General features: G+C 38.3%; 1 protein-coding gene across 1 annotated transcript; it reads right to left on the bottom strand.

Moving 5' to 3' along the window:
* Positions 1-3,693: 3,693 nt before the first annotated feature.
* Positions 3,694-84,486, bottom strand: SV2C (synaptic vesicle glycoprotein 2C; the record flags this gene model as incomplete). Its single annotated transcript, XM_082336064.1, has 12 exons — positions 3,694-3,877; positions 13,774-13,933; positions 14,847-15,050; positions 16,317-16,450; positions 19,283-19,447; positions 19,816-19,904; positions 22,154-22,264; positions 26,633-26,722; positions 26,878-27,011; positions 51,451-51,602; positions 62,449-62,625; positions 83,903-84,486. 12 exons carry the CDS (start codon positions 84,484-84,486, stop codon positions 3,694-3,696), a joined length of 2,184 nt encoding a protein of 727 aa, XP_082192190.1.
* Positions 84,487-144,179: the final 59,693 nt, after the last annotated feature.

Raw genomic sequence — 144,179 nt, forward strand, 5'->3', positions numbered from 1 at the left:
TAAGTCAAGCTCTACTGTAAGACAACCTGTAAGGAGTAAAACTAATTAAAACAAAATTTCTTTGACAAAAGTGAAAACATGTGGTCTCTTAGGTGGACAATTTTCAAATTTTAAAGTAGTTGACCATAATGGTTAATACTGTTTTAAATGCTGTCAGTCTTCTCTGTCTTCAGGGGCCATTGTACTTTTTGGCATTGATGTCATTGGGATGAGCCTTTCAGCTTTACAGGAGAAGAGCACTAGATCTTATATCCCACTTAAATTTATACTGAAAGGAGTTTATTAAAAATAAATTAGTAGTCAGTCAGTTCAGTGACCAAAACAGACAAATAAGTAGTTCTGATTACATGTATTTGATAGCTCTCATATACAAATGTTATGAAGTTCGATTTTCTGTGGTGTAGCAGGGTTCTAAATAGGCTACTAAGTGATTCTTTGTGTGAGATATAAGTGAATAGACACAGAAAGGAAGTGTAATTCCTACTGTCCAATATTTATTATCTGAGATTGCTTTGGAAGCTGCAGAAAAAGACAGATTCACTAAAGACCAGCCAAATCACTTTTGCTTATAACTCAAGTAACATTTGTGTTCAGATCTCCATAGATTAAGTATTTCTGTTCCAGCCTGTGGATTGTACCTATCTAACCAAGTATTTATAGCTTGAAATTGCATTCACTTCTTTTGTCTTTATGAGATAAATCTTTACTGCACTCAAGCTCAAACAACTGATTGTTCAAACAGCTTTGATGCTGGCTTGTGCACTAGTCCAAATCTGTTGAGCGAACTGGCTCACCAGTTAGGAAGATTCTAGCTTTAGGTTTTGGTTAATATGTTGGAAATGCTTGTAGGTTTTTCTTTCTTCATCTCTTCTATTTACTTTTTCTCCCCTTTCCTACCCAATATTCTTCTTTTTTCCTTTTCCTACCTTAGAACTTTGACTCTAACCCCAGACCATGCAAGGTCCATGTAGTGGGGAATTTTGTTCATCTTTACTCATTCCTGTTGTTGCTATATTCCACTTCATCCAGAGTTAATCACATACTTATGATATAGTCAGGATTCAGGATAAGAATGAACATTAAAATCAGCATAATTTTACATGTAATGAGATTTTAGTGTATTAGCTTTGAACTGTAGCCCTCAAAAGTTGAACCTTATTTTACTGTGGCCCATTTCCTCCACACTGGTCAGGTGGCATGAAGTGTTGGATCTAGATGTTCTTTGGAATTACATACAGAGATGGTCAGAATACAATACTCTTAAGTGGACAGTGCACAGCAAGACAATGTAATATTTTACCATTGCTGTTGATATTTACTTCAAACGTACAGAGGCTTCAGATTTCAAAATAAGTTGTGCAGTAAGTACAAGGAGGTGGACACATGTGAATGAATGGCACAGAGAAACAGGGCTCAAATATAATTCTCATTGGAGAAAACAGCCTTGAAAAAATATTAAGACTATGACTAGTGGACAAATCTACAGATGCAAAACTAAGGCAAAACTTTCTTTTGACATAGTTTAGAAATTTAAAGACCTGTTTAAGTCAGATTTAAATATAAAGTATTTAATCTGAAATATCTGGACTCTTTATATTGCAAAATAAACACGCTTCCTAAACTTTGTTTCTTACTATATCATATTTAATTTATCAACATAAAAAAACATATTTAATTTATCAACATAAAAAAAATGCTCACTAGTTTTCCATACTTATGCGTTTTGTTAATTCAGCCACTTTTGTTATTTGTTAGTAGCAGAAAACCACATCTTAGGCTAACATTTTGCTGCCACCATGTGTAGCACAGGCATTTGTTAATAACCAAAAATATGTAACTTCTAGAATCAGTAAATTAAACAGTGAACTTTAAATGTAGTGAATGATCTTCTTATGTGGACTTTTACTGACTCTTTCAATACAGCTAAGACAATGACTGACACAGAATGCAGTGACAGATATTACTATCCAAGCTAAGTTCACATACATGAGCAAGAAAAAAATTAACGAAAAAAAAAATCTACCCTGCTACACGATGACCTTATCTGAAAGCCTAATTTCTTTGGCAATGATTCAACCACCTAATAAATGTTTTCAGACATGATTAGAAATAACACTGATAAATTTTCCCTTGTGTTTTATACTAAATTTGTTCTTTGAAACTTGAAACTGCAGATAGTTCATCAGCTGATACAAGTTGTCTTAGCTCCACTGAAAGCAATGCCAGTTTCTGTCATCAAAGGATTTGCCCCTTCTGTCTGCTAACTTTACAGATGTATTTCTACTTAGCTTTTAATGCTAACATTTTAAAGAGATCCCATAGCCTTTTGCAGAGCAATAGGACTGGTGAGGAACTCTTTACTGTAATCCAGAACAGTCCACAGGATATGGCTTAGAAGGAATATATTTACTACCATTTACTCTCTATCCCTGCACTTGGTCTAATGAAGACATTACCACTCCCTGCAGCCTTGCCATGGTTTCTTTCTTAATGGCCTTTCACAGAGATATTTGAAAGTGTTAAATGGTGAGATATCTCTAGAACTATTAAAAATCAGCTGAGAAAATGATTATGTAAAGAAGTGTATAAACTGTGAAAATAATGAAGGTGTTTTTTATTATTGCTTTTCTTTGTTTTGATATTATTTTAAAAAAAATCTTTTGAGATGTTTTAATTACATTATACTCTATATTAAAGTTATGACCAGACTAAATTTGCTAGGTAGCACTCTATAGCCACATATTTTTATAACCATTCTGTGACAAAGAAAAACATATTAGAAATGTAAATATCAAACAAACTTTTCTGAAAGCATTTTACTTTTCATATAGTTCACTGGCCTGATTCTTCCTTTATTCATACTTACAACAACATAAATACTTGCATTGATTTACTCCTGGATTAAGACAAATTCACTGTTTTAAAACAGCAAAAATACTCCAGATGCCACAAGTGAGAAGAAAACAATTTTTTTCTGGAAGATCAGCAGCAAAGCATGAAAGTGCTTATTTTGTTATTCTCTTTGCTGCTGACCCATATGGGCTTTTCATCTCCCTGCAGTAGCTGGCGCCTTCTCCTCAGCAAATATGGGGTGTAGTTGCTGATCTTTACTTTAGATTGAATCTACCTAAAAAGGTTTCTCAAGAAAGAGGCATTGCCACAAGCATTTACCATCTAAACATAGCCGCAGAAGGTCAGTATTCTCAGTACTGATGTGGTCTGTAGAGTTTCCTGATTAATGCTGCATGCATTGATACATGTGCTATTAACATTCTCTGCACCAATACTGCTAAGTAATTGACTTGCATGACTGTACTGTTACAAAAGCTCACAATGCCATGGCCAAATTTAGCATGTATTTTTAAATAATATGACTTCTTGCATTTTAAATATCTAATTATCAGTACGGTTTTTTACCTTCCTGGACATGTCACTGAAAGTGCTTTAAGAGGTAGCTTTGCAGTTTGAAGTTAAGTGGTTTTGAATAGCAATGTATGCAAGCAAAGAAAAGCGAAATTTAGAACTTTCATAGCGAGGGTTCTAAATCTCTGCCACTCCAAAGTATCTTTTGAGTTTGATTTCTGATGTCTGAGCACTCTACTAAGTGTTGAGAATCTGAAGCCTTTGCACCATCAATCAGGAGACTTGACATTTGTACGAAGAAGGAAACAAATAGTGAATGGCTTTTTCCAGTTACATCAACACCTGGGTTCTTGTGTCAGGAAGCCGAAGTCCTACAAGACCTCCACATACTAGAACAGTAGAAGCAAGGAGAATAGGGATTGCTTTGGTGATACCAACAAGGGAACCAAATATTAAGTTTCCAAGTACAGCTGCTGCTTTACATAGTGCATTCAAAAAGCCAAAGCCTGTTGCCCTAGAAGAGAAAACAGAAGAAAGTTAAAAAAATGGGTACAAGAGTAAAGCCTTTGAGACAAATCCTTAGTGGGAATAAATCAGTATAGCCCCGATATCTTAAACAGAATTTATGCCAACAAGATTCTGTGCCTGTCTTTATAATACTAAATCAAAGCTCAGCTGCTACAGCCTTTTATTGAGGCAAATACATTCTGCTGCCTCAGGGACCAAAATGTGAAATGAATGACTGAATAGGTAACTTTACACCTCTACAGTAGAACAAAAGACTTGCAAATGGTATTCAGTAACACTTAAAATGCTGGATTGTGAGACAGGAGGTGGGATTCTTTTGAGAGCAACTTGGTGATTTGGGAAAGAAGTCACCAGAATAAAAGGATGATCATCTTGGGGTACGAAATAGAAATGGATTTCTTGCAGGTTGTATACATATTCAACCAGTGCTTTTTCAAAAGGCTAATGAGACCTCCAATAATAATGAATGTTTGACTCTTAGAGCTAAAGAGAACAGGGCATAAAAAAGCCCTGCTTGGTGCAGAAGAGATATCTCAGAAACTTTGGAAAAAAGGGAAAGGAAATAAATAGATTGCCAACAGAAAGTATGACCGAGCAGCTCAGAGGGGCTTTTGCATTGTGGTGGTGTGATTTTAGTAGTCTGGATTAAGTATTTTAGATGTTTGGTAACCGATGCATAGATGTATTACTCAAACTGACATCATTTTAATAAATTGTGTTTTGACATGACTGTATGATTCATGGTTGCAGGAATAACCTTGTCCTAAGCCTCCTAAAAAAATATCTGTACAATAGTAGAATCTCTAACATTTCTCAGATCTCTTAGAAGTGAAAGAGAGGACTATGCAGAGCTCACACTGTGCTCACTGGGGTAAAATAATAAGAATCAGAAGGATTTTCAGAACAAAGTGTTTCTTTTTTGTTACTATGAAATACTGCCATTAGAAGGAAAAAGCCCCCAGTCCAAACAGCAGGGATTAACAGAAATGCTAATGGTCTGAGTGACTAAAAAGAGCCCTAGTTATTGTACTGAGGTCACATGTCAAGGAAAGGAAAAAGTCCTGTGCCCAGCTGTAGCCTGAATTCCTAGGAAGTAAGTTTGAGAAACTTCTACTGGAGATCCTAAAGAGCAGCCCAGAGAATCAGCTTGAAGTAAGCAGACTTGATCCCAGCTGAAAGCAAGGGTGTAAACTCTCAATGTTCTTCACAGAACTATTTTTTGATTTTGATAACAGCAGACCATGGTATCAAGGGAGAAGAGATCCTCTCCCTCAAGCAACCAATGGATATGGGCACAGCCCAGAGTGTCACTAGTTCATCTCTTCTGCTCTTCTGGAAATCTGGCCGCTGGATCTCAATAGTGTTGATCAGTCAGGCCCTTTGTTGTCCTACACCCAATTCTTATACTGGGCGAGATACAAAAACTTCTGTCTAGTGTATAGGATATAGTGAGTTTCATCACTGTCCATGCCCTGACTATCTGACATGCTGTGCTTCAGAATTATACCAGTCCTGGTATATTTGAGGACCTGAATGAAAAGAATGGTGAAGGTAGGTCTAAATCCTTCTGGTATATTTCTAAATCACTGTAGTTTGCTCAAAGAAGCTGAACTCTAGTTAACACACAAAGTCAACTCCAGAATCTGAACAAGATTCAGAAATGTGTTAATTTGAAGTAATAGTACTTTGACTGTCAAATTCTTAAATCACTTAAAAGGATGTTCGCAGAACAGAATTAAGACATGGAACAGACTAGTTGTTAATATACCCTCAAAAAAGTCTTTTTCAATTAATGTTAAATATTCATTTGCCCATGGCTGCAGACCAAAGTCAAACCTCTTTTCCTAAAACATCATGGACATAAAATCAGAAGAGCTGATACTTACTATTCCAGTGTCAGCTCTGGTTATTATGTGCCTTTTCTGACCCCAGGACAAAACACAAATTAGTCTCTTCTGCTGGGTGATTATAACCATAATAAATTTATTATTAGTTTGGCTATACGGCTCTTGCAATTGACAGCAGTGTTTCAATCTCTTCAGAATACCTGGGATTTAGCAAAGTAATTTTGCCTGAAGTAATCATAATTCCTCTTTGTGCAAAACCTGGCACCCATCCAGATATTGCGTGACAATAAGTATCAGCAATATCTAAGGAAGAAGAGACAGGTCATTCTGATGGCAGAGCAGAAACTACCCAGAAACACTGTGAAAAAGCAAGCAGAAGAGACTCAGATATGCCTCCTGAATGTTCAAAGCCCTTATGTGTTTGGTTTTTTTTTTCTAAATTTGATTAAACCTGCAGTACTTCTACATACTACTTATTGCCAAGAAAAGCCAAACATGCAGATCCTGGAGATAACCATCTCCAAAGTGACATGCTCTGCTGTCTAACAGTGCAGAGCAGTGAGGGCTTCCTGAGAGCACAACGCTGAGAGCTGATAAGGAAACTTCGAAAGTGTTGCTTGTGAAGCTTTCTGAAAAAGAAAAATCTACAGCAGCTCCTTGAAAATGCCTTCCTCAGAAGAGAAATGATAAAGTTAAAACTTCCCCATTTTAAGGAAGACTTTTGGAGGAATCAGCCCAAAGGAGAAGTGGGAGATGCACTGAAGGAAGCAGGAAAGAGCCACCCTACTGGAGTAATCTTTCAAAGCCTCTGAGAAGAAGATCAAATCTATGCCACAGAAACATCTGTACTACAAGGGCAGATAAAGCAGAGCATCAGAAGAATATCTGGAGGAAGCTGACCAGAACAGGGAGAAGCTCCTGAGAGGGAAGGAGCTCCAGACTGATGCATCTTCTAGGGTGAACGAGAGTGCAGATAGGAAGGACAAGCACAAAGAGGAAAGACTGTGGTAAAATAGACTTTAGTGCAAACAGGTAGGAAGAGGTTAAAGACAACACAGCCAGCCTGGAAAACAGAGTTTATGTGATAGGATAATAACAGGCTGCATCTATTTTGAACAAGTTAGGGAAGAAGGAGAGGAAAAGAGTCAGAACTGTTCTAATTTCAGCCTCATTTTTGCACAGAAAGTATTTCTAAAGTTATGGTGGTGACTGGTTGTGATCAGTGTCTGCGCATGTAAATACAATTTCTTCAGCTGCCAGTACTGATGTAAAACCAAACTTGTCCCCAAATAACAGTAACAGGAAAAACACAGTGTTCACATAGAGAAAACAGACACTTAGTCATGAACCGTCTCAGTATATTCAGAGAGATACCAGAACTCCCCAAAGAATACATAGATCTAGCTAAAGCAAATTTGGATAGATAGAGGCAGGAAATCTTTGGAAAGACAATAGCACAAAACATATGGGGATGCTTTACTTATATTCAGTGTTGTTTTATACTGCTTTATAAAGGTAAGCTGTTTCACAGATGCTATTTGCTTATACCTAGTTGTAACAGAAATCTGAACATAATTTTCTGAGCAATTTGGTCCATTTCTTTTCATGTGCTGGGCTCTACAGATAGCACCTTAAGGGCTGCCACTGTGATCTAGATCTATTATAGATTATATAGCCAACATTGCCTTATTAAGGTTTAAAGTAATTTTGTAAAATAGTATCTCTCATATCTGAGCAAAATTAAGGTAATTTGTTGGCACTGAAAACCAGTTCTGCTTTGTAAAACGGACTTACTCAATTTTTCCAGTTGTAAGGGGTCATTATTAGACTAATCCCATTAATGTTATCAAATTATAAACAAAGAAGAGAAAGACAAAGTAAGCCCATTTTTATATCCTTTGGCTGTCCTGATGACAGAAAATAAACAACTCAGCAGAAGTGCAATCTTTTGCTCTTTAAGCAGTTTTCAGGCATGTCCTTTTGCCTAAAATATGCACATCATTGGCAGGAACAGTAAGATTTTTACAGGCTTAAGTAAAATGTTGTTGCGACCTGTACCTCAAGGTTGTTACTCTTCAACCTTCTGCCTTCGTATCCCTCAATTTTAATACTGTGTTTGAATGTGAATTTGTTGTGTACGAATAGTCAGAACAAAGTCATTGAGCAAACTGTTGAGCTCTAGGGATAGCAAATTCAGACTTGTTGGTGTTTAAACATCTTTCTCAGAACAGTGTTTGTGATTCAAATCAGCTAAAATCTGTATTAATTCATGCCTTTATAATTAATTGTACTGAATCCAGGGAAGTAAAAATAGCAGGCAATAAATATGCTGCAATTCACATATACATAAACGAGCATAGTCTTCTCTTGCAGCACTAGTAGGGTTTTTGCTACAGTGTTTCAGGAAAGTGCTAGAGTGTATGGAAAGTCTGCAAATGATCAAAGATATGTGATGTGTCATCTCAGCATCATGAATGAATTAAGTGAAAAATTCCAAAGCTATAAGGCCATCACTATATACACCAATTTCCGTTCTGTTGATCAGTTACGGGGCAAAGCACTGGCACAAAAATGTCTTTTTGACTCCATGAGCAATCCTTATTACTGGCCAAGGGAGTCTGGCAGCAAGAATCTTTTGTCCAGCTAGAGAATGCCAATAAATCTTTCAGACACATCAGTAAGATAATGCTGTTGAATCAATTTGGGATCGCCTTAAAAAAAAAAAGTTACAGATTTTAGTACTGGTAGGAGAAAAATGTGAAAGTCCTATAAAAGTGTCAGGTCTGAGAGAAAGCTGGATGTTAGAAAAAAGGAATTTTCCCCAATGTATTTTACTTCCCTTGCTGAGAAAGCTGCGACAATGAAAACCACTTAGCTTCTTTTTACCCAAGCCCCACATAAAAATGGCAAGAGTCCAAACAGTTAAAAATAGAGGTATTATCCAAGCCTTTAGATTAAAAGAGCTTGTTTCCTGGTTGCCACATATGCTGCTTCTTAGACCAGGTGCTTATATTCCTACATAAAATACTTCAGGCCCACTTCTCCATTGCTGATAGTCAGAGCACTACAGGACTTCATTGTCCTGTAATGGAGTGCTACTAAATGTGTAGCACAGATTTTTGATAACCTTCTTGCCAGAGCTAATACTGAGCCTGTCCAACACTTTACAAAAAACTCTGAATATCGCATTTGTGGGTGCTGTTAATATGCAAAGGCTATGAAAAGAGAGTTTCTGAGTGTACTATGGACAATTTTCTAATGTCCAGACCTTTTAAGATCTTTTGAAAAATGAGTACAAAGATGCATATCATAGCCTGGCCAATTACAGCACTCAGTATGCAAGTAAAACTGTGGAATTTGCCTTCCTGCCTGGGACTACTGCCTAAGGCATTGCATAGGTTCTGCATGTCATGCCTTAAAAACATTAACATGAAATTTCAGCAAAATGTTGAATGACATCCACAGGATGGCAGTAGAAAATAGCTGTTAGGAAGTCTACTGTAAGTCAATGACTGCTGTTATGACTCAAAAGAATAGAAAACTTCTCTTCTGATAGCCACAACAACAAAAAGTTGGACTTAAGATACCCTGTGAATGTTTATTACTCTGGGGATAGATTCTCAGGGCTCAAGAAGACGAGAAAAAGATAAATATAATGAACTGAAGATAGGTAACTTACTTCTTAATTATGACCAATCCCTTGTGAACTTATTTCTGAGGTATTAAAAAAAGGCAAACCAGGATGACTTCATTTTATAGCACACCTTGAATTCTAAATATTCCTGGCCAAGATTCAAACCCAGATGTCTGGCAGCTGTAGTAAAACTGATGAATTGTTGGTTATCTGATGCAATCTGACCTTGATTTACTCTGCAGGAGATGACCTATTTCTATTCCTATTTCTGTTTAGGTTTGGCTTGTTTGTTGTGTCCACTCCTTGACAAGAGTCTTGGCTTATAAAGTTGGTGTTTCCCAAGTTAGTTCACAAGAAGATATTTATCATTTGTGTGAAAGTAATGATTGCATTTTAAAGTCATAAAAATCTCCTAAATGTTACTTCTTCAGAGAATTTTAACTCTCTTCCATTCATATTTATATTACAGGCAGAGCTAGGAAACTGTGCAATGTTATTGCAAGCCCCTTGGGCACACACATTACAACACAAGCCATAATTACCTCATCGCACAGTATTTTTTTTCCGCATCACTCTGCCAATGCACAGAACAAAGAGAGCTTGAGGGGTAAAACATATATGTAGTGAAGAACACTTGGTTTTCCTCATCCACTGCAGAAGCTGGAAGGTGCACTGTGAATAAGGCTGGGGACTGCAAGATGAGAAAGCAGTCTCGTGGTTAAGGTAGTTGAGTGCTGTCAGGAGAAAGGATAGAATCCATGTTCCTGCCGCTGATTTTGTATATGATGCAAGCAAGTCACTTAAAGCTAACTAAATGCTCATTAAGTATGCATTTCATGTTTTCTTAGTGTTCAGCTTAGCACCTTCAGGTTTGTGTTGCTGAAATGCTGAGCACTTACAGCTGCAGTGGAAGTTATACTTTCAGCCCATTCCCTCTTCTAAAATGCTCAGTGACTGGGATTGCCAAATTGAGCACCTAAAGTCTGTTTTAACAATGTCTTTTTCCTACGTGCCTCAATTTCTACATCATCTCCTTTCAAAGCAGTGTTTGGAAAATATGGAAAGTTTACGAAAGAGTAAGAAAGCACTCTAGGACCACCCAAAAATGTTCGCAAGACGTTTAAGATCTCTCCTTCAGAGCAGAGCTTCCATGGCTATGGAATAGCCTGGTTTGGCCCTCAAGAGGGTCATGACCAACCAAAGACTTTTCAGAACCTGCTGACTGCTGAGCAGTCCAGAATAGCACAGGCCATTAAGAAGATAAGGCAAAAGACAAGAGAAAAGGTGAGACAAAAGATGAGTTCATACAAGTTCTTTACACTGTGGAGCTGGATTAATTAACTTGCTTATTGGAAATCAGCTAGTTTATAGCTAGTCATCATGAGTGTCCTTTAAAATCTGTGTCTTGAAAAGTAAAAAAAAAAAAATTATCAAATGATTATTTGTTACCACCACGTGTGTCATATGGAAGACAGAATCCTACCTATGGCTAACAGTAGTAACATATCTTCACCTTTTAACACAACGTTGTCAGCTACCTGAGAACCATTTGAAACCTATACACTTTCTAACAGCTCTTATTTTACCAGTTGTGCAAATTGACTGAGATTTTATAAAGAATATGCAGGCAAAAGATATGCTACAATGGCATAAAATTTGAAAGTAGTCATCAAGAATTTAGGACAAACCACATAACTACCTCAAATCCAGGCATTAGTAAATTAAAATGTAAATAGGTAGATGAGTGTGAATGCATATGGAATCCAAATCTGTTAAGATTTTGAAGCAACCTTAACTTTGCCCTGCGGGCAGCTGATGAAGAAGAAACTGAAATGTGTGCCGTGTACCATATACACTGCACATTTCCAAATTGCTCGCCACACCCCTACCTGGCAAAAAGCCAGTATGATCCCTAAATAACCTGGAGTACAATTTATGAAACACCTTTTGTACTACCCTGCATGATACTGGCAAAGCCCTGGTGGTTTGGCAGCTGGCCGGTCTCCAACAGGAGTTGTGCAGGAGGAAAAGGAGCGCCTGCCCAGCCTGGTCTCTTGTGCACGGCAGCATGAACTGGCCTCCTTCCACACACTGTTATTCCAGCCCAACCTACAATTGCACTTTACTGCCAGTTTGTGGTCTTTTCACTGGTTGAGAGTAGGAAAAAAGTACATATTGGAATAGTAAAAGAGTGACAGAGTGAGAAAAGTTGTTGCACCTAGATTGCCTTTTGAGGGGAAACTGGAAGGCAGTTTCAGGACCAGATTCACTCTGGATGCAGCTTTAAAGTACAAGAGGACATCAGCTTAAGCATGAAGGGCCTCATATGCAAAAACAGCTCAGGCAACTTCATGTGCCATATATGCCTGGAAAGGCTGTTCAGCCCTACAGCTACTTGCAAAACCTGGATATTCAAGTCGTGCCAGGCTATGGTGATCAGAGGAGCCTTAGAAGGAAAGACAGGACTGTCAGAGGTGGGCAATGGTGGCTGTTAAACTGTAGCTGGTCTGGATAAAAAAACATCAGGGAAAAAAGTGTGGGAAATGATTTTCAAATAGTTCTATAAAACATGAAGAAGCTTTGCCCTAGTCTAAAAAAAAACATGTCTAGGAAGTGACTTCTAGAATTGCTCATGTCCTTACAACCCATCTGGCAATAACTGGCAGTGATGGTTCCATCGCTTTTGGAACTTTGAAGAAAAAATCTCATCTACAGTATATATCAGCAACGTCTTTCCTGGCACAGGTAGACTCAGCCTATCAGCCTTTTTATATCAATAATATAAAGTGATAAGTTTCCTATCTGAATTGTTGCAAAAAACCCCAACAACCCAGTTGCAAGTAAATTTCTGAGGTGGAATTCAGACAGCTATTATTGCACACATAAGCTTTTTAATAAAGAAAAATGGGGAAGAATTTGCTACAATCCCAAAGCTAGCAGAAACTATTAAAAACAACTATTAGCTACAAATACAGAGCTCTAGAATAGATATCAGCTACATTCCTTCTGTCATTCCTAGTAGTGATGATTAGTTTTCCTTCCATTAACATCAATGACTTTTGCAATTATTTCTCTTTAGTTCATTTTAAGACAATATTTGTGGCTGCTACATTCAGGAATACCAAAAAGATAGCTATTTCTACAGGATATTTATTAGAATTATATCACAGAGTTTGGATGATGGAATAATACTTCCCAGAAGAACAGTTTACTGAGGTGTAATAAAAACAGTAGTGCTTAATATTAAAGCTTAGTGCTTTGGATTCATAAGTAGCCTAGTGTGGTTATTCGATACAACCACAACAATGGACATCAATTTCTTGTGTGAAGAAGCATATATTTTAAAAATACCAATGAAAAGAAAACAGAGAAGCCAATCTACAGTCTTCCTTTCCTGATGGACAATACTAAAGCCAGTTGCACCTCTGTCCAGAAATTTAGACTTGCCTGCAAGGCATCACACATTTATAAACTGGAAATATTTTTCGCTGTATTGGAAACTTCTAGTGAATGACATAGTGAATAGCACTGTGACAGGAGAAAGGACACACTGTCCTTTGGCAGGAATCCGGGCAATTCTATATAAAATTTGTTTAAGGAGGGGAGGGAGGAGAAATATCCCAGTCTATTCAAGAAAATCCTGCTTCTACATTTTTACACTTGACATACAACAGCATATGACTTGACTGTTTTTCCTTCAGTCCATTAAGTGACATAAGATCAGCACTAAAAAATACCCTGTATCTGAAAAAACCCACCATGTCGTCTAGTAGCAATGCTTGCAGGACATGAAAATTGTCCTGAGCTTTCCTGCAAGAGCCATGAAAAGTCAGCTGCAGTGCCCAAGACATTTTTATATCTGCTTAATGCTGAGTATGTACACTCCTAGCAACCCTGCATACAAATTTGTAGCAGACTGATTTACAGCTCAGCATGGTTCAAGCCCACAACCTCTTCCAGAAGATGCTGTTCAGCTCCAGACAGCGATTTTTATTATCATCCCCACCATTTCACAGCCAACAGACAAATGCAGCTATATTGCTATTTTGGACCAACTACTGCCTTCATAGCCAGTGGCACTAGGGGAAACCCAGAAATATTCCATTGCTGTTTTCAGAAATACTACTCGTTAGCTGTGTTTTAAATGAGAGTAGCAGCTAGGCCTTCTTTTTTCATATGAAACTACATTTGTGGTATTTTCCTGATTAGGTGATATGTGATGCAAAATACATACGAAATTGCTCAAAAAACCCCCTTTTTTCCCCTTGCTATTCATGACAAGCTTCAGCACAGTAAAAACGTTATCACCGTAAAGCTCATACGTAACTGTGTCTATTTACCATTTCTGCTGCTACATAGAGATAGTGTCAGTGAGGTTAGAGGAGGTGTATCTGCACATACCTTCTGTCTGTGGGATATAGCTCCACAGTAATGACATCTAGAGAGTTCCACGCTGAGATGGTGAGGCCGTTGTAGAGGCACAGCATACCTATCATCATGGATTCACTGGTCCCAAACCACAGGAAAAAACAGCTGATGCCAGAGAGAACCATGGAACCACCTAGGTACAAGACAGGTGAAACAAACACAAAGTGGAGCTGTATTTAAAGAATGATCTTTGTTTGCTTTTTCTAATGTTTCTATTCACACAGTGTAGCTAAATAGCTGACCAATATATTTGAGTTAAAAGCTACAGAGACCTCCTCTGCTGGTAAGACCAGTCAGGCAGGCAAATGTTGTAAGGGGCTCAAAGAAAAAAATCATAACTCCTCAAATATTAGGATATATCATATAGTATTAAGCTGGAACCCTCTCTGAAGTCCCAAAGCAAGCTTCTTGGGGAAAATGACTCCCATTCTTCCTTGTTCCTCATCTTCTGCAATTACACAAAACTTGTTCATATATTGTAGCAATAAAAACACTGAATGGGAATTGCATTTATATACAGATATTCTCCTAGAAAATTAACACAATGAACTACCACATTGTTATTTAAGTAAATTGAAAACAGATTTGTCATTGCAGGTAGTCCACAGGAGATATCTTTCAACTGTGTTACTTTGCAAAATGGATAACAGGTAAAGGACTGCTGACTCTTTCGAGTAGCTGCTCCACTAGCTGAGGGTCACCTGTGCACATCTTGCTTTCCTTTCAGCTGGAGCAAAGACAAGCCAATGGTCAGCACTCTCCAAAATCTCATCCCAAATGCCTAAATAACAGTCTTGTAATATCAGCGTGGAAGAGCAATGACTGATAATGTGGCCTAGCAGAAGTGGCTGCAGAACCTTTTGTTCCTAGAGTTTCTAAACTGTGGGCTTTTTAGAATGGCCCTTATGACACCACATAAACAAAGTATCTGCAGAAGGAATGTTTTGCATCTCTCTGAACCAAATCCTTTAAGAAGAGAACATGTTACTTTATTGGGAGAGCTTTAGGTTTTGGTGGTGTTCCCCATTTTAAAGTGAAGTCCCTACCCAGCATCGTTAACCGTCCAATTCTATCCATCAGGAGAGCGGACACAATATTCCCCGGTAACACTGCCAAAGTTCCCAGGAAATTAACAAAGTAAATCCAGTAGGCACTGTAGTCATCATCGAAAGAAATCTGGCATCCTGTCTTGATGTGGAAAAATGTGCAATTTATCAATTCGCTGTCAACAAATTTATATTGCTCAAGATCTGTGGAAAGAAGAAAATGAAACATTTCAGCTAACAGCTGACTCCATGTGCAGCTTTTGATTAAAAACATTTCAAGTTTAGGCAACTTTAATGACAACTTGGAGATTTCACTCTTCATATAATGGGACCAGTTATTGCTGTTAATTTTGATACCTTTTTATCTTAATAGAAAAATAAGCAAAGCTCATGAAAAAGAGCAACTAAGGCCTGGAATTAGGCAAATTATATTACTGTATTTCAGCTCTGCTTGGATTGTATTTGGTTAAGGCCTTTCAGTACCAGCTGATCTTACATAAAAAACACTGAGTATCTGCAAACTTCTATCACTCGGTCTTGCTCGGTATCAGACCTATTTCCACACCAGATAGCCTTTCAGATGAGACTGCCAATTGTGCTCAATTTGGTTTGGCTTCCTTTAAAGCAAAACGTTCCTACAGAATTCAGATTAAACTAATTTTCATTTCTGAGACAGCCTTGTGGTCTTCAGTTTGACCATGGATGAGTTACTATATAAACCATTCAGGCCATTCTTCTTCCAATACCATTTTGGAGATCTCTCCCTATACTTCCACTTTCTTTCTGTTGCTCCTGTCAGCCTTATAACCTGAATCAAGAATACCTTCCTTCCATGCAAAGAAAGCTGGGCGTTGCTTGCTCTGAAACCTAACTCTATTACTATTATGATTGCTGGTGTTACAGGAAAGCAGTAAGAAGTGCCCTGACTTTCCAACAAGCTTAGTTGGCCATGTTCTACTTTCAGTTATGTTGTTTTTTAAACTGAAAAATAAAAGACTCCTCTGTTTAAATATATGAAAATACACATTCCTATTTTGTTAGAATACTTAGGAGAGTGGAAATGATTATAGATTAGGTAGTTTGAATCCTGAACTGAGATTCCCATGTCACAGCAAGCACAATGAACAAAGTATTTCACCAGTCTCATTTAGACTAAATAAAAATACACTAGTTAAAGCTACCAGTGAAGCAGTAAATATATTTTGTCCTGTCCAGACTGAATCTCTTTAGAGATGATTAAAATCAAAGAGTTGTTTATTATCTGAGTCAATATTAGGCCTGTGGTATCTCTAGTGCGGGTGTGATCCTTTCACTTTTCTGTTATTACATTACGGAGGCCTGTTGCTTCTCATAGCTTTTTATTCCCTACAGCAGGGCTTCTTGTATGCCTTATGAGAAATCCAGAAATTATAAACATAAGATGAGAACACTTAGCTGAACAATGGATGTTCAGGGCTTTTCTCGTAATACCTGTGTTGTAGAAGGTGGTATTCACGAAAGTACAGTTCCTGAAGTATGTGTTCAGTGAAGTAATGTCTTCAAATACACAGTTCTTAAAAAGTGAATCTTCAAAGGTTACTGATTTAAACTTCATCATAATAAACCTGCCCAATACAAATAATTTCTATCAGTCTACCTTCATAGGTTAGAAAGAGCAACAGGTCAAGCTGATGTACCTGTACAGGTGCAAAAAATCTCAACCCCAGAAACGGAGATTACAGGCATTCTGGAGACATAATTAATGATTAGCTGCTTCTATATACTATTGTTCAGAAAAGGCATTAATAAGACAAATAGGTCCACATAGCTACTGGCCACAACCAGTAATACCAATTCTTTGATAATATTTCTGTTATTACTTGTCCTTAACCACCAATCAAAACCAATATGTCATGACATTCATAGAATAGCCTTGTAAAATCACTATTACTTGTAATTTGACATTACAGTTGGAAATTGGGAGATCATGCTCCAGAAACTTAGTCTCCTGGAACAAACAAGCACCTGCTAGTAGCAACAAGCTGTAAAGAAAGAATTTTTTAAAGAACCTCTATTTCTTCAGATGACCACACTGGGCACCATGTCAGGCTCAAATGCAAGACGTACTGGTCCAAGTGTTAAAAAATGGTTTTGCAAAATCTTTTAACATGAACACAACAATCACATTGCCAGTTATACAGCTAGATATCTAACTGGGAGTATGTGTTTGTTACTCCTGTGTCTGTGGATGCAATCGCAATTAACTGTGTATATAAAACAGGCATAAACAAATTGTCAATAGCTTTTCTTCTTTCTGAACATCTGCCTACTGACTCTCATTTAACTCCCAGGTCTTTGGTCATGACTGTCAATCAAGTCGTTCATAGAAAAAGCCAATGACGAAGTGTATTACTCGCAGTAATTTTCTACCTCGATGTTACTAGATTAAAACAATGCTGTAATCCTTTTTTAATACAATTCTACCAAATAGCATCATCATGCTAACAAAAAAAAGACAGATGTAGCAATTATTATTTTTGTGATGTCTTTTATCTCATATGAAGGTGTGGAAAAAAACTACAACTAAAAAAGGGCAGTTTTGCTGGCAGACTTCACCCAAAGTGGCAACAGTTTGAAAAGCAGTGCTTTAATTGTTATATGGCAGTAAGAACTGTTAAAATGGCAAAGTCTTCTGAACACAGGCCTGACTCTGCTCTAATTAAACCCAGTGTGACTAGCTAAGTATTTTTCTTCTTACAAGACTAACAGTAGAAATAGTAACACACAAAATATACTACCTATGAAATAGTAGGAATTAAACTCTCTCACCAATAAAGTTGTTGGAATCACATATTTTTGAGAAAGGAGAGCAAAAGCTAATTGTGTTTATCACAGGAAAAGACTTACTAGCTCATGAATTCTAGTTGTGTATTGGTCAGAAGAATGGTGTTTTCAGCCCATTAGTTTTAGTTACTATATCATTTATCATTTGTGACAGACTGATTAAAATCAGGCTGGTGTTCAGTGTCAACTCATTATAATTTTTCATATAGCACTTTCCATTTTAAAATGTAGCCTAATTCCAGAGGAGAACAAAGAAAGTTTAGTAATTAGATTAGTCAGTTGGAACAGAAACAACAGACTACGTGTCCTACATTCTTCTGATGGACTTTTTACCTTTGGACAGGAAACATGTTGTGACTATATCAAAATCGGTGTTGCGATGATTTGAATTAAAACCCAACAGAAATGTAACAAAATAAAAAGCCAAGTACTGATGGATCTTCTAGTTAAGAAAGAACATGAAGGAAACATTGAGATTAGGGTGAGTGGACTACTGAAACGTTTGTGGAGGAAGAATATCAGAGTTCATACTTCTGTGGAAAATGTTTTGTGAATCTCAAATAACTGTCAGAGACCTATTAAAGTTCTGCATTTGAAAGAGTAAATTAGAGTAGACTAACGTTAGATTTAGTGTTTTACAAGAATTTTCAGCTCAAATTGATAAGACTTTGGTTGACAGAGTGCTGTCAGTTACTGACAGTAGATGGTTCTTTGCTTTTAGGAGAACATGTACCTCCTGGAAAGGAGTGGAACGGGGAAGCTATGGCTAATTTAAAAATGAGATAATTGCTATTTTTTGTCTGCAATCCATACACCTTTAACTGTGTCAAAATGCCAGTTCTTATAAAAATAATTTTAAAAGCCCCATATTACCAAAATCATTAATTTTATTCACTCAGATATAGATTTTCCTATGGAAATAATAATTACTTAGCACCATGACATTCAGGAGACCATTCACATGGTTGTTCTGTATATTTCTTAAGAGAAACCAGATACCTAAAATAGCTGTGCTTAATTTTGCCTTAAGTTATCTAGTTATCTATCTGTAAAGTCCAGATAGAGCCTTAATATGTTTGGATTCAGTTAAAAAACACAAAAGGCATTGCCAATGTATTGTTTCCCATTTCAGAGCAGTTCATACTTTTTATTGATTTACAGTAACATTTAGCTTTTATTTTTCTGTGATAAGATCCCAGCCTCTCAATGTTCAGCATTTTCACAGAAGCTTCTTTCATCAGTATAAGAAAAGAACCGGCAACAGAGATGAAAGTACGTCCTTCCCCAGCCCCCTGCAATATGTGTTGGGTCTGAAAACCTTTGAATCCTACTGTGAAAGGAAGTATCATTAACTTAGTCTTTTCAGTCTGTTTTTCAGGATGACAAGGAAGCCGGGTTTGCATGGGGGATCGCAACACAGGAACCACCAGGGAATGTACAGATCCACTTCTCCCCATGCTCCACGAGTCATAAGAAATCAAGAGCAGAAATAAATTCCCATTAAAAAGTAACAAACCCACCTATCATTAGCTAATGGAGAAAAATACTAGATTATTAGGGCATACTTTAAAACATGCTTTAAAACAAGTCAGGGTATTAGGAAATCTCTAAACCTGTCGTTGATGTATTGTCCATTGCTGTGAATCTGATTTTCCAGTGTGAAGTTGAAGACGAAATGTGAAACCTCTTCATTGTGGAAATGTTTCACTCGGGATGCATACTCGTCTGACTGCAGATGTTTAATGACATCGGGAAACCAGACAGATAAGCCGTAGTAGCTGTGAAAAACAGAAAAATCTCAGTCGTCAATGTCACTTGTTTGGAAATCTGTGTGAGGTGAGGACAAGCAGCTCCCTCGGCCACTTACGTGATGGAGCAGTTGCTCCATCATAATAAAATCCTCCATAAAATAAAAATCTTGAAAGATGTTGGCCCCAGAAGATGCCAGTTTTCTGAAGCAGATATTTTTGATGAGTTGGGCTTGCAACCAAGAACAGACTAACTAATAAATGTAACGTTTTGTGGAAAGATACTGAATAAAACCTTTCCAAATAAAAAGGATCATCATAGTGACAGATTTGCATGCAGATGATTCTTCTGTGTGTCAAGTCTATCAGAAATGGTTTAAGATCTCAACCGCTCTTACCCAAAAGACAAGGTGAACCATACAGCTGTAAGTTTGATTGTATTATCCTTCACTGGGTAGTTGAAGCATCTCATAAACGTCAACCAAATCTGTAAATCATTAGGAAATACATTTATTTTAAATCGTATTTTGAACAATTTTGTTAAATGATAGAAGCTTTTTGATTCTGATATGCTTGCTTCTTCAGGGCATCAAAGAGAGCAGATCAGCTCTTTGATACTGGTCATAGCTGTACTTCTCATACAGGTATGTTAATCTCCAGCTATAGCCAGGTTGTGTGCATTTGGTGACTTTCCAGCTTCTTTTCAATAGAATCATCGAATGGTTTGGGTTGGAAGGGACAATTAAAGATCATCTAGTCCAACCTCCCTGTGATGGGCAGGGTCATCTTCAACTAGATCAGGTTGCTCAAAGCCCCATCCAATCTGACCTTGAACACTTCCAGGGACAGGGCATCCACAACTTCTCTGGGCAACCTGTTCGAGTGTCTCACCACCCTCATCATAAAAAATTTCTTCCTAATGTCCAATCTAAATCCATCGTCTTTCAGCTTAAAACTGTTATACGTTCCTCTGCCATTACAGGCCTTGCTGAAAAGTCTCTCTCTGTCTTTCTTATAAGCCCCTTTTAAGTATTGAAAGGCTGCAATAAGGTCTCCCCGGAGCCTTCTCTTCTCCAGGCTGAACAACACCAGCTCCCTCAGCCTGTCCTCATAGGAGAGGTGTTCCAGCCCTCTGATCATTTTTGTGGCCCTCCTCTGGACCTGCTCCAACAGTTCCATGTCTTTCTTGTACTAGGGACTCCAGAGCTGGATGCAGTGCTCCAGGTGGGGTCTCACCAGAGCAGAGGGGCAGAATCACCTCCCTTGACCTGCTGGCCACACTTCTTTTGATGCAGCCCAGGATATAGTTGGTTTTCTGTGCTGCAAGCACATGTTGCTGGCTCATATCAAATTTTTTATCCACCAGTGTGGACTGTGTCTGTTAATTTCCCCCTGCTCTGATCAGTTCAAACTTTCCTCACCTCTAGGCAGCTTCATTTCGCTACCTCAAATAAACCAGAGATCTTGTCAGAAATGTTTTCTTCTTGCTTCCCAGTATTACACTGCTTTAAGTTTAGACAAACTATATTCCATAATTCAACAGGGACACACTCAGAGTCTGATCTGTCATAACCTATCACAGATAGAAATTGGTACTTTAACTATATGATTAAAAGCTGGGACTACCCCCAGGTCAGAGATGCTACAACACAGCTGACTGAAAGTGGTGTTTTCCTCTCTCTCTCTCTCATCTCAAGATGACCTCCTCCTTTTGAAAAGAAGAGGTAGTCTGTCCTAGGAGGTTTCAGCACACGTCATGCAATGAGGAAGGTGCTCTGACCCAGGGGCTAGTCCCGTGAGATAACAAGGATGTGAGACAACTAAGCTGCAACTCCTTTAAAGCTGGTTTAGTAACAAGGCCAAATCATAACATTTCAATACTCAAATATTCCATTTTTGGACAAATAACTGTAAAAGTAGACACTACCTGGATTATTTTTTTTCTTACAGGGAAAATGCCATTGTTCCAAGCAAAGCAATTCTGTGACAAAGCTTTGTTTACAACACTTCTTCATCATGGCTCTGGAGAGCTTTAAGATGCCAGATTTTTAAGAGCTGTGAAAAGCTATTTGTGACTTTTTTTTTTTTTTTTAAAATTAATGAGACTTTTCTCATTCTCAATTTTCATTACAAGATTCAAAGATACTGGATAATTTTGGTTTTGCAAAAAAGTAAAAAAGGACATGGAGCACAGTCCCAGTGAGCTTGTATTAAACTCTCTGAAATAGCTCTAACATAGTTTTCTGGTAAAATATTTAACATGCCTAAAAATACATGCAGATACAATGCCTTATAAAGGTTTTATTGACACTAATTTACACAATTTATTCACAGCTTTACCATTTGTAAGTAATGAGGCTGCCTCATGTTCCTGCTGATAATTTTTCATCTCATCATGTGACACCTCTTTCCATAGCTATATATTGATATGCATTGCCAGTACATATTATATTGTGGTGCTTGGGAATATGGCTATGTAACTATTAGCTATCACTTGTGTGAAGACCAATGCAGCATTTTCCTCCTCAGAAGTTGGGTCCAACCTCTGTGAATCACCTGCACCTCTTCTGGGTCAGGAAGCCAGAACCTTATACTGGTTCCTGAATCTCCCAGTTGCATGGAAAATGTAGCATTGCAGCTACCACCAGCATGAGCTCAATCAATCCACCCCATTTCTGAAGGCTAATTAAAAAGAAGAAAGGTAATGACAGAACAAACAGAGATGTTGTTACTTACACCATATAGCTCTGTGCGAATTCTAACAAAACACCTCCTATACCAAGTTCCTGTATCACTCTCTATTTCTATGAGTTCGTCTATCTGCTTTGGAGTTTTGATTCTGTTAACCTAGAAATAAAAACAGAACAGCAAATATTTGCATTTTCTTGAATCATTAACTGCCTGTCGAGGAGTATTGGAAGGTTTTAATAAATCCCGTAAACTAAAAATGAGCAGATATTAAACCTGTGTCTACACTAGAAATGTTTTAGAAACATAAAGGAATAGTAGCACACTATAACATAAAGTTCATTATGGATGTAACTGTATTAGAAAAGCTCTACTTTCAAAGCATTCAGGAAATCCATTTCCTCTGACTGAAACAAGCTGTTACTGCCAGGTTCTGCTGCAGTGTTGCTGTACATACCCTTAATGCCACAAAGGATAAAACATGATTTAAACCCTCCATTAACCATGTCCAGAGTTTGCTTTCAAGTTGTTTCCGACTTGCTATCACAACATTGTTGAAAGTCTATTGATTAAAGATACAGCAATAAAAGTTCGAAATGTTAAGAATCAATAGTTGAATAACATTTTTCTTTTGTTCTTATTTCCTGTAGTGTTACATAGGGAATTCTCTTTGTCTTTTGAATGTTGACTTTAACTATCCTTTTTAACAAAGGAAGAAGAAGTTAGGTGAAATGATCTGGAACCACGCATGTTATTGCTGTTATGAGCAATCATCTACTTCATCTAAAGTGAAATGAGATAAACAGACATCAGGGAAAAATACAGAATTACCAGTGACAGAGAATGTGATGTTGCCTACAGTGTTAATTTTCACTTGCACTCTCCTGCGTAGCAGAACAAGAATGTGTTATATGGTCTTTCCAGACACAGGACCTGACACGCTTATACCGTTGTACGGTTTTGGTTTTGGCTTCTGCTCTGGTGCCAGGTTCATAGTGATATCACAGAAGGCAGTGTATTCGTCACAGTTTATTTAGAAAGAAGACAGAGAATAGAAAGAAAACAAATAAAATGGGGAAAGGAATTGACATATAAGGAGGGAGAGAGCAACAGAGTGTTAAATGTTTGGCTGGAGTTTCTGAAGATAGAAATAGCTTGTGTTTCTTCTTAACAGAATGAGGACATCACCACCCACAGATGTATCAGAGTGCATTACAGGACATCAGGGAATAGCAGTATTGATGGTAAAGCTCTAGTTTTCAGCCCACTGCTTTTACAGATGTACACTGTTTAAGATTCACCAGCATCCTCATCCCATGAACAAAACCAAATAAAAGCCCACTAAGCAGTTTTAGCTATAACCACCCTCATTTCTAAAATACTGCAGCTTGCCAAACCATGACTATATCAAAAGCCTGTACCCTTCTCGTCATGCCTCTTTCAATAGCGATAATCCTGTCTGCATCATTCCATTGATTTTAAGCTTCTCTTAAACTGCTTTTATGAAACATGTTATACAAAAGACTGAGTTGAGTCCTCCAAGATTATTTAAGACCTTGTACATACAGACATCCTCACGTGCCACACCTCCAGGCAGAAAGGGCATGCACTTTGAATCATGCTATATAAACCAGTACCACTCTTGTAGGCTCAGGGGCAGCCTTTTCACTGTCCTGGCCACCTGGCTCATTTGGATCTGTGGAGGTTGGGGAAACATGTATGTATCCTAGGAGCACTGTATGTGACTGGGGATAAAAAGACCCTGGCCTTGATGGTTCTTTAACATAAGAAAAGTCCTATTGAATCAGGACAATGGTCCATCTGGACCATGTAAATTCAGCTGTCAGTGTATGAAGAATGAAAGAAAAAACAATAAAGAATACCTATTTTAATGAAAATGGAACTTCTGTTTAAAAGAAATGGCTAGAATTATGCAATGTTTTAAATTTTACAAAATCAAGACATGCTGCAAAGGAAAATGTTTGCAGAAAAAAAAGATTAATTAATACATGGCAATGAAAGAGTGAAGAGAATTTTGGTTTTAGGGATACAAAGATTTTTTTTTTTCCCTTAAACATTTAAACCAACAGATCTAACGAATCTATATTTTAAGGACCCAGGAAGGTAATTAAGCATCTACATAAACGTTTAACTTGCGTAGTCCCATAATAGAAGGTACTATCGACTTACTGCCGTCTCTGTTAGTGTCACTGCTGTCAGGAGAGATTTTCAAAAGTATTAAGAGCCACCACCTCCACAGTCAGTAACTAGAATACATTCATTGTGGTGTTTCTAACTCTAAAACCAACTGTTCATCAGTTGATGCTTTCTCTGTTCTAAAGATTTGAACGTAAAATCCTCAATAATATGAGTAACAAGAATAAACATGACTTGTGAAAAAAGCTTCTAGGAAAAGATGACATCAGTATCATCAGGAAAACATATAAAAGGAAAGCACACTAAAACTATAGCAGTAATGGAGAAAAAGTTACATCAGCTGCAAAGTTAGAAAACATACTATCAAAATGTATCTGATGTAACTAGTGACATGAAGTGGAGGAAAAGAGTAATGCATAAGTCATAGAATGGTACTGGCTGAAGCAACAGGGTTTAGGAGAGCGATGTGAATAAATTACTTACTTAGACAAAATGTCACAATATCCAGGACTAACTTATATTAAAAAAAAGAGAGACTACAAGGATGTGCCAAACAAATTATGCGTAAGTTCTTTGCTTTCTGGGTTTTATAAGATGAAGTGTTGATATTGTCCAATGAGGAGACAATGATGCATTTTTCTAATTACATTAATGCAAGCTAAAAATAGGGACTTCTATACATGTGTAACCCTGACAGTACAGTACAGTATTTCTAATCCTTCAACTCCTCGATATCTGGAGTTGAGTCTTCCCAATGTTCACGGCAGAAACTAGCAAAAATCCCAAGAAAGTGGTGGTTTTTCCTATTCATGCCTTATTCATGGCTGACCAATTAACAAAAATAACTATAAATAAATTGCTGAGTTCAACGTGGTTCAGTGTAACATTTTAACAACCGTAAAGAGAAAGACTTGTTAGATCACAAGAACTGGAAACAACAAGCACGTGCTTTGTTTTCTTCTCCACGGCTGCTTTAGGACGTGATTATGATTATGTCAAACTGATGTGAGACTGTGGCTGATCCTTCCTCCCACCCTTGGTCCCAGCACATTTCTGTCTTCTTCCTTGTGCCTAAACCAACACCGTAGGGGGACAGGATCTGTGCTATGGCTGACTGTGCAATCAGTCAATGAATATCAATGCTGCCAGAAGAAAAACAAAGAGTGACCACGGGCAGGCATACTCTGCCTGAAAGCAGCTCAGATCAGCAAGAACCAATTGTGAAATTACACCCTAGCTGTATGGTGTTTGGCAAATCCCTTTACTTGAAAATGAAATCAGAACATAAAACATTAGGTTAGATGGGATTAGGGGTAGGTCACCGGTGTATCAATAAACATGGATTTAACATGATAGATGTACTAACCAGCACCCTTTCAGGCTAAATATAGGAGTTCTTGAGCTTCTGTGTGGAAAAAAAATTAAATGGAGGCAACAGAAACTACATCCAAGGCAATAAACTACAAGTCTCAATGGAATAAAGTTATATGGTCAGATGGTCATTCCCAGAGACTGCCTGCAAATGCAGAACCTTTAAGAGGATTTCTTAATTGACTTACATGTGCATTAAAGTAAGAAGAAAGCCTCTGGAAGAGGAAAAACATCCTACACATGGCTCCAAGAGGGAGCAGAGTGCCAGCACTCCCATGGCACAGCACAAGCTGGAAAAGCACACTGGATTTCAACACAATAAAACGCCTTCTGCTGTTTGGTCCTACTGTATCCACGAAGACAAAATTATTGTGTATATTCTTCATAAATAAGGAAGATGCCATAAATAAGTCCCACATGTGAATTGCCAATTTCTTCTCCAAATAGAAACAACCCATTGATACTTTGAATATAGCCTTATCATTAGACATGCAAGTCAACAAGATGCAGTTGAGCTTCCAAGATATTTTGAGATCTTTAAATGTCCGAAATTACTGTTTCACAGAAGTGAAAACGAATTTTTAAAAATTATTATTTTTGCTGATAAAAATAAAAAAAAATAATTTCAAAAGCTTTAAAGACACAACAGCCAACTAATTTGGACTTCTATGTGCCTACTGTTATTATTAAGGGTGAAGTAAACTTAGTAAATAAGACACAGATGGAGTCTATTAAGTACCTTAGTACACCAGAGAAAATTATCACACTGTGGGTTCATACACTCAAGAATATGCTGGCCAAAGGTTGATATCTTAACATCTGCTGTATATATATATAACAATTTCAGTAGGAATTTGTTTCTTATATTTAGGTATTTAGAGTGCAAATGATTGGCTTTGTCACGCAGAGTATTAATATTGATTGTTTAAGCCCTCCATACCTTGCCAGTCAGCAAGCTTGCTGATGTGCTAAGTGATTAGCTTTAAAAGCAATACTCACTGTGAAGACTTTCTCAGGCTGACCACGAGCTCGCATGTTTGTGTCATGAATTTGCTTGAGTATCATCCAAGCTTCATCATGTTTTCCAACCTAAACATTTGATTAAAACATTTAAACAAAACGTACATACAGATAACATATTCACTATAGTCACTGAACAATCTTAATGCCTGTTATATAGAAGTCATGATGTAAAAACAGAAATAATTTTGACTGGAATCTAAAAACTGTTTGGAAAGTTATACCTCCAGCAAGAACCGTGGGCTTTCTGGCATAAAGGTGAGGGCTACCACGGAAGAGACACAGGGCAGTGCACAGACGATCACAAATACCCGCCAGCTGTGGAACTGGTAGGCAGAGCCCATGCTGAAACTCCATCCTGTGAAAGCAGAAATTCACAAAATGTGAGAAATAAGGAGTATTGTACATGGGCATCTGCAGCTTCTTGGAGATGCAAAATGATACCTGTATTTAAATGAAGCCTGACTGATCTCTTCTATTTCCACAAATACTGATGATTTCACAAATAATCTTTCACTATGAATGCCTTTTGCATGTGACTAGTTATGCTGGACAGTGGCCATATTATGCAGGGTGGGAGACTTCCTTACACAGGGATAAGGAAGCCTCTTTCAAACCTCTTAGCAAAATCTGCATGAAGGTAGTTACATGAACCAAACAGGGACACCATCACCATACATAAGAACACTTATCCAAAGAAACAGATTTCTGTGAATACTGGAAGAAGGGAGAATTAAAAATCTACACTCAGATGATGTATTTTATGGGATTTTACAGCCTTCCTTATTAGCTTTTTCTACAACGAGTTAATTTCAATACTCTTAATAAGAGTCTCCTATTGTAATACAGTGCAACACATGAGGCATATACAGTGCCTAACTTCTGTTTCCATCTTCTCAAGAGCACTATACCACTCCTTAAATTCTGTTAAAAGTAAACTGACACTCATCCCCCTTATCCCATAACTAGATGTACAGGAAAAAATATTCAGCATTTAAACTTCTATCTGAGATGAGCAACATAGAGAGAGAATTTATGATTATATAGATATTAAGAAAAAAGAACAACAGGAAAACAGTTCTCCTCATCTGAAAAATTGATCTTGAGATACATCTGAGTGCTGACCAATAACATGCTGTAGAAGCCACTGTTAAAATATATTGTGAAGAACACAAAAGGAAATACTGGAAAACCTGTATATGAAACTGCAGGGCTAGTAGTTCAGCTTTTTAATACAATATATGATTGTTTGGTATATTATAACTGGACTATTGAAATGCTAGAATTGTAAGAAACCTGAGAATTTCTCTTAAGAAAAATATTATTTGGTTAACTACTTGGCCTTTTAGTGTGGCTTCAATACAGCAGAAATTTTCAAGTAGACTTTTGAAGGATAACTCATTAAAAGATGAGTGGAAGATAAGAATAATGATAAAGGACAGAAGAGGTTACTGGAAGAAAATGGAATCCTGGCTAATGAAAGAGCTGACGCCGGATTAATCTGATATATTTCTTAGCTAACTAATTTTTCTAGACAAAAGACATGGTTAATTAAATCTGCCTAGATGTCAGTAAACAACTGGTACAACATGGTACCAAATGGCCTATTAAATAGTTCTTCAAGGGAGGTATTTATCTGTTAAATGTATAGCGTATTTTGGAATTTAAAGATCTCATGCTGTGGATCATAAATCCATTCATGGAAAAAAAAAATCCCTTTTCATATTCAAGTACTTACATGTTACCATATGAAAAATACAGTCAACCCATGATTTATTTTTGCCCTTTATCAACAGCTCAGTGAAACATTTTGATCTGCAGACTCGGGAACCTGTTTTTTCTGATCTCCTACAAACTTTCTGTCTTTCTGAAATGATATCAGCTTGCTCTACAGCCTCATTTACCATCTTTACCCCAGGAAGACAGAGGTAAAATCAATGACAGTATTGGCAATGATCTTGGAATGCCATGTTACGTTTTTTTAAGTAAGGCTCCAGATAGACATACCTTCCCCCTCCAAAGTTCCCTCCAACAAAAAGAGGCTGTCTAAAACTTAATGTTAAATTTCATTCCAAAATAAAACTTGGAATGAAAATTTAAGAACAAAAACTACAAACAAAAATGCATGTAAAAGGTACTAAAATTTACTTCTTAATGATTTTTGGAAAATGTCAACTTTTGATCTTATGGCATTTCAAATCATAAATAATATGGGCACATTTTACATCTAAACTCTGCAGGGAAGGAAATAAGGTGAGTTAATGAGGCAATTAGAAACCATACCTGTGTTTTCGGTATTGTGTACACATTCTATCGTAATCATTAGCATCATATTTTTCATTATATATTCTAAACCATAGTACAAAATCATCCGATACAGAACTAGCAAAATTATTTCCTTCTCATTAAGTTAATTTTCAGTCAGAGCAGCGAGCTGATCTGACTCACTGGGCAGCCATGCAACTGCTAGTGCCACAGGGAAGGTGGCACAGGATGGGGCTTTTCATCTCTCAGAACAGCAGGGTCAAGGTACTGGCTATTGCTGTCATTAGAAACTGTCCCAGAAATACACAGAGCCACTGGTATATTTAGACAATCTGCCTTTCACTGCTCTGGTTTATGCTTTATGAGATTGAGCCGCACAAAGGGCACTTCCGCAGTAAATGAAATCAGCCTGGCTTTATTCCTGTTATAAAACAACAGCAACATCTTGTGCTCGGTAGCCAGTCCTGGAAAATGCTGGTGATATAATTTATTTCAAGGTGTCATTTATTAATGTAAAAGTGAGCCATACTACACTTAATTAAAAACCAACAAGTGCACCGTTCATCCTGCTGTCATCCTAACAACCTGCAAAACATCTTTTTTACTCCTCAAAATATCTGAGTGGCATGTGAAGTGAAATGTTCATTATGCTTTTTATTGCTCTTATTCCATCTTTTTCTCTATGTATTGTTGTAGCTGCTGCAATTTATCTTGTGATTTAACGTATCTGCTCAGTTAATGGTAATAGTGACTGTCAGGATCATAAGAAGCAATTGGTAGAAAAAAAGGCAGCTGCAACACAGTTTTTTGAGGCTGCTTTCCCGTCTATTCCAGCACCAGCACTAAATCAGCAAAACAAACATATATTTTAAATGCAGAGCAAGTTTAGATTCATTCTTATGTTTAACACATCCCATTTTCCTAGGTCATGAGCTAATCTGGAAAATGGAGCCAGTAGAGTAGCTCTGAATTTAGCTCACAAAGTGGCTTTCAGTCCTATTGTACATAAGTCTTGAAACCAAATGGAAATGTGTTCTTGACTGTAATTGAATTTACTTCCCCCTTCCCTGATTTATGACACCATAGCAAAGACAGAGCAGCTCTACATGGTTGCGTTCAGAGCATTGCACAGCAACCTAGAGCTAAACTTCACCCTTGCTCCCTGGCTATGCCATACTTGAGAGTCATTAATCTTGAAAACGGTGGCAAGTCCCAATGTTTTATGAATTGCTAAAACACTCGGCCCAAATGCATCTTGGTAATTATGTGCTGTAGAGCAACATAAAACCCTCAATGACTGAATCTGAAGCTGCTGCAGCAACCTTTGTGCTGAATACCACCCTCTCACTTTACTGACTGCTGGAAAAGGCCAAGTGAATCACAGACGTGGCAATTACTGATTACAGTGGTAATTACTGATTACAGAAACACAGCAGCATGAAGCAGAGCAAAACCAAAATGTACAAGACACTAATCTATAGCTAATCACCAATTTATATGTTGAATTCAATGTCAACAAAATCTTCCCTCCCAACACAGCATTTCACCTGCTTAATATTAATAAATTAAAAGGATATTATAAACAAGTTCTTGCTCCAAAGGAGGAAAAAGAGCATTCTGTCAAAGATTTTCTGAATAAATATAGAGATAAATCTATCCATATTATGCTGAATTTTATAAATGTGTATTACCTGATAAACAGTGGGTATCTTCAAGGACAAGGATTATCTTTTACAGTGGCTAGGTTACTAGAGAGTGGACTAATGGGAATGATTTGCTTAACTTCCCAAAATGAGGGCTGAAAGGGAACATGCTATCTCTCTACATATCCATAAAGGTTACACTAAAGTGCAAAGTGGGCAATGAAAAATATCAGTCCCTACAGACTCTGTATAAATACTGGCAAGGGAAAGGTTTTAAATACCAGAGGAATAAAGTTGTGAAACACCTTTCTAAAAGATTAATGTAGGCAAAGAAAGCCTAACCGCATATAGGGATTTTATGGCATGGCTAGCTAAAGACTGACCATTCTTGATTACAATTTTTGTTAGTCATGCAGTAGGAATCAGAGAAACTAGATAGATGGCAGTGTCAGGAGTTGACAAAAGCCAAGTTTGCGTAAACTTCTGGTTTTTGGTAGATCAAAGGAGGGAATAGATGCAAGAATATCCCTAAAATTAGGGGCGGAGGAGAAAGATAGCCAAGGAATTTGTAGGAATTCATAGACTCTCTAGATTCTTCTGCAGAATATTTTATGTGATTTTATAACTTTTGTTATTTATGTTTTAACATCTTTGGTCAGAACTCAGCTTTCTAGCCTCAATTTTTAATGTTTTACATTTGAAAAATTTTCAGTCACGAAGATGTGTGATTTCTCTAAATTGCCACGTGGTGGCACTGTCACCGCACTTAATACAAACAAGTTCCACAGAAAGACTTCTACTATTAAATATTGTTGTTTTGTTGAGTATTTCCCAAATCTAAGCTAAATCAAAATTATAAGGAGGACTGAAAATATTTTGCAGCTGGCAGAACTGAAATACATTATTATTGCACTTATATTTAGTCTGTACTGGGATTACCAAGTTTAACTGTGAGCGATATCCAGGATTTGAGCCCATATATCATAGTCATACTGATTAGAATAACAGTAAAACTTCACTGAGACTGAAAAAAAAACCCAGTTCAGGTAAGTTATATAACTGAGGAAGCTCAGTTAGACATTTTTACAAGACTGAGTGAAATACGTGATTTCTAACAAAGGCAGAAATAATGTTTTCAGAATTATTCTGTAATTGTATTAATGTGAAATTCCAGTGACACGAAGTAGAACACTTGTCTTTCCTGTGATTAGACTATTAATATCACATGGGAAAGGCAGTGTTATTTTTAGCCTATATAGATAGTTAGATACTCTACAAACACACTAGCTCAGCAGGTCAGCTGCTGGTAATTTCTGCAGAAGGAACCTGGAAATAAAATAGCTGAAGTGTGGCAGGCCATGATAGAGGTACCTTAACAAAGCTGCCTGCAGAAGACTTTCTCTCATCTGCATCTGCCTGCCTCTCTAGCTGATGCTATTAGTCCCTGGGAGCCATGAGGATCAACAGTTCAATGAAAGAAGAAAGTAATAGTATTAAAAAGATATATTTCATAAACACATTAAACTCAGACTTGGTCTGCTGATACTTAAAACTATGATTAAAAGGAACAAGGCATTTTCTAAAGACACGTTTCCTTTCCTGCAGAGGAAGGGGCTGTCAACCACTGACATTCATCACTTCTCTGTGCTGGCATTGATCTTCTTCTGAAGACCTGAGATTATCGGGTCTCTGGTCACTCTGGTAACATTATCTGCCATTCGGACAAGCCCCAGGACAGCTGCAAGTAGGGCTGACATCTCATAGACAATAATTTGCACTCTGATAACACCAGACACACCTCCTCTATCCACGGAGGAGTTGTATGGCACTGTAGTCCAGGTGAGGTCTACAGCTGTAGTACCTCTGAACAGTGACATCAATAATCTACTTTTTAAATGTTTCTAATACCTGCTGTAGTACTGCCCAGTTTTACTTTTCATTGAGGAGGAAGTTTGTGTATCCCCATACTTCAGACAATGGTACGGTATGATACATGCCCAAAATTCGAGGTTTAGTAATGATATGTCAGCCTTTCACTTAACCTTACATATACTCTGCACAGAATATAGAGCTGCTGTTAGGTTTCTTTTCTTGCCTTGGAAATGCTAATGTATCTGCAATAGGCCTGATGATTGATAGAAAAACCATAAAAAATAGTTTAAAATCAGAATACCTAGCAATGCTGGGGGAAAAAAAGACAAGGGAACCTTCTAAGTCATTGTGTACATGAATTGCAATGGTCTGTCTGAAATCTGTCTTTCATTTGGCCCTAAAATATGGCTGTATCAAGATGCTGTGCCTCACAGTAGCCAATACAGGCAAGAAGTTAATCTCTGAAATGGCAGAAGAGATGAACAGATGTAATCATATAGGAGAACTAAAGCAGCAATTCCTAATAAGAACTGGAGGTACCCAACAGCCTGGTCATGTCATCTGTCTAATCTTGGCAGATGCTAGAGGTGGCAAAGGATGCTTAATTAGTGGTCTATTAATGATTAGGAAATCAGGATGTCACTTGCCTTCCTAGCTAGATAAACATGAATACAGGTAGGGACTTGAAGTAGGCTGTTGTCAGTACTGAGCCTAATGGGAATGGCATGTCTGTATCTTGACTTCAACAAAGGAAGCTATCCTTGCACTTCAGTCTTCTCTACTGGGAAGGATATTGGGCCAACTAAAGAAAACAGAGCTATGAATAAGGCAAAATCACTCATTAGCAGTTCACATTTTATGAAGTCTTACAGGACAGAAGGGAAGTTATACAGAACCAGGGAGAAAGGACTTGCAAACTAAATTGACCATTATAAATTTTCTACATATTCGCTCCATATTGTCCCCTTCAGTGGACTATTCCAAAGGTGCAATAGTTACAACAAACAGTGGCAAAAGAGTAGAAGAGCTTTCACAAGAGGCAGCTTATGGCATTTTCGGAATTGGTTTTGCCTCTTCTGCACTTACTATACAACCGAGAAAGGTATGATAACAAGAGGATTCCTGTGTGCTGCACAGAGCTGAACAAATGACCTTTTTACTCATGTAAAGCTGTGTTGAAACAAATAAATTTTTATGATTACCTGTATATGCAAAAAGCATGTTAAAAAAGAAAAAAAGAAAAAGATCTTGGGTAAGTGCACTTTGCAGGGAACATTCTGGTTTGAATGGCAGCTGTAAGAGTCAGCTGACAGCAAACCAGCTGGCAGGAAATGAAGATTCCTCTCCCTCTTAAGTTATTTATCTCACATAGAGGTATACATGTTTTTTTACTTACTTTAGTCTCCAAGCCACCACTATCCCTAACATCATCCAATTACATGGCAAGTTACTGGCAATCTACCGTGTTTTATTGTGCTTTTCTGCATATTTATAAGCTGCATCCCTATCTATAAAACAGGAACAGTAATACTTATATAGGTTAAGTCTTAACTCCGTGCTGGAAGATCTCCATAACACTGAAGAGGCATGAAAATAAGAGAAAAATCAGAGCCAGAATAAAGAGTTTGGGAGGAAACTGTACTGTCCAAACCCATAAAGAAAGACATTGACATGAAATGCAGAGCCATCACCCTGTAAGGGGAGAGAGAAAGGACAAACACCAAATTTGTACAAAACCCTCTACATGGTTTCCTGATATACCTGTGCCTCTTTCCTAAGAGAATTACGGTTTTTCTCCAACACCTGCTTGGCCCTGGAGAGTTGCTCACCTGATGTGGGATCATCACAAAGAGCTTCGTGAGCCTTTCCTAGATTGATTCCCTAATTTAAACTATATTTGTTGCACCCATTGATATGATACTGAATGAAAATAAGGGCTTAAAGCAAAGCATCCCACTTACAGGAAAGGAACAAAGGATGTCACTGCTGAGGAGTGGAAACAATCCTGCAGTCCTCTACTTCTGTTTGTTTAACTTTGGCCACTTAGAATTTTCCATTCTCAAAACAGGGAGAAATAATAGAAATGTACTCTGCTAAGATGTCATGCTGATGTAAATGTCTCCACCTGGCCACCACCACACAGGATCCAATTTTGCACCTTAGCAATTCTGAATACAAACACAATGCAACTTCCCTATAGAGCTGGAAACCTACTGAATCTCAAAGCACTTCAACACAGAATTGCAATGTCTTGACTTTGGTCACCATTAAGAGTTTTGTCTTCGTCCTGAGTCATTTTGCCAGACTTCAGACACCTATTACAAGGAATCAAGCCTGAATAACTTCTATGTGGCTTCATTCTGAATGCAAGTATCATTATACTCCTTGGGAAGTGTGTATATCCTCACTCATTACAGTTCTTGGATAACGAGCGTAGATTTTGAAAATTTTCCAGGGCAAATCTGTAATTTTCTGCTTAGATCTTAAATCAGTGTTTCTAAAATATTCTACTTGTGTGTCTTCAAAATAGCTTTCTTCCTCTCTATCTCATACTTTATAAAATACAAATCAGTTAAAAAACTTTCTTAAAACTTATGTTAATTGTATATTTCTGAAATCTAAAATGAGAAACACCATGTTGCAATTGAAATACTAAATAAGTAAATATGCTTATTCCAGGCTAGAATGTTCTGCACTTCCCTTATGTGCACTCATGACCCTTATTCAGAGAAAACTGCCCAAGACTACTACAAATTAATGTAGATGGACACAGGTCAAATTTTGTCCAGGGTTCAGATGCAAAACTTGAAAAGAGCTGTGATTTGTAATCAAAAGCTCAAGTGTTTAATTTCCCTATAAATGGTTGCTTTTGTCACATTTCTGCACCTAAATTGGATTTGGAAATTTTTTTCTTTTCAGTTAAAGATCTGATATAGACCTACATCTACTTGTAAGTAGCAATATTAGTACTCATACGGCACTCTCCTCAGTTCTGTGGAAACCAATGTTTGCTGTAAGTGCTTGGATGTAAGATTCTTTTATGTATACATTTGCAATCTTCCCAATACCCTTGTAATACTATGGAGTCAGAAAAAATCAAAAGTAGTGTGGGGATGCAAGAGGTCAGTGGTTTGCAATCTTCCTGAATTTAAGGACCACTAGGCATTTTTCAAATGGATGTGTAGAGTCCTACATGGCTAACTAAGGCCTATGGATGAAAGATTTATTTGTCTTAATTATTTTTATGGGCATATAGCCGAGAAGCATTTTATGAAATCCCCGTTATTGAAAACCACAGCAGTAGCTGGCAGCATGTGGAAAGAAAACTGAATCAAAGAATGGTCTAAGAATTTTCTCAGCTTAACAACCAGATAAAAAATGAGCATAAGAATTAAAATTTATTTTTCCAATACAAGCAAGATCTATTCAATAATAACACTGAGTTTACATTATAGTCCAAAGCAGAACGGAGACCGAAGAACTGGGAAGATGATGCTCTAATTACTCACATATGAAAAAAACCCAAACAACCCAGAATACGCCACCAAGGGTTAATATTTAGCTGATGCCATCGAAAATCTCATTACAAGCGTTGTGGCACATAATTGATCTGACTGTCTGACTGAGTCAGTGGCCCCAGAGATGTATGTACTCATGCAGTTCTGCAAAGTCCTCGCTTGACTCTGGCTCTGTGCAGCTCTTCAGTGAAGGCACTTGCCAATCTGCAGAACAAAGAGGTAAAATCTGCTGGCCATGACTCTGACAACATCATAACTTAGAAGCTCATCAGTCTAAGAAGAAAAGCCCATGTCATGCTTTCCAGAGATGACGGAACAAGTAGATGTAACTAATGTCAAAAAAAAGTGGGGGAGAGCACATGTTAAAAGATGCTGCCTTCAGAGCTTAAAAATAGCATGGTCAGTGTTGACATTGAGACTGTGAAATCAAAAGTCACTAAAACATGCTTCAAACTTTGTAGGACCTTACTTTTGATTTCTTGTTAAGATTTATACCTCTGGTCTCCTACATGTACTTAGTGCTTTCCACTACTTTATTTTACTACACCTAATTAAGAATTGAAAAATAGTTTGCATACATAGTTTGAAACATCTGTTTGGACAGTGCTAAAGAGTACAATAAGAGTAAATCACCAATGGCAGACAAAATCTGCTTTTATAAGTAGACAATGTAAAATTGCCAAATGCTTTGTGCAGTAGTCATTATAAACCAAGTCTGAAAGAAAACACTTCTCTGCAACAGAATCTGGTTACATTGGTGTCCTACCAATATGCAAAATATAGATACAATGATCTCTACGTATTTTTGTGTGGTGCCCTCCACGGCCTACCCATAGCTCTGAGCTCACAAATTGTGTTATATTTGGTGTGACAAGTTGTTGTAGACGCTACTAACAGCAGCTGTTAAACGTGGAAGCTAATTGAAAATGTAAGTGTTCCTATCCTGGTCCAGGACTTCCATTGATTCACGTGCATCTGGACTAAGGATATTTGAATGACGGGCTCACAGAGAAGAAGAAAAGAGAAGCAATTAATCAAAAAAGACAATCAGAAAAAGACACAATAAAACACTACAGTCTATGAAAAGAAAACAGGGCTGATGTATCTAGCCTAACTTTTACAAACAAAACAATCATTCAAATGCTGGATCATTTTCTGAAGAATACAGAGAGGACGTGTCTTTTACTAGAGATGTGTGTTTTACTTTTTGCATGCTGCTGCAGTGTAACAACAGAACATCTATGCAGCTCAAGAAACTCTTTGAAAATTTAACTTTATTATATTTTATGTGTTTGAAAGTTGTTGCAAGAAAAATCTTTTTTAATGAGCATTTCAGTGCTGTAGTTAAGTCTCATTTCCTTTTTTGCTATTTAATTTACCTCTTATTATCTTATTTTTAATTTTAAACAAAAAGGAGAAATATCCTATCACTAAGAGACAGACAGATAGACTAAACAGGGAGTTCATGTGATCTGATAATTAGACCAGATGTGCATTCTAAGAATCATCTTCTAATCTAACAGCAATTAAACAAACCTGGCCAGTTGAATACATAGAACTTTTCTGCACATATTGTGGACCATGGGTCAGAAGTCCCGAATTCAAGCTTTGGTCAAACACTTCCAACACAAATATTACTTGCACTCACAAATCAAGTACTAATGATCCTCAGTTATACTCTGTCATAGCTATCCAAGTGGTGGCGTGGGGCAGAGGTGGATTTTACCCACCGAGAGGCAGTCACAGTGTTTGAAACGTAATTATCAAAGGGAAAAAGGAAAATAAAATATATTAAATAAACAGAGGATTATATTATATTTTTCCTTTTATAAAGCTTCATGACTTCCTTACAGAGTTTAGAATATCCAGATATCATGAAGGAATCAGATGCTTTATATCAGGTAGAAATACATAAATTTCCTGTGGGAAAATAAAACAATCTAAAAGCCTTACTTTGATCTCCTTAGCTGTGATTCCTCACTTTTTTACTATATGGCAATGCTCCCTTCAGGAAACAACTAGGAGGGGGGCCATAACTTTCAATGCCCCAAAACAAATAGCCCCTGTACTAGAAAGGAAACGAGATAATACAGACTCAAACAGCAAGAGAGGAACAGAGAGTCATAGAAAGCAGCATCTCCTCATCTCAGCCAGCATCAAAGCTGAGGGCATGAGGAACTGAAACCTTGACCCAGAGCCCTTGCTACCAAATCTTTCTGTTTCTCTTTGCTCATTTTATACTGTTTTCTGCTGGCATCTTTGAAAAGTGTAAAAATACAGCTGTGTTGGGATTATTAAGCACACAAAAACTACAGAGTAGGTAGATCAGTTTTTTCCCATATGTTTGTACAGGTGCCTCCCCTGTAAGTATGAGCAGAAAGAATATAGTCAGATGCTGCATTAAGATGCTCAGATACACATGAATAATTGAATATACCTTGATGGAATTACATTCATTGAAGTACGCATGATTTTCAAAAGTAACATTTAATATTTTTCTTTGAGGAAAAGTATAAACAAAATTCCTGAAAAAGAAATCCAATGCCGTTCTGCAATTGATTATGTTAATTTTATTTTAAAGGCAACTGCACTGCAAATTGAAAAATTACATTCCAGTTGTATATCCAATCCACAGACAGAATACACTACTGAAGTGAAAAGAAGCTGTTACTAAAAAGGACAATCACCAACACCTTTAGAGCAGTTTTATCAGCCAGACAAACGTTATGGAAGTATGGTTGACAAATTTGTACTGTTGTACCGTCTTCCAGAGAAAATGTATATATTTATGTATCTGAATAACCACAGAGTAAGATCAGTGACCTCTTCTTATGCCCATCTGTACAAATCACCTGAATTTTTCATCTGTTATAGACCAGTCACAAACCCAAAAGCTTTTTTGTCTTTTTAGCATTAAAAATTTGAACAAAGAAGGAATCTCATCACATTAGCATCTTATTTGTTTCTGCATGTGAAAAGCAAGGTTATGCCTGACCCTGCAGACATTTCTGATGGCCACTGGCCAGATTTCTAAGGCAGCTTCATTAACTTCGATGTGATTTTTCTCAGTTTATACTCAAGATCAATACATTTTGTGAAACGGAGTTTTCATTAAAACTAAGGCTGAGGAGTTGCCATTGTTTTATTGCTGTAAGAATGATTGACTATTACCATGGTTTCCATGGAAAATGATGTTTATGGCATTAGACAGGGATGTTTATGGCAACAGTCTGTTCACCTGTCTGTCAGTTCCTCCATGAGCATCGTTTAAAGCCATTGACCTACTTCAGTCAAATCTGACAGGAAGAAATAGTCTCGAAGATAATCACATTCCCAAAAGCATTGTGGAATGCACTGCCCAGGCAGAGGGGAGAGACCCCGTCAGAGGATGGAGGAAAAGGCAGGAGAAGTCAGTGGTCCCTCAGGGATGCTGCAGCCAGCCTAGGGGTTGGGACCGCACCACGGCCATGCCATCCATCAGCTCTGGCACTGGTCTGAACCAAGCCAAAATGCACTGCCTCCTCCCTGACAGCAGCTAGACCGGCCCACGCTGTAACACTGCAGGGAGCATGGTGAGGGTGTGGGAAGCTGAGTGTTTCTTATTGCACAGTGCTGGGGACAAGAAAAGGCAACTGTAGAGACTATAGCAGAAACGGATCTGGAAAAAAGCAAGGAGAAACTTAAAGTACTGCCGTGGTGCATTGTAAGGGATACAGGCAAAGACCAGAGAGAAAGGGGTTAGCCAGGATGACAGGGACATTGACAGACACCCCTAGGAAACTGGACCTCATAACTTCTCTGCTCACAAAACAACTTGCTAGTTTTTTACTGAACCTCTCAATAAAGAAATCTTCTATTTCACAGTCAACCTAAAGGGCCCAGGAGAAGGTTATATTTGAAGCTCGCTAATGAGCATCTTTAGTGCTCATTAAGTTGATGTACTAAAAGCTACTTAAGCTTGTAACGCTTGCAAATATAAACATTTAAATGACCATATCAAACCCTGCATTAGGGCACAGAAAATTGCAAACTGATAAACAAAGTGATTTGTTTTGCTTTCCTAGCTGGATTTGCATAAGCAGCTGTTCTAAATTCTGCTGTGTTCTGCCATTCTTGTTGTTCCTAAAGACAAAGATTTTTTTAAAGTATACACATTCAGTATAATCTAATTTCATAGGATTATTTCAAATAAAGAGCAATTCATGAGTAGGAGTTGATAACTCAAGTTAACATTAAAACTGCTTCATAGTCACTTTAATTAACTCGGATTTAAAAAGTATAGATACAGCTTCAGCCTGTGGAATACCAGATTAATGGAAGTGCACTAAGTATGGGGTGAAGCACAGTACATTGGGGATCATTTTGCCTCTTAGTGGAATGCAAAACAGGTCAACAGATGTTGCATTATGTAGGAGATGCCTTTATGACTGATCAGTTCCATTTGTTCAGCATGACACAGTCTCATAGCAAATGCAGTCTCAACCTTAACAAAGCTCCAGTTTCTTCTTTTAAATCTCAAACAGTATTTTTTATTGGTTAAGGTATCCATAGATTCATGGATTCTGAAGACAGAAGATATATCAGAAAGGCAATTGCATGGAGAAGGCAAAACTGAAGAGCTGCTCTTGGTTTTAAAATTTGGATCAAACGTTTCCTCCAAGTTTAAAAAAAAAAAAAAAAAAAAAAAAATCTGCAGACTTATTAGTGCATTCATGGGCTTTTTACAACTGAGAAAAGACACATGCAGCTCTTCCCCAGGCCATCTTCTTTGGGATCTTTCTTTGTTCTGGACAACTAATAAAATTCAGAGATCTTCTGCAGAGAACAGAAGCTACTATGTAATAGAAAATGAAGCCTTGGGCTCATCTTTTTCCAAAACAGCTGCTGCCATGGCTTAGATTTGTTCTGAACCACCATGAAAAGGCAGACTAGTAGGGAAAGGTTTGATAAAAATAAGAAAAAGAATGTTTATTAAATTGGGAGTCCAGAATTTTCAAGATGGACAGATGCTTTCATTTCTCTTTCTACCAGTGCAGGGTTATTCAGCAGAGAAACTTTCTGTCTTTCTTTTGGAGCTAACAGCTAGAATAGTTTGATAGACAGGCATTTTCCTAAGTGTGCTGGAAATGTCCAATGTTGTTCCTTCCCCCCTCCCTTCTAATTTTTGACATTCCCTTGTCTTTGCTTTCTTCATTTGCTCTTTTCTGCCCTACCCCACCACCCTCTGGAGCAACAGTATCTGTTTAACAGGTCCCTGAGAAAAGGGCTGCATGGGACCTTGAGGGGGCATCCAGTGCATCCACTTGCTCCAAATCAGAATCAACGATGGCCCCTACAATATTCTCAAAACATGTTCATTTAATATTTTCTTAAATACTTACAGTGACTGAAATTTCACTACTTCTGTAGCAGTTTTATTCAGATGTTTAACTAACACACTATTAGAAAGTTTTTTTCATTATCTGTACTATCTCCACTTGACAGAAATTTCAGCTCATTACTTTTTGTCTTATCATCAGCAAGCAGTTTATTCCTTTTCCATTTGCAGCTAATCATGCTTTTCTCCTATTTGCCTTCTGCAAGATTAAAGAAGACATCACTGATGCACCTCTTGCATGTCTAAATCATTGATGGCATCCTATTTCAGCATGTTCCAACTTTGAACAAGGAAACCAAACAGCCCCCACATAACTGTTTTTCCTATTTCCAACTCACATTAATCAGGTGTTGATGTACAAGGAACTGCAGTAATTAATCTCTGTCGATATGACTACTGAATATAGTTTCTTTCGCTGGTTGTTTTGGGCGCAGTCACTGCAGTGATGCAGCAATATGAAATCAGTCAAGCGTGGCTCTTTTTATTATAAATCATGTAAGCGCATCCCAGTCTTTTGATTGGATGGGTGCACTGCATCAGAGATAGTCAAATTCCCCTCTGGGGACTACAGCAAAAGAAGGGTGGAAAAAGGAACTTGGTGATCCTTTCCCTAAGATGAAACCATGATTTATAATACATTTACAAACTGCTGGGCACCTTGCTACTGAGAAAATGCTGGGAGCAGCTGATGAAATAGCCATGAGTGACATCAAGCTGTTCCTCTGATGCTCAGACCCACCTCTAACATACATTTCAGAATTTAGAAGTGCTACAAGAAACATTTGAAATGCAGCAATATCTGTAAAAGTAACAGCCACATATTTACAGCACCACCACCAACTTGGACACTTTGAAGCATACAGATTTGAGCAGACAAATTGTGTCTAAAGATGCTTTACAGATATTTATCTGTGCAATCCCAACAAAGTAATTAATAGGGTTTTTTTCTACAAAGTACTAAGGAAGTTAAGATCCTAATTTTTCAAAGTAGTAAAGAATTTTCTATACTCATGCTGAAACCAGGACAACTCATGCAGGTACAATCCTGACCTAGACTTTGAGATACCCAAGTTGATGAGTTACTGTTGGAAAAAATGTAGCTTATACAAGCTGCTAGCAAAAAGCCTGGCTTTTAGTCCTTCATTTTAGTAACAAAGCCATTCATTAACTTTTTAATTTCTACAAAAAGAAATGCTGACAAACAGAAAAAGCTCCACTTTTTCCTTATATTGTCTAAAATACATACCATGTAACATTTATGTACTGGGGAACAACTGTTTCTGTGAACTGGCATTCATCTTGGAATAATGATCACCACAGAAGAGTGCAACCTCTTAACTCCACTTTGCTAATGCAATAAACTCTTGTCTCCTTGTAATGGGAGGAGACCAGCAGGCTAGACTGAAATCTCTGTATGCCCACACTTGCAGCTCCCACCAGTCATAATGATCCTGTTCTGCTCATCAGAAGTGCTCGAAGATGGATGGCTCCTAAGATCCTTCTGCTTTTATTGCTAATCAAGTACTCACCATGCCCTATAACCCCACTGGTAATAGATAGCATTGGCATAGTATCTTTTATCCCAGTACTGCTGCTGCCATGTGCCACTGAGAAACACTTTAGCCCAACAAAAAAACATAGAATAAGGAAGGCAAAAGTTTTTCTGAATTCATTGCCACTGAACAGTTTTAGTCCATCATGTTCTCAGTTTAGTCTGTGTGCTGGTTTTGGCTGGGGTAGAGTTAATTTTCTTCATAATAAGAAGAAATGGGGCTATATTTTGGATTGGTGCTGAAAACAGCGTTGATAATACAGGGATGTTTTCGCTATTGCTGAGCAGTGTTTACACAGAGTCAAGGCCTTTTCTGCTTCTCACCCCACCCCAAAAGCGAGTAGGCTGGGGGTGCACAAGAAGTTGGGAGGGGGCACAGCCAGGACAGCTGAGCCCAACTGACCAAAGGGATATTCCATACCATATGACATCATGCTCAGCATGTAAAGCTGGGGGAAGAAGAAAGAAAGGGGGGGCATTTGGAGTTACGGTGTTTTGTCTTCCCAAGTAACCGTTACATGTGATGGAGCCCTGCTTTCCTGGGGATGGCCGAACACCTGCCTGCTGATGGGAAGTAGTGAATGAATTCCTTGTTTTGCTTTGCTTATGTGCGCAGCTTTTGCTTTACCTATTAAACTGTCTTTATCTCAACACATGAGTTTTCTCACTTTTACACTTCTGATTATCTCCCCCATCCCACCGGGGGGTGAGTGAGCAAGCGGCTGCGTGGTGCTTAGTTGCCAGCTGGGGTTAAACCACGACAGTCCACCACAGGCTGAAAGATTAACTCCTCCATCAACACTGCCTGGTGCTGTACATGTTCTGAGTTGCACAGTGGGCCGGTAGCTCTCCACCTCCTCACCTGCATAGCTGCTGCATGCAGCTCTGCTTACCTCCTTGCCTATTCTACTACAGTATAGTTCACAATGCTTTCAAACAGAAGGGGATTGTATTGCAGTTTTGAAGATATGTTTACCTTTTTTATCTCCAACTGGACAACACAAGAACAAAGCAAACATGACAATAGAAACTACTACAGAAACTACTGTCGAGCCACCTACCAAAAAGGTGATAAAAAGATCTTTTTGATTGCCAGTAAAGTTAATTTCTTCAGGTGGATTGATCTGCTTCACCTCAACAATCTTCTGCTACAAACTGAGAAATGTTTTCCAGGCCACTTTGCAAGCCACTTACTCAAAGAAAAACATATTGCTCCACTGTAATCACAATTATGCTCAGTTAGAAAGAGAAGCCATTTATGGACTCCTGTGCCTATGAAAAGACTCACGTATATATGGAAAGTAGAACTAAGAACAGGCAACAGGTCTCTAGTAGTAGCTTTGGTGAATTTAGTATGCTCCTAAACTATTGAGGACAGGCTGTCATTTGATGTGTCCTTAAAAACCTCCAGTGATGGAGATTCTGTAAACACATTTGGCAGTTTATGTTAGTACTTTATTACATCTGTATTTAAAACTTGACTTCTTTCCTATCTAAACTAAATTCCAATTTCTGCCATTTAAACTCATTTAAGGATATTGGCAGGAGAAAAGTAAAAGGCAAAGATCTTCAGACAAAAGTAGGGAAAAATGTATTTTACAAACCAGGAAAAGAATACAAAATTTCCAGTAGGAGACATGGAATCATAGAATCATTTAGGTTGGAAAATTTTAAAAATAGAAGTTATCATTAATCTTTTAAACACAACGTTTTGCAAGTCACGTGTGTGTCCATCGTTTGGACACTTCTATGTCTGCATTTTTAAGTTCTGTGTTACTGTAAAAAAGCTATTCTCTTTAAAAAAAAATTTAAAAAAATCATAAAAAAAAAGCTTTCTTTAGTTTAGTAAAATTCTAGTGACTGGAGTAGAAATATAATTTGTAACTTGTCCTCTTTCAGTCACAGGGCAAAATACCAATTGTTTGCAGATGCAATGGAAAAATCTGCTTAAATAGTGAGCAAGTTGATACTTTCCTGCTAACACCTAGAGAGACACATTACAGCCAAGCAAGAAGTCTTCTATTCTGAAATTGAATGCTTTTTCCTTAGATTTCTTATTCCACTTCTTTCTCCTCCAAATTTGTGTTCCCTGAATGGTGCTAAATACCTCTCTTATGAACACAAGTAGCTGGTCCTCAATTAAGTGGAAAAAAGACTCTACTGATGAAAAATGAGAGTTTAGATGAAGATCTGTTATGCAATGTGATTACACCGGTCTGAATAAAATGTTTACACTAAAGACTTAAATCTCCTTTTTGCATTGAGTGTGTTAGAATAGAATCATAGAATTGTTTAGGTTGGAAAGGACCTTTAAGATCATCAAGTCCAACTGTTAACTGCCAAGTCCACCACTAAACCATGTTCTCAAGCACCACGTCTACCCGTCTTTTAAATACCTCCGGGGATGGAGACTCAACCACGTCCCTGGGCAGCCTGTTCCAGTGCCTGACTCTCCTTTCGGTGAAGAAGTTTTTCCTAATATCCAATCCAAACTTCCCCTGCCACAACTTGAAGCCCTTTCCTCTTGTCCTATCGCTTGTTACTTGGGAGAAGAGACCAACCCCCACCTTGCTACGACCTCCTTTCAGGTAGCTGTAGAGAGCAATAAGGTCTCTCCTCCGCCTCCTCCAGACTAAACAACGCCAGCTCCCTCAGCCGCTCCTCCTACGACTTGTGCTCCAGACCCTTCACCAACTTCATTGCCCTCCTTTGGACACACTCCAGCTCCTCGACGTCCTTCTTGTAGGGAGGGGCCCAGAACTGAACCCAGTACTTGAGGTGCAGCCTCACCAGTGCCGAGTACAAGGGGACAATCACTTCCTTGGTCCTGCTGGCCACACTATTTCTGATACAAGCCAGGATGCCATTGGCCTTCTTGCCCACCTGGGCACACTGCCAGCTCATATTCAGCCAGCTGTTGACCAGCACCCCCAGGTCCTTTTCCACCAGGCAGCTCTCCAGCCATTCTTCCCCAAGCCTGCAGTGTTGCATGGGGTTGTTGTGACCCAAGTGAAGGACCCAGCACTGAGCCTTGTTGAATCTCATACAGTTGGCCTTGGCCCATCGATCCAGCCTGTCCAGATCCCTGTGTAGAGCCTTCCTACCCTCCAGCAGATCAACACTTCTGCCCAACTTGTTGTTGTTTTTGCAAATTTACTGAGGGTGCACTCAATTCCCTCATCCAGATCATTGATAAAGGTATTAAACAGAACTGGCCCCAACACTGAGCCCTGGGGAGCACCACTGGTGACTGGCTGCCAACTGGATTTAACTCCATTCACCACAACTCTTTGAGCCCGGCCACCCAGCCAGTTTTTTATCCAGTGAAGAGTATACTCGTCCAAGCCATGAGCAGCCGGTTTTATCCAGGAGAATGCTGCGGGAAACGGTGTCAAAGGCCATACTGAAGTCCAGGTAGACAACATCCACAGCCTTTCCCTCATCCACTAAGCGGGTCACTTTGTCACAGAAGGAGACCAGGTTAGTGAAGCGGGACCTCCCTTTCATAAACCCATGCTGGCTGAGCCTGATCCCCTGGTTGTCCCGTACGTGCCACGAGATGGCACTGAGGATGTTCTGCTCCATAACCTTTCCCGGCACTGAGGTCAGGCTCACAGGCCTGTAGTTCCTCAGATCCTCCTTCTGACCCTTCTTGTAGATGGGCGTCACATTTGCTAACCTCCAGTCAACTGGGACCTCCCTGGTTAGCCAGAACTGCTGACAAATGATGGAAAGTGGCTTGGTGAGCACTTCTGCCAGCTCCCTCAGTAGCCTCGGGTGGATCCCATCTGGCCCCATAGACTTGTGCGTGTCTAAGTGGTGTAGCAGGTCACTAACCATTTCCCCTTGGATTATGGGGGCTTCATTCTGCTCCCCAACCCTGTCTTCCAGCTCAGGGGGCTGAGCACACAGAGAACAACTCGTTTTACTATTTAAGACTGAGGCAAAGGCAGCATTAAGTACCTCAGCCTTTTCCTCATCCTTTGTCACTATGCTTCCCCCTGCATCCAGTAAAGGATGGAGATTCTCCGTAGCCCTTTTGTTGCTAATGTATTTATAGAAACATTCTTTATTGTCTTTTACGGCAGTAGACAGATTAAGCTCTAGTTGGGCTTTGGTCCTTCTAATTTTCTTTCTGCATAAACTCACAACATCCTTGTAGTCCTCCTGAGTTGCCTGCCCCTTCTTCCAAAGGTCATAAACTCTCCTTTTTTTCCTGAGTTCCAGCTGAAGGTCTCTGTTTAGCTGGGCCAGTCTTCTCTCCCACCGGCTCGTCTTTCAGCACATGGAGATGACCTGCTCCTGCACCTGTAAAATTTCCTTCTTGAAGAATGTCCAGCCTTCCTGGACTCCTTTGCCCTTCAGGACTACCTCCCAAGAGACTCTTTCAACCAGGGTCCTAAACAGGTCAAAGCCTGCCCTCTGAAAGTCCAAGGCAGCAGTTCTGCTGACCCCCCTCCTTACTTCTCCGAGAATCAAAAACTCTATCATTTCATGATTGCTACGCCCAAGATGGCCTTCAACTGTCACATCACCCACCAGGCCTTCTCTGTTCACAAACAACAGGTCCAGCGGGGCATCTTCCCTAGTAAAAAGTAGCATGTTTCCTATTTCTTTGATTCTGTATTATTAATTTTGTAGTCTTTTAGCGAATAATCTAGCCTAATTTAATTGGTATTCAATGAATATATATGGAAATAATGTCTCTGCCTCTGATCATACCGTGGAGATTTGTTCACTAAAGCCATTTGACATCGTTGTCTGTTAAATTCCAGAAGTGGGGGGCTAGAGTGTGGGAGAAGCTTCAGATTCAAAGTCCAGCTTATGCTGTAGCAGCCTGGACACCTGCACCATCTTGGTCACACTCCTCATCACCTCCAGTTCTCTGCCTTGCAATCTTATTTCTTTTTGGCCACGTATTCCCCTTCTTTTTCAGGAATAAGATTTAGAAATAAATGAGGTCAATATTTGTTTGTCACTAAACAAAATACTCTAGGGAATGTTTCAAATTCTGAAACGTTTTTCTGTAGTTCATAAAGCCAGAAAAGTCTTGTATACATCATATATGCAAAACATAAAACTACATGGAATACCAAAACTGATGGGTTAAATACACTGAAATGGTTATCCAGCTTCCCCCAATTTTTAGTTTGGAGATATGGCACAATAAAAATTGAGACTGACTTTTAAAATAATACATGTGTATGGCGGGCAACATATTTTTTCGCAGAACTGATAATTTTATAACTTTCTTTTGGTTTTGTTTTTTTTTTTAATTAAAGGGGTAAAATGACTACAACAACTTGCATAATTGTTTTTTATTCCTATCCTCAGACTAACACATAAACTTGATGTAAAGAAATGGTAATATACCACTATCTGGATTTTAAACTGAAATGTGATTTCTCACTCTTAAGATTCTTTGTTATTTGAAAAATTAACATTTTAAAGAATATTGTAATACACATTTGATGTATTTGACAGTCTTTGAACTAATCTACCTTGAAACATGATGCTAAATGTAAAGTTGCACTTGCAGAATGATATATAAAACAGTAATTATCCTTCCTATCCAGCCTGACCTAAGTAGTGCATAAAGCAATTTCTTTGTAGCAGCCTAATCTGGGACTCTGTTAATCAGCAGCAATTAGAAGCATTTCTCTGCAGATATTTCTTCTAATAGCTTCTCCATGACTTGAACTCCTCTTTCAGAGACCCTGAACAAGTCTACATCCATTTTCAATTTTTAAATAAAAGGCAAGAGCTATAGACTTTAAGAAGCACCGAGACAGAGATGCTTGTCTTCTAGATGATACCAGCCTTTCCGTATGTAGTCACTGCAGCACTACATCATGCTGATTCCTCTTTTAACAACACGCTGATGCCAAGGCAACTGTTACCTTCCCTTTATTTTGTGTTTCAGAGCATTACTCAGGTTTCAGACACTCCTGTGCTGCTTGAACAGAAACAGAGATAAACTGTTACATATAGAGAATATAATCTTTGTTTTCTCACTGAAAGATAGAGCTAAATGTTCAACTGTTAAACTTGTATAGCTTCACTGGCTGCCTTGGGCTAGATAATGTATACTGGCTGTGAATCTAGGACTTTTTAAAGTGGTTTATATAAGAGGGAGTACAAATGAAGGGAATACATTTGTAAAAGAGGGAGGAAAAAAAATCTATGAAATTATTCTACTCTGTTGGCCTGGTATTTTTCTATTCATTTAAGAATAATTCCACTATGCTCAGTGGCAGTTTATTGCTTTTCAACAAATGCAACTTCATTCACTGCTGTTGAGTAACTTCTGAGTTCAGCTGGGAAAAATCAATTGTTTACTCATCATGTGAGAAGTGGAGAGCTCAGAAATCCCTATGCACTATATAAATGAGCCTTAGAAGTGGGCGGGCTGCTTTGTTTGTAATTATGTTTTGCTTCCTGGTCAGTGGAGATGTGAATGACGAGAAGGACTGGAAGTGATTTGGATAAAAATCTGTATCTTTCCTTAATTCTGGCAAAATAATTCCACGGAAACGATGCCTAAATTGTAAAAGAGAAAATACGACTACAAGAGCCTCCTCATGAACGCACGTGATATACAAATGGTGCAGAGATTTGCGCTGGTATTTGCCTGGCCTGCAGTGTTTCCAGGAGGGAATGTGTGACTGGGCTCTCCTGAGTGCCAGAGCAGGGTTTGCCCTGGGAGCCCTTGGCAATGCCTGGGAGCTTGGCACAGCACCATGACAAGAAAGCAGTTTGCCCCTGGTCCTGAGCTGGGGTGATTCCACATTTGTACTAGGAACTAAGACACAGGTTTTAAACTTCACAACATAACAAAAAATTCTGATTTAAAGTGAAGACAATTTTAAGACCTCATCAAAACCCATAAATACGTTCTGCTTAATTTTGCCAAGATGACATGTAAACCTACTTTTTTTCCTGTGAGAAAGGATTGTTTCTGTTGTTTATAGCTTGCTTTTTACCCCTCCTTTTGGCTATTACAACTTTCATTACTATACTGCAAGGAGAATGATTTATATCTGAAGAATGCTGTCTTTTAAAATTAGTTTCTACATTCTTTTGTCTTAAGTGATTTCATAAATATTTTTGCAGAAGGACACAAAAAAATTCAGTGCGGCATGGCTTTTTGTTGCTGATATTCTTCCCCTGCTAAAGAAAGAAGAAAATTATTCCCTCTAGTGCCACTGCTTTGGTATAAGGAAGTGTAGTATTATTCATTGAGATATACTGCCATGTGACATTTTAAAAGCATCTCAGTAAAGGTTATTGAATTATTTATAAAATCTACGATGAAATTAGACAACCTATGTAAATCAGTCTGTCATAATGTTTGCATTTTCCAATGAAAGATAAAGAAAATAAAAATCCATAGGCAAGCAAAAATTACTTGGCATCCAGAGCAATTTATTAATTGGAAAAAAAAAATTATCCACATTGTGCCTTATCAGCAAAAATTCCTCTCTTTGATTCCAGCAATTCAAAGCCAAAAGGCAAGGTTGAAGACATAGGTTCAGGTTGCGTGTACTGGACTCTAAAATTAACTTTAATGCAACAGTCTAGATATTTGATTAGTCTGCACAATTGTAATTTATGTCTGGACATTACTGCTTGCTGAATGTTCCAATCACTTTGGGCAAACCTTATGAAGTTGTCCTCTCTTTCACAATCCAACTGCGATAAACTTCATTGCTTGGCTAAAGAAAGCTGCTCTGGATGCCAGCTAACTCACAATGCTGCTTTACTTGTCTTGAGTGCCAGGGAGAAGTGCTTGTAGAGGCTGATTTTTAAGAACCCCTAAGCAGTCTCAGCAATCCTGGAGACCCATGAGCACTTAACTCCTCTAAAAGGCAAGCCCAAGAGACTAAGAATTGAATCTGTACCTCCACATAACGTTTAACCATGTCTGGGCAGTAAAGAGCTCTTTCACAAAGTGGCTTATATTGCATGTGTGTGTAACTTCAGCCACTGAAATCTTTCTGTCTTATTTGCCCTCATTCACCCCTACAGCATTTAAGTGTACTCTGTCCAATTTCTCTATTTCTACACCACTAAAAAGATCAACTAAGAATGAAACATTCAGCACAGCTTTATATTCAGAACTAGCACTGCAAACATTAAGATAGTCCTTACTCTTCTTTCTCAAGAATGTATAACTGACATTTTATCTCTGTATTAAACAAACAAAGCGAGAACAAATTTGAGATCCAGCAATTTAAAATTTATTTTCTCTGATGCAAGTCTCCACATCACTCGTTTTCTCCAGATTCAACAATAACACCAAATATATTTTCATGTGTCCAGGTTTTCAGTAATCTAAAGAATATGACTAAGCAGGGGTATTGGCTAATTTTTGTGCCTTTTAATATATTGTTTGTTATTTAGGATACAACCTTTTCTCATTATTTCCACCAAACAGAATCAATTTTTTTCTTAACAACAGCAGGGTCAGTATTTTGAGAACAGGCATGACGTTCACTCTTTAAACTACACTTCAAGACTTTGCTTTCATACTACAAGAGCTACAAATCACAAGGAGATGTTTTTCTTACCATAATGAGGAATTATTGCCCAAGCCATTGCAGAAGCGTAGATGCCGCCAATCATCCAAAACATACAGAGCCAACTCAGGTGTTCACCTCGTTTCTCCCGAGCAAGCACTTCGGAAAAATAGGAGAAGACTGTTGGCACAGCTCCACCAATCCTAAAAGGAGGTATAGATGATGGATTAAGTGAGAGAGTAACAGCTAGTTGAAGTTTGAACAAGCCCACAGCTGCAGTCATTGAAAACCCAAACCACAAGCAGCTTTTCTGGCAAGAGTGTTTTTATTTCAAATTGCACCATGTATTGGGGAACTCTTGAGAAAACTTTCACTGATTTGGACTCAATTTTTGTCAAATATTTCCTTGAAAACTCTGTGTACAATTCATTGCATTCAGTAATTCAAGGGGACTGTCAATGTGCCAGCTGCTGGAAGAGAAACCAGCGCAAAGTGTTGACTTTCGCCAATACAAAAATCCTGAAATCATGGCAGTCTACTGACAAGTGTCAAAATACATTGCTTTTAACCGAAAATAGTAGTCATTTTCCCAAAGAATAATAGATAATTCTCTTAAGTCTTACTTCCGATGTTGTAGGTAATCAAGAAGTAACTAAATGCCAACTATGTTACTGTTTTATGTCACACATATTTAAAAATACACTGTATTCAGTTGCACTACATGATTTGCTAAGCCCATGCTGGTTTTTTACTTAAGTTTTTACTTAAGTTTTTTCTTTGCATTCATACAATACTCAGTTTTTCACATGGTCAAAATAAACACTGTCTGAAGGATAGTTGGACAAAAAGAAGAGTTCAACTTAGTTTTACAAAAATTAGAGTAACTCAAATTATGTATCATTTTCAGTACCAGCTTCCAGATCATCTTTTACTGTCTTTACCTCTTTACTACCAATGCAAGCTGTCAAATGTTCGACAACAGGACAAGTCCTTGTGGATTTTATTTTTCCTGCTGAAGAAAATACCTGTGAAGCTTGAAGAGATATTCTCACATACCAGATTACATACTTAAAGCAGTGTCTTGCACGGTTTGAATTTCTAACTGAATTTTAAAGATAAATGCATATTTATGCTGTCATCTGGGAGCTGTCAAACTGTGAGCAAAAAGAAGGAAGCTTGAAACAGATTAAAACAAATATTCCCATAATTGAGCCTGCTAGCTCTTATACTCTCTGCCAGTTCTGCAAAGGTTGATACCTCCATGAATTCTTCTTAGATATACAGCTAACAAGGGCTATATCTCATTTCTTCTCATGGAGGAAAGCACTAAAAACCTCCACTAGTGAACTGCTCTCTCACAGGCAACAGGAGACATTGTCCTCGGAGGTTCTCCTGGAGGCCCAGAGTGAGGAACAGTGGAAGGGGCATGGCAAAGCATGGAATCACAGATCATTTTTCTGAGGGGAAGCCCTGCTGCCTCAGTGGTGCTGTGGACTCAGGGCTCTCCAGTTCCCAAAATACAGGTGGATTACAGCTATGATTTCTTACCCTCCAGGGCTCAAGCACAGCTTTGAATTGCACTGCCACAATATTGCCCAAATACAGTACTTATGGATCTTATTAGAGTTCTTTTTCCAATGTTGAAACTACACTGACAAAACCAGGAGCAATGTCTTCCTCTTTCCTGCCTAAGCTGGAAAGTGCTGATGAGGAGTTATAGGTGCCCACTTTCAAGCAGACCTAAATTAATAGTTTGCTCATGGCATGCAGGACAGTATCATTCATGCAATAGCACTCTACCTAAAGAGTATAATTTTTGGTAAGTGCTTTTTTCTCTCATTGCTTCTGCTCATTAAGAAAAGTATAGAGAGTGGTAAGTAAATACATATTTGGTAATTTTCCTGTCCTATTATCCAATCTGTTCTTCTAAATTTACAATTTTCTTCATTTCATATGTCTTTTCATGAAGTACAGAATCTTCTCTTTATTTTATAATGCAGTTACTATGGTAGTAAATATAGCCTGAAACCATCTGTGCTATATAGCACAATTAATAATAAATCACATTTAACACTAATAGTTTTCCTATTGCAAAGTGCTTGAAAACATTCTCTATAAAGGGTTCGCTTCAGGCAAATATAGTCCTTATGCTTATGAAATTCAAGACTCAACATACAATCTTCTTGAAATCTCCCTTAAATATCCCAGGCTGGAATTCCAATGAAGTGCATCTTGTGGAGAGTTTCCAATGGGTGGAGTAATTCATGCATCCCTAGGTCATACAAATGTTTGTGGGATGATGGTTTAGGAAATGGGTGGATGCTTCAAGTGGAAAGACCATACCCTATCTTAATGTCATAAAATGTACAGAGATCCCAATCAAAAGGAGCAAAAAAGGCATCTTCTACCTGTCAGCATGAACCAACTATACCATGGAGGGTGCGAGGTTGATGCTGCTTTGGCACTTAAAACTGATCTAGGTGGGTTGATTCATATGCTACATCCTGAAGGTCCTCCAAGGTTACAGAATAAGCTTTGTCTGTACTGATCAATTTAATAGGGAACAATCTCAGGGTGGCAGTAGCCATGCCTCCACCCCCTAAAACTTGCTCCCAAATACAGAGCAAGTGACAGCAGAAACAGAGAGCAGGAAGAGCTACAGCTGTTATCACACCAAACCCCAATGAGGAAACTCCTTAAAAACTATGTGGACCTAGAGAATGTTTTTTAAGAAACAAAGAAATTTCTGTCTGACTTGCAGAAATTTTAATGTGTGCTTAGTACCACAGCCATTTACTACTATAGAACTGATGTGATATCTGGTATACTGAACACAGCTAGCAGAAGTATAAAGTACCTCTCAAAGACTTGAGCAAGAGAAGATCAGACCACCTCTGACTTCTTCCATCACTCTCTTGTGAGGATCTTTCACGTACTTCAGCAGCTATTGCACATTATGAATTAATTCATTGAACGTTCACATTAAAAAAAACCCAGAACACCATATCACCCAACATCTGCAAGGAAGAATGCACCTTCTACAGTCAAAGAAATTCTAGGCTAGATCCCACCTTCACTTACACTTGAATAAGCCCTTTATAATTCAGTGGCTCCAGTTGAGCCCTTCCATATTTACATGGAAGGAACAGAATTTGATATTCAACATTTTTGTATTGCAAGTTTGAAAACAGACTGCCTCTTTGGTATTCCACCAACATTGTGTGGAATGGATGGTGTCATGCATAGGAAGGAATTCCAAATAAAATCAAAGGCAGAACTGCCACTGATTTTAAAGTAGGAAGACTTCATCTTTTGTTTTACGGGAAATGCAAACACTATTTTCCCACAGGATACAGTATTAGTTGGCTTGATACAGTGGGCTGTTTGCTCTTATTGTGTTTATAAATTATATGGCTCATCCTGATTTGTAGAAAAGAATTTGATACATGAAACTACATTCTTCCCTTCACACGTCTGCACGTGTAGATGAAAAGCCTGGAAAACCATGCTGAATTGAGAAGAATGTTTATTCTAAAAGAAAGATTTTAACTTTCTTAAATACAAATGATTCAAGCAAACTGAAGTTTTTACATCTTATCTGTTATTCATGTATGTTATTTCTTCAGTCATGATAGCCAAAGCAGTGGACATAAACTTGTTATCCACAGATCACAGAGAGGAGTCCATGCATTACTTCCTAAAGGGTCACAAAAAGTATCTACGAGGTGCAAATATATTGTGAATATGTACAACTTAACTACACAGGGTTTTTATACCTCCACTGGAAAATTGTTTAGAGTCTGAACATTTTTTTAAAAGATTAAAAAAACCCTGGTCTAAACCTCTGGCTTGATGATCATGAGTGGTAACTGTCTCCAGAATAACAGATTCTGCAATGAGACACAGTCTAATACCAGCAAGAAACAAAACTTTGTTGAGCTTGGCTCAAGACCATAAAATAAACTCTCTCACTCTATGAGGATCAGTCTCTGCACCTAAAACAATAGGATGCATTCCTTCAGCCTTGTCTTTTTTAACAAATATGTAGGAATTTATGCAAGAACAACACTTAATAAACATTCTACTGCATGTAGTGCTCCATATGTGGAGACAATGGCACAAATATCAGTCAAGAGAACAACAAATTTCAGTCATGACCTTTTTAAGTTATTTTTCATCTTCTGTAATAAACCCCATGAGAAGCAGGCAGAGCAAGAGCAGAGTGCATGATTTTTTGGTATTTTCACAGAAACATGTAATTCAATTGGAAGGAAATACCTGCTAATCAGCATATTGTTACCTTTTTTGATGCAAAAGATAAGCCAGTTTTGGAGCCTTATGGGTTACTTCTGTATGGAGAAAAAATGAATGACTGAACTTTCTGACCCCAGAAAATCATCCAAACTGAAAGCTATGCTTTTATAATGTTATTCCTGTTCATGTTTGTTCTGTGAAATTATGGGGAGGGGGAAACCAAAAGGAGATTTAAGTGATACACCCTAGGAGAGTAGCATTCAGTGAAACAAAAAATAAGCTAGGGTACATTTGCAGTTTCTTTGTCACAAGGAAAGATGATCAATGTCTGCTAATCTACCTTCAGAGCTGTGATTTGTCACAACAGACTTTGGCAACTGCACGGTGTGACAGCTGGGATGAAAACACTTCAGTGAGGTATTCAGAAACCTCTGGCTTCAGATAGAAGCCTTTGTTTACTTGCAGATTCACTAGCCAAAGGGGCTTGAAATGCAAAAACATGCAAGGAATAGAGACAATTAGGAAAAAACCCTTACAGAACACTAAATGCACAAGGCAGGATGGTGGTCTTCTGAAATACCTTGTTGTCTTCTCTTTCAAACTTGGACAACATCCAGGCTAAAATTAAAGGGAGTGTCTGTGTGAGATGGCATTTGCAAGTTGCCACCTTGTTATTTGCAATTTGTTAAAAAGTGACAGAGCTCAGAATACAGATTCATTGTTACACTCCTGAGATTTGGAAACAGCCCACCACCCTTCGTCCTTCTCTCCAATTGCATCTACTCGTCCCTCTTCTTATTAACAGTTCTCTACTCTCACTACCATAAGTCTCATTAAAAAACATCTCTTGTTGTTTTCCTTTCAGAACTGCCATTGGACTGGCAAAGTATCTAAGAGCGAGCAGCCAGATTGACTGGTTCTCCTCGAGAACTGCTGGATAAAGCCCTACAAAACTGCAGCACGCTATAGACTAAGCTTTGCTGATCATTCTACCCATGTTTAAATACAACTGTCTCTTTGGAATATGTATACCAGAGAAGTTGTCTGTCAGGTACACATGTGGCCTGTAGACTATTAATAGCAAGAGAGTCCTTGTGATAAGAACTCATGTGATTATTTACTGAAATCTACAGTACTGATAGTTCTGATGGAAGCTGAACTGATGAGTAAATAATTGACTCCCCAAATTTACCCAACACTATTTTAAAAAAATCACGTCAAATTTGATGTCAAATTCAAGCATATAATTGCAAAGAATTTGCCTGCACTACTTGCTCAGCTAGATATGTCAGATAAATTGCTTTCAGATCTGCCAGTATTGGTAATCACAAAATCACTGTTTATGAACACTTTCTTTTGCAGATTTTCTTCTTCTTCTTTTTTTCATTGCTCTTTTCAGGTTTTTACTTCTTCTTTTGACAGTTTTCTGTCATGCAGGCTCTCTATCTTATTTACATGTTTCCCTTGTCTAGTCTTCTTGCCCTTATGTATAATCTTCCTTTCCTCATAAGAATACTGTTCTCTTCTCCTAAGGGTCTTGGGAAAGACCACTTCTCTCCCAGCTATCCCAGGTTTACATCAGTCAAACTTTACCCACAGCTGAAGCTGTAAGGGCTGGATCAAAGCTATTTGGAAAGCTCAGACCTTGCCAGCTGCTGCTTTGGCTTGACTGAGAAGCATATCTACCCTTTTGGCATACACTCTCAGCTTTGAAACTAGTCACCTGCAGAGCTATTCATTAGCTCACAGTAAAAACACTGATACCAGTGGGTAGGAGACAGCTGGGAGCTGGAGAGGAATTAGAGGCAGCAGGATTACAACCTTTTGAGGGTGAGACGACACAAGGTGTTTCATGAGAAAGAAGTGGAGTGAGTGGGTATGAAGAGGTAAAAGATAAGTACAACATGATACTAAATACTGATGACACACAATTATAAAAGCAGCCTGTTGGTCTAGATCTGAAGTTCTTGAAGGCAACTGCTTGTGCAGGCCAACCATCTTGTGCTGTGTCCACATGGTACATACCTCTGCTGGAACATTTTTACAGTTCTTATTCATATGGACTGCTTTCACGTCCTTCCTGCCTTGGTCATTAAGAGAAGGGGGATATACAACACTACACGTAGTGTACAAAAGTGGTGGTAAAAGTCAACATGGGTGGATTTGCACAGGCAATCACCTCAAAACTGCTAGCTACAAGAAACGTCACCCACAGTTTTGGATTTTTGCTAACTGTTAATTCCTCACAAGAGTGTGAAGAATTTGAGAAAAGATCTAAATAATGAGTTTAGTGCTACTACATTGACACTAGCACTCTTTGCTAGATCCCAGTAATCCAGGAAGGAGTACTGCAGGTAGCTTTAGAGATATTTTCTCAGGAAGGGTTAAGAAAGCTGTCTGAAGGCAAGTCTCAGATTTAATGAAGTATAGTCTAAAGTCTTCTGGAAAAGAAACACGATATGATCTCAAGATCTCAAGTACATCTCAAGAGAGACTCTTATTCACAAGGGGCAATGGGCCGGGAAAAGGCTTCTTAATAGCTTCTAGTTACATATGTTAACCACATCTAAGCTGTATTTCCTAATATTTCTGTGGGTTTGGAGAAGAAATTTGGCCAAACTGGCAATTTTGGCAAATTAAAAGAAATCTCTGTAGTCCGGACATAATGTCTGGTTTGTAAAATAGGACACATTTATTTAGCATTTTTTACTTTGCTGATGAAAAAGAATCAGTTTCATCTGGCAGCAAACGTATCAGGTTGTCTGACGAATTTCTAAGCTGTAGTACCTCTCAGGATATTCATTTCAGCTAGCATTTTACTGCATGAAAACTTTGATTACTTTTAGAAGTAACATTTGGGCTGGATAAGCATGATAAATTTTCCCAAACTGTATCATCTTTGGTTATCTCAAAGCAACCAAAATGAAATTTGCTGGGATAATATACACAAACATATAGTGCACTTTTAAGCACTTTATTTTAAATTGAGTTGTTGTGCTTTGAAAAACTGCATCTGAAATTACCTAAAAGTATCAAAAATAGCAAACTAATAGCTTAGATTAAATAAATACAATTTTTTGTAGTGGAGGTTAGATAAAATTCTCTAGCTGAGAATAATACTTCACAGTGGCAGTGTTGAATAGGCAACAACTCCAGTTCCATTCAAGTTAGCAGCAATGTTATGAGTCATGTTCTGGTATTAGAGAAACATTCCTTTGACAATTTCAAAGACATATCTAACAAGGTGCTTTTTGGTGATAAATCTTTGCACATTCCCCCAATGGCTAATGATGAATGAAGCTCACAGTTTCTTGTACAGGTCTTTTTGCTTTGTAGAAAGCCATGTCTAAAGCCCTCCTAGACCTTTATCAGGCATTTGGATTCAATTTCCTTTTGAGTTTTGATTTTGGATTAATCAATGGAAGAATCACAGTTATGGTACTATTTTCCATAAAAGGAAATGATTTTGCAGACTGTCCAACATTTCTTTATTCTTTTCACTAACTTAAGTTCACCTTTCAGACTTTCATATCCCTCAATGCCCTTTACCCAGCAATATTTATACTGTTTTGTATTCCAAATCACTTTTTTGCATATAAAATTTTTACTATTTTAGGTTTTTCAGATGAAAAAAAAAATATTAGAAGGGATTTTTTTTTTTCTTTGAGCAGTTTACTTCTATAAACATATTTTGACTGCAAGAGAATCTGAGAAGAATATATTTTATGGTATTTTTTATAAATAAAATGTATCAGGTACTGGCTTTATTTTTCATGCTTCTTCATCTACTTTTACGTTATCTACAAGACATCTATACACCTACATGATTTTATATCTTTTGATAATTTCTTAATATTTTATTGACTTTTAATTATATGAAGCTGTCCACATAACTCTCTGCCCCTTCAGAAAGCTCTTCCTCAATCTGAGTAACAATACTATTTCGCCTTTAAAACATATAATTCAGTTCTTTGCTTAAAATTATTCCTATTTCATATTTGGGCTCTTTGATTCACAGAAAATTACTGGACCAAAGCCTCCTCCCTTGGTAACAGAGATATATATTCAGCATCTTTCAGTAAGAAAGAGGAACTGACATCGACTGTCCAAAGACAGGACCTCTAAAATAAGGAGAGGTTATAAAGACATATTAAGTTGAATTTCTATTCCCATCTAACTGACATAACTTCTTTTTCATACAAGCAGGACGTGGGATGTAGTAAAGAATGCAATAAATGTTCAAGATTTAATTCAAACGCTTTAAGCAAATTTCCTGTCATACTGCAGGAAGATATGGCTTCAAAGCTGGCACAAATATCTGAGAGTTCTTCGGTGAGCAATACCAAAAGGAGTTTGCCTTCTTGCACAGCAGCTGATGCAAAGTATCTGGAAACAGAGACGTGTAAGATGTATGCTCTAACAGTGGGTATATTTTTGCCTTGCTATTTAAAAGTGAAAAGATTTTACTTTGCTGCCTCTGCAGCTGGAATGCTCTAGCCTCTTCCTTCTTTCTTGGTGCTTGGCATATGATGTGTCTGTTGCTGTTACAGCTACATATCCAAAACAAGATCAAAAAATGGAGGAAAGGCAGATGTGGCACAAATACCATCTTGAATATCGCTCTCAAGTGAAAAGTAAGCCTTCTCCAAGAGCAAGTGAGCAGATGAAAAAAGAAGGGCTCCAAACATGCAAAGTCTGGTGGAAAAACTGCATCACCACAGGCAAACAGTGAGAACAGGAAAAGGAAGAGCTTTCCCTCATCTTGAGAGTATGAAGCACAGATTTAGTTCTAGAAATCTCATGGCTTTTATGATGCAACTCTGATACCAGCTGAAGCAGGTTATCCTGGGGAGAAATCTGGTCTTTGAAGAAAACAGCAAATGCAAGCCAGTCATGAATCTTTCTCTGCAGTAGTTGGTATGAGGAATGACGCTGCAGCTCATGCTGTCTTGGTTTTTTGTTGTTGTTGTTGGTTTTTGTTTGTCTGTTTTTTGGGGGGAGTTAAAATGTAGTACAGGGTGGCAAATTACCTATCATCTATTCATGCGGCTCTCAAAGATGAGGTAGGAGGACTTTGGACACAGTGCGGACTCACACAGAGGTATAAGATACAGATATTAAGGGCCTGCTCCTTCGAAGACCATTAATCATAAGCTGGGTACAAAATAGAACATGCTTCCCAATCCAGGACATAGATCTATCATGAGTAAAGCTACAGGCACTGTACATTACTGGAAAAGCTACTGCTACAGTTGAGGAGGAGACCCTGCAAGCAAGTTTGGCATGAGGCATGACAAATACATCTTTTGCTGTATGCCCCATGAGGGACAATCTGGATGAAAGCCAACAGTGTCACAAGCCTGTCTGCCAAAAGACAAACCTTTGTGGCACAAGGGTCCAGTACTGCCCTCATGAACTGGGCAGGCTATGCAGGCATACAACAAGCTTCTGAACTTTGACAGGATCATGGCAGAGTGAAAGTGTCATGCAACATGATCAGTTTCTCTATGCAGAGACAAAACATAGCACCTGGAACTGACAGTGACCTATGACATGAAAAACATGTAAAAAAGCTGGATGGGATTCTTTGCTTTGGTTTTTTTGTTTGTTTGTTTGTTTTTGGTTTTGTTTTTGTTTTTGTTTTTAAGAATTAGAACAGTTGCCATTTCCTCTTGATCTCTTTTAGAGTCATAACTGACAATTTGGTGACAGACTAAGGAGATTCTTCTAGCAAGAGGACTCCTCACATCTCCTTCCTCTCTCCCATTGCCCTTCCATCCCCCTTCCTAAATCAGTTTAATAGTACTTAGTGCTACGGCAATTTCTTTTTGGATAGGTGTCTAGCTCTACCCTACTTCAGATCAGTTCAAGGCGTTTCTAAAACCACAAACATCACACAACAGTGTTAGTGCACTAAAGCTACATAAACTACAGCCAACAAACCATACAAGCAGTGGACTTCATGTGCATGGCTTTATGACACAGCATACTGTGCTCTCCCCAGCTCCTGCCTGTTCAGCATCCTGAAGATTGATAGTGGCCTGAAATGGAATTGTAATCGGGAGTTTTGATCTGAATCAAGCAATTACCAGAAGTGCTAAACTCACTGCTTTGCAGAACTGAGCTCTTGATTATCCAAGGGTGCAGTAAAAGTAGAAGCTTTCTCACAGTAATTTACTTGTGTATCTCAATCCCTGCTCATGCAAGTTTAAAATGATAAACTTAATTGACCATTACCAATATCTCAAACTTTTCCAACAACTGAGAAGTTATTTAAGTAAAAAGAAAAGTAAAGCAAACACAGGGCCACAAACACCATTATTCTGGAGAGAGCAATAAGATTTGGCACACTCTAAGGGACTTGTTTTAAATTTGACAGTCTTGACTGCAGTGGTATTGTAAACAATATTATGCACACAAAGACATTAGAAACTTTACAAATATTACTGAAATCTTACAGTACACCTGTGAGGAGAGTATTGTTTTGCTGACTGAACAAGCAATACATAGAGAAGCTGAGGCATAAAAGAGTTAAGCAAGTTGATTAAGTTCACAAAGCAAGTCTGTTGCAAAATAATAACAGAACTCAATCTCACAATTTGCAGTCTGTGTCTTTCCCATAAAATCATTATTCTTCCCCTTCAGCTTGTTATTTAGGAGTGTAGTAGCTACCTTGTTTAATTCTCTTGCCCCTGACACAGACTATATTTCTGCATTATATAATGTGCTTTCGCAAACAGGAAAGTTTTGTTAACACACAGAATTGTGGAAATGAACAAAACCAGAGGAGCTTACCCAAATCCAGAAAACAAGCGACAGAAGAGGAAGAAGCCATAGCCCTGGACAAATGATGAAAGGAAGGCAAAGAATCCATTGACAGACATGCATATCAGGAGTGACTGCCTCCTTCCCACCTTGTCTGCCAAGCCTCCCCAGAAGAACGCCCCCACCATCATCCCAAGGTACACTATGCTACCTGCAATACACAAAAAAAAAAAAAAGTTGTTTTGTGAGCTGCATAACTGACCACAATTGACCACAACAAAAACAGTTGATCTTCTATATTTCCAAAACAAACAGTATAGAGATTAATTTCTCTTTTCTCAGTGAATAGAAATTATATGCATAGCTTTGCAAATGTACCTAGGGAGAACAGATTTCCTACTGTGTCTTTGTCATCTGTTACCAGACATAGTGAAGCTTAATATAATTATTAAACAAGGTGCCTCTAGCTAAAACAAATAACATGCAGACAAATAAGACTGAATGGGAGAAAGAATGCCACTATTTCTACAGTAATAAACTGCATTCATGTTAAATACTGCAAAAATTGTAACTTTCCCTACAAAAAGAAATTGTCTGAACATTTCTAGAATATAAGCGGTCCTGTAGGGGATTAATCACTGGGAGTGAGATGTGCTAACTCTAAAGGAAACTGATTATGAAACAGACACTTTCCATTTGAGATCTATAGAATCAAAGATGTCAAGCTTGATTGTTTTTCCACCCCCTCCTACTTCAGTGTACTGCTTTATTTAAAAAGGCACTGTCCTGTATACAGAAAAGCACTGGAATGTTTTGGGTTGGTTTTTTTTTAAAAGAATTTTGAACGTTACAGTTTAGCTACATACATTAAAATGAGATAGGGAAGAACTATTTTGGGGTGATTTTTTTTAATGTTAATGATGTTTTCACCATGAAGTACTTTCAACAGAAAGATAAGTTGACGTATTTAACACTTTGACAATTCACATCTTAGCATATTTTACATTATCTCCTTTCCAGGGACAAACCTTCTGTGGGACATTTGGCAAAGATGCACAACACATTGAGCAGACTGTCAGAAGAAAAAGTAGTTCCCAAGCTTTGGACAGAACCAATCAGATTTGTATTTTGTTTGATACATGTATTATTCTTTTTCCACCTACCTTCTTATTGAAATTCCCAGATTTGGTTTTATTTACATAGCAGTTGCTACCATCTTACATGTCTACTACAGATTAGGAATTAAATTTAAAGTAGCTGGAAGCAGCTAATATACTAGCAGACCTTGTCCTGTGTCTCTTTTCAATCAGCCACAAGAACAGACAAATTCCCCAGCAACTCTGCTGGACTTTAATTGCTGTTGTGTAAAATTCTGGTCTCCAAAAGAATCACCTCTGTCCTGCAAAATGTAGGTGGAAGGGAAAGAAAGCTGAACAAAATACTTAAAATACCTTAGCTTGGTTAACTGCATATTAACGTAGAGGTCGTTCATCAGTATTTCCATGCTTGGAATTTCAAATGTTAACATCTGCAGTGCTGATGTCTGCAGGGTCTCGTGCACCCCAAAATGTCCCTGTTCCCCCTCATGTTTTGTACAAGTAGTTTCCGCTGCTGCTTCCTTTTGAGACATCATTTTAAAACATTTGATAGAACATATATTGTGTTAAATGTGTATTAGCAAGGTAGTTATATTTTGGTTAGGTGTGTATGCTGTTTTTATCAATGTCCTTTGCCATTGATCATGACCAATACTAGCAAATCAGTCTTTTCTGCAGCTGCCTTTTTAGCCAACATAAAACAAGAATAGGATATTTCTAGACTGACTGTCTTCTCCATGAGTCCCTCAGGACAGGATGACAGATCCATTCCTGCTCATCACAGGAGCATTAACTATCTCTTTACCTAAGCAAGACCAACAAGCTCCTTAAGAATAACACTTAAATGTCTTCTCAAAACACCTTTTGTCAATGGACATTTTCTAGCTGTTACTGGGATCTTAGTCTTTCATCAAATGATATTAATGAGAATGTAGGTAAATCCAGAATTCGTAGAATTCCTAAGATATCTTTGTTCTGTTTCCTCTTAGCCCAGGAAGAATACAGACCCTACAAGACTATATTTTTGATTTAGAGGTGTTTAGCAACAGACCTTTATCAGATATCTCCTCCATTCTGATCAGCAATTTTTTATCCCAATGATTGAAAATTTCCTGAGAATGCACACACAGCTCATACATTTTCTGGTCCTAAAAAGACAAAGCTTAGTGAGTAGCTTAGCATATTTGCACAACTGCTTTAAGATTTCTCCTGTGGACAAGGTGTGTGTGCATATATATCTATCTATCTATATATATGTATGTATATATATGTATTTTATGCAAATAATCTTAATTTTACCAAGTAACTACGTTCCTTGTGATGCACAGAAATATCAAAACACTATGAATGATGAAAGAAAAAAGTGTCCAAGTCTTGAGAGTTTAAAAACGTTAACCTCTCTTTTTGATGACAAGTCTTTTGGTCATTGTACTACGCTTTGGTCTCTCTTATACCCATGTAATTCTCCTGAAGAGCATTCAAAAATGCTGCTAAAAATAATATTCTCCTCCTATCAATAAACTGCTATAAATAAGCTGCTCTCTGAGCTGCACAACTAGCTTATTCTTTCTCATTATTTCAACCTTGAATTTTTTCCTAATTGCTTTGCAGATGCTGCACAATCCCGCTCCCCCACCGAAGATCTATATCCCTTCCATCCTGAACCTACTGCAGCTACCAGTGATACCTGCTTCAGTGTATTTTCCTGTCTGTCTTCTTTTTCGTATTTTCTGTCTCTCTTTATATAGAACATAACCCTGCCTGCAGCCCATAAAGGAAGTCACCTTCCTTTCAGCTTTTAAATCATTCCTTAAGACCTTTTCCCCCGCAGCAATATTCACAATAAGCCGTAAAAGTGACAAATGGCAAAGGAGAACTCTAACTATGAACAGTTAAAATAGCTGAACAACCACCTAATGAATGCAAGTAACCAATGACACCAGATTATCACTCTACCCTTCATCATCCCTTCCTTTCCAACCTTATAGCTCTTGTTTGTTATGTCATCCCACTGGTCAGAACATAAATCTCAGGGAGAAAGCACTATAATTTTTTTGTACACCTTTCATAAATTGCATATTACATTTTGCACGAATTTATATGTGTAAAAATTAAATATTGTGTTGTTGGTCAGACCTTGCTCCCTTCTCTCATTACCTTTAAACACTGGTCATCAAAACAATAATTGTATGGGTGTACATATATGTATATAGATTTTAATCTAGCATGTTATCCTGAGGGTGGTACTTCCTTTTTGAGCAGCTACTACTGATCACAAAACTGGATGATTTTCTTTTTGTTTTTGCTACAGCACATGTGTGCCTCTAAAGAAGTTAGCTTATACAGCACAAGGCACACACTGATTTGGCATCCAGCATGACCCTAGAAATATATTTTTTAAAATTAAAGTTTATTTTAAAATACAAAGACTACCAATGATATCTCTAACATATGTCTTTGATTTTCCCCACAAAGTAATGTGTAATCTCCAAACTTGTCATTTGGTGGGAAGGTACTGAGAAGAGGCAAGTGGCAGCTGAAAAGAAACTCACATCATGCTAAAATGAATATTCTCTTCTATTGTCAACTTATAACAACCTGTATTTTCTCTCCACAGCAGAAATTCTACATACTTCAATGATTTTCCCCATTGTACAAATGTACAAAATACACACTTGCATCCTCTTCTGATGAGGGACCCGAGTCTGGAATTGGTTTACACCATGCACACACTTTGGCTACCAGGTTGCTAGATATTTTTTAAACAACGGGTGTGCATACAGCATCTTTCAGGTTGCTACCAACAGCTTAACCTTACAAAGCAGCCAACCAGAAACTCCCTCAATATCCAAATGCTAGTTATGGGCAATTTAAGCAATGGGATAAGAATACATGCATGATCAGTCACTAAGGTTCAGTTAAACAGTATTTTACCCCTTGCACTGCCATACCTTCATTACTTGCCACTGTCTGTTGCAATCCATAACCTGGTGTCTAAATGATAGCCAAACCCCTCTGAGAAATCAGTCTATAAGTATACAGTTCCCTGAGAGAAAATAAAGCAATGAAAGTAAAGTCAGACTTCTTTGCAACAGAGAGACTCAGGCTATAGGACTCACTGATGGTCGTCTTTTGCTTTAACATGCCTATTATAAAGTAGATATAAAACTAGCCTGAAGTTGTGTTTTTCTGTTGTGTTGTTTAGGTCATTTGTGTGAGTGAGGAATGCATTTTATAAAACTGGAAAAAGTACTCTCATTTTAAAAAAGACTCTAAAAATAAGATTAAAATATTATTTATATTTTGGAAAACAAGATTATAAATGTAGTCCTAAGACAGCTCCAAGAAGAGAAAAACTCCTTTCATAAGAACTATACTGTACTTTAATCAGTGTTTTATTTACTTGTATTAGGATTTTCCCATATGCTATTGTTTAGAATATAACAATTCATAGTGAAGAACTCCAATGCCTATAAGTAGCATAGTGAGTAAGAATATCCAGATTTATCTTTGTTTTAACCCTGATAAACAGAGTTTAAAGATGCTAATCTTTCAGAACTATACTTTATTATAATCTGTTATTAGTTTCTTTGATCAGAAGAGACTTCAAAAGGAATCACAACCCATGCAGCAACTAACTTCAGTCAAACTTAATGTCTAATTAACTGTTTATAATAGGAGGTAATTAAAGCAAACACTTTTCCATTAAGATGCCAAATATAAGAAAACAGCAATAACTCCAGAATTGGCAGAAGAATTCCATTTTCTAAAACCACCGTCTTTGGATGTCTAAAACCATCTGTGTAGCCAGAACATTGAATCTTCAGTTCTTTTTTGTTATATTATGCCATTCACTTCCTCACAGGTACTAACAGTCCAACATTCTTGCAAAAAGAACTGACACAAACTAATATTCCACTGTAACAACTACTTCTTTTCTGTAAACAGTGCTTGAATTGGTAGGAACGATGAGCTCTATATTTATGGAATGGTAAATTCTTAAGGTGTAGATCTAAGTGGTTAAAAGAGTAAAACATTTATTGTTCAGCCATCTGAAAAGGTTGATGGGTACTGTTTTCCAAAAAATGTTTGAGCCAGCCACCGTATTAACTAAAATTAAAATTTTGCCTGAGTCTTTGCAAGTTCAAGACTTCTCAAGCCATGGATTTCCTTTATCTAAATGCTAGCTGTTTCCCACAGCAATCATTTTGTGTCTTAACTTCAGATGTTAAATGATTGCTGTTACCTAATAATATGCAATATATGCAAATCCCAAAGTGCCACAGCATATCAGGCTCTTTTTCTATTACTACTCTTCAGACTAATCCACTCCTCCTGTGTTCCCTTTCAGGACAGCTGCAGATAGGCTTCAATCTGCAATTTCATACTCTCTAGTGCAGATGCTTAATTACACATTCGTTTTGAAGCTTTTTGCTCTTCTGCTTGATATATATATTTACAAACAGACAAGTTTTACTTACTATTACATTATTAGAATTGTTTTTAGCAATCATGGTAATAGGGTTTTTCTGTTTAAATACATGAAAGGTATAAACCTATTTTTAAACGAGTGCTGAAGCTCTTCAGTCTCAATATAAAAGTTTGTACAGTGTGTATCACACTGCTGTGATTCTTGGACCTTCAAGTCTGACTTGCAGCTGAGTAACCTGTATGCTTAGTTCTCTAATAGTAATAATTCCAAAGTGACAAGTCTTCGCATGACAGACCATTTAGCTTTTGTATATTTTTTTGGCTGCTTAGTGCACAAGACATTCTGGATATCCTTCACACTCAGTAAAAAAGGACAACTTTATCTCTATAATAACTAAAGAAATATATAAATTCACACTCATTGAGACGAAGGAAGATACTGAATCTCAGTGAGATTAGTGAAAAAAGACACAACCTGGTCTCCCCTTTTGAAACATGCTGAGCAATACAGAAACGATAATGTTTTCATGAAGGGAAGAAACTAAAAAATGTTTCAATCCAAAATAAGTTTTAAAAAATTTTATTAATTTCTAAAAGTCTGTTTCTCTAGTATTTATATAGGAAAACAACTAAGGGAAATGCTCTGATGTAAAGGCTATCAAAAATACATAGCATACGATTCATAGCTCAAATCAATCAAATAAAAACCATACAATAAATAGTCCCTCTGCTCCACCAACAGAAAAAAGAAAACCAGCACATCCTTATACCACTTTCAAACATACCCACAAGATATCTGATGACATTCAATCTGATACCAATCCAGAAACTTCACATAAATAGAAATCAAATGAACTGTATCTGGTTCTCAGACAAAATGATCCTATTCTCAGACAATACTGATGAATTGCAATATTTGATAGAGGAACTCAAGCATGAAAGTCAGCAAAACGGAACTGAAAGCAAAGCTGAGGAAAAGCAAGATCATACTCAGTTGACCAGTGTAGATAGAAAAATGAAAGAGCAAGTAACTCAACAGTTTTACGTGCAAACCTATTTACGATCTTTAAGATAGTAAGGGAAAAAGCATCATCAGCAACACAAGCAACTCAAACAATACAGGTTTGTAATAGTATGACAGACATAATTTGATGATTGATTTAATCAAAGGAAAACTGTCCTGAGGTAGCGAAGTACTGTACTTCTAAAGAGAAGGCTCACAAATACAAAACAAAGATAGAGCCTAGAAAAAGTACAAAATACTAAATGGAAATTAAAAAAAAAACCACAACACTTTCTTTTCCGTTTTTTTTTTTTTTCAACTGAACAACTGAAACTAAATGAATGGGACTTGTGGCATACTCAGCAGAAAGCATCTAATATAAGACAAAATTTAACAATACAAAATTTTAGGTCTACAAAATTTTAGACCAACAATTACCTACAATATATTTGTCTTGATTTAACATTGAGACTGAAGTGAAAGTGGTTTCATGGCATGGCCACCCAAACTCATCACCCAGCTGTGCTCTTACAAAGGTCAAAGATGAGCCAGGAAGACAATTTTTTTTCTTGGGAGGAAAGGAGAAGTGAGAACAGTTCTGTCCTCTCTATGAAATAAAAAAAAAAAAACAAAACACCACAATTTTTTTTCCAGGAAAACAACTTGCATATAGTTCCAAATCATTAATCTACTCCAGTGTGTGTCCACCCTGACAGAAGTTCCAGAGATTAAAACCCATAACTGGGAAGGTTTGAACAAAGCTTTTCCAGTCCTATAACTGAAATATCATCCACATGAAAGTCAAAGGGTTCCACAAAAATCATTCGCACAAATTTCATTCAAGTATTAGTTTGGGTTTTTGTTTTCTCTGGCATGCTTGTATTAAGTTTATGTGCCTAACACATCTACTTTTGATTTGTTTCCTGTATCTCAGGTGCAAGATTTACACCCTGAAGTGTTTGTGGTGTAAAGCTCAATTTAATTCCAACAGGATAAAAATTGGCATTTTGCCTCCATGTTTCCTCTCATTAGGCTAATGAGTAATTCTGGTTTATGTGTTAAGTGCAGAACAAGGTGATTTAGCTCTGGACCTTTACATTATTGCTTAATTTTGAAAAACAAAATATTTTCTTGCTGTAAGAGTCTGTATGCTATTAACTCTCCTTACAGTTCCAGGGATGTTCACCTTGTATCTAAAATTTACACAAGCAGGTGTGCCGATACATGTTTTTTTATTAATGAAATACTACTCTGTCTTAACAGATTAGTTTCCTGTATATTCAGATATCATTTTAATTGAAACACTGTAATAACAAAAGGAATAACTGCTCCTGTTTTTCCTCAGATCCAAATTAGATAAATTAATAAATGCATAGAAGAAGCTCAGTAACTGCAGAGATTGTGACAGGTAATAGATTACTTGCTAGGATGGGGAATTTTCTTCACAGCTGTATTTTCTGATAAGGCAGCCAAATAGAGAATATGGTAAACCGGTACCTTTGCAGTACATTGTCATCATCACTTCTGCTTTATTGACATTATCATGTCAATAACTAAGTCTTTTTTAAAAGTGCCATCTACTACCAGATGCTAGCATCATTTTTATTTATTCCATAACAGATTTCTCATGATAAAAAATTGATCAGAGTTATTCCATTTTCTTCATTAGAATCATTTACAAACTCAATACTGATAGTGATTATTGCAGCAAACAGCACATTGCTATTTCATACTGCTATTGCTTGGCTAGCTAAATCAACAATACATTATAAAGAAAAAGACCAAAGCACTGCTTCCTTGACATTCGCAACAGAAATAATCAATCAGCATTCAAATTTAGCAACACAGGGCTGTAAGAGCCAGCCAATATGTGGTATTTTTCTTCCCATAAACCAATATTTTTACAAGATGGTTATTAACAATATGCAATATATAGAGCACAGACTTTATCAAAAACTCAGGTAATCCCAGGTGATGATGTGAAGCTGTCAACATACTCCCTAGGTGTTATCACTGAACATACTATTTTCACACTATCTTCTCTTTTGATCCAACAGTTCTCCCTGGCATTAGCGAGAAAATCCCAACAGCCAAGCTTCGGATAAAATGCACCTAGTCAAGCTGTCCTAATGCCCCTAATTCATGTTTTATTCCACTGCAACTGTGGAGTTTCCTCTGGATTTTTCTACTCTCAGGTTTAGATGTTAAATTCAATGCACTCTTTGCCTGGCTCTGAATTGACCCTGTCATGCTAGAAATTGCTGTGACTTTGCAATTTGAAATGCATTTTCATGGCAATCCTGAGAATCAGAATGATTATAAATGCTGCATATGATTGAACAGTGCATAGCACTGTGCAATGTGCTAGGATTAATTAAATTTCAAAGCAAAAAAGTATATTTCACTAAAGCTTTAAATTGCCCACACAGTCATCTACATTAATTATTTCATATCAAAACTGTTCATTTTGGCTACGTGTTTTATTGCCTGAATGTTAATTTCTTATTTGCCTAGTCCTGCTTCTGACTCAAAACAGAGCAGAGTCGATGAATATCACTAACTGCTAATTAGTGCTGAATTAAAACAAAAAGCATATACACCTACATTAATAACAGATGCATCCAACTTAGCAAATCAAAGCGTGTGATACTAAGAACTAATTAATAAAACTATGCTCCTAGTGAAGGTATCTGTGCAATATAAAAGCTAACAGTTGATTATCTCTTCAGTGTTTAATCAGCCATTAACTCTCCTTGCTGTAACTATATTCCAGTACTGTGTAAACTTCTTTCCTTGTAAATGGGAGGAAATAACTTTTTTTTGTTTTGCTTCATCCATACAGTGGCTGTTACTACCTTTGTTCCAATGAGGTGAAAGGGGGAGGGAATAGAAATGATGCTAAAAAGAAAAAATTCTAAAAAATAAAAAAATAAAAGAAAGACCATCCCCTGGTTTCAGAAAAAGACATTGAATTAGGCCTAACCTCATTAGGAACAGGCTGCCAAAATTAGTAAGGGTCTGGAACTTACACATCTTCCAAAATGCCTGACAAAAGACCTGGTCTACCTCACCTAGCACAAAACAGTGTATGAGTGAAAAAGGAAACTTCCATTGCTAATGGTCCCACATCTTCTTTCTGACCCATTTAGAATCAATAAAATAGATTAACTAATCCATGTCAGAATGAAGAATTACAGATCAGAATAATCTTCTGTATGGTGCCAAGACACCTGCAGGTGCTGGTGATGCTAAACAGGCTTTCTAATTACATATTTACAATAGTGCCAGGAGGCACTGTTATAATGTCTAAATGGAAAATCGTTTAGATAACTGTATCTATCAGTTCATGATCTCCGTTTAACAAGACTTGCTAGTGGCAGCTTCAGAACCAACCTTGAAAATCGCCCTGAATTCCAGTGGATTAGGAAAATATTTGTGCTCTGTGAAAATGAGCAGGTCTGACAAATGCCAGACAAAAGCAATGCACAGCACACTACAGAGTCACACATCACGTGAGTTCATCCATACTCTCTCAACTTTATATGAGGCTCTCTACTACTAACCAGTGTACAGCAAATAATTTCCATCCAGTTAATGTGACATGAAGAAATTTGCAAAATGGGCCCCCTTTGCCTATCCTTGAGAATATAGACCTTTTTTAACACTATGGATGTAAAGCTAGTGTCACTTTACACCATTTTCTTAATTTTCCTACTTTACATTACTCTCCCAACTTCCTACAATCCCCTAGAAAAGTCAGATAAAAACGTCTGTCTGCCTGATAAACGAGTTTCTGTGAATCTTTGAAGACACTTTGTCCATCACATGTTTATCCTGAGAAAAGCTTACTTGTTAAGGAAACCTAGAGTAACTTGACATATATAATGTGTCATCGAAAACTCTTGGGTTTGTTTCCACTAGCTGGAAAAAAGAGTGGTAGATGTTGGGTAAAAGGGTCATTGGTTTAAGAGAGCCAGGGAACAACATTTTACAGTTAGTGGTAGGGAAGAAAATAGTTTATTCTCTTGCCCATTTAGAAGTCTGAGTAGTAAGTAGAGTTGGCCTGGGTGTAAAATCTGAGATTCTTCAACGAAAAAAAAAATTATGGACAGAACTTCCCAAAGTTGCCCACAGTGCCAGTCACATAGTAAATCTGTGAGTAATTCCTCATGGATTCCTGTGGCCTGTTAGTTTGTTGTAGTACGTGAAACTGCAAAACCTTACATATATATCATCCCCTCTTATCAAGCTTTCCCATTCTGTATATGGCCAACAAAGTGTTGAAAAATGGGTAAGAACAAATGAAACAATTAACTGTATTATAAATGTCAGTAAATAACAGTGTCCTGGACAAACTGTTAACTATCACTATTGCTGTTGCTAAACAAGTTTTTGCATGAATAGTTTAAAAAATTTACAGATGTCATATTCATGTATCTATTCTAGCAGTAACTCAGTGTCATTCCTTCATTTACACATTCATACTTGTATAGTATAGTGACTTTGATGCTGCATCAGCTATGAAAGTAGTGGTATTCCTTACATTTGAAACAACATCAAACTTCAACTTCAAACAAGGGAACTAGGTGAGTACAGTAAGAGTAGCTGTACACATCACAAGGAAACAATTACATCTGCTGTAAAATGCAGTCGGTGTAGATTAAAAAAATGTGTTCCATACTTTTCAGCACTGACATTCCCTTAAACAAGCCAAAGGTCTGGAATAAGTAGCTATTTCAAACTGTATCTATCACAATATACAATTTGCTTCCAATTCTTTGAAATACTGATAGTATAAGAGAAAATGACAAGTCAAACTTTGAAAGGTTTGAAAATCCTTGGTTGATTAAATCCATGGATAAAATGCAGAGGAAGAAATTTACTCAGCTGTGACAAAGAGCCATTAAATTATGTTCGTTGTATGTCTTAATGAAGTTCATTAACACTTTCTCTGTAAAAATATTTCTTCTTCTTGCCAAGGAGCTCATACATCCTCTCTTTCATTTCATAGCTCAACATTTGATGCAAGATGCAAAATTAGAGCTGCAAATACTCAAATAATGAAGATCAACATTTCTGTAAATTAAAGCTTGCAGATTGTAACTTAACTACATTGCAGAATTAACAAGTCAGGGACTTGGAAGAGAGGGCACCATCATATTTAAAATGTTCATTTTGGTTAAAAAAACTCCATTTGACACATTGATTTAAGAAGTGATGTATCATCAGCCAGAGATCCCATGGCAGTTGAGAGAGGGAGGAAAAAGTGGAGGCGACAGCCAAATTAAATGTGTGAAATCACCATGGCCCTCGGGCTTTTCCTTTGGGAGGCATTTCCTTCTTTTGGCAACTTTTGTAAGATTATAAATCTGTGTGACATAAACGGTAAAATCACTGATCTGTGATGGGATAGGCAGAGCCAGAAAATAACCTGCAGTGCATAAAAAAGCAGTCCAGTGAATTTTAACTATTTTAGACACAATCAATCTCTCTGAGACAGAGATTTGAAGATAACTACAAGCACATAATTATTTAGCTTTATTTTTGTGCACAAATAAACAGTACAGGCATATTTGCACATGGTGGTAACACATGTTCATAAGTGGTTAAATGTACAAGTATCTGGCTACTCATACAATCTTCACAAGTACATATGTTATCCCAATTACAACCTGTATTTTTCCTCATTTAAATAAAAGCAAGTTTCCCAATATCCACTGCAGTCATTGAATTCAACTGAAGCAAGCATAGCTTAAACCTTGAAGAAATGTTATATTCTGGCAACAAACGTCTTGCTCAAAAAGTGACCTAGTACTTTACTAGCTGTACATACACGGATTGATCTCTGACATTATTCCAAGGCATACAAGTGTAGTTAGGTCCATTTAACTAAAAAAAAGTAATATGTAAAAGTATGACATTACTTACAGAGCTCACAAAAGATAAGTTGGTTAAAACGGCATTTGGCTGTGCTGAAAATGCTTACAAAAACCAAGGCTCAGCTATGAACTGCAATGCAGTCATTTCATGTTGGCTTGTATTGAGAGTGTTACTCAGGTTAAAACTGCATGACTGAAACTGGGTATTGAACCAGGGAAACATTGTATTTAACCTCAGGCTAAATGGTGAAACTCTTAAAAGCAAAGACCGAACATGTAAGTTAATGGTGTCCTATAGCTTCCTCAGTAAAGCTGCATGCAGGAACACCCTGAAAGAGGAAAAACATTTGACATGGTGGTATTGTTCTCCCTGTTAGCACCAGCTTCAGTAAGCTCGTTTGGAAACAACATTATCCTCAGAAAAGGAGGGCAGCTGTGACTCACCTTAAATACTGGCTTATAATGGGAGCCTTCAACAGCACAGAGGACTGAATACACTGCATTTCATTAATGGTTCAAATCTGTGCTCCCAGTTCCTGTCTTGTGACAAGCCCATGATATTCCATGTGATACAAGTTTAGTCCAGTTCGTAACAGACAAAAATTACATTGCATACTCTCTCTGCTGTCCCTTTTTTCCCCTCAGAAAAGAAAAACAAACGTAACCACCATCTCCACTGGTCCACATAATGTAGCTGCTTAGAATGGGTAAGGATCTGTCTCTTAATTTTTCTCCCTCAAATAATCGTGTTTGGCAGAAAAGGCAGGCAGAAAAAACACTGCAGTAGGAGTACTTTAATAATGTCATTGTAAGGGAACTGGACTGTACCAAAGGTGAACAGCACGCATGATGGCATTCGTATTTCTGGCATCTCCTTCTGAAGAAATAAGTTATTAATCCTACAGGCCAGTTTTCACCTTGCTCCAGAACATTTAGTGCACATTTCAATGACTGCAGCTCTATTTCTAAATCTTTCTATTGCTGCTAAAGATTTATGACTACTACTAACTGTAAGTGCAATGGACTCTCACTGTTATTTCAATGAGATTCCTCACACTCAAAGGTCTGTATGGTTTCACTAAGTATTCTTAACCTAGATGCGTTTCTTGTGAATACAGACCCATATATAAGAACCTAACATTTTGACATCTGTGCTGTATTTAATAAAATTTACACCACGGCCAGGAGTCCATGTTAAAAAATTAGTACTGAATCTCTTCCTCTACCCCTGAAGTCTAAAATCATTAAAAAAAAAAAAAAAAAAAAATCAGCATGCTTTCCATAATAAAAATATAGAACTTCCCCTGGAAGTTTCAACTCTATAATTGAAACTGTAGCGCATAACAGTAAAATATAGAGTAGCAGAGCCTGTTTTTCCTTTATTTTACTTGACTTGTAGTCTATTATGTCATCGCAAATCTGGTACATTGCTAATAACCGGAATATAACCGGAAGACACTCACTCACTTTCTCCTACTGTATTCTATGCAAGAACATGCAATAAATCTCACCTGTATGTAACAACCTATAATAATATTTAACAGTAAAGGACAACAGTGCTGTACATAGATGCCTACTTACAGCAACAGGAAGGAGTTTTACTCACTGCTGTGTAAGGATGGTTTTGTAACAATCTATTAAAATTCAAACCTTTTAATAAGCAAAGAAGTGTCAAATATACAGTTAACTGTTCCTGTCTTTTGCATGATAGTATACGGAGGAACCATGCTGTCAAAACTAGGTGTCACTGGAATTTAGTAGGTAAGAGAAAACCATAATGCCTGAAGTAGATTTTGTTTTGAAATAAAGTCTTAAATGTCTGAATTTTAAGAAGAAATGCAAACCAGAAAATCAGCTGCTCACTATTATGCTTCCCCAGTTTTCAGTCATTGAATTCTGGACTTGGCCCTGAAGGTAGAACTTCAGTTAAGCCACAAGTGTAACATAATCTAGCATAAACAAGGCTGGTTTAAAACAGTTTTAATGAATTAACGAACAGGACTAATCTTAATTGATCATTAAGATCAATATATTTAGTTTTCATGGCCCTTTTTCAAGCTTTAAAAGTACTTTTATTTACAATTGGCAAAAAGAAAAAGCTTATGCTAAAATGTTTACTTAACCATCAATTAGCAAAGACAAAATCTTTAGCTTCCATATTAAATCACAGTCCTCAAAAAAGATCAGCAATCCCACGAAAGCTCCTTCCCCCCTCCAAATCACGATCTGGCCTACACAGAGAAATTATAGCTACTAATAGGTGGGAAAACAAAGCAATATCACAAGTACTGAATGTCAAAGAAAACTCAACATAAAATTTTGCTTAAAATCATTTTAGTTTGAACCTCCACAAGAGAAAAAAAGGGAAGCTTGTTGCTTCAGCAACAAGTTACGTGAAGGAAACCTATCCAAGCATGAAAAAGGGAAACCACAGTCTGAGAATAACAATTTGATTCCACATTTGTCCATATATTTATGTCGCTAAGAATGTGTGCAAGGTGTCTAGTGATGTAGTGAGATGCCTAAGAACATTGGAGAATCCCTCTAGGCAAGTAGATGCCTGAATATTTACAAAATGGTCCTCTCAGGCTCAGGTCCTGCAGCCTTTTATACATTAATATTTTGTTGCATGCTCCCAGGTTTCTGCCAGATCCAGAGAAAATCCATACAGGCTCAGAAGGAGAACAAATAACTCAAGTTATATGATCTTGCCTGAACAAATTTAGACTCTAGTCTGTGTTTAAACCAGCAAGGCTGTGTACAACCCATGAGTTCAGAACACTCTTTCCTTTAAAGGTTTAGTCAAGTGGAACAACATAGAGTCATAGAAGCGTTCAGGTTGGAAAAGACCCTGAAGATCATCGAGTCCAACCGTTAACCTATCACTGTCAAGTCCACCACAAAACCTTGTCCTCAAGCACCACGTCTACCCGTCTTTTAAATACCTTCGGGGATGGAGACTCAACCACTTCCCTGGGCAGCCTGTTCCAATGCCTGACTATCCTAATATCCAACCTAAACTTTCCCTGGGGCAGCTTGAGGCCCTTTCCTCTCGTCCTATTGCTTGTTACTTGGGAAAAGAGACCGACCCCCACCTCGCTACAACCTCTTTTCAGGTAGTTGTACAGAGCAATAAGGTCTCCCCTCAGCCTCCTTTTCCTCAGGCTTAACAACGCCAGCTCCCTCAGCCGCTCCTCCTAAGACTTGTGCTCCAGACCGTTCACCAACTTCGTTGCCCTTCTTCGGACACGTTCCAGCACCTCGATGTCCTTCTTGTAGTGAGGGGCCCAAAACTGAACCCAGTACTTGAGGTTCGGCCTCACCAGTGCCGAATGTCTGGAATATCTCTTTTAGTTATAGGAAGCTGAAAGTGTTATACATTTACAGATGGTTATTTTTTAATTTATGGAATCAGAAAAACTTGAGTTGAGAGGGACCCTTGGAGAGCTCTAGTCCAAACTCCTGCTAAAAGCAGGGTTACCTTCAGAGCTAGATCATGTTGCTCTGGGCCTTCTTCAGTGAACTTTTGAAAATCTCCAAAAGATCCCACAACTTCTTTATGCAATGTCTCCCAGTGGTTGACCACCTCACTGTGATCTTTCTTCATTATACCAGAAGTTCCCTGGTTGCAACTTCCAACCTTCTGTGCTCTTCTGAGAAAAAATTGACTGCACCTTCTCTATAGCCCTCCTCAGTTATGTCACTAAATAGTACAGGCAGATCCCCTCTTAGAGTGGCTGGAAAGATGACCAGTGGAAAAGGACCTGGGGGTGCTGGTGGACAGCTGGCTGAATATGAGCCGGCAGTGTGCCCAGGTGGCCAAGAAGGCCAATAGCCTCCTGGCTTCCATCAGAAATAGCGTGGCCAGGACTAGGGAAGTGATTGTCCCCCTGTACTTGGCACTGGTGAGGCCGCACCTCGAATACTGTGTTCAGCTTTGGGCCCCTTACTACTAGAAAGACATTGAGGTGCTAGAACATGTCCAAAGAAGGGCAACGAAGCTGGTGAAGGGTCTAGAGAACAAGTCTTATGAGGAACAGCTGAGGGAACTGTGATTACTTAGTGTGGAGAAGAGGAGGCTCAGGGGAGACCTTACCATTCTCTACAACTACTTGAAAGGAGGTTGTAGTGAGGTGGGGGTCAGTCTCTTCTCCTCAGTAACAAATGATAGGACAAGAAGAAATGGCCTCAAGTTGCGCCAGGGCAGATTTAGGTTGGATATTAGGAAAAATTTGTTCACCGAAAGGGTTGTCAGGCACTGGAACAGGCTGCCCAGGGAAGTGGTTGAGTCCCCATCCCTGGAGGTATTTAAAACACATATAGATGTGGTGCTTAGGGACATGGTTTAGTGGTGGACTTGGCAGTGCTAGGTTAATGGTTAGACTTGATGACTATAGCGACGTGGTTTAGTGGTGGACTTGGCAGTGCTAGGTTAATGGTTAGACTTGATGATCTTAAAGATCTTTTCCAACGTAAACAATTATATGATTCTAAGCTGTTGCTATTCATATTCACAATACCTGTATTATCAGCCCAGTGATTTACCATGATACTTGAGTGTTTTACGTGGAAGAAACTATCTGTATTGCTAATCAACTAATACCTTTTACATATAAAGATTATTTCTGATTTTGTTACTGTACCATCTATGAGCCCTTATCAAGGATTTGGATAACACATTGCTTAAGACAACGGTAAGTAACACAGAACAGAAAAAGACTATTTATGTTCAACAGATCATTCAGTCTAAACTTCATACACAGGATGATATACAGATTCAAAACAGACCAGGGAGACTATCAGGAGGCAATGAGGAACCATTGGCCTCTGGAAAGGATGGCATATGAGTGGCTAACAAGTTGACAGGTTTTGTTGGAATGAATGCAATAAAATGTCTAGGAAAGATAATCACTTAATCCTGGGACATTTATATGCTATTTTTTCTAGTGCTGAGGTGGTAAAGTACCAAAAAGGAATGGAGGTATCTGTCTGAAAAATGTGCCAACAGAGGCCATGGTAACTGGCATCATGGGCCAGTCAAGCAGGAGTCAGCCTCTATCTACTGCTAGCAATGGTGGCAGCAGTGCAGCTGTCAAGAGTCTTGCACATGAAGGTGAGCACTTACAGGTCCCATGGGGGAACCAGTGAGGAGATGGTCAGCAGCAGCATGGCATCCTGAACAGATAGAGCTGAGCAAGGCTAGATTTGCCTAGCTTAGGGAAAAGAATGTTTCATTATTTCAGATGCAGAGATGCAGAGGAAAGAAAAGGCCATAATTTAAATTTTATAGAAAAAAAATTCTATAAAACTTAAGAACAATCTGCATGCGAAGACATAGAAGCAAAGTTATGTAGAAAAGTACACCCAAATCAGAGCCCAGAGAATTAACCTAAGATCAATCCAGTTTTGAGCTGCATGTAAAACCATTTCCCTATTTTTAATAAAACAGCTGTTTGGAGATGAAAAAATATATTAATTTATTGTTTAACTCAAAGGCATCAAGAAACCAGTTCATGATTTTGATCAGCACTTTCATCATGGGCTCTGAAATGCTGCTGGTGAAAATCAACAGTGACCTCAAACTCATACAAGGGTCAATAGGGAGAGAATTTGGGAAATTGTCCTGGTGCAAGTAAATAAAAAAAAATGCAACAGGGAGGGTCTATGAATATTGTCACATGCTTTTAATTATCTCATGTTTCCTAGTAAACTATTGTGGCATGACGTAGGAGAAATCAGTTCTTACAACTCAGATAACGAGTGCTTTTTCAATGACAAATTAACATGTTCTTAATGTGTTTCTTAACAGTCTAGAAAATTGCCTGGAAAAGAAATATTGTGCATGTGTACCAATTCCACCTGATAAATCCTATCACTGGTCCCATGACTTTAGTATTCTAACAATATTAAAGCCCTCTGGATTATGGTATTACAATCATGAAAACAAATTATGCCTGTCTGGAAGACCCCAGTTAGGATGTAATTATGATGTGAAATCACAATGGCAAAGTAATAGAAATGGATGGCTGTGAGGGCCTAGTTATGATCACATTAAAATGATTTCACTAAGCATTCACTGCCCTGATGAATATTTTGCGTCACTGGAATTATGCTGTCTGCAAAGGTTATATATCTACACTGGTTATTAGCAAGGTGTTCATCAGTGTACTGATGGATTGGAGTCTATGATATATTTCTATTAGCAATGGGGAAGTAATATCATTTATGTGAAATTATTGATAAAACCACTATGTGTTGCAATGCCTTCGATAAACACTTAGCAAGAAACTGCTTTCTCTCTGTTCTTTCCTGCTTTCGTATGTTAATCGTTTAGCATAGAATTATTTGTTTGTTAATACCACAGCACAGAGGCTAGTGTTGTTTTATTACAAAAGGAAGATACCAGGATATCCATTACAACTTCTGTATTTTAGGCATGAGAATACATTGCTTCCACACCTAAGCTTTCCAGAGCTGTTTCCTTAATTTTATCAGCACTCATCTTTTATATATATACACACTCACACATATATCTATCTACAAGATATTTAACAGCTTCTGTACTGAATTTTAGTTAAACAGTGACAGAGTCATTCCAATATATCTCAAGACCACATCATAAGAAGTCTAGTGACAGGGAAATTCTCAACCCTCTTCTTGACATGGGTCACAACTTAACAGGTGGCTGTGAATCCTCATGGCCACCTGCTACTGCAGGGACAATACTCTCCACTCCCAATTCCAGACACCTCCATAATGCTTATAGCAACTGTTTAAATGAAACACTATTTTCAGAAAATATAATGTATTTGCCTCCAAATTTCAATTCTATATAGCAAGTGTAACAAAGAAAAAGCATTACAGTCATGTTCTCCACGCTCTTAACAATCACAGAAGCCAGGAGTACTGAAGTGTTCAGAATGTCTCAATTATTAAAGATCTATTTCCCAGTTTAACATTTAATGTAAGTAGAAGGAACTGCACATGCAGATCAGTAAGCTACTGAATGTGTAAGCATCATGAAGCTCCCTCTTAATGTTTCATAAACTTGTTCTTTTCCTTAACCCCATATGAGCTAATTGCAGAGAAATTTGGTGGCTACCCTTGTACTGTTATCATCTTGGAGAACAAAGACAACTTTGACCATTCAGTGTGTTGGGAGGGTGCGTGTGGCAAAACAAACAGGGTTATCAGTAATTAAAAAATGGGGTTGAGATCCATTATTTTTTTTTTCCAGCAATAGAGAGGATTTAAAAAAATTGATTAGTAGAGTTTAAAGACTACCAAGTACTTGGTAACAAAATCACAGTAAAAGCAAGTTGGGTGCACACTGCTTTTGTAAAATGTATTCTGTGTTATTATCTGCACTGACACTAACATTTATCTAGAGATACCTTTTGGGGTTGTTTTGGTTTCTCTTCTTTCTCTCTATGCTTTGAATTACTTCTAGAGCTCCAAAATGGCTATAAATAGGCATGTTTATGCACCTTCTTTCTGTAAGAAGTAGGTCTGAAAACTTACAAGTCCAAGCATGACAAATACAATGTTTGTAAATTTGTGTAAACAGGCAGTACCAAACAGATAATATGCATGCAGCCTCTTTAATCATAAAAACTTAGATATACAATTTAATTTCTTTTACTATAAGTTTAATCAAGGTACTGTACAAATAGGCAGAGTAGTTCATTTCTAACAACAAATGATCAAATGGCAAGGAATGCCTCAAAGGACCCAGCCATCTGAGAACTCAGCTCCCATTTCCGCTCATGATCCTCTGACAAGGAGGGAGGCTTAGAGATATAAATGAGGGTAAATATGGTCCACTTTGTTGAAACTTATAGAGCCAAACTGCTAGTAACAATATGTCAGGAATCCAACCTGTCATGGGCTTAATGGTCTACCAAGAAAGCTTCTGTGTTATTTAAATAGCACAAATAGCCTTGTGCTATTTAAAATTTTGAATCTAATTTTGATGCAGTTGGTATCTTAGGGTCCTTCTAATTGATAGTGAACAAAGGAATAAAATCAGAAAACTGAGCTAAGTTAAAATGAGACTGTTGCAACAGAACCATGCACTGTAAAGATGCAGGGAACAAACAGTACATCTGCTAGAAGACAAAGGTTCTTAAATATTTTATAGGAAGCCCTCCTTTTCTGTAATAGCCTTGGTCCTTCAGGCCCAAAATGCTCATCTACACACATTTTCTGCCATGTCCCAAGCCCCCATGCTCCTACCTCCCCCCTTCCTCGGGGAACCATTTCTACACCCTTTCTCCACAGCCCTGCCCCATGAGAGCCTTGTTTTACCTGCCGCGCCCGGGCATGCCCAGGGAGGGCAAGCACGGACCTGCTCACAGCACTGTTGCTCTCACCGAGTCACACAAGGCTGGCTCAGCCTGCCTATTTGCCACATCACAGGAGGGAAGAGGCAAGAGGATGAGACACAGCCCATCCCCATCAACTGAACAGACACAAAAGCATACCCCATGCTCATCTTCAGCCATTTGTCCTGCTGACTTCTGTCCCCCCCAACTCAAAATAAACATAATACTTTTTGGATGGCTAGAGAACAGTCATCGGGATAAAAGGAGCAAAAGACAAAAGGATTTTCTGCATTTTCCAGATTGCATTCCACCTCGCCCTTGGGAAGGCTCCCACGCAGTATGACAATGTTGCTGGACAGTTGTATCATCTACTCTTTTTTGTACCTGTATAAGTCCAGAACTCCAATACTCCAATTGTATTTTGTTTTTTTTTTCTTTTTAAATTAGTTCATCTGGATGTCTACTCTTGTATATGAGAATAAAATGTATCCCTCTCCTCTTAAGTTATACTGTGCAGTCTTCCACTTTAGTGATTTATTTATACTTACCGACTGAAAAGGAAAATAATTATCTAAAAAATAAAATTATAATCTTCATTAAATCCATATTAGCCATTAATGCACTTTGTGGCTTGCTTATTTATATTCAATACAAACATATTCTTATATAAGCATTGGTGTTGACAAATACATACTTAGGTGTACTGTAAGCAACACTTGTAATAGCACAAAGACAGATAAAAGACTTCACTCACCAAGCCATCCTGATCCAGAATTGGGTATACACATATCTGTTTCAGCACTGGGCAACACAAATCCAACTACAAAAACTTCAACCCCATCAGCCATTAGGGCCATTCCCAACACAAAGAAGAGGGCCCACTGGAAACGACCATGGCCACACTCTTGTATTATCAGTTCATACTGCTGTGCTAGCTCTTCTTCATCAGCTTTCCTCTCTGTTTCCAGTTCATGACGATCCTTATATTCATCACGCATAGGCTGACCTAAGGCCACCATGCCATCCTTGCCCTGCCCCATGCTGGGGATTCCCTGATACTCCCCTTCATAAATTTCATCATCCTCATCATGCCCTTCAGTTGCTTCACTTGATCCTTCATCGTCATTAGCTTCTACACCATAATTTCCTCCTTGAACATAGTAATCATCGTCATCTTCCTCATCCTGGAATCGGCTGTAGGACCTCTGTGTGTAGCCATCCTGAGCTTTGTCAACAGCTTTATTCACTTTTTTCACTGCTTGCCTCTTCATCTCTTTGGCAATATCTTTTGCCCCTTTCACTAATGAAGTCCTATCTTTGTATGTTTCCTCCATCTTGTATCAAAGAAGGATTGCTGTTAGGTTGCAGAGGGACCTGCTGAATATAATGTAGAATATCTATTGCTTGTTGGACATCAGTAGAAAAAGCCCAAGTACATGTGAAGCTGTAATATTCAACCTGCAAAATATGAGAGAAAAAAGTTTATATGTTGCTCCTTCTTAGTTGCTTCTTTACACTGATATGGTACCATACCAATCTTCATTTAAGCACTGGCCACCACAGGTCAGGGATTCAAATATACAAACTTGGATTTTCTTCAGAGATGCAAATATCCCAGATTACAAGGAAAATAGTCTGAAGAGAAATCTAATATTGATACCAGTTTTCAGAATGAAATTCATTACACTCTAGTCTTTCAATGGCTACCAGGTTTTATTCTGAAAGAAAACAAGCAATCCCATGCACCATACATCATATTTACTCTGGCTGCAGTGTCCTTCCCCATTTGAATGCCCTGCTATGTAATAAAAGGCTACAAATATTAGCTTTTCTCTCAGTGAGTGACCATGGAATATCTGTCCTTTGTCCCGCTTCCCACTTACACAAATCTTGTAAGGAGTTAATATTCCCGACATCTGTGCTGGTCTCTCAATGCTGACTGACTTTGGCCAATGCATTCACAGTGCATTCACACTGAGGCTTAGCAGTATGTAGTCCCACCCTAAAAAAATCAGCGCAAGGAGCTGAGTGTATGGAAATGGTGGCACTTTCACGTTTCAGAGATTTCCAATACCTAAATCATGGACAGACACATCCCTCTCTCTCCTGTCCATGGTGACAGTAGAGGCAGCCTGGAACAACTGTATAGCATCAGCTGATTCACCTCAGAGTGCGTTAGTCCAGCATGAGCTCATGTCAATCAGCTGTGTGAAAGCACCAAAACATTTTGTCCCAGTCCGTGCTGTACCTTTACATCTCTTCCTTTATGCAGCCCCAGATCACAAATGCAGACACAATGAGTCAAGAGCAGCTTGCTTATTTGACTGAAGACTAAGCATTCTCTTCTTTTCTGGGCAGTTTTCAGGCATATCGGCAAGACAATTTACTCATCACACATCTGCACCATCACTAGGGGTAGTAGAAAGAAATGGCAGCAGTGTGCAAGCAGAGGGAGAGAAGAAATGCAGGATCCTCTTATTGGCAACAGTCCATAGTTAGAACAGCTGAAATCAACTCCAAAACTGCACTATTACTCCTGTGTCTAAAGCTAAGGCAGGATGAATCTGGGCACTGCAACAGGATTGCAGAATCCTCACCTCTGGGAGAAAGCAGGCTAAAATTTCTGTAGCAGTGGCTCCAAGAAAACGCTGCCTGCTTCCAGCTTGGAGAAAGGGTTATTTTTAACCATGATCATTTTAATGATCAATTTTCCAGCATAACCTCAGAAAAACTGCAGTAGCACAACTACGGAGGCAGTGAGATGTAATGCAGGAGTAAGAATAAATGGCTGGAAATTTCTGAAGCCACTCCTATTCCCCTTGCTAAAGTAGCGTGAACTTCATGGGAGAAGATTAGGGTAGTTCTTTGAGAAGCTGTCCTATACTCATTAAATTGTAAACATGGGCCCCAGAAGTATATTCCAGACATCAATTTTAAGACTGATACTGTTTTGAGGGATAGAAAGAATCACAGATTGCATTAGATAAACTAAGGACATGATGTACCTCTGATAAAAGAAAACCAACCCTAAAATCACACAGACATGCAGTTAATATGACTTAAGAAGCTAAAAGGTATTTCCCTGGCTTCTTTTGTAAAGACTGTAGAAATACACCTATAGTGGACAATATTTTTAGTCCCTTCCTGTAGATTAATTTCATACACTCTGAATGTTTCTCAGAGAAATCAGATGTGATGGCACTATTCAACTATTCAGTGCAAACTGAAGCATTTACTGAAAGAGAAATGCAGGCTTAAAAAAGCCAGGATGTAATATTTATGATTGCAAACTGTAGCCTGATTTTAGGTACATGACGATCCTTCTAAGTAGGTCACCCTGGTAAATTTTTTAGGCTAAGGAAGTTTCTCTAATTACAGCTTTTCCGTTTTCAAGGCACTCCTTAGAAGTTATTCTTTGTGTACTTAATTCGGCATCTGATCCTTACTGTTACCTGTGTGTGACTACAGTATCTACTAGCTGTTATTGAACATGCAATGCATAAAAACATTCACTGTGTCTGCTGTAGCCTTCTCCAAATACTTTCAAGAACTTAGTGAATTCCTAACAGGTACTATTCTGAGGGTTAATGATTACAAAGTGTTCCTAGATTTTGACCATTTGAGATTATTTTATAGTGCACACGCACCCTATTTAACCTAAATTCTGAATTCCTCTAATTAGATTACTGGTTGTTTGGGTTTTTTTTGGTTTGTTTGGTTTTTTTTTGTTTGTTTTCCCCCCAGTGAGTACAGTCTTCTTTTAAGGATTTTTAGTTGTCAAATTCCATTTTACTGTAGGGTATGTCTATAGAGGGAAGACAGTAGGAGTTTAGGCATACTAAATGAACATAAGGTCTAAATGCCAACACTGGCAAAACTGTGCTTTGCACTCCTATAGTACACCTACCTCATGAGTTCACCAGACTCTAAAAACACAAATTTGCAAAAGCAACTGAGCTTATACTGTAGTTTATGATAGACCGGGTATGTCAACAAGGAATTACACCTGTTCAAACTCATTAACAGCATAACTGCCAGCAAAAACCTGCACATAGACCAAGTCAAATTTCTGAAAGATGTACTGAGTATGAAATGGGAAATTTCTCTTTGTCTTGCCTAAGTTTCCAAGCAGCCCACCTAATTTGAACACTGTTCCTTTAAACAACTTTGGTTTCTCAATGAACTGAAATCCCTGCCTTAAGAGTAACAAGTACAAAGAGGAATTATTTACATCCTATACATCATAGCTCCCCACCCTTTTAATTATGTTGGACTGATTGACTACAAGTAAGCAAGTGGAAAGTCTGAAAGAGTGAGGATTAATGACTACCTGAGTAGCATAAAGCAGCAAAAGCACAGATGAGAGTCTAGCCATATACTCGTTTGTGCCAACTGTCTTACCCAACAAGCCTGCTCACTTTCACTAAACACCACATTCCTATTCAATTCCTTTAATTTAAAAAAAAAAAAACACAAACGGGAAAATAGTGATTTCACCTGAAATAAAAATGCTATGTCAAGAAATACCTACAAGTTTTTTTCCAAAACACTCAAAAGATGCATGCACAAAAAAAATCCAATTATTTTTTTGCTCTAATACTTATTCTTTTACGTTCCATTATATTCTCAGATTTCAGTATAGCTACCACTTAGTACATATTGTGCTACATCTGAAATAAACGTCGGACATTACAAACTAAATCAGTGAAGTCCCATGAAGATGTAAATCTATGAGATGTCAGAAAACCCGTTCCCACAAAGACTTACATTTGTGCTTAATGTAAGCCATGAGAAGATTCACTGAAGACTAGCAACACATGATATTAACTATATGCATATCTTCAGATAATAAATTTTTCAGAATAGACCTGGAAGTCACACTGAAATGGACCTATGGCATTTCAGATACACTTAGGGACCTAGTACAGCATCTTTCCTGCTTTTCTTTTGAATCTGTAATTCCTTTTCAAAGAAAAAGAAAATACTAGAAACCATTCCTTATTTAAGTTGATGCCTTTCAAAATGCACGTTACCCAACATTTTGATTCTGGTTTGATTTCTGTTTTTCTACCTTTGCTTTTTATTATCAATGACCTTTGCATGGATACAAGTGTTTTGTTTCTTCTGAGTTTATCTGTTGCTCCAAGTTAGTCTTCATCTGAAGATATAATCTTCTGTTAGATCATAACTACTTCCAATTATACTACTCTGATGTGTCAAATGATTTTTTTTCCAGGTGAAATACAGGCACCTGAACTATATAAACTCACAAACAGAAGATACTTTTTTCTTGAATGTGCTCTCAGTTATAAAAAAAAGGATATGAAAAAATAGAAAAGTATTCTGCATTGCTGTGTCATGACAAAGAACAATGGTATTCAAATGTTATTAAAGTTCTCCAACAATTTTTACATGGTGCAGTTCAAATAACACAAAGGATGTGATCCTACAAGGCACCACAGACCTGAGCCATACGCAGAGGTACAACCCATGTTGAATTTACTGGGATATCAGCAACCGTCCTCCCCATCTCTTCATGCACAAAACTGTTTTAGAAGAGCTGCTCTTTTATTGTTCCAGGACAGTACTTGCTTCAGTATGCCCTGATAAAGGATAGATACCTCAATAAAAGGTATTTATTTAAAGCAGTATTATATATATATTTATTTATAGAGGTATTTATTTACTTATAATATATAAGAGCCAGCACCAAAGCTGGTGAGAGTGGGATTCTTTTTGGGTAATGTTAGTAGATTACAAGACAAGCTTCTATAGTCAAAGCAAATTTTCTTTCTCTCATGTCGAGACTCACACTCAGGCTGCAACTCTTCTATCTTGGGCTGCAGTTGACAAAGCCATATAAATCACTGTGAGGCTGCAGTGCCACCAACAGTGGCAGTCCCCAACCCTCTCCCAGTTCAGATGGCATTCTCACCACTTGTCCTGTACCAGCACTTTTCACTATTCATCCTCAGTGCAGCCACAAAACACGTACACAAGATGAGCCTGGGAATTCATTAGTCTAGTATGTATCAAAGATCATGAGCTCAGCAGAGACAAGGGTTTCATGGTACACTGCCATGTCTCCCTTCCCGTTTTATTCCTTTCCTTCCTCATTAAACCAGCAGAGATAACTGTTTCTCTCTCTGCACTATATGCTCTACCTGCCCAGCTTCTCTTACTATTTAACTAATTTACCTAATTAGAATAAAACCAGAGGAATTGCTTTTAACTTGTTTTTGCTTGAAATTTGATAACCCGTATCAGAAAAAAAAGGGACATTTTTGCCCAAAAGCATGTTCATTTTTTCTGTGTACATCCACCATTAACAAAAAATACTATCTGTAACTGCCTCTCAGGGCCTTAAAGTATCACCAAAACCAAATAACTCTACTAACTCTTTTCTCACGGTACTTTTGATTACAGGCCTAATTTTTCCTCACTTACAGCTGGAGATATAAGCACAGAAACAGGACCTGCAAAAGCTCTCCTTAAAGCAGTACAAACCCAAAAAGCTAATGGCACAATGAAATCAGACCAAATGCATATGTAAGACCAAATATGAAAAACTCTGTCCAGTGAAAATCAGGAAATCTTAACTGAATCATCTGTGATAAATATTCAATAATATTGTAAAAATGAATTCTCCTTTAACCAAGGCAGCCAGAGTAGAAAATGATAGGTGCAAAGTTAGGAGGTGAACCATTCTTCACTTTGTACTTGCACTATATTACTCCTCCCTGCATTACTTCTATGCGCTAAATATCTTTCAAAGAATACCCTGAAGGAGGGTGCCACAATGCCGATAAGTTTTATGAGAACCATCATGCTTTTAAACAGTGACGTAGGTGTGTCTAATTCAGCTGGCTGTCATTAAATACACACAGGCTTCTAAATCCCTCTGATCCACAGTTCCACCTAAGGTCACAATCTGGATTGAGGATTCCTCTGTGGTCCACTCTCTCTTATGAAGCTCTTTTCACACTTTCTTTTGACCTACAAAATAGCTTTATTACTGACAGCAAGGGAAGATGCTATCTACTCTCTGGTTGTAATACTTACCAACCCATCTAATTCCTTTGAAGTAGATTCAGCTCAATGTCCGCCCTGTAACAGTAGGGCTAGACAGTGTTAGAAAACTGAAATAGTTGTATCTATTAATTAAATTATAGCAGTAAAACTGTAAAGACTCTACAGTGGAGTGATTCTTTCAATTTTTTTTTAATCAAAACCTTACTTTTCTAGGAAAAGGTGATTGAACAAAAAATAAGACATACTTTGAAATTTCTTGTTATCCTTTACACAGTAAACTAATAACAGAGAATAGCACATACAAAGAAAATAACTTTACTAATAAGTTTTTTGAAAATCTAATGTTAATTACTTGCTTTGCCTTGTTGTACTTACAAACCAGAGTTTTAATTGCTTTTGTTGGTTTTGCAATCAGTCTGATCACTATCTGGCTACTTGAAGATACTACTTGTTGTTTTTACATGGCAAACACTGAAAAATTTGTTCTCATTAAAGGCAAGGCAGGACCGTTGGAATGCTCTTCCAACATTGTGGTTTTAATTTGCACTTTTGCACTTTGAACACTCTTCCATGCTTCCTGTGGACCTCTTAAATGAGCATTTCCAGGATCTGTGTTGAGTGGTGGTTACTAAATGCATCAATTTGTTCAATAAGTATTGACAAGAATCAAGCAAGGAGAAATTTCAGCTGGACTGGATGCCATAAACTAAGTCTCTTCAGTGAAAGTTAATGAGATTGCATACTGTACCCACACTACCTGCAATGACTACCCAAATCTTGGGGAAGTTGAAATGTCATTATTTTCTAAACTTTCACTTTAACCAAACATATTTAAACATTTTTCTGCACTTTTCAGACTGTCACAGTAAAAGAAAATTGTATTTTCCACTGGAGCTGAGTGCTATCCCCCTTCTCATACCTACTTCTCATGAAAATTCACTTTCTTCATTGGAGTATGAGCGTCCAACATGTTTTGTACTTTTCAGTTGTCAGAATCACAGTGAAAACAATTATTCTGCACTTCCAATAGTGAGGGAATAGCACAAAGCAGGTGAACAAGCACATTTTCATTGCTCAACACTGACAATCAAAAAAACCGTACCAAAATCACACCAACCAGCATTTTCTTTCTTTTATCTGCCATGGTCATGTTTGCTGCTGCACAGAAAGCAGACAAGAGTCTCCTGTGAAAGTAAAGGCCCACCAGCTGTCAAGAATGGCTCAAGGTCAAAAGAAGACAGAAAAATAATTCCCCTTACAAGGGAAAAGACAGATAAAAAACCTAGGGATAAATATCTAGAAAAATGTATTTCAAAAGTGCTGAGACTGAAGTGAAGTTCTAAGAACAGTAGCCAAGGAGTCCTACCCTGGAAGAAAAACAATAAAATAATGCATTGTAGCAAGTCTCCAGGAAATAAAAGCTGCAAATGCAACAGGATGAGCCTCAACCACTCAAGTAGCCGTTTCTGGAATTACTCTGCACAAATCTGTGATGCACAGGTACTATGAAATAGCCACCGTACAAATACTAGACTGACAGATGCCACAGAACAGCTCTGGAGCTTAGGGAAAACATGGGAAGGTTGAAGGGCATCTTGTAGGGCAAGCTGTATTACAAGCTGGAATTAAGCACCTTTCGTTTCTACCTGGAATAAAACAGGCAAGCTTTCTTTACCTTTCAGGAGGAAATACAGGGTCACAGTCTCAGCTCCCACTGGGAAAAACTTTCTGAAAAGAATCGGCTTTCCATGCTGCCAGGTTTCTGCTGGGGCATGTCAATCCTGCACCTGCAGAATTGGAGTCCCGAGACCCTTCTCAATTCTGAGCTAATACGGTCTGCCAGCTCCCTCCTTCTCTGCTGCTGGCTTATATTGGCCTCCTCATGGGGAATCAGCTGTTGCAGCCAATAAACCTTGGTAAGAGAGCAGTGTTTTCTTGGCATAATATTAAAAGATACTTTAACACCCTGGTTTTTAACCCACGTTGCCTTCCAGGCATTTTGCTATTCACTCAAAGCAAATAGTCTTTCTTTTTTATCTTGAACACCTGTTGCTTCTTATTGTTTGTAACAGGACATGAAAAGCTGGAAAACAAAATCCTTTTCTAGAATTCCATAGTTCTAATTTCCTAAATATTTTATGTTGTTACATTTTCAGCACAGCAACAGCAGAACTTGCTACTTCAATTTTATTTCTGTGTTTCAAAAGCTCGACATCAGACTGATGCTAGTTCTGAGAATCCCAAGCACTCATGTTCCTCCTTCAGTGGAAGTTGTTTGCATTGTCTCTCCTGAGCAAAAAATGTGACAAGCTATATATAGTACTTTCTCTGACTGAAAGCCCATTTCCTCATTGGCATTCAGCCAGCATCCTTGCCAAAATATCTTGTGAAAATAGATGAATAATAATAACAGAAATGACATAGTAAGCTTTTTGGTGAGGGACTGCTTCAGCTGTGGGAATCTGAGAAGAAACTGAGCATTCATCAATTTGACCTAAATAGAGAGGGGAAAAAAGGAATAATTCCAGGTGTACAGTAAAATGAAATGAGCCTGGGTAGAGAACAAAAAATACATCTATGAGTCTAGGTAAAAAAAAATAATTTATGTATATATGTATAGATAGGTATTTCTCTATTAACATACACTTATAATTTATACATATTTATATATTATGTATACATATGTGTATATATAATTAAATGCTTCACTATAAACAAATCATTAATAACAACTAACTTTGGATGGGAAGAATTCACAAGTTCAATAAAAAAAGAAACACTTGTGCTTGGTGGCTGTATTAGGTTTGCATGGCAAGATTTTGGTAGCGGGAGGCTACAGGGGTGGCTTCTGTGAGAAGCTGCTAGAAGCTTCCCCCATGTCCAGTAGAGCCAATGCCAGCTGGGTCAAAGACGGACTTACCGCTGGCCAAGGCCAAGCCCGTCAGCGATGGTGGTAGCAGCTCTGTGAGAACATATTTAAGAAGGGGAAATAGCAGCCAGAGAGAGAAGTGAAAATATGTGAAACAACTCTGCGGACACCAAGGCCAGTGAAGAAGGAGGAGCAGGAGGTGCTCCAGGCACCAGAGCAGAGATTCCCCTGCAGCCTGTGGTGAAGACCATGGTGAGGCAGGCTGTCCCCCTGCAGCCCATGGAGGTCCATGGTGGAGCAGATATCCACCTGCAGCCTGTGGAGGAATCCACGCCAGAGCAGGTGGATGCCCGAAGGAGGCTGTGACCCTGTGGAGACCCCACGCTGGAGCAGACTCCTGGCAGAACCTGGGACCCCGTGGAGAGAGGAGCCCACGCTGGAGCAGGTTTGCTGGCAGGACTTGTGACCCTGTGGAGGACCCATGCTGGAGCGGTCTGTTCCTGAAGGACTGCACCCTGTGGAAGGGACCTATGCTGGAGCAGTTTGTGGAGAACTGCAGCCCATGGGAGGGACCCCACGCTGGAGCGGGGGAAGAGTGTGAGGAGTCCTCCCCCTAAGGAGGAAGGAGTGGCAGAGACAATGTGTGATGAACTGACTGCAACCCCCACTCCCCGTCCCCCTGTGCCGCTCAGGGGAAAGTAGAGAAAATTGGGAGTGAAGTTGAGCCCAGGAAGAAGGGAGAGGTGGGAGGAAGGTGTTTTAAGATTTAGTTTTTATTTCTCATGTCCTACTCTGATTTCATTGCTAATAAATTAAATTAATTTCCCCGAGTTGAGTCTGTTTTGCCTGTGACGGTAATTGGTGAGTGATCTCCCCCTGTCCTTATCTTGACCCATGAGCCTTTCGTTATATTTTCTCTCCCCTGTCTGGCTGAGGAGGGGGAGTGATAGAGCGGCTTTGGTGGGTACCTAGTGTCCAGCCAGGGTCAACCCACCTCAGTGGCATAGACTGATTTTTCTGAAGTTTGTTATTCCACTAGTGTTAGAAAGCAATGAAGGAAATGAACAAAGGAAGCATCAAAGCATTCTCTGATAACTATTTTAATATAGAGGCATATTATTGCTATATCTCATTAAGCTGGTTACACCAAAACGCAAATTTAAGATGGGGAATGTATTCGCTGAATTAAATCAATATTTATACAGGTTAGATTTAAGTCACGACATTAAGTCTGCAAAACTGGACCTGAGGGTCCAGGTGAATAACAGGCTGAACACAAACCTACAACCCTTTCCACCATGACAGATGGGTCACATCCTAGGTTGCCTTACCAGGATTGCTGCCTGCTGGCTGAAGGGACTTTTTCCCCTCTACCTGTGTAGCCACACGTAGACTACCACGTCCTGTTTCAGCCCCCTCATCACCACCACAATCTAAAAAAGACAATGACAAACTGGAGAGGGAGAGGTGGTTAGAGGCCTGGGATGCCTGATACACCAGGAGAGGGAGCTGTGCTTGCTCAGCCTCCAGAGGAGGCAGCTTAAGGAGGAATCTAATCACCATATTCCATCATCTAATGAGGGATTATAGAGACAATGGGGTCAGGTTCTTTTCAGAGGTAAAGAATAAAAAGAAAAGAGTAAACAGCTGAAAGCTGCAGCAAGGGGAATTCCAGCCAGTTCTAAGGAAGAAATTCTTCACAGTGAGGCTGGAATGGCTGCACAGAGGAGCTCTAGGGTCCCCAGTCTTGGAGGTGTTCAAAGCTCAACTGGACAGGACTCTGAGCTACCTAAGTCCAGGTTTGAGACTAGATGACCTCCAGAGGTCCTTCCCCACCTAAATTATTCTATTATTCTAATACTTTTTTTTTTTTTTTAAATGCAATTGTCCTGTATTAAATGAAGAGCTCTTTTTTATAAATGAGAATTAAGTGTCAAGTGCTGAATATGACAGTGTACAAATATATCTTTCACAGAATAACTGAAAAGGTTCAGAATCCAGTCTGGAAAATGAAAGAAAGAGTAAGGGACACCTCAGCAGACTCTGGAGGACAGGTGGCATATACACACGCAACTAAATGGTTAGCTAAAACTGGTTAAACAACCATTGCCCATATGAGAAAAGGAAAACAGTCTTCTGTTTTCATACAAATTTGATCTTGGAGAAGCATTTGGCAAAGATGTCAGATCTGAACAATAATTAAATGTGGATCAGGTATTTGTCACGTCCCTGTCACGTGCCATAAATATGCCAACATTTTTATGATTTTGCTGTAGTTCAAAAGGTCTGATCTCTAGTGATTTTGAAACGCAAAAAAATGTCACTTTGGTGAATGTGCCTGCTATTTTTGCTCTGTTTTGAAAAGCAAAACTAGATGGCATATAGCCTTTATGTTTCTTGTTGCAAATTAATTAGGATATACAGGAAATGTATAACAAATGCTTTAGACTATAAATGTTAAAAAGCACAAGAATTTACCTTTAGACGAGTATCTTAGATAAACTACACAGGCAAGGTATTTAATAATTTTCTCCTTCCTGCTTTGAAATAGTGGCAATTGAAGCACAGAAAAGTTAGGTCACTTGCCCAACTTGACATGGGCAGGTATCAAAACAGGTCTCAAAATTATTATTTTGTAATTTCAACACATTGCTCTTTGAATTGTAGATCATTTCTTCCTTGTGTATTTCCATAAACTCACTATGTCTAAGAGAAAACAACTCAAAAAAATCCAAACTCAAAATAGAAAGCTGCCTACCTACAGAAGTAAAAGCGGTACATGTCAGGTACAGATCATTATGCAGAATAAGGCAATACGGAGTTGATAAGAAGTGTACTTGCACATAAGAAGTAACAATGACTTTCAGAGTCTGTGACATGGAAATTCATCATATGGGAACTCAGCTATAATCAGGAATGACAGGAAGAACATTCATAGAGAGCTGTAACAAAAACAGTCTGATAATACGCAGATAACAGGTACCTTGGCAAAATGTATTTTCAGTGCTTTCAAAATAGATTTATAAATAGCAAAAAAAAATTCCTGCATATTTAAGTAGGAATTAAATTTAAAAGCTTTATGTAGTTTCACTTTATTTTTCATTCTGGACTAAGTAAACATTCATGACCCGTCTTAAAACATCTTGGAATCTCATATAAAGAGGAAGGAGGTTAATGAACAGATTACTGTATTTTAAAAGTAGCCTGCAAACCTAAATTCATCTCAAATATTTTTGTACAAGTACAACCAAGACTGCTGCATTCCTTCTTGCAAACAAAGTGATTTGGTTTTACATCCACCTTAGCTTTTCTCTGTAATTCTTAAACAACAGGGTACTTTCTAAATTATTGTGCTGAAAAAACTGTACTGTGTGTGTATTCCAGATGATGTACACCAATCTTTTGTATTTCATCCTGTTCCTTTAGGGTTTTCCTAGGACTGTTTTCTGCACTGTGCCAGATGATACAGTGTTTTTACTGGAAGCCTGTGATTACGGTAATGTATCCCTCTGCTTCAGACATACCTTGGCTATTAAAGATTATGGAACATGATATCCAAATAAAGCGCTAGTTCTGCTGCATTAAAAAAAGTGATTCTGCACACTCATAAAGTCTTACCTCTCCCTGGGGTTTTTAGAGTTTCAGGTGGAAATTACTTTTTTCATAATTAAGGCTGACTCATTGTCTTCCAGGCCTTAACTGGGTAAGAAAGAATATTCTAACCTCCCCAAAAATAAATGCTGCTGCTAAAAATCCAATTGCATTTTTTTTAAGGCTGCACTGACTTATAATTGTACAAATTGTTTATACAGTTTTATTCCACGCTGGAAAACAAAGACTTCTTAAAGATTCCCATAAACTCAGGTTTTAGCCATATTCAAACTGCAACATTTGCTGACAACACATTTAATTAGGTCTCTTCAGTTTGTTAACCTGAATCACACTATTATTGTGAGTTGCACAGTGCACATGTACCTTAGCACATGCAGTTTTTCAGCAAGTGTAAGAAAACTTCAGCCCTAAAGTAAATAAATCCAACTGGCTGCAGGTACGTGGCTTACAGTAAATCACAAATTTAACATTTTAGTAGCTTTTATTTTATATACCTACTTGGTTCACTAAACTTCAGAAGCCTTTATTTTGTAGATTCGATCAGGTGAGAAGGGAGCACAGAAAGAGACTAAAATAATGAATTGATGAACAGAGTCTGTACTGAAAATGCAGCAGTCCCTAGCTTTTCAGATTCTGCAGTTTAGACCTCTGACAAAATGGCATTTATCTGTATCTCGGAGTTCATTATGCAATCCGAGCACTACCTCAGTGTGGCTTTCTTCCCTTCGGTAGAATATGTAGAGGTGGGTAGCACAACTGAACAAACACAGTGCTCTGTCATTGAAAGCACGGAATAGGCAGCAAAATGAAGATAGAAGAGCTGGTGAACATTTTTTTTCAATTTCAGTAAGCTTCCTGCAGCTTATTTTGAAAACAACCTACTTGCCAACCTGAAAAAATGTTCTGCTGTGTTTGACTCTGCACAGCAACAAGGTGTGATGAGCTGAAACATCTCAGAAATAAATTCTGCCATATGAAACCATTTCTATTTTATTTTAAAGCACAATGACACATGACAGCCTTTTTTCTCAGTGTGTGCTTTAAGGACATGGACAATTCTCCAATTCACTGAGATACTCAGTCTTCCCACTTATTCTTAGACTAATTCTTAGTCTGATTCTTAAAACACTTAACACCCAATACTGAAGTTGACCATCTTCCTGCAGTTCCCTGCTTTGAATTTATTTTTCCTTCTTCTCTTGGAGAGTTTTAATTGACTGTCAGGGCCCCAAGTGCCTCAATAGGCCTTAATCACCCTGACCAGCCTCACCTGGAACCTATCCCAGGCACTCACAGGCCCTGCCATGGACTTGAGCTCCCTTTAACCTCAGACCTGGGCACCCCAACTCTTCCTGAGCTACACTGGAGGGTATCTGTCTCCTATCCCCTTCTGTTCCTGAATCTCAGATTGGATTTCCCTAACTGGTCTTGGATATAACACTGCCCCACCTTGCCTGATAAGTACCGGACTGTTGATGGAAAGCTGTTGCTCTTGTCATCTCTGCACACCCTGCCTGGGGACCATGCTTCATCAGCAAAGGTGCTGCCCTGCCTGCACTGCGGTCCCCCTCAGCTTCTGCTTTCTCTTCTCTCCTGGAGCAGTCTCATGGTTGCAGCTCCCTAGCAGTTCTCAGAAAGGCTGAAGCCTGAGCTTCAATAGAGCTCCCGGACCAGTAAGCAGAAGATGCTTGTGTGAGGGGTCCAGATGAGGCTCACCAGGGCAAACAAGGTCTGTTGGGACACTTGGTGTCCTCACAGAGCCTGAGGGTATGTGCCTGACTTGCAGACTACCTTTAGGACTGCAAAAGCTCACTAAAAACAAATAGCGAGACTACTGCCAGCAGGCTGAAATTCTCTACACATGGCTCCTTACCTCCACTAGAAAATCTGAAGGCATCTCTAAACTCCAGAAGGCTGAAAACTGCTTATCCATACAGAACGGTATACCCAAAACTATGAAGCTTGTTGTGACCAAAACTACCATCTAGAAGAGCTCTGGTAACAGCCAGAGAAAGATATACGTTGGAAAATGTGGCAATATTTTTCATTAGCAATCACTGATTATAGCTGTTACGAGCATGGCTAGTAGAAAGCTCACTTCTGGCATATGTAGCAAGTCAAACAGACATTGGCTCCTTTCTGGCGAGATGCGGGTAGCACACACTGCATTTCAGCTGCCAAACTGCCAGTTTTAGCATCAAGGCTCTGTTATCTGTCTGTGATCTCATTTTTCTGTTCTGCTACAAGAAGCAGCAACACATTCTTCAAGTCTGAAGAGGCTGTTTGCAAGGGACATTAAGGGTGAACTTTTGGAACTGGATTAGAATTAATTAAAACGCTCACACTGAAGCCAGTGGGATTTGGAATGAACATGACCCACCTTTTATGGAGCAATTATCTTCAGCAGTTTCCTAGGAGTGCATGCTAAGAACAGGTAAGAAACAACCAAAATTCTGCACAACTTTTAACATTAACTGGGATTATGGATTTATAGCAATTCATCATTTTTTACATCATGAGTGAATATGCAAGGAAGAAAACATCACTGAAAGAAACCCTTGAAAGGAGAGAAGGCTGAAAGAACAGGATCTTTGTGATGCTGGTGTGCTTGGGGGCCACGGGTTTGATTTCCTGTGCTGCCACTCAAATAGCATATTAGAAATATTATCAAAGCAGGAACTGTTCTATCATATATAAAGACAGGAGTAGGAGCAATTAGACATTTCCTGGAGGAGGTGGTGTCAAAAGTCTTAAGTTGGTTGAGTCTTAGGTTTGGAGCACACTAAGAAAAACTGTTAACCTCACAGTCCTGAAGGGAGGACGACATACTACTGCTGCCAGTTGCTGAAACTGAATGTATGAATTCCTCTCCTTTCTTAATTCACCTTAAAAGGGTTTTCATGAAAAGGAACTGGAATAAAAACATGGGAAAAAAAGTCAAAATGGTTCTTTACAGATTGAAAAATGAGCAATAGTTGCTTAATAATGAAAAAATCCCTGCTTCTTATTGTATGTCTTCCTGCTAAAAGAAGTACTTGTTTTTAATAGCAATGTGGACTGTAGCACATAGGAGCTACACAGTCATATTAATGGTTTTCTTCTAACCCCCAAGGTTCAATACAATTTGATAAATCAAACCATTAAGAGAAAGAGAGTACACAGCAGCCTTATTTAATTTTTCATGTTACCTCTGTGTTTTAAAAGATGGAATATTGGCCATGTTCAGAGCACTTCACAGTCAGGAAAGCAAAAAACATGTTAAAAATACATGTTATGAAATAAAAAGTATCTGGTAATTTCCTGAAGTCTAACCTCAGACTGGCTTATTCCCTAAAAACCATACATTCCCCAAGAAGTAAGAATTGCTCTAAGTTTCTCATGAGCTTAGTTTTATCTTTGCCAGACTTATAGCAACAATGTTCTTGCTCTCTGACACTGCAAAGGTCAATAAGGTACCATCCCAGCCCAGCTGTGTTCTGAAGTAATTTTCCTTGAATTTCTGTTTTCAGCTTGAGTAATCATTATCCCTATTTTGCACTTTGGCTCTTTGATTGATATTGCCCTTGAAAAAACTAATCCTGACTCTTCAGCAAGTAATCAAGTACAAAAGCCTTCATAGTGGTACCACATTCACATGTGCTTTTTGTGTAACTAAAGACATTGCTAGTAGTAGTGAATCAGGGAAGCAGTGCCACATCAATAATGTCCCCGGAATGCCACAGATAAGGTGGACTGTCCCCTTATTGGCACCTCAATTGCACACACTCACAAAGCACGTTGAAGGACCACTATTCACACTTGGCAGGCTCTTCCAGTGGGTTCTCATTTACCCTCATGCCTAGGCAGCAAACTATTTAAATGTTCCACCTTACTAATGGGCATTTATATGCATTTCCATTTTTTTCTCTTCAGGCTTGGCCTATTATTATCACTTTTCTTATTCAAAAGAAACATTAAGACTCCCGTTACCCACCCATGGTGGGGGTCCTGGATGAGTCATACCAGATAATATTTTTGATTCAAGGACAGAAAATTATCTGTAGGCCACCAGTGCCAACTGACTAATGAGGGAAATGAGTCTTATGCCCCAAGCAGGTCTCTTGCCTATTCTGTGGCTGGGGGAGGATGAAGAGAGTATAAGAAGAAACAGCTCACTTGTGTGTGTGTAGAGGCATAGCTGCAAAGCAGGCAAAATAAACAACAAATTATGTCCCAGTAAAACACAGCAGTCAAGCTCTAAAAGTAATTTTTCTTTTCTAGCAAAAAAAAAAAAGATAAAAACAACCAGATGTCATAAATGTTTAAATTTAATAAGCAAAGCAATTTTAGAAAAGAAATTCTTACTTCATCAGCCAGTTAGTTCTCACCTAATAGCTTGCAATTAGCTTTTTAAAAGCATCACATTGTGGTGGCCTCAGGATATACATCACATTGATTAAGTGCTTAGTTCCTTCAATGTATGTGTATCAGCTTTGATTGAAAACAGTTTTGCAGATTGTATAGCTGATGCAATGTTCAGTGCTTGCACCTCTAGAGCAAGGGACAATCCCGTTAAGGACAGGCAGTTTTTAATTTAATACAAAATTTCACAGGAAATTGAATCAGTATAGCTTTCTGTCCACTGCATGTGCTCTTCCTCTCCTGACCCCTCCACAACTTTCAGTGGCACAGTTCACATGCACAGTATGTAAACCTTGCGTTCTATGCTGTTATAGCACTGTTAAACCAGCAGGTAACAGGTTTTCTTAATTGTATTTTTAACACTTACTTGGATCTTTTTAAAAACCTCAACATGTTTACAAAGCCCTTATGAAGTAAAGCAACAGTTCCCTTTGTATCAGCCCTATTCCAGTTATGCCATACACTTGCTCAGAAAGTTTTATTGAACTAAAATAGCTTCCTAATTAAAAACGCACATTACTAGAATATTAAAGACCAAAGGCATCACAGAATTATTACTTCCACTATTTTAAAATATTAAATAAAATTGAATTTAATATTTTAACAAAAGCCATAGTTTAAAGAAAGTTGCTGGCATAGAGTTCAGCCAATGACAGAACACTTCTGCTCACAGAAATTAGTTTTCCCAGTCACAGGAGTGGAGGAAGGTGGTGTAGCTCACTCCTGTTACTAGATATTGAAATACAAACATACATAACGGCTTCCATTTATTTCATGTGTAAGAAGTACAATACAAAACCATTTCTCCCAACTAGGAAAAATACATTTTTACCCAATAACCAGAAATAAAAATGACCCAAAAGCACACTACACATTTAATAAAGAATCATCAACATTTGACTGAAAAAGTTTTAATTGGTAATTCTGTTCCATTTCCTACCCGTCTCCTGGTAGGGACTTACACTGTCAACACTTATTTGCCACAAGATTTCCACTTTATCAGCCCAGTGGTCTTATTGTGCAAGAACTTGAGTAAAATTCTTATAAACAACCCTACTGCAATCAATTAGATTATATATACAGAAAAATATTTGTAAGAACAGCAATGTATTCCTCTGCCCTCCTCTGGGATAGGTGGTAAGTGCACAAACTACAAGAAAGCACTCCTGTAAATCACCCAGCCTCAGGGGTGGGCAATGCAGGGGGAATAACCTCCACTAGATGTTTTTTAGGAATGATATCTCTGTGTTTTGAATTCTCACAATCTGCCTCTGTACAACATTGGCCACAGAGCTAGTAAAAGTCAATATTGGTGAAAATTAAATAGTGCATCTGACTGCATTATTTTTAAGTTAAACCATATGAGACAATCTCACGGAAAATATGCCAAAGCTCTTGTGCCCCTACAAGTCAGGAAAAACTCAGTAGCCCAGCATGCAAAAACCCTTATGAGTTTCCAAGAAAAGGAAAGAATTAACTATGCCTGTCAGATGTGAATTTGGATACTGCAGGTAAACTTTGTATCTCATGAGCAAGCACCAGCACAAAGCAGCTTAGACTGGTAAAAAACAGCTTACAGTCTCCATGTTTTCTGATCCCATGTGAGGAGATTTATTCAACATATTTTATCATTTCAGCCTTGGAATAACTGTATTTAATTTTAAAGTGCAGTAACTTTTACTCAAATCCTCTCCGTGTACTCCCAAGTACAGCTCCCCGGGAAAAGAAAAGTGGCTGGAAAGTCAAATCATTGCCAGCTATGAGCTGACACTATGAGCTACTGCATCTCCATAAATAAATAGAGAATTAAATGATTCAGCAGTTCTACAATTTGGCCCTTTAAGAATAGAGCAAATAACCTCATTTATCAGCTAAAACAATTTTTTTATCAAGGTAATTATCTTGATTTTGCCTCTCAATCTGTGCCAGTACAAGAATTTCTAGCCAAATAAGAGAGATTTTACAGAATACATTTTAACAGGATGAAGTATTTTGCTGTTAGTAATCAAATTGCGTCTCAGATCGTAAATTCTTCACTCCTAGGTGTACATCTTGTGAATTTGTAAGCAATTGTAAAAAGAGGCCCTTATCTTGGCCAGATACTATTCTGACAATAGTAGAAGGGCCCACAGGAGAGGGAGACCGAATTCCATGATTTATTAACTTTCAATAGTACAAGTTTTTTATACCAGTAGTCCCTCATATCAGTAGAATTACAGAATAATGAAGGTGTAAAGGGACTTCTGGAGGTCTTCTACTCTAGGCTCCTGCTGAAAGCCAGGCTAGCCTCAAAATTAGATCGGGTTGCCCAGGGCCATGTCTAGGCAAGTTTCGAGCGTCTCGAAGGACAGAGATGCCACAGCATTCCTGTGCACCTACTCTAGTACTTCACCACCCACAGAGTGAAGAATTTCTTCCTTCTATCTTGTTCAAATTTCCACTCCCTTTCCTGACTCCATCATCTTTCTAATCACTCATTAGATGATGGAAGACAGCAATTAGATCCTCCCATCTTCCTTTGGCCATCTCTTCCCAGCTGAGCAAACCCACAGCCTCTCCTTATGTATCATGTGCCCCAACCACCTGCTAGACTGTCAGTCTGTCAGTGTCTTTCTTCACCAGATGGAGGCTCTAGTTGTTCTATTCTGAAAGACTGTACATGGACCAAGTACTAGGGAAGCCTAGAACACTTAGCAAACATTTTCTTCCTATCTGTACCAGAAAAACACACATCCCTTAAAACACCAAGTGGGATGTTATGCACATTTCAGGTCATACCCTTGAGTTACTCATGTTTCAGCAAATATACAAAATAAAATTACTCTTTGGTGATTTGTACTAGCAACATTTACTTTAGAGAGCAGTCATACCACCAAAAGATTGAAAGAAGTTGGTTTGCAATAGTTTTCCAAATACTGGAAAATACATTTTCTTCCTTTGGACTATGGAGCAGGGAGTTACCATACTCATTTGTTACTATAATACAGAAATTAGGGAGCAGTTTCTCCAGTAAAAATTTGTTCTTCTCAGAGATACTTCCCTGGAAGAAACAGTTTTCCCTTCTACTTAATAGTTTTGTACAGCTGGTCCTAGGAAGGAATCTTCTATATTGTGCTCCAAGACCACGTGAATGATAAATATTCACTAAATACTGAAAAAAAAAAAGAACTGAAATTAATTCTTTGACTTTTGGTAGTTTTCTGCCATGAAACTGTAGCTGGAATGAAACTGAAACTTGAAAATTGAGAAGGAAGATGATACTTAACATTTTTAAGTTATTATGAAGTCATAGAAAGTTTGTCATGCTGTGTGGGAGAGTGAACATCACACGGGAGGCAATTCAGTCATCTTCCTAGGCAAGAGGGTGAGCCAGATGTGATAAATAACCATTACTCAAAGGTTTTATGAATTTCTATCCCAGACAGGGATTTGAGAAACATTTCCTGAATTTTCACAAATCGAAGTACACTAATATTTTCTGAAGTGATTGATAAGCCAAATAATGGCTTTGACACAATAGAGGAAAGCGCCCTGAATAGGTTACTCTTGAGTTGGTCCTTAGTCACTTCAGTCAAAAGATGTCTCAGAGAAATTCCCAGTATTTTTCTTTTTGATGCTTTACTTTTATTGGTTGTTCCAGTTTTGCAATCAAAACCGTAATGCTATCTTACAACAGAAAAAAAAGCTCATTGTTTTAACCATTGAATAAATGTGAACGGAAAGAGAATTTCCAGGACTCTCTTTATTTCTACGCAGGAAGCTAGTCCAAAACAAGCAGATTCCAGACAAAGGTGCCTTGAGGATGTAAGGTGTTGAGTACAAAAGCATTAGGGTTGCTTCTAGACTACTACTGAGTAGTGCCACATCTTGGACGGATATTTTCTCTATGGACAGACATGGTCATGGACAGACAGTGGAGAGCCAAGCCATAACTCCAGCAAACACCATATGAGATGTTTATGTTTTGTTCATTTTGATTTTAGCTGTTGAGGTTCTTAAGGTAGGAGTAAGTTTTGCTCTGTTCCATATAGGACCTAATAAATAATCATCTTTGACAAGAATGTGTTTTAGCCAATTAATACCCATTTTCTAAACATCTATTTGCTAAAACGTGTTTAGACAATTGGTTAGCGGTTCCCCTCCCTCCCCCCCATTTTGTGTTTTTTCTAAGCAAATACACAGAACTACCCTGATGGCTTATCTTTTAATCTCTGGGAGTTTGCTATTGTTTGGTTGTTCAAGGTGTACAAGGCCTGATAATTATTTTTTAATACAGGTATCTACTGCATTCAACAGGAATATGTCTTCTAGTGTGAGAATTTCCACGGTTTCTGAAAGGCCATGATATTTATGATTATAAATATGGGCCTAAATATTTCTGTTTAGATACTCAAAGTTTAAGGAGTGCATCTATGGTGTAGAAGATGGCTCAGATCCTTAGCACCACGTACTAAGCAAAACTTTTAAGAGCTTTACAATTAGTAAGTGCTTGGACTCTCCCAAGTTCAGATGTGAACTGGACATGGAATTTTATCTGAAGAAACAAAAAGTAAACAAAATTGAATTCATTTTTAGCAGACAACTGCTAGATGTTCCTATATGGTGTCTAACACTTACACCACCTTTTTGTGTTTTCTAGGAAAAGCATCCTCACTTCTCCATGTCCAAGCTGTTTCTTTTTTTCTTTTTAGGACTTCATTTGAAGGCAAGAAGAAGACTGGAAATGAATTAGTATTCCTGCTAAATGGACCAAAGAAATTATCGAAGACTAATATATAAGGCTTTTCTGGTTTTCCCAATAAGTGGGCTGAATTTCTGCTGCATCAGTCTTGGCCTACCCACCTTGGAAAGCCCTATGAAATACATTAAACTCAGGAATCTATTTGATAGTTTAGAACACCAAAGAATGCACTGTAAGTGTACACTTGCTGTTGCCCATAGGGGCTATCCCCTCAATAGGCAAAGGTAGTGACCTAAACTCATTTAGAAATCTGAATGTTGTACCCTTACAGAAGATGTACTTTTTTTAAGTCAGAGTGTGATTTGCTTTGATATTTTTCTGTTCTTTACACGGTAAGTATGTATATACATTCACAAAACCAAGTAACATTCCTCATTTACACTGTGTATACTAACATTTAAAAACTGGAGTACTACAAAACATTTATTCTTCTGACTACTCACTCCATATAGAGGTTATGCTATAAGGAAAAGCTTTGTTCTGAATTTAACATGTAAATAGTCAAATTGTGCAACTGATAGGAGCAACACTTCATAAATTCTAATGAGGCTAGATAAGACCATGATGACAAATGGAACTAAAGGGATGCCATCAACTGGAACACTCTGTTTTAAAAAGTATTTGAAAGTGATTGCAGATACACCACTGATTTTCCTACCAGTTTTTGTGACATTACTACCACAATATATGTAGCTTTGTTTTTTCATGGTCTCCTCTCTCCTGTTTTTACTTCAGATCCATGTGAGTGCACAACCCTTCTAAGTTAGAGGATATATGGGGGAAATCTGTGAGAGCAGCTACATATTAAATAGTGTGCAATGCATAAAATATAGGGGAAAAGGCTTTTAATTCCTTTAAAAGTCATTTTTTCCTTTAGTCATTTTCAACTATAGTCCTTTTAGGCATAATAAACAACTACAAAAGGATTAAAAGGTACATACAGAAAACATAGGTTTTTTCTCTTTAAAGCTGAAGGTATGCCTTTATAACCTTTACAAGGTTTTATAAGGTAGGTATACAACCACAAAGAAAACATGCGATTTTTTTTATTTATGGTACTGACAAACACATCCATCTGAATTTTTCCATGCTAATTAACATGACAGTATCTGCCAAGGCTAACTCTCTAGGTTTTATTTAAATAAAAATTTTAGATATGTCTGGATACATGGAATCTTAGAAGGTACAAATTTTCTGGTCAAATGCTTATTTATTTGTCAATGCAGTTAAGACTATTTAAAATCAAAAAGAAAATAATTATCAGAGAAAAAAAGATTAATGACTTATATAGCCCTTTTTCTCCAATGAAACCTCTAGACTGACAGATTCTTAGCCAAATTCCCATTGAATGCAATTCCATTCACCTCATTTGAATTACAGTGGGGAGTACTGGGACCTAAACTAGTCAACATATGTATGTATGTAGATCTGTAATAATCTGTGATCTTCCTTCTCTCACAACTGAGGTGAAGCCACCTGTGGAGGACATCTTTGTTAACTGACACTTGAGCCCCAACATAATACTTCATAGCTCAGTGCGACACTTACCTTCATGCCGTTTATAGGCAGTCATGTCTCAAAATATTTTTCATGTATTACCAAACTTCAAAAATCATGCACAGTAACATCTTTCTAAGAGATAATGGGAAATGTTTTCTACAGGAAAAATCAGGGCCTCTGTACCAATGCCAGTATTATGGCAAAGGGACCCCATTTTAACTTAGGTTGTGATACACCACAGTGTACCCGGTGGTAATGAAGGATAACTACATCCTGGGATGCATTGCCAAGAGTTTTACCTGCAGTAACTATTCCCCTCTACATCTAGATTAGTATGTCCAATTTTGCCCCCCTTCCAACACCTAGTTATAAGGAAGAAATTCATCATGATGACGCTGGTGAAGCACGGGAATGGTTGCACAGAGCAGCTTTGAGGTTCCCATCCCTGGAGATATTCAAACTTTGACTGGGCAAGGCCCTGAGCAACCCGATCTAACTATAAAAGTCGGCCCTGCTTTTAGAAGGGGACTGGATGAAATGAGTTCAAGGAGTCCCGTAAAATGTAAATTATTCCATTATTCTTTTGCACTGCAGCAGTGTTGTACAGAAACCTTCTTGCAAGTTTTAAACTAGTTAGCTTTGAATGGAGGGCAATCTATCCGCATCACAGTCCACACTGTAGGATAACCTCAAGCATATCTGTGGTTCAGAGCATCATACTGGTGTACTAGACTGCAACAGACACTATTTTAAACGTCTTCATTATGTCTACAGTATACTGCAGACAGTGATGAGACGGCATACTGAGGGAAAGATAGACTCCAGTCTGCATTAGCAGAGACTCCCACAAGCCTTAATACTCTTTTTTTTTTCTGAACAGATCACCTTTACAAAATTTGCAGCCTCAGTAATGCGTTTGTTAGTTTTATGTCTTACATCACTAAGTGCATATTCCTCTGATACTCTCCCTATTGCTAGACTTGATTTGTTTAACAAAGCTGAGAGAAAATAACAGTTGAGTTACCTGAAAATAAGGTGCTGTTCACAGGCTGAGAAATAATGTTAAAAGGATAAGTGAATCTGGTGGCAGTGGCAGTCTGTGCACCAGCTACACATGATGAGAGGCAGTGAGTCCTGCTCACAAGAGGTCATGTCTAGACACCAAGAAGAATACTGAAAACAAAAGCAAAAGCCACTGCACAGCTACATGCCAATATGAAAAGTAAGAGGCCAAAACACGTGAAATGTTAACACTGGTACCTTCACCCACTGCATTTAGAATTATCTTCTTTTAACTTATTAAAACCAGCTCAAATGCAGCTCAGTAAAAACTGAGAACTTTGCTCTGTAAAATCAAGAATATGCATTTTCTAGACTCATAAGAGACCATGGTAACACTTGCTCTTACTTTTCCTTTCAGCCTTGTATGACTTACGAAAAAGCAGCCCAGTAATTCACAGATCCATAAATCCCCTCAAAAAGCACTAACGACCCATCACGATAGGATCTTCTATAGTCTGTACCAAGCAATTTACTTTGTTGGCTTCAGAGTTAAAAAGGAAAATGCCAAATAGTATCTGGTGCCTTCATATCTGCACAAGAAAGATATCACAAGTGCGCTGCAGAGAGCTTTCAACATGATCAGGAAATGGAAAAATACACTGTTGATCTTATCTTTATTGTTTGGTGCTTGGATATATTTTGTGATGGAATTTTCAAGTGCGTTCCTTTTTAATGAAAATAAATATGTATTTTGTCCCATTTTTATAGATGGCAAGGATGTGAGACATACCATCAGCTGTCCAATAGGCAGGATTTCAAGAATCCCACAGAGATAAAAGAGAAACAACAAAAAGCTACATGTTAGAGAGCAGTGACTTCCAGCTGGAAGTGCTGCTCCAAGGAATCACTCATTTCTCAGCCTTAGGAGCAGTTCAGAAGAACGCTTCATTTGTAAGGCTGTGACAAGGGCTGGGATTCCCGGATAAAAGCAAAACCTGCCATGGCTGGGGGGCAGGAGAGGGGGGAAAAGGGTGGAATCCAGTTTGCAAAACCAGCTTATTGGCATTAGCACTGTTACTCTCACAGAAAGGGAAGTTTATGCTCCAGGTCTATATGGTATTAAAATGGTGCCACTTAAAGACCCAGAGGCCGTATGAGATGCTATGAGCAAAGTCACGTCTCAGTTCCATGGTCACCTGTATTTCTAAATAATTAATTTCCATGATATATTTCATGAAGCTTTTCCCTATACAAAACCTCATATGATCATTAAAGAGAAAAAAATCCTGCAGGATGCTTTAATGCTGTTACCAACTGTATTCATTGTAATGTGGATTTTCAGTCAAAAATCTAGACATGCTTGTGAGACACAGACTACTATCCTAGAACAAAGCACGTACCTAGACCCACACAGCCATGACCACAAAAATAACCTGCTGAGAAGAGAGCCAGCTACAGGCATGCTGCTTTATCTTAAAAAAATCTTGCTGCTGGTAAGGAAACATGAAGCTGCAGCAACACCATATTTTTCATGAGTCTCAGATCAATATAAAGCCATATGCCTTGTGTGCTGAAACAGCTACATTACACGGTAGGTGTCGTTCATGTTTTCAATATGGTGCATTTTTAGCTGAATTAGAAATATTTGGATGGAATTCCCACCTAATCATGAAAGTCTCTGACGCTTTGTTGATGCATGGGAAGTCTTTACTGTCAGCAGCCGGTCAGTGGAAATGCAGACAAAAAGAGGTAAGAATTCAGTCTTAAAAATGAAAGGATGTTACGATACCTTAATCATATTACACTGTATTATACCGTAAGCAATTTTATTGTTGTGTCTGCAACATTTAAACTTTTATTAGCCTCTCTGGGTGGGAAAGTGACTGAGAGTTTGAACCACAGAGGAGGAAAGGACGTGCTCAGCATTGCTTTACCGCCTCTGTTTGTTTTTTTAATAAGAGGACGACAGCTTCAATAATAATCACGCTAAAGAAATTTGTATTTGATTGTATTTAATGCACACATATTTATCTCTTGCTGACATAAAAATAGTAATTTGAAACCAAGCCTGACCAACGTATCACAGACCAGCAACATATAATTTACAGAAGAATAGGTACTCTGCATGTCTAGAATGTCTCTAGAAAAACCACAGAGCAATACACAAAATCAAAGATATGTTAAAAGCCTACGAGGCTATCAACCAGTGTTTTATGGACAAAAAGGCCCACCATGTTCTGTAACATACTTACTAGAGAATATATCACATTTAACTTAAAACTGAAACAGTTTGCTAATATAAAAGAAAAATTTAACTACCTTTTCCCTCCCAGTGTCAATATGTTGCACATACTTTCAATTAATTTTTCCATTTTGCTGCTTACAAACACTTAAAAGAAGACAAACTCTAAATCCAGTCCTCTGAATCATTTTTAAAATTACTCCATTCTGTTTTAAGAGGAAAATGTTATGTACTACATAATATGAAGGCGGTGGCAGCAGCTGTGGGTTCCCTATCACAGGTTTGCAAACACATTTAATCTAATTGATGACCTTTTGTTTAAACAAGCATTGATATGCATCCTGTGAGGCATATGGGTTGCAAAGATTCACAGCAACACACAGCCCAAGTGATCTGCCTGTGACGCTGAAACAACTTTTATATGACTGAGAATGTGAAATATCTTCATTAATACTATTTTCATACAAAAATCCCTACATAATTATATAGCTGGATTCATCTGGTTCCCACTGAGATCTACAATACAATTCACACTGATTTTAACGGGATGATCAGGACCACTATGGACAAACGTTTGTCCTCTGTGCTTTGGAACACATCATTTAAAAAAATTAATTCAAAATATGCCATTACTGCAAGCAACTTATACAAGCTTATACACTCAGGTACATATAAACTCGATTATAGGTTTCACATTGTCACCTGATAACACCATGTTTTGCAAACATAACTGAACGCTTCATGTGATTTTCCTTTGTTGCAAACATATTTCTTGCATGTTGCTCAGAACTGAGGAAAAACCTAACACCTTTGCTTTACTATTATTAAAAATTAATTAGATTTCACAAATACATAATCAGAAAACACTTGCTTTGATCTCATTTGGCCAAATACAAATCTGTTTTTCCAGAGTGCAATGATGTGATTTTACATCAAGTTGCCATCAGAGAAAGTCTATGTCTGGTCCGTGCCACTGATATTCAGGGTCATTGTTATTGAATAAGCAGTAGGAACACAGCTTCAGAAATATAAGCATTAAATGATTGTTTCTTCTTTTTCTTCAAGTATCATTTTAAGATGTTTGGAGGCTCAGTGTGTGTCAATAATTTTAATTGACGGACTGTCTTTTTGTCAATATTTGGCCTATGCAAAGCTTTCCTCCAAATATAAATAAAAGTCCACTCAGAACTTACTGTGACTATATTTTAGCAAATTCTGCATTTCTTTGGGATACAGAAAAGCAATGCTTCTTGCTCTCACATTACGGAAACAGATAAAAAAATAAAAATAAAAAAACACGCACCAAAACAGTAATATTTAATGCATATTATCATTCAGTAAAATTGCAGAAAATGGCCAGGTGAGAGGGAAGGAATGGGGTCTCCAGTTTACCACGGTGCCTTGTTCTCTGTGAAAATGCTGAATAAATGCTTAATTACAGGGAAAACTATGAATATTGCACAAAACAGTGCAATGGCAATTTCCATTCCCACAGGGACCTCAATCCATGAAAAGAAGATCCATTGTAAAACTTCAATAATTCAGGAGGACAGACGGCATAGTTAAAACAGGGATCTTTCCCATAGGGAGCTCGGAGGAAAACCACTTGTAACAGAAGTATACCATTTACAATTATTCTAATCAAAGAACTTTATTTGGTTTGGGTGTTGTTTTTTTCATCCTAAAATCCTTTGTGGTTAATTGTAAATTCATCAGGAAGTTCCTTCCAAAATCTCCTTACAGCTCTACTTCCAGTTCTATCTGCAATTCCCTCGCAAAGCAGTAATTTTTGGCATAGTTTGTGCCACTTCTACCGATCAATTCAGCTTCTCCCTCCCTCTCCTAAGGCAGAAGTTGCTGTGAGCTCCCTGCACTGCAGTGCAATGCAGCCCAAGTACCAGCAGTACCAACTGTGTTTGTCTGAGTAGGTTTCCCTTGTGTTGTACTAAGCTCTGCAATCCGCCCCCCCCCCCCCCCCCCCCCCCCCGAGATACACTCATCAGCCTCCTAACCCTTTACGGGAAGGAGAGCAGGATACTATCAATCACGGAGGAGTCTCTGGATGATCTCAGCATCTTTCGATGACACGATCTCTCTCCTCCCCGCCTATCTTTATATGCTTCTTCCTCTTCTCTTCCTTCCCTCCTCGGGCCCCCCTTTCTGTACAGATGTGCCATGGCCACCCCAGCCAGCATGACTCAGCTCCCACCCTCGCCCCCCACTTGCACTGCGCCCACAGTGCTTTGCACGATTAGGCTCTCAAGACTCATCAGTGACCTCCACGCTCAATTACCTCCGTGTCACCCAGCCCTCCGGTCCCTGGGGTGTCCTTCCTCCATGCAGGGCTGCCAGACCAGCTCCTCTTCCTCTTTGCATCCCTTAGGCCCTTCTGCCCTGCGAGCCTCTTTAAATTAGATGGGGGTTGCCTCAAAAAACCTCACCATCCCATGGCTTTTCCTAACCCTGGGACTTGAACTATAATTTTCCCCATGGTGACTTCTCTACGCTCTCCTCCCCATATACTGCCAGAGGCATCTTGGGATCTAAACCCCCAAAGCACTAGGAAAGCAGTAACTTAGTCTGTTTTGAAAAAGTCCTTTTCTGAAGCTGTAAGGAAGGGAGTCTCCCCTCCCCCTTATGGGTTATGAATGCTAAACCATTCTCCCAACACAGTCAACGTGAGTTATGATCCCTGAAGGCAACCTACAGTGAGAAAAGCAATATAGTTTTCAAAAGTACTTAAACTGTTTTTTGTTTTTTGTTTTTTTGTTTTTTTTTCTTTTCTGTTGCAGGATCTGAAATCCTGCCTGTTCCCTTCTAAACACATCTTAGAAAGTGTCGGTTCCCTAAGGAGTTAGAATCTCAACACTCTTCCTGCTTCTTTGATTTTCCTCACCAGCCTTACCGCTAGGACATCTGCAAGCTTGTCTTCTTCAAACATGCCGAGTCTGCGAACCTCAGCATCCCTGGTTTTTGCTCCCCTAGCGAGCAAAAGTTCTGTCAGCCTTAATATGCCAGTCAGCTTCAAAAGCAGAGATTAGACGCTCACACCGCCTCGTATCTGTGCAACCTGCTCTCTCTGTGCAAAAGAGCGACGGAGCTCTGGGAAAAGCTGAAGTGAGCAGCAGCCGAGCGAAGACTGCTCCCGCTCACCGCCGAGATGCGAGGGAACCCCGCGCTCCCTGTAACGCTCGACCTGCCCCGAAGAGAGCTCTCCCCTCTCCCCGGCGAGAAACCCCCCTATGAGTCCCGTGGAAAAGTTGAAGTCCTCCACCGCCGCAAGCATGCAAAAAAAAAAAAGGGGGGGAGGGGGGGGGCCGGGGCGGGGAGGGCGGCGGGAGTTGCCCGGGAGCAGCCGCTCGACGGCCCGGAGCATCACTTACCGGCGGGGCAGGCGGCGGAGAGCCGCGGCGCGGCCGGGCTGCGGGGCGTCCCCGGCTCCCTCCCCTCCGCTGCCGCTGCCGCTGCCGCTGCCGCTGCCGCCTGCTCGCGGCGTGAGGCTGCGGGAGGGAGCGAGGAGCCTCCCGGAGGAGCCGCCGAGCGTGACGGACCGGAGGAGGGGCGGACCGGAGCGGCTGTGTGGGCTTCGCCTTGCGGTGAAGCCGCTGCTGCAGTGCCGGGGAGGCGAGGGGGAGCGGGCGGGCGCGGCGCGGGGGCCGCCACCCGCGATCGCTGGAGGCGTGGGAGTGCGGAGGGCGAGCCCCGCCGCAGGCAGCGGCCAGAGCCGGCGAGGGGGAGGCGCAGACACACCCCCCCGCCTCCGTGGGCAAGGCTGGGAAGCCTCTGCGAAAAAACAAGCCCCTTTTTTCCCGGTAGAAGGGAAAAATAAAAATAGTGACACCCACGCACACACTTTATTTCAGAAGACAGTGTTTTATGAGAGGCGGCGACAGGGAAGAGAGTAGGAAACGGCTTGTTTCAGAAGGGGTTGCAACAGGCCCTACGGCCACCCCAGGACTGGTGCATCCTTACCATGCCCCCGGAGCGCGGGCCGTGAGCGCTTCGCAGCAACAGCGTGAAGCTGCCTGCGCTCCACGCACAAAGACTGCAAGTGAGGATCAGGGTGAGAAGAAGTGAAGCTGGTGTAGGAAGTCCCACAAGCGAGATTCACTTTCCTGAGTGGAAAAACTCCTGACTAGGAGAAGAGTGAAGCCTTAGAATGGATTGCCTTGAGCAATGGTGGAATCCCCATCATCCATGGCTTTCAAGAAGACATCAGAAAAGCATGTGTTTAAAGGTCATTGACTTGTCTTGGGACAAATGGATAAACTCGATTATCTTGTGAAGTCTTTTTTTTGGACTCAGGTTCTATGAACAGTAGGAGGTTATTATGTTTATTACCGTTATCACCAACATTTTTAATGCAGTGGCATCAAGGACTGAAAGTGATATAATAACTTTGTTATACTATGTGTTAATAGCCACTGTAGAACAAAGAGTGTGAAGACAGTTCCTCCTTTATGATTTTATACATTTACACATAATTGCACTGGCAGAGTGTCTACTATGACAAACACTGTGGTATCGCTGAAGTGAAGACATGAGAGAAAGCAAAGAGAGCAGGTAGGACTCCATATTAAAACTACTTTTAAAAATCAGCAAATATTCCACCAGTTTTATTAACAAACATGGGACTTGGGTTCACCTCTCCAAAACGTGTTAAACCATGAATCATACCTGTAGTAGGAAGGTAGAGTAGTGGGCAGATACCACCACTGCCCTCACCTTGTACTCTGCACATGCCTAGCATGTAGCTTCTACAGAGTCGTAATTTCTGATAGCTCATATGCCTTTGAGTCTTCCTGTCAGTATTTGTGAGCTTATATGCATGTTTTCCTATGCTCTGGAATGCTTTTCTTCTCTGTCGTTGCGCGAAAGACTGAAACAGCAAAGGAAACTGCCTTATTGATTGGCTACCCAGGGGAAAAGCTGAATGGACTATGCATGGAGTGCTGTCAAGTGTGAAATGCAAGCAGAGAAACAGAAAAGAAATACCTATTACTTTTCTGTCCCTTTCAGTAATCCTAGCCTTAGAAAATTGCACCTAGTGTTAGAAACCAGCATCTCCTGGTTAATAAACTAAACTTGCCATATACAAGAAAAATAAATATTCCAAAATTTTCCTATGGCAACAAAAGAAAAGGCTATTTGTGCTATACAAACAAGAATGATGGTAAAATGGTGTTTTCATCCATTTACTGTTGACTATCTAATTGCAACATTTCTGTATACAAAATACATGTTGAAGTAGCCCCACCCTATTTTACTGAAATAAATTGATTAGGACAGACGACATGCTCCTTGTGAGTTCTTGAGCAAATATAGCGACCAATTCTGAAAGAAAAAACACCACCACGTTTAGGTTTTGAATCTATAGGACTAAAATGCTGAGAAAAATAAATCAGTGTGATAAAAGCACAACAGACAGATTCAAAACTTTTTTTAACCTTCCCTTCAGATTTCACAGAGAAAGGACCACTACAGCAGCCACCTTCCACCTCACCTACCACATTAGAGAGAGGGAGGTTCACATGATACGTTTTTAGGCATTTTGTAGAAAACAGGCAAATAGACTGAAGGATAAAACCAAGAATTTTATCCATAGAGGTAAAAAGTGTGCAGTTTCATGGTCAGGTTAAACTGAAGTAACACTGTGTGGCTACTGCAGAGAATGGTTCTTCTGCTGATCTGCATGCCCTGACACTTTCTTAGCATAAGCTTTATTGTTTCTGTCGTTCCAGGGTAAAATGGGTTGCTGAGTAAATCTGACTGCAGAATAAGCCTGGAAACCAAAGGAAAGTATGCCAAAACCTGATGAGTTTTCAGTCATACCAGTGACTGACTCACTTGTCTCAGTCAGGCCGAGTTAAGCCGATTCTGAAGCTGCAGCATGCGTATAGGACCGATTGTGCCAGCTGAGAAAGGTTGTTGTGGGAACATGAAGCATCATTTAAGGAAAACTGCATAGTGTCTCCTTGCTTTGTTTTCCATCCATGAGGAGTATTTGTACCACAGGAGAAAATTCCTTGCCCCAAAACGTCCCACTGCAGGTGGGCAGGAAGCAAGTCTCGTTCCTGCCACCAAGAAACACATCCTGAGGTGGACTGCCTGCACAGAGACAACTCTGATGGAAATCATTCCTCTCAAGTTTGAGAATTTTACACAGACTACCTCTGTTTTCCCTGCTGCTGTATCTGATGGCTTAGACCTTCCTGAAATTTGCCATCAAGAGTACTCTTTTGTATCAGACATAAAATTTTATCTTTATATGCATTCAGTTAAGCTCATGACATCTGCTGCTCTGTCAGTTTTCTGTAGAGACTACATGACACATCTGGACATATTCATTTACAGCTATCACAGACCCAATAACACAAATTTTTTTGCCAGCAAATGATCCTGGAATATGACCACATACACATTGCATTCCTCTACCAACAGGACAAAACCAAAGACATTGTTTCTAGATGGATGGAAATCCAACAAAACCCTAGTATCATTACTTTGTAAAGGAACTGAAAAATGCAGACCCTGTGATCCTTCCAAATTATTCATTCCATACTGGTTTTAAAAGTACATGGCAAATAAACGTCTGTGACAAAATACTGTAGGATTATGTCTGGGTTTTTTTGTTGTTGTTGTTGTTGTTATTATTGATTTTAACTTGCACCTTGAATGTTTGTCTGTGAGACATTAGCTTTGTTTCTCTACCATTTCTTTTTCAGGATATAAATACAGTAATATCTAGCTACAGAACCGTGACTGAAAATAGCAACCAGCAAAGATTTATAGCATTTCCTCTGAAACCAAAGCCAAATGCTTCATAGAACCAGGGTCTTACACCATACTATGTGTTCCCTTTGTACAAGTCCCACCTTTATCACGGATTCAATCCTGCAAGTACTTTCCTTTACTGAAACAGGGCAATGGGAAATTAATAGAATATAGATGTAAAGTGCACAGGAACTTTAGGGTTAATCCTCAGCAGGGTGTCAGTGACCCACAGGGATCCTCTGAGCTACTGTGGTAAACAGCCTACCTCAGACACTGAAGCACTTCAGTATTTTATTGTATGCAGTGTATAAACATTTCAGACTACATCCGTGCACAGTGACCTAACAGAACAGGACCCAGTCCTGAATGAGACATTTGGACATTTCAAATAAGTAACAGCAGGAAAAAGCCACTTAAATGTACAGAAGGAGCGCATTATGGTTTCAGGTGACGGAGACAGAAAAAAAATTTTACAGTTTGTCTAAAAGAAAAAGAAGAATTTAGTTTTTTTCAGTTTTCTTAAAGTTTTCTTTAGTTATACATGAGACACTTGTCTGAATTTAACCCTGAAGATTGTGTATCATAATGTTTAGCGACATCTAATTGGAAATATTAGACAAATACAAAGAGCACTACAGTGAAAGGGAAAAATCTGATACTTCTTTGCTGTCAAATGAAAATCACTTTTTAAGTCAGCCTATAAGGTACTGATTCATACACATAATATCATGTTTCCTGTGGCCTCATAAAGCAAACAAACAAACAAAAAAACATGACAGGTAAAGGCTGACATTGATCAAAAAATCCTCTACCTCTTCTAAAATTAAAGGTAAAGAATCACTAAATAAATCTTCACATAATGTAAGCAGGAGCAACATTATCAGCTGACTAAGAACTCTACCAACAGGAGTACTATTAATACCTGAATCCTTTTGGTCATGATACAGATATGAAAAAACAAATCTCTCTCCTTGACATTGGCATTTTTTCCTTTTGTCACACTGCTGTCTAAATTTCAAAATCTGATTGGCAGGAATGAGTGGCTTCCTGGACAAGAAGGAACAGTAAACACATATCTCCTAAACCCTAATTTAGGGTCTTCTTCTGGCCTGCTGCACTGATCATCTCCTCAGGCCACTGCTTCCTTTCTTGTTCCTTGCTGGTCTTGTTTATTTAAGATGTTGTATCTTTAGACATGAGGAATAATATGGTTGCATTGCATGTAGAACTGTTTTCATAATTAGTATTGTAATTCATTCGTAATTCATACATTGCTGTCTCTAAGTATAATAGAAGACTTAGGCCTTATTTCCACAAGGACTACTGCATGATCTTAACTAAGTGCTATGTTCAGTTGAACTCCTAGGGAATACTCCTTGTATAAAACAGTCCTACTCAGTGCTGTAAGTCTTTGCTGCATTGAGGCCTAAATTTGCAACAAGACAAATACCGTTTTTCTTCCCAGCAAAGATAGCTTAACTGAAACAATTTTTTACTAACTGTTTAGATTTGTTTATGTGCATATTAACATACATATACTAGTACATTGAACTTGAGATGAGTTCTGAATCATATTAAGTATGTAATTTTGAATTTGCTTCTCTTTCAAACATCGTATTGCTTCTGTGTTTGATCACTCTTGTTAAAGTAATTTCTGATACTGTCATGTATCGTTTGGAGAGGTTTATTCTTTTAGGTTTATACTGTGCTAGAGCATATATCATGCTAAAGCACAGTCTATACTGGTATGTAGTGTTCCCAATACTGAGGACGGCGTGTAGATACTAGGAAGAAAAGTTACTGACCAAAGAACACAGACATGAACTTAACGCAGAGAAGGGTGAGTTATTCCCCCGGAGGCAGTCATGGCGCCAAGCCTGGCAACATTCAAGAAGCATTTGGGCAATGCCATCAGACATATGGTGTGATTTTTGGGGTTGTCCTATGCAGAGACAGGAGTTGGACGCAATGATCATTGTGGGTCCCTTCCAACTCAGGATATTCTATGATTCTATGATTCAAATCCATAAAAATGAAAGAGGGCTGCAACAAATACAGAATATCTCATGATTTTCAGTTATTGATCGATAAAATGGCAGATTAATTTAAAAGTTGATAAATACAATTCAATGTGTATTGTGAAAACAATCTCTTCTATGTGCACAATGGTATGATCCAGAATAGCAAAATGTGCTGTAATGTAACTTGCCTTGTTAGCAGGTTACATTAAGTATCTCATATTAAATATCTTCAGTTTTGTTTCTTAAACACACCTGCTTTAAAAAAAAAACCAAAACAACAGAACTATTTCTCTTGTGGCATGACTGACTGGTGCAAGCCAGTTTTAAAGCTCTTTCACCTATAACATAGATTATGCCATGTTTCCATCTAAAGAAAAATTGTAACATGGTTTTTCATATATCTGACAGCCAGTGCTGAAGCATCTAGACGCTGTGCAATGAACCCGTATTTTCCTAGCTACATATTTGCACCTGCATTCTCTGAGGTATATTCTCTGGGACTAGACAAATGGCATGAAGATACAATGAAATTATGCCTGGATTACGTTTTAAATTAAGAATATCCTCAAGAGCATCTTTTATAATTTAAAATCTGTAAACGAATCATTTAAATAATCTGATAATTCAATCATGAATCCACAGTCTTCCTGCAGGTATCTCCATCATGCATATGATGCCCCAGAGTGTTGAATCTTGCATATATATTTAAGGAATAATGAAAAGCTATGTAAATCACAACTTGACTGAAGCTTGCCTATGGCCTCTATGAGCATCTGAAGAGACTTGCAAGCATTGTTTGTAGTATGAGGCTGGAACACATCATGCAGCTGAAATGTGAGTTGATATGCTAGTTTCACAAAGAATGTGGAAAAATAACAAGCTTAATGAGCTACATTTGGAAAACGTATTTATTCATTGTTTCCTTTCTGAATTTTTTCCAAATAAGCAAGTGAAGCAAGTGTATTTGTCCTACTGAATTTCTAAGAGAAAACAAATGAATCCTGAGACCAATAGAAATTCCACAGAAGACTTTGGGGTTCTTTTCATTGCATATATTGCTCTGTTCTTCGAAGGCATGTATAATCAATCAGAGACCAGAATCAAGCCATAAGAAACTCAAATTGTGAAGATAAAACAGTAACAGGAGTTAAGAAGTAGGTTTATACAAAATACACAGCAGTGCAAATGGATGTTTCACTGTGAACTGCAATGAAGTATTTTGTAAGAAGTGGAAGAAAATAAACATCATTAAACACATCAAGTGTGCTTTGCACAGGCATTGCTCATTCTGGATTAAGTTAATGGAAAGAATCTGATTTTCCTGGAATTGTTCTAATCAGCTCAGCAATTCTAGGAGTCTTTTCTTAATTTTTTAACACTCTGAGCATAAAGGACTTAAAAACCTGGACCATCTTCTTTTCTATTATATCTTCTGAGCCATCTTGAAAAATTTAGAACCTTTAATAAATTTATATCTAAAAGGCTCTTTTCGGTTCATATTGCTGGAAGTCTTTTCATTTGGACAGCCTAATCTGTATCAGAAGGCAAATTATTTGATGATTATTTGGTGCTTCAGGAACTCAGCAGCTCCCCTCCCCCTCCTCTCCTCTCCCTTCTCCCTTCCCCTCCTCCCTCCCCTCCCCTCTCCCCTCTCCCCTCCCCCCTCCCCTCTCCTCCCCTCCCTCACAGAAAGGCACATCAGTTTACAGTGAGTTATGAGCAGGCTATAAGTGGTGTAATGGGGAGCAACCCTTCAGCTGCTTTATACTTAAGGATCAGGAGCCAAATCTTGATGGCACTTAAACTAGCACAGATTTGGCATATGGGCAGGAGTAGAGTTGAGCCACAAATCTGCTAAAGAGTACGCAAGGCTGTGTGCAAACAGCATGTTCCAAGAGAATGTCTCATTTCAAATATAGTCCTATTAAACATTTCAAAAATAGAGTGAAGTTAGGAGTGCCTGTAGAGTCCACCCATTAAGCTACTTTTGATCCAGAGAATAAGGAGGTTTCTAATGGTTTATATAAAATTCTAGCTGAGTCACCAACATAAATCCAAAACATTCAGATATCCTCTGGTATGAAGCAAATGTGGCCACAGCTGGAGAAGGGCTAAGTCTAAACTCTGACTTACCCCGCCCCCATCCTAGAATTATCTGAATCAGCTATATCAAACACCTACACACAAAGAGATACCATTTTGGTGAGTCATAAACATTCATAAGCCCACAGTTATCATGTAATCTTTGAAAGCCAGACTTGAAACACCCTGTTTCTCCCAGGGATCAGTTATTCACATAAGTGGGGTCTAAGTAAATATTCATGTGACTAACAACTCACCAACATGACTAGATACTTCACACTGGGGTTTCTGAAGGACGTTTATTTTTCATTCTTCCTCCCCTAATGATGTCCTGTCATATCTAAATTATAAAACTATCCCCAGTTAAATCATTTGCAAAACAAATCTAAAAATGCTCAGTAAGCCTTTTCCAATGTCAGATAATTAACTTTATCATAATGTTCACAATAAATGTGTTAAGATTATTCTATTTCTGGGCAATATAATTTATTTAACATTTGCCTTGAATAATTTTTCCAATTATCCTTTGCAGCTCTTCAATTAGTTTTCTTTCTCTGATATTATTTTTAATATTAAGAATGCTTAGTTCCCAGAATGGGAAAACTTGTATGAAAAGCACACCTGAAGTAAAATTTATTTTACCTTTAGGGTGGCATAGCTTTTATAACCAAAACTGATGAAGTTGTAATGGAGCATTAGAATTTTACATAGGTCTCTATTTCTAAAAAGAACATCAAAATGCTAATGCAAAATAATAAAAATTTGGACAAAAAGCACAATATAGGAAATATTCTCCTGAAAGATTTCTGACCCGTGCTGTTTCATAAACAAGTCAAAGATTTGATTTAAATTAATCACTGTTTTTACAGAGATATGCAGCAGCAGTTGATCTTATCTCCTACTCATCAATTTATAAATTATTGAGCTAATTTCATTTTTGCCTTAGATTACATACATAAAATACAGTAGTATATAAGGAAGGAGATGACAGGAAGAGAGGATTCAGTTTTCTTCACCTAATGATATTTTTCTGAATACACATAATGACCACAACATCCAAATTGAGAATTTTGTTGCTAGGAGCAACACCATACAAAGTATTCTCCCAGCTGCCTCAGTTATTACATCTCCATCTACTTATCATCACATGTATTCTCTACATGTAATGTACTCACTACTAATTTTGTTCTCATAAACTTCCAAGTGAACCATTTCTCCCAGAAAGCCCACAGAGACAATCATCCAAATGGTTGTTTTGTTCCAGTAACATATTCCAATTTCAGATTGGGCCGATGTCAGAGAAGAGAGAGGTAGAAAATACCAGAGTTTACTTAACGCCAAATGTTGTTTCCCAGGACACTAAAAATAGCACCTCTATGCTTCCATTTGAAATTCTCTGACTCTGAGGTGAAGGAGCTTTTGACCAACATCGAGTATTTTGGCAGACGTGGTGAATGAGTACACATTCAAGAGCTTGTTGCCTGGGTACGTAGAGACAACCACCGTAAGAAAATGGGGATTGCTGAACCTTCTGGAGATGAAGTCACTGATAGGTAAAATGATGTTCACCTACATCTACACCTACATTCATCCTTCATTGGAACACCTCTCTTATGAGGACAGGCTGAGAGAGTTGGGGTTGTTCAGCCTGGAGAAGAGAAGGCTCTCAGGAAACCTTACTGCAGCCTTTCAATACTTAAAGGGGGCTTATAAGAAAGATGGGGGCAGACTTTTTAGCAGGGCCTGGTGCAATGGGACAAGGGTTAATGGTTTTAAACTAAAAGAGGGTAGATTCAGACTAGATATAAGGAAGAAACTTTTTACAATGAGGGTGGTGGAACACTGGGACGGGTTGCCCAGAGAGGTGGTAGATGCCCCATCCCTGGAAATATTCAAGGTCAGGTTGGACGGGTCTCTGAGCAACCTTGATCGAGTTGAAGATGCTCCTGCTCATTGCAGGAGGATTGGATTAGATGACCTTTAAAGGTCCCTTCCAACCTAAACTATTCTATGATTCTATGATTCTTCATCTTTTGTACTTGTAAAATGGGTGTCAATTCTGCCTCTAGATACCTGATTTATGCCCTGCCATGAATTTAGTAGAATAGTTTAGATACATAAGGAGCTTCAGATATGTGAAGGGCTAGAACTTGGTCTAAATGTGATTTCCCATGTTTGGACAGTCAGCTTGAAACGCTTCTAGGAATCTGATCATCAAGTTGAGCACCCACAAATCCAAATGAAGGTAAATTATGTCTGTGATTAGGTCTGGATTTTAAAAAAAACAATATTATATGCCTAATGTCAGGGAGCAGCAGAAGCAGGCGGCTCAGCAAGGGAAACTGGGAGCTAAATGTGACAGTAAGGCAGGCAGGGGCAGTGACAAGGAGTACAGGCTCACAGCACCCGAACAAGGCAAGCAGGAGAGGTCCAGTGGCAGTAACAAGATTCAGCTAAGAATCCCGATCCTCAGACAAGTCCACAGCCATGGGGCAGCTCCAAGGTCAAGCCAGCAAGTCCAGTCAGAAACTCAGTGACAGGATCAGGTCTGGGGACAGTAAGCAAGACCAGCCGCAGTCCAGTGACAGCCAGCCAATTCCACAGAGATAAGGCAGGTGTGGGATGAAGGCAGGTCAGGGTCGGGGTCAGGGACGCACATGGACAGGCATGGGCACAGCTGCAGAGTAGCTACAGTGCAGACAGAGGGCAAGGGCCTGGGCTTAATAGCAGTTCCCAAGCAAAGGGAAACAGGCCCTCACTTCTCACAGCTTTTTCTTACACGGTGGTTTCCAGACAGCTCCCTGATGAAAGGCCAGGCAGCTGCACTACCAAGGCTGGCCCTGAGCCCAAGCAGCTAACTCCCCCAGAAGAGAGGGTGTGTTCATGTGCCTGACATCTAATTCTCGTCCCTACCAGGAAAGTGGGGTTTCTGCTGACCTACTGTGCACTATGCCTACCCTTATCTTTTTTAATGTAACGCTTACTTATGATCTACTTTGTCAGATTAGGATATGTGTTTAAGTGAAAAAAGATTTGCACAGTAACAGACACGGAGCATCTGGGGAGAAATTTCCAAAGCATGCTTCCCTCTAATAACAGATACTCTTAACATATTTGCAGTTTCTATACATGTGATACACATCATCTTTATGTTCATTATATCATGTACACATGCACACAAATACATACATAGATATATTTATATATATTACACATATAAACACGTACACACACACACGCGCACACACGCACACACACATCAATGCATAACCTGACATATATCCTATTTGTGTTAAGGCTTATTCTCAGTATTTCAAGTTGTTTGTACAACATGAAAGACAACCCTTTGTTACACATAGAATCCAAAGCAGTATACTTAAGGAGAAGAAAAGGTCAAAGCAAGGTTAATTGCATTTCTTGACATTTCACAGAAAATATGAGTTCTTTGCATAGTAAAAGTTTAAAGGAGCAGCTGGCAGTACTGGCAGAAAACTACAGTTGTGAAGAAACAATCAACATACCAACACAAAAGCGAAAAGCTATACTTATATAAAGTGTAATTAGTAAGGCATTGTAAAGTAGTGGGAATGATATAATTGTAAGTACAACATTAGCTCAATAATGACGAAAATAACCCAACTGTTTCTTTTGTGAAAGTGATCTTTTTTTCCTAAACATACCCTGTTTAGAAACTGAAGAGGAGAAACAAAAACAGAAAAAAGGATCACTAATGGCTTTCAAAATAGTATAGAATTCAAAAACTTAACAGACAGAAATACATGTAATTAAAATGAATAAGCATATTTAAAAGAATCTCTCCTATTAAAAACCTAATTTTGGTTGCACTTTTTCTGCACTTTTCAGAGTAATGTTGAATTCAAAGAAAAGGAGCCAAAGGGGAAGACTTGGAAACAGCCATGAAATATCTTTTTCATAACAAAAAGCATCAGGCATGTTTTCTGGACTAAAATGAGAAAAAAAAAAAAAAAAGTGTATCTTGAAGAATTTAGAAAAAATCACAGCCAACTGGACTTCTGCTCAGAACACTGATTGCTAACACATCCAGTTTCATAGATAGCTGTCACTAAGGTCTCATGTGTGTTAACTATATTAATTTCTGATGTTTCTAGATGCCTTTTTATACTGTGTTTCCTCAGCCTCGGTGGCAGCTGTCTCTGCTGCTTATTGCTTGTCAAACGGGCAATGGTTATGACAGCCAAAGGAGACTTCTTTCCACTAACACAGATTTTAATATTAGCAGCCCTTAAACTGACCATTGCAGGTTACTGGAAAGCATACACTCAAGCCCCTGAGAACCCCAGACACCAAGAGTGGGGTAACATCTCTTTGAGCAATATTTCTGCACAAGGAAAAGGAGGAGCTGATGCTACCAGGGCAGGGTAGGCTGCAAGAGACTTGATTACAGAACTGAAGTCTGTAATCCAGTTACAGAAGCATGTTACCAATTACCCTGCTCACAAATTTCCCTGTGACACCTGACAAGTAAGTCTTCATCTGCTTCATCATCTGCTTTATATCTCCAAAATGGAGACTATAGCACTTCCCTACTTGAGCGAGTTAAGGAAGCGTAGGTACAGTAATGACTGAGAGTTCCAGATAACATAAAGAATAGGCTGTATAAGAGAGAAGATTTGAGGCCAAATTCTGATTGTTTTGCACAGTCCTAATAAGCTCTACTAGCCTTGGAGATTACCACATTCCCTCATCACAGATTCCTAATGATATAGCACCGTGATAATGTTTGACAGATTATGAAAGGCCACTGTTCTCACTTCAGAACATTTAGAGACACCATACTATACAAATATCTAATGCAAATTATCTTATCGTTTATAGTATTGGCTGCTTTGGTATTTGTTGTCTTGCATTTATCAACAAAGAATATCACTAAGAATTTGGGAAAAAATTAAAGCTAAATGTAGATCATAGATCGTTCTTAATTTTCCTCTTTTTTATAAGATCATGTACAGTTCACAGCAGAGTAATGAACCCAGCTTCCAATTTACACTTTTGCTGGCTTAATGAACCGATTTTTTCTAATTCTGCTCAGTTTTAATAGTTATAGCATATCATCCACAGGTACTCTTAAAACAAACATTAATGCCGCAGTACAGGGTTAATTGCTGAACAGGATTACAGAAGTGTTTACACAGTTGTAGAAAATATCCATTGCAATAAAAGCAATTTAGTAAAATCCTTAAAGCAAAGCTGCAGTTTGTGGATATGGAATGAGTGGTCTAAGGAAGAATGGGCAGACCAATACCTATATGAATGGAAAATACTGTAAGTCAAATATATTTAAGTCTGAATAACAGAGTATTTGTGATTCTATTGAAAATCCAGGATAGAAAGTGAATTTAATTCTACCATAAAGAGCAAGTTCCCCTGTGACCTGGCACATGCTATATTAAAATATCTGTTGTGAGGTTATCCACACAGGATTACGCACACAGCTTAGGCATCATTGATATTCAAGGTGTATGGTGTCCCCATTTTGTCTAACTGTAGTTAAAATGTTGTTGTGTCATCAGCTAATTAGGTCAAAACAGTTGTGTTCATTACGAAACTGTCAGGTGTTGGGTAACATGACTCTAATTACAAGCATAATAGCTGTTCATAATTTATTAAGCTCATCTTAAAGGCTTTTTTTTTTCCCTAAAGACATGAACAACTTATTAGGCAGGTCAGTCTAAGAAATTGACAGATATCTGAGATGGCACTGAGAATAAATTAATAAATATACTCTTGTTTAACATTATGATAATCCTTTCATGACCAATACCTATCTTTTGCTTAGTATTTTTCATATCAAAGCACTTCCCACACTTCACTAACTTTTAAAGTCCATGCCCTATAGAAACTCAGCTAGTCTAATGTGCCGTGTTGAGATGAAGAATTTGGGTCCCAAAATATCAGAAACATTCACACTCTTGCAAAAAAAAGAGTGGGCTAAGATGTGGCACTGTGGTTCACAAGACAGCATCCAAAGGATGTCTGTAGAGTAAGCAGTGAGACTTCATACTCTTGAAAATCAGAAATGGCTTAACTAACCCTGCCCAACTTGAACTTCTTCTAAATAGCAGAAGAAGAATGAATTCTTCTTAATAGCAGAAATTTATAAACAGCATAATACAGTTAAAAATAATACCATCCATTTTAAATGTCAATATATAAACTACAGACTATCTGCATAATAATAGTTCTATGAAAATTAAAAATACAGATCATATTTTCAAATTGGCTTAGCAGCAAACCGGCATATTTCTTTCTCAGCTTTCCCAACTCATCAATATAGTCCTCCTCAGCCTATGAAAATTAGCCTTTGGAAGCTCTGAGCACACGTGTAACAGGTGTGTGTTTTGTCAGTCCTCACTAAATGTAATCTGCTTATGTTTACCTGACTATATATAGACACAGACTTTCTGTCCAGTCATAAAACATCTTTACTAATCATAACGGCATTCAGAAAAGAATCACCATGTATTGAATACAAATATTGGTGTATTGAAATACCACAAAGAGGGCCAGTGTTCAGAAAGTGCTGAATGCTAAAATATTGACAACACCAAATCATTAAACGTTTCAAAGACGTTGACCTACGTGCTTAGAAACAGAAGTAGCTTTAGTAAGAACTTTGGCAAGTATGCTCGTTTCAAGGCAAGCACTGAACAGCGGAAAGACACCAACGTAATATCATTACTTAATACGAATCTAAAAATAAAACATGACCTTTTTTTAATTTCACAATGGGCAGAGTCAATGGAAGTATTTTGAGAGCTTAAACACAGAGACAAGCAAGGTCACACTCTTTTCATTTCGTTAACAGATACAACTGCTAGAGCAGACTGAGAATGAAGTAAACATCATGTTCTCTCACATCCCAAATTCACTGGTACTTTCTTTGATACAGAGTTACTGTACACTGAGGAATATTACAAGGATAAATTTTCATCACACTTTATTTTGTTCCCAATAACAGTTGTATAAATTGGATACTGTTTCACAGAAGGCAGCAGTGAAGGTTGTTCATGATGAACTAATTATAAAAACTTTTTTTTCTGCAATAAAGCAGATTTTCTGACTCTAAAAGCTCCAATTTTTGCCATTTATTAATGCTATTTATTTATTGAATGACCTAAAGTTACTACATGCAAATAAAGTTCTTCCTCAGAGATAACACCGATGAGTTGCTTACTCAAGTAGTAGTTTGGAATCCTAGAAAATCAGGTCTGGAAGCAACCTCAAGAGGACGTCTGATCTTGCCTACCACAGAGCAGGATCAATTATATCTATCTCATTAGTGAAATATGCATCTGAATCTAACACCAACAGTGACTGAGACTCCATGCCCTCCACACGAGGTACTGGAGGGCTTCACTGACCTACCATTAAACCATAAATCATGCCACAAAGAAGAAACAAGATAAGGTAAGTATAATTTAAAGGAAGACTGAGAATAAATGAGGTGACAGGTACAGAATTACATCTTTTGCGGTAACTACAACTATGTTGGTTTTAATTTTATATAATTTGTTGATGTTGCATGTATCTTGTATTGCTTGAGATTTTTCACAAATATTTTTCCATTGCTGCTATTTGCAATGCAAGTCAAGATGCATGGAGGAAGCATCACAACCACTTTCTGTTTCCTTACTGACTGGAGGTACTCAGGGTCATGTTTCTGTGAAGGTTATTTGAGTTCATACAATCAGAATTTACTTTTTGCTGGTAGTCTCTAATATTTACTTAATATTTGCTGCTTTCATGAACATTTCAGCCAGCAAGCTTACTTGCTCTAATACTTGCAGAAGCAAATACGAAAAAAAGTTTAAACTTAGTAGCACTTAATTCAGCTTTAGAAATATTTGATGAAATTGTGAAAATTTACTCACCTCTAACACCATACCAGACTGCAAATACTGGAAGGACAACTAATCCTAAAGTAAAATAAAAAAATAATGTATTGTAATATATAAGCAGCTGCATGATAATTATGTCAGTGAGATAGAATTTAGGACAGAAAATTTAGCCTGATCTTTTTAAACCTCCATATAATGAAGTCTGATGTACTATGAAACACACCAGGGAAGTCACTAGAAGTCACTAACACTGAACTTTTAAAACTGGAGTATAAACAGCATTGCTGGGCCCTATGTTTAAACTGCAATAACATCCCAGTCTACTCAAAATCTGCCAGACCTTCAAAAACAGTGCAAAATTCAAGAATCAAATGGGTCATTCTTGTGCCCCTCTAATAACCTTTAAGAAAGATTCCTTGACTCAAACAAAACCTATGATAATACATGAGCAAAGTCAGCTATAGAGAAATCGAAAATCTGAAGAAGATTGTAGTCCTCCCACCAGCACTATCATCAGCACAAATATTCAAAGCCACATAATATGGTTGCTCTCCTTTCTCCCTCCATTCACGCTCTGGATAGACCTAAGCCCATGCAAAACACAACAACGTTGTTTATATTCTTTTCAATGGGTTAAAAAAAAAGGAAAGAAAACACACCCTAGTATATAAAGCCAGAAGTTGTAATGCAGAATATACAGAAGAGGCAGATTAAGTGAGCTAAAAAGCTGCCAACTCTATACAGTCACTCTTCAATTGGATTTTATGCTTTCAAGTGTTAGGCAACAGCAGTACAGTCACGATGCATTAACCCAAAGTATTACAAGAGGACTGATTAAATGGGGCTGCTATCCATCACAGAGTGCTGTGTCTGGTTACTATTAAACCTGAAGCAGTGATTAGAGTAATGAAAAACAGAATTATGATGGTTTTCTACAAAGACGAAAGCTGAAGAAGTTGTGGACTGCTAACGATCTTTTACTGTCAAAAGAGGGAGGGTTGGTGCTGAACGTATGAGGAGGAAAAGTTGTTTTCTGAACTCTAAAATGTAGGTCACTTAAGAGATCTGCCAAACTTGCTACATGCTTACAGTAAAACTATAATTTGTGTCACTGGGAAACTATTAGAACTGTAATTTACTGAAGTATTATACTGAAGTTATATTCATGCATTTCAGGGTTTTGTTTGCAGCAATGATAATTTATGAAAAAAAGATTCTAGGGGGCTAAAGGAAATTGTAGTCTCTTTTATCAGTTTTAACTGGTGAAATTGTATTACATAGTTATCAAAGATACAGTAACTCAATATTCAATATATGTATAACTGTATGTACAATTTATGCATGGAAGTTTCACCTTATTAGTCTAGACCATTTTTTCCTCGGTATCTGATTATTGCAGTATTAAACACAGTTTGGTATTGTTCCAAAAAGCTGCTCTAAAATGTGATTCCTGATAAGCTAATAGTGAGCTTGAAAAAAACAAAAGCTAAAGATAAACAGCTCTGTATTTGATCTGCGAATCAGATGCAAGAGAGAAAAGGCTGACATTGTAAATCACAGAGATGTTCAAGGTTAGGGGGCAGTTTCATGGATGAGAAATGGAGGATGAATTCTAGAGTTCTGGAGTGCTTTAACTGGAAGACTCTGTAAAGGAGATTTCTTGTGTTGGTGAACAACATGCCTTTTCTTTACCCTGCAAAGAAAGCCTCTGCAACAAAACATAAGAAAGCACATTACATAGCTGTCAGACCAGAGGTCCCTCTATATGCTTAATCAGTATGCTTAATCCTTGACTAAAGTTGCCAGGCAATGTAAGTATTGAATAATTATGATGATAGCAAAGGTGTCCACCTGTCTGCCACATCAGTTATTGCTAATGAAACACTAGAGCACAGAAGTTGAGTATAAATTGTAAGATGACTATGTTTAGCATTGCTGGTCCCCAGGTAGACCACGAAGGTACTGTCAGAGTACAGAGTCGTTCTTTGTGGGCTTTCTGTGAAAAGCATCATGTAGGCACAGCACACTTCTCACCCAGGTCTCACCCCAGCATTCCATAAGGAGGCAGCTGGGTGTAGACCTGGAAGCTGGGAATTACTCCCAAGGTCATCCCAATTACATACTAAAGTATGTCATTATGATTTACATCTTCACCATGGCTTTGGAGGAGTTATCGCTAATATGAAAACATCAGAGTTGGAGAAAAGCTATAAAGCCACAATGAAGAACACCTTATACTTTAGTAATGTTGCCCTACCATTGGATTTTTTAGGAAAAATATAAAATATCTAAATTAATTTTTCAGTGTGCTTTTCTGAAAAGGCATGCATGAAGCAAAGTTGAAATTAACTCCATTATGTCTTTGCTGTATTGTTGCTTTATATAGATGCTTGGTAATGAAAAAAAAAAATGATATATGTAAATAGATAGAGGTTACTTGCAGGAAACATTCAATCTTCTCAGAGCTATTTCACAAGCTATTCAAGTGCTGTAAAAATGCAAAAGGAATTAATTCCAAATTCTCTTCCTGCCAACAGTTTAGAGTATATACTGCATAGTCTCTGTCTAACTATGAATACTGAAATTCGTTCAATAATTCCTTGAAATAAAAGGCATTTTTCACTAACTTTCTAGTTATCATCAGTATTTTATCTTTTTTATTAGATAATACATTTGTAGATATAACTAAAAATCAATATTTTGCATTCTATTCACTTTTTGAAATTGACAGTACCTGATATACAAACATTAATCCTTTCACAACTCTCTCTTAACCACATTCAGAAAGCTTAAATTTTGCATGGATTTAGTTTAATCTTCATATATACATATGATAAATATGCTAATCTAACAAAAAATCTGTATTCTTTCCATATACTGGAGACTAGAAGATATATAACAACTTCAAAAATCTTCCTGTTTATCACTATTTCGCTAAGGTTTTTTTGGCTTTTACTGTGGCATATCCCCATGGAAACAGAGTTCACAGGTCATCCAAGACCAAAAGCCTTCTCAGAATTAGAGGACTGTAATCAGCAACATGTTGAGAAATAAGTGACTGCAGCAAATCTTAAGTGAAATCTGAAGTATACCACTTCAGAAACTTAATTTTATCCGTATTGTGATTATAAAAGTTTGACATTAAATCTGCTGAAACTCTGAAAATTTAATAAGTTAGTACAATGAAACATGAGGAGATGCCCTATGCCTGTGTTACCTCCTTTCTCCCAGTGGACTACCTTAAATTTCATGGAACTCATATATAGAGATACATACATGTATTTAACAAAATCAACAGTCAAGGGAAGAAACAATTTATGGGGCCTTTTTCCTCCTTCTTTTCCATTGTTGGGGTTTTTTTGTGCTTTTTCTGCTTGTTTATGAAAATCAACCTTTTTAATTGCCTGAACTTAGTCTGAAAATATAGCATAGAAGCAGAAATTATTGACCCAGTTTCATACACGTTATGCAAAATACAGCAGACAAGGATTATAATTGCTATATTTGTCACTGAGCTGCTATTGCCGATCAGAGATCTGCACCTTGCTTTCAGTCTTCCTACAGCACATTCTGCCATTATCCTGCAATTGTCTCAGATAACATATATTAAAATTTTTGCATACACTAGGACAAGTTCAACTACCCATGGACACAGCAGAAATCAGGCCCCCCAGAATTACACAAGGAATGGAACATCAATAATCTCAATGTAAACTGGCTCGTTTTTTAAAGGCTCCAGGTCTTTCGAACTGGTGGATTCCTGCATTTCACCTGTGTATGCCCCAATAATCAAATAACATCTCACTAGTATTTCTTTAGGGTGCAAAGACCACCACATTATTCATATTCCATTTCGATACTATCTGCATGTGGAGCAGATATGTGGAAGATTTTCAGATTACTGCCGGCTGACAAACCCAAGGGTAACAGGTACTCCATGGAATAGAGAAGGTTTCTTCCTGTTGTTACGATGCATCATGAGGATCAGGTAGCATCAGGGGTATAAGAAATCTTCTGATGCTGAACATTTACAGTTTCTCTTGCTTGCCCCACAACTTCATAACAACATATACTCTGAGCAAGAGCAAGCAAAACTTTGCAGTCATTCCTACACTCTCACTGAGGAAATTCTGATTTCCGCATGTAGGGACATTTTCTCTGCTGATTTCGAATGCTGATGCATTATTTCTAAGGAGAACAATTTCTGTCGCTTCACATCCCTAGTAATCTGAGTATCACAAAAGGGTAGATAAAAGAGTGTCTTAAAGGTAAGGATAAGGGTTTACTTAACATTCAAGTGATTTCTCAGTATGCTGTGGAGAATCAGGGTGGAGAACATCGGTCGGGCATGATGTGCTGCAGCTGTTAAAGTGAAATGTTGCCCTGTGTGTCATGTGTTCTGACAGCTTCACACTATACTGCTAAAATTCAGCTGGGAAATGGCAAAGTTAGATGTACCATTGAACTAGCCATTGTTTTTCAAGATAGGATGTGGTCTACTCACCATTGACAGGTCATGCTACACTAAGGTCAGCAGAAGAATGTCTACCAGTAAGCAAGAAATGAAGGAGTTAATTACATCTCTTCCATGAAAAGAGAGAATCCTGTGGCCAAAACAAACTCAGCCCTTTCTTCTGACAGTCTTTTGTGGCTTCTGTTTAAACCAGTTGATCTGTATCCTCCTGTATCTCTTGACAAAATATTGGGCTATATTGGTGGTGTGGTATTCTGTGTTATACAAGATAGAAAGAAGCATGCAACTTCGCACTCAATCTAGAGCACTGAATCAGTAATTTCTGTGTTTAAGAATGTTTCATAGGGCCAGACAGCAAACTAATCTTTATGGGGCTCCAGAGGTAAGGAAGATACAGTTTCTCAGCACAACTAGTATATCTCTTCTCCACTAAGAACATTAGGTAGTCTGTTTCCCTGGAATTCCTCCATCTCCCTCAGACATGTTATTAATAGCTCAGGAATGACTGACTGACTCAAAAAGGTTTGTGTACTGTTTACCAATGGCAGGAGACCATCCAACAGTGAGATAATGTTGTTCCTGTTCTCTGTCTTGACCTAAATCCAGATTAGGCCAGGTCTAGGATATTTCATGTAATTAGAAGTGTTGGAAAACAACTTCAGACCCCTTTCCATAAGCTTGCTTGGGAAAAGGAAGATTTAACAAAGGGCAGTACTTAACTAAGTCAGGTTTCTTCTAGATTGATCACTGTTGTTTGTCTGAATTATATACAGGTAGCTATTTCAGTGGGAAGGAGCATCGCCTGGTTTAATCTCACTAGTAAGGAAAGAGACAGCATATTCCTCAAAGATTACTTGTTTGTACTTACAAACATTTCCTAAGCTCACTGGCTTAGGACATTCAGCTCCTTATGCTCCAAGCATCTTCCTGAATGGGGATGATCTCTTCAGCAGATGGACTTTAGATCTTTCCTGTGGATTGCAGGATTTCTTGTTTAATTAATTTACTCAGCCCCCTTTTCAGGACATAATTTAACATCTTCTCCAAAAGCAGAGAGAAAAGTCCTCTGTGAATAGAAACTTTGCATAGGCTCACGTAATTTCTGTATTGCATTTTCTGTTTTTTCTTTAGTTGTACACTTGCATCCTTCTGCCTACCTCTGGCAATGTACCTCAGAGAAATCCATATGGTAACGCTCCACATCTTCAACACTGATTTATCTACCCTGCAGGGCATTTGTTGAATCTGATGTAATCCTTAGCCCAAAATCAGGTACTTGTTAAGTCTTTTTTAGCTGGAGAAACTCAACTTTTGGACAGGCTGGATTGATGGGCTGAGGCCAGCTGTATGAGGTTCAACAAGGCTCAGTGCCGGGTCCTGCACTTGTGTCACAACAACCCCAGGCAACGCTACAGGCTGGGGGAGGAGTGGCTGGAGAGCTGCCCGGTGGAAAAGGACCTGGGGGTGTTGGTTGACAGCCGCCTGAACACGAGCCAGCGGTGTGCTCAGGTGGCCAAGAGGGCCGACAGCATCCTGGCTTGTATCAAGAACAGTGTGGCCAGCAGGACCAGGGAGGTGATAGTGCCCCTGTACTCGGCACTGGTGAGGCCGCACCTCGAGTACTGAGTTCAGTTTTGGGTCCCTCCCTACAAGGAGGGCGTCAAGGTGCTGCAGCGTGTCCAGAGAAGGGCACCGATGCTGGTGAAGGGTCTGGAGCACAAGTCGTAGGAGGAGCGGCTGAGGGAGCTGGGCTTGTTTAGTCTGGAGAAGAGGAGGCTGAGGGGAGACCTTATTGCTCTCTACAACGACCTGAAAGGTTGTAGCAAGGTGGGGGTTGGTCTCTTCTCCCAGGTAGCAAGCAACAGGATGAGAGGAAATGGGCTCAAGTTGTGCCAGGGGAGATTTAGATATTAGGGAAAACTTATTCACAGAGAGAGTGGCTAGGCATTGGAACAGACTGCCCAGGGAAGTGGTGCAATCACAGTCCCTGGAAGTGTTCAAAAAACGTGTGGATATGGTGCTTAGGGACACGGTTTAGAGGTGGACCCGGCAGTTAGTTTAATGGTTGGACCTGATGATCTCAGAGGTCTTTTCCAACCTTAATGATTCCATGATTCTCTGATTCTACTTACTAACTTACTGTGACTCTTAAAGAAAAAGGCTGTGTAGAGACAAACAGCTCTTATATGTAGAGATTTAATACAAGGGCGTGTTACCATGGGCAGAATACAGAGACATATGGATGACAGGAAATCTGTAAGAAGAAGTGAGGAAAGGAATATCTAGATATTTTCTTTGAGATGTTATACAAAGATGATGAAGTCTCTTGAGATGATGAGTCTCATTATGACTAAAAAGCTTAATGATGCTGTGAACCCTTGGCATGATATGAATTAACGTATTAGCTTTGGTGGTGATTTCTATATGAATAATTTCAAAAGCCTCTGATTTCTGGATGTTTTGGATTTGAACTTACAGTATTTCTATCTGGGTTTTTTTTTGGTTTTTTTGTTTTTTTTTCTTTTTAGAAGATTCCCAATGCAGAATAACCTACAAAAATACAAGCTAAACTCAGAGTTGTCATGTTTCCTCACTCATTTTGAAGGTTTCTCTCACTGCCTGAAAATACCCTGGCAGGATCTGAGGGATATGTTACAGTAACATACTCCCTGTGACCTTTGTGGTTCAAACATGCACCCCAACATCTTAAAGCCTTCATGGTCATCAGAGGATGTTTCTTCCCCTCTTGCTTCCCCAGTGTCACCCCAGGGTATTTCTCTCTCTGCCCTTTGCAGATGAAAGAGAGGTCCATTACACTACCCTTTGGGCGCAATAAGGGGTGTGCTGGTGAGCTAGGGAACACCTTTTTATGTATTTATCACACTTTGAGAGAAGATTGCCATATTGTTCCTCAGCAAACTTACATTGTGCTGATCTGAAGCCACTTACAGGTCAAATCCAAGCAAAATCATTTATGTGTGACATTCAAAACAAACAATGTGCTTAATATTTGCAAAAGGTGTAGGTAAATACACAGAATACATTTAATCTACCTATGCTAAACCTACATGAGAAAGTTTCTCATCCTATTGTCTTGCTGATTGCTTCCATCAAGGCTGCAGTCAAGGTTTTCGTCTCTGTGTATAGCTTATGGGTTAGGATGCATTTATAAGAGAAAATGCTTCCATGACAGAAGCCACCCAGGCGAGGAGGAGGCCTCCCAACAAGAGCTTCCTTTAGAGACTTCTTTCAGAAGCCTAATCAAATCCTTCTGTCTTAGTGGAACATGTGATACTTCTAGTAGATACTGACAGATACAGCCTTTCCCCCTGAAACTCAGTCCTTTCTCTTCTTCTGTAGGAGCTGATCTGGCCACTTAAAGAGCTGTTTCATTTCTGGGGGGAATATATAAGGATCTCTTTGTTAATTATTAATTAGTGTCTTGGTGTACTTGACTGACCAGTTTACTTTCTAGCAAACTGTAGAATTTAAATAGGAGAACTCAATAAGAAAGGTGGGTGACTTATTGTTATATATGTGGGAAGTATTTTTTCCACAAAATCTTAATTCTATATTAGGCTGTAAATTAACAAATCTTCTTGCCATAAGGACAGTAAGAAAATATTATTCACTGGGAGAGCAGTGCAACCCTGGAAGTGGTTTCATGGAACGGTTATGGCATCTCCATCCTTGGAGACATTTCAAAGCACTGAGCAACCTGATCTAACTTTGAAGTTAGTTCCGCTTTGAGTGAGACATTGATTCCAGAGGTCCCTCCCAACCTAGATTTCTCCCCATCATTTATTTAGATGAGGCAAACATAAGTATCTGATTACTAGTTCTTGACTGAGATCAGATGTTATTGCAATTAAACATTTTGGGGTGGATTTTGGATAAATTCAGAAGACTTACAGAAGGCCTACAGGAGTTACATATTTGTTTCATTTCTGTTGTTTCTGTTGTTGCTGGTAAAATTCCCAGCGGAAAACATCCAGATCTTGGTTTTTTATGTAGGAATACACCTCCAGTTGATAAGAAGCCTGCCATTAATGTAGTGCTTGCTTGTGGCAAATTTAAAGTACAAAACAGCTATCACTTGCACATGTCTTTGGCTGTTAGGGAAGCCTTACGTAGAAGAGCCTTGGAATCTAGTGGAAAAAAGTGTTTTAGAAACAAGCTTTTTCACAGTAATTGCTATCTGACAAAATTGTTTTGCAGATCCATGGAACAGTTTCCATTCATATACTCCTTTTCAGCTTCTGCTTGTTGCCACATTGCTTTTGACACACCATAGTATCAATAAGGAAGATGCAGATAATGTTGAGGGGTAAAACTTAAGATGAAAATTTAAAATGTGAAAAGACAAAACAGTCTGAATGATAAAATGTTATTAAGTTTTTACTGCTTGGCTCATTTGGACCAGACAAACTACTTGAAAGTATCTCATTTGTAGATTCTAGTATTTTCCCTTTTTTTTTCAAGGCATGCTTTAAGCAAAAACATCTTGCAAATACTTTGTATTAACTTGCCTTTAGCACAAAGAATTTAAGATCACTTTTCGGACAGAGTCATGTACATTGAGAGATAAGTTACCTCCATTTACTTCAGGATGTGGCTAAGTACAAACACATTTGTCACAGAGCAGCTGACACACTGCAGCATCACGCCCAGCTTCAATTTCCAGTAACTTTTCTGCCAATGCTCACATTCATATTGTCCAAGAGCAAGTCATACTGTATCTGGCTAATGAAGAACAGCATGTACCCACTCAAAGTATGGGCTCACTCAGCTCAAAGCCATATTGTTATTCATGAATATGTATTCAATTATTTTTAGAAGTATTGAATCATTTAACTTCAATTAAGCACATTTTAGCAACTCCATTTCAAAATACAGTCAATGTGAGAGATACTTGGCTTAAATGTTTATTAAGTAGGGAATAACATTTCCAAGAATAGTGTAACTAAGTTAAGGTTTAGAGACAACTTTACTGATTGAGTGTGTCTTTGTACATAAATAATATCCTCCTACATCCATCTAGTAGCTATAATGTTAATTCCTGTGTTTATTACTGACCAGTATTTCACAAGTAGTTGCTGCTATAGGTCAGTCCAAGACTTTACTGGAAGATTAGGTACCTCAAGAGATATATATTCCTCATTTCAACTCTAGCAATTCTCAGGAAAATTCATACCTTCATACAGTCAAAATGTCCCTGTGATACAAACAAATGTCCCTGTGATACAAAAAAATGAGGAACAAGCTCTGGATGCCTCCTCTGCTCTCTCTGAATATTGCACCCCTCTTCCTGAAAGGGAAGGACATGCTCTTGCAGCGGATATTTTTCTTCCCAGTTCTTCAAAGGTTTATAGCTCTTCAGCTCTGGATACAATAGACAACTAAGAAGATGAACTCCTTTACATCTTCTCACCCAGTCCTCATCAGACTATAAGTATCCCAGACTTCTGCACCTGATCTGTTAGAGAACTGGATATAATAATGCTTCTCTACTTTCCTGCGGTGGATAGATACCTTAACGATTGTCGGGTGTTCAAATGCTAAAGTGCTGGGAGAGACAAAAAAATTGGTAGCTGGTGGATGACAGTGGAAGTTCACACAACGTAGGCTGCACCTGCTCCAATCTTTGCATTGTGCAGAGGACTGAATTACTTTGCTGTAGTTGGCTGAAATCTGTGATATGAGGTACATGCTGCATGTATTAGCTACCATAGTTGCAACAGCAACAATAAAAAAAGAAAAACAAAAGTAAATAAAATTAAATTAGATGTAGAGCATGCAACCAAGAGTCAAAAGGTGCCAGAAAGGGCAGGAGTTCTCAGCGAGGAAGAAAAATGTCAAAATCTGCCTGGGCAGGACTTTGTGGACAGAAAGGGATTGTCCATGAAAAGCTCTCTAAGTATCTTGGTGGCTTGATGCTGAACTCAATCCAGTCTAGTGATGTTGTTCTCTTATGGGGGGGTAAAACTGGATGTTTTAAACTACATTACATTCTAATGTAGTCTAATGAGTGCTAAGCAGAGAGATAATCCCTTCCCTTGGCCTACAGGATGTGCTCCTGTTAATACAGCGCAGGATACCCTTGGCCTTCTTTGCTGCCAGGGCATTCTGCTGGCTCACATTCAGCTTGCTGCCTACCAGGACTTCCAGGGCTTTTTCTGCAGAGCTGCTCCCTGGCCAGTCAGTCCCATGCCTGTCTTGGGACTGTAGCAAAGGGTTCCTCCTTCCCAGGCAGAAGAATGTGCGTTTTCCCTTGTTGAATTCATGATATTTCCTTTCAGCCCGTTCCTCCAAACTGTTTGGGTATATCTGAATGACAGACCTGCCCTTGAGCATTACAGATCTCCTAGTTTGGTGACACCTGCAAACTTGACAAGTGTGCACTCTCACCTCCTCCAGAACATTGATGAAGATGTTAAACAGGACATGTTCCAGGACAGATCCCTGCAGTACTACATTTGCTGTCAGCACTGAGGTAGGGTACAACCCATTACCCACCAGCCTTTGAGCCCAGCCACTTGAACTGTTTTTAACTCATTGAGTTAAATAAATCCATATAGACTGTTATATTTTAACTTGGATGTAACAATATGGTGGGAGACAGTGTCAAAAGCCTTGCTAAAGTCAAGGTAAAAGACATCTACTGCTCTCACCTGCATTCACATCAGTAATTTTAAAAATGGTTAAAAACGTTATTTTGCAGGACAGAGTTATGAGATGTACCATCAGATAGCAGAAGCCTTTCCAATAGGGTGAAGTTGCTTTCTTTAATTGTCTTTGCTTTAGATTTCTAAGAGCTACCTTAAGATTTGGTGCAAGCTAGGATGTTGCAAAGCAAAATCATAAATGAAAGTATGAAATGGTGACACATCAGTTGAAGTGGAAAAGCTCAATTCCTCTATAGTATTGAATTAGGTCAAAAGTCCTAAACATGATGGACAGACTGTTGAGAATTCTGGACACATTAGCAACAGAAGGTCAATTCTTAAAATGCTATGTACCTCCTCAGTCCATCTCATCACCTACTTTCTGCAAACCAAAAAATTTGAAATTAGAGATTGCTGGTAATGTCTGCACTTCTGAGGAAGAGAAAACCTAACATGAAATTTAATTAAGGATAGTGAGGTCAGCTACTCAAATTCAAAAGAATGTTGAGACATTACTTCCAAACTAATCAATGTTGCAAGGTACATTACTCAATCAAAACTGAATAGAAAGGCAACAAAATTATCCCAGATCTCAAAGTTCTCATACTAACTGCAAATATTACAGAAACACCACTTTAAGATACTCTTCACATATAGGGTTCCATTTTCCACAGTCATCTGATTAGTTGCCTTTTCTTGATGCAGATCAAAATATCAGCCTAAAGAAAGATTACTGAAATCAGCTCAGAAGCATTGGTGACCTGATGCAGGCAACCCCAATTTTGCAAAATGATGAGGACAAAAATTAACTTGGTGGTACAGACAACCAATGCAGACTGGTATAGCTTCAGAGCTCTATGTTACAGTAAAATATGCCTTTGGTCACAATACGACAATCGCTGTTCAAGTGGTATATCATTTTACATAAGTACAAAGGACAGAATATATTACTTACAGAAACAGACATAGCAAAAGAATTTATTTCGAAAAACCCAAGATGAATATTGTTCACAGGATCTTTTTTAGAGTGATAAATGACTATTCTCTACACTTTATTTCAATAAAAAGTTTTGTAATATGGAAAAAATTTGTAGCACAACTACATTTCACTTTTCAATAAGGTGAGATTAAAATGTTTCTGTTTGAAATTCAGTGCTCCCTTTATTAGCATAATTGCTGAAGTTTAGGCAAGGGGAGATGGATATGAAGCCTTTCCAAACTTCTTATTGCATGTCCAGAAACATCTAACTACTTAAAGGCTCTGAGACTTACTGAACAGAGGCCTTAATACAGCAATATCTGTTTGGCTATGTGACCCAAAACTTACAGAAGTTGAGAGTATAATACACGTGGACAACAATAATAATGTGTGGCAGTAACAGCAAATCTCAAAATTCTCATAAAAATCACTGACAAATAACGTGAGGTTACACTTTGCACAGATGACCTATTGAATTTTATTACCTAATTTTCTCAGCATACAAAAGTACATACAACTACCTGGAGGCAATCTAGATCTAACCATATCTGAAAGTGCAAACATCAAAGTTCTTCACTTACCCAGACAAAATCAAATATTTTGGAATCAAAGATCCAGATAAGTTAGAACAGGCTTAATATTCATAGTGGTGAAACCTATCCACCCATTGCTAGCAGTTACCAGCTGTTAAAGAAAGACAGTGGTGGCAGTGCTTCATTTTGCCATTGAATCATTTGTACCTATAATTTGAAGAACTGGAAACAAATATACAAATCATTCTCTGAATTTTCTTTTCACGAGCAACCTGAGCATGATAACAATGATGACCTCTGTAGCAGGGCCACCTGTTACTGCAAGCAGTTGGACACCATACAAGCAGTCTTTCCAGTCCAGCATTCCTATTACAGAACTCAGCAACTTTTAATGAGAAAGTATTTTAAAATTCTTTAGGTTTCAGTGGTGATAATATTCCACCCAATGATTTTAGAACACTAGATCTTGCTAATCCCAAACTTTGCTTTGACATTCCTAAAAATTAGATTAATTTAGTTGGTACTTTGTGTGTGTATGTGTATATGAATGCATGTGTGCGCACAAGCACACGTATTTATGGCTCTGATTGCCTCCATATAAACTTATTAAATAGTAAAACTAGGTTTGAGATAACATTTAAAAGAATTAGTAGTATTTTTACCACAAAAAATCCACCCCCCAAAAAAAATAATAAGAAATAATTTTCATTTAAAGAATTAGGAAAATGTAGCAAAACAGATTTTGTTAGTTTTGGAGTAAGGAGTAGAGAAATCTCTCACTTCTCATATGCCTCTTAATGATGGCCTATTCTCACCTATAATTTATCAGACACTAAAGAACCCATGCTATGAAACAGAATGTCTGCTTTAGCAAATTGATGTCTAGAAGATACCAGAAAAGCTGCAGAACAAGACCTGGAGGCTACGCACGTATTTACATTCAGCAATAATTCAAGACAGTCGTAGATCTTCATTATGCCCAGATGGTTTGTTTCATCTCAACTCTAAGTCATTTAACATATTTGTGCTTACTACTTGTAAAGAAAGAAAGACAGAAGGAAAGAAACCCTCAGTTATCTCCTCCCTTTCTAATTCCAGATGGGTGTATGACATTTCTCATTTCTAGAAAGAATACACAGCAGAACAGGGAATACATTCAATTCAGATTAATTTGAATACGTGCTTGTTAGATGGTAATCCAAGCACAAAACTCTACAAATGTTGATTAAGATGTCACTGATCAATGTTAGCCTTCAAAAAAAAAAATTAGTATTTCAAAACAAGTAGACTCTAAATTATGTTAGTACAAGAGAAACTTGATTGCCTCGGAGCAATCTTGGAGCAGATTACTTTTCAAATTATACATAGCATGACTTTTGTAGACCGAGGGGTAAATAAATGTGCATAATAAATTATTAAAAACATTATAGTGAATAATGTATCTCTTATTTTCATATGAAAACTTCTACATAGACCCAGCCCCAAATCAATTCAAGTAATTGTGTGAATTTTTCTCACGCACCTAAAATAAGTATAGTAGTTTTTAAATAAAATAGGATGCCTCACAAAGCTATTGTGAAAGGATATATATTTAAGTTACAAAAGTCATCCATTAATTTGTTTACCTAGCATCACATCAGTCATTCTGGATTTCATAACGAAGGAAGAAACAAGTTATGGACAGCTTGAGGCATGGAGAAGTGGCAGTGCTGCAACTCAGTAGTATCAGGACAGTGGTGCTAGAGTCTGCAGTCATCAAGAGGGAGATATAGGATAATCTCACCATTTAGAATTTACCAGAAAACGCTCAATATTTGTCACACTTAAGCAAGAACCATTAACTCCAAATGGGAAAGCCAGCAAGCCACTGGAGCCACAGTTCACTGGCTCTGTTTTCATTTTTGTGACAGAGTTCATTCATACTGTTCCTATTTAATTTAGTTCAGGAAAAATCACTACAGTTAATTTATTAATCACTTTTTAAATGAAGAATCCAAATCCACCTCCGATTATACTTTTTTCCCTATAACTGCGAGCTGAAACTCATGCTGAAGTAATCTGAGTCTTCTTCTGCAACTTGAGATATAGGATTTATGTTACAACCTGATTCAAGCATTGAGCAGGAGGATGGATCAGATGAGCTACACTATTATATGATTCTATACATTATCACCATGTAACTTTGCACTTTCTAGGAGGCACCAGGCTGAAAGGAAAGCT

The sequence above is a fragment of the Platalea leucorodia genome (genome assembly GCF_965183815.1).
Source record: "Platalea leucorodia genome assembly, chromosome: Z".
In the NCBI taxonomy this organism is placed as follows: domain Eukaryota; kingdom Metazoa; phylum Chordata; class Aves; order Pelecaniformes; family Threskiornithidae; genus Platalea; species Platalea leucorodia.